Source organism: Sorex fumeus, unplaced genomic scaffold (genome assembly GCF_029834395.1).
Source record: "Sorex fumeus unplaced genomic scaffold, SorFum_2.1 ptg000002l, whole genome shotgun sequence".
In the NCBI taxonomy this organism is placed as follows: Eukaryota; Metazoa; Chordata; class Mammalia; order Eulipotyphla; family Soricidae; genus Sorex; species Sorex fumeus.
Genome location: NW_026606059.1, coordinates 57,630,203 through 57,766,936, shown reverse-complemented (window position 1 = coordinate 57,766,936; position 136,734 = coordinate 57,630,203). Strand labels below are relative to the sequence as shown.

Below are 136,734 nucleotides of genomic sequence, written 5' to 3'. Positions count from 1 at the left end.
CTAAGTTTTTTTTTTAATTTTATTGGTGAAACACCATGAGGTACAGTTGTAGATCCACAAATTTTTGTGCTTGGGTCTCGACTATACAATGATCAAACACCCATCCCTCCACCAATGCCCATTTCCACCACCATGGGTAATATCCCTCCCACCTCCATCCCCCCCATCCCACCCCGCCTCTGTGGCAGGGCATTCCCTTTTGTTCTCTCTATTCTTTTGGGTGTTGTGGTCTGCAAAAGAGGCATTGAGTGGCAAACATGTTCAGTCCATAGTCTACTTTCAACATGCCTCTCCCCTCCTGGGAGGATCCTCCAGACACCCTTTATTTGGTGTGCAGCTAAGTTTTATGGTGTCTGGGTTTTGGCCGTTGATGGGATTACACGGCGCCGCGGGTCAGTTGGTGGGTGTGACCCCTGCCTACTGGAATATGAAGGATCTGGGTGGAGGATGCTCAGCCCCGATTCGAGCAGGCTTGGAGATCTCAGCCCCGGGACCCGCATGCCTTTGTTCCTCTGCGGGTACCTTCAAGGTCTATACTAATGCCTGGTAACTCTACTGTAACCCTTGATTACCACCACCGCCACAACTTCTGGCCCCGCTCAGCATGCAGTGACACAGCTGAAGGAGTAACAATAACAGCAGAAGGGAGAAAAGGGAGAAAAACAATCCTCAGGGGCCAGTACAATAGCTCCAGCACAAGAGACAAGGAGACTGAGCCTCTTCAAGCCCCGTGATGTGCAGATGCAGCTTTATTCAGGTTTGAATGCTGGGTAGCTGGAGCCTGGGCTGTGGGCAGCACAGGCCTTTTTCATCATTTGTTGAGGAAATCTGCTCAGAAAAATGCAACTGTGAGAGAGAGGGTCCTTCTGTTTTGTTTCGTTTTGGCGGCCATACCTGGTTGTGTTCAGAACTTACTCTGAGCTCAGAACTTACCCTGGCGATGCTCAATCGACCAAATGGGGTCAGCTAAGCACAAGGCAAGAGCCTTACCTCCATACTGTCTCTTAGACCTGAGAGTATTTTGCTTCACAGCGCCAAGGATCCAATCAGGGCCTCACACATAAAAGACAAGTGCTCCACCCCTGAGCTACATACCCATTCCTATCTGGGGGTACTTTATATTTTTATTTTATTTTATTTTTTTTTTTTTATAATGTAGGAGCACTGCTATTTATTCAGCCATTGATTAAGCTGATTGAATTGGGCATGAACTCCACACTAATTTTTTAATTTTTTTTTTAATTTTATAAGTTAGTTCACAATGTTTAATTACATTCAATATTCAAACAACAATCCCACCACCATTACACCTTCCCACCACTCAATTCAGGATGTCTCCATCCCAAACTTGGGGGTAGTTTTTAAAGCTGTCCTTTTGAGTCTTGCCTTTCCCTGGATCCTTACATAACAGGTTCAACAGCCATCAAATAAGCCAATGATCTTTTTGGCAGAACAGAGGAGGCTATGCTGCTGGAGCAAACCCAAATCCCAGCTGTGCAAGAGGCAATGATGTGTTATTTATCTTGACGATAAAGGGGACTCAGAACACCCTTTCTTTGGGCTTGAGCATTTGGAAAATGTGCCCTCTTGGTGGCCAAGGCAGGAAAAAACAATGTTTCCACCAGCTCTTAAATGGCTGGGTTTAGAAATGACAACATAGCACTTCTGCTAGAGTTCTCTGATCAGCCCTGGACACAGGGAATACATGAGCACGTTTTAGTGACCAGTAAATATCTCTGCTATGGCATATTAAACAAACATCTTCAAAGAGATAAAACCCATGTTGCATCCAGAGGCCCTTCTTTTTCTCCACACAGAGGTCCCTCCTCTGCTCCTTCATTCTGCACCATGAAGGATAAAACCTAAATTCTATTTTTTTACATTTATTGTAATTTTTAAACTTTTTTGTTGAATCACTGTGATAGACCATTACAAAGCTGTTCACAGTTGGATTCAGTCATACTGTATTCCAACACCCATCCCTCCACCAGTGTACATTTCCCAGCACCAGTGTCCCCAGGTTCCCTCCCATCACTCCTCACCCCTCACCTTTCACCTTTCACCCCCCTACTCCCCTGCCTGTCTCTGTGGAAGACACTTTTCTTCTCTCTCTCTCTCTCTCTCTCTCTCTCTCTCTCTCTCTCTCTCTCTCTCTCTCTCCTTTTGGGCATTGTGGTTTACAGTATTGATACTGAAAGGTTATAAAGAATATCCCTTACCTAATTTTAACCCTCAGATCTATCCAGTGTGATCATTTCCAGCTATTATTGTCATAGCCGTCTCTTCTCTATCTTACCTACTCTCAGCCCCACACACACTTGTGGTTAGTTCCAACCATTGACCAGTCTTCCTAACCCCTGTTTCCCTGGCCATGGGTATTATTCTTCTACAATATATATTATATACGGCAAATGAATACAGTCATTCTATATCTGTCCCTTTCCTTCTCACTCATTTCACTCAGCATGATACTCTCCATGTCCATCTATTTATAGGCAAATTTCGTGACTTCATTTTTCCTGACAGCTGCATAGTATTCCATTGTGTAGACGTGCCATACTTTCTTTATCCATTCATCTGTTCTTGGGCACTCAGATTATTTCCAGATTCTGGCTATGGTGAATAGTGCTGCAATGAACATAGGAGTGCAGATGGTGTTTCTACTGTGTGTTTTTGGGTTCCCAGGATATATTCCCAGAAATGAAATTGCTGGGTCAAATTGGAGCTCAATTTTTAGTTTTTTGAGGAATGTTCCTTTTGTTTTCCAAAAGGGCTGAACCATTTGGGATTTCCACCAACAGTGAGGGAGAGTCCCCTTCTCCACACATCCATGCCAACACCGGTTGCTTTTATTCTTTTGGATGTGTGCCAGTCTCTGTGGTGTGAGGTGATATTTCATTATTGCTTTGATCTGCATTTCTCTGATGATTAGCGATGAAGAACATTTTTTCATGTGCCTTTTGGCTATTTGAATTTCTTCTTTGAGAAAGTTTCTGCTCATTTCATCGCCCCATTTAAAAAAATTTTTTTATTAGTGAGACACCATGAGGTACAGTTGTAGACTTATAAATTTTGTGCTTGGGTTTCAATTATACAATGATCAAATACCCATCCCTCCACCAGTGTCCTCTGCACTTGTTTGTTCATTGCAGCACTCTTTACAATCACCCCATTTTCTTATAGAATTGGATGTTTTTTTCTTGTAAAGTTCAACCAGTGCCTCATATATCTTTGATATTAACCCCTTATCAGGAGGGTATAAAGTGAATATCCTTTCCCATTCTACCAGTTGTTTTTGTATCCTGGTCACTGTTTCTTTTGAGGTGCAGGAGCTTCTTAGTTTAAGATAGTCCCATTTGTTTATCTTTTATTCCACTTGCTTGGTCAGTGGTGTTTCATCTTTGAAGATACCTTTAGCTTCAATATTGTGGAGGGTTTCGCTGACCTTTTCTTCAATGTACCTTGCGGATTCTGGTATGATATTGAGGTCTTTAGTCCATTTTTATCTGGAGTTTCTGCATGGTCTTAGGTAGAGGTCTGAGCCCATATTTTTGCATGTAGCTGTCCAGTTTTGCCAGTACCATTTGTTAAAGAGGCTTTCCTTGCTCCATTTATTTCTTGCTCCCTTATCAAAGATTAGATGATCATATATTTGAGGGTGTGTGTAAGGATATTCCATTGGTCTGTGGATCTGTCTTTGTTCCAATAGCATGCTGTTTTAATTACTACCATTTTGTAGTACAGTTTGAGATTGGGGAAGGTGATGCCTCCCATTCCTGCTCCCCCCCACCCCCAAGAATTGCTTTAGCTATTAGTGGCAGCTTATTGTTCTATATGAATTTCAGGAGTGTTTGATCAATTTCTTTGAAAAATGTCATGGGTATCCTTATAAGGATCACATTGAATCTGTATAATGCTTTGTAATCCCTGTTCTTAAGATTACAATTCAAGTACTCTATTGTAGTTTGTCATCTATAATGTAAATTAACTACGTTATAACAAATTCTTCACATTGAAACTATAGACCAGAGTGGGGGAGATGACTCAAAGGAGTCATCGTTGCAAGTGGGAATCCCATGTTCAAACCTAGAACTACATGGTCCTCTAAGAACCATACCAGAAGCCTCCAATAATGAAGAAACATATAAAAACTATTAGTTTTTTTTGTGTGTGTGCGTTTGTTTTGGTTTTGGGGGGTGGGGGCACACCTGGTATTGCTTAGGGAGAACTCCAGGTTCTTTGTTCTGGGGTCACTTCTGGCTTTGTGCTTTGTGGGACCGTATGTGGTGCTAGGGAGCCCATTGGGGTTGGTCACATGCAAGACAAACCACCTTAACCCCAGTACTATCTCTCCAGCCTCAAGAAACTCATGAGTTTGGGCTTTCTTTTCATTTCTCAATTTGTAATTATTTGTATAATAAACACAATTTCTCATTGTCTTAGATATTTCTTTTCCCCTGTGTCACTGCTAAATGAGAGGGAGATAGTTTCGAGCCAGAAAGGTCATATAAGGCCGTGTTTATTACACAAGACCTTCTTTATTATCCTGCAATGCATTTGGAGACTTTCAACAAAATTTTTGGGAACAATAACTGTCCAAAGACAATTAAGGATCAAAATAAAAATATATATCAATTGCTCAGTTTTCACTTTAGATACAGAAGTTTTAAAAAATATTTTTATTTATTCAAAATTAAGACTTACAGATTAATAGAAATATTTTAATTTTTATAAAATATTTTCATTACCAAAGGAATAAAAAACATTTAGAAATAAGAATTTATTCATAATTCTCCCTTCCTAAGCATAGATAAATAACATTTTAGCGTATTTCTGTTTCTCTTCTGATGCAAGTTATTTTGTGTAATAATATTAGGAAACAGACATTTTGGAGAGACATTTTCATTTAGCTAGTATTTTTGTGATTATATTTCATGCAACAGCTGTGAGGTGAAGGTTCAAAAGAAAGCAAAGAATGCATTTTAGTGACAGTGGTAATTTACATTTTCTCCCTCTCAGAGTGGGGAAGGAAACTTAAGAGAAATTCAAGGAAGAAACAGAAAAGAGACATATGCCGTAGTCCTAAATATAAAACAAGTAAACTGAATGTTGCAGAAAAAATAATTAAGAAACACACAAGATTGGAGTCACTTATTTTTCTTTCTAAATAAAGAAAAACCTGTGTCTTTTTTTAAAGACCCTGATTTTTCTAAATATTCACCACAGTAAATAGCTATAATTAGGATTCATCACACGTAATCAGTTTCCAAATTATTTCATGAATACATTAACTATTGCAAGGCTGCCCCCCCCTTCTTTCCCCCAAGTCAATCTTTATGCCAGCTCCAGACACACAATGGCGCTTGAAACCAGTTGTAGTTCACAACAATGTCTGAGGGTCTGGAGTCCCGTGTTTAGCATGCTTGGATCCAGTAAACATTTCAGTCCCATATCTTTTGGACATTTCAATCATCTTGATTTGGCGCGGGCACTGAAGGTGGTAGTATTCCAAGAGCCCTCTCGCTGCATGTTAAGTGCTGTTCTCTGAGTCCCAGCCAGAGGCCGAATACTGGCAGAGTTGATTGCCCAATGTAGCGATTTCGTTTCCAACCTCTGCATACTAAAATTTCATAGCCTACACACAAAGCTTCCAGATTTTGCCTCCTCAAAACAGAATAAAAGCAATGAAACCCTGCCACAAAATGATTAAGATCATCTTTGAAATGGGAAGAGAATAAATGTTCCAGGTTGTCAGAAAACAATCTTGAGGAATTTTTTTTTTTTTTTTGCTTTTTGGGTCACACCTGGCGATGCACAGGGGTTACTCCTGGCTCTGCACTCAGGAGTTACTCCTGGCGGTTCTCGGAGGACCATATGGGATGCTGGGAATCGAACCCGGGTCGGCCGTGTGCAAGGCAAACGCCCTACCCGCTGTGCTATCACTCCAGCCCCAACCTGGAGGAAATTAAGGCTGGTTTGTGAGGTTCACTAATAACTAAGAGGCTTTAAAAACTACACTAGTTATAGTTGGGGCACTTGACATCTTTCTACATGAACTTTATAAAGGGGGCTCTTTATAGTTTGGTTTTCCCTAAAGCAGACCCGAAAAAAAGGATGTGAAAGCGACTAGTTTTCAGGGAGTTTGGGTGTAGAAATACAGGTGGGAGAGGGGAAAAGGAAGACAGGAGGGAGAAAGAACTTAAGATAGAGTACATTTTCATGCAGATTGTTCCTCTGAGACTTAACCTCCGTGGAGAGCCAGACACAAAGACTAAAAACAGCTGACCGCTGAGCCACATCAAAGGACAAAGGAGCTGGAATATTACTCACCAACTTTCCCCTAAGGCTGCAGGTAGCTATCCCAGTGTTAAGTTCTGTCACTTGCAGCCTCTATGCAGCAAGAATACTGGGCAAACTCTCACGGGGAGTTTCACTTGCTTAGAGGAGGTTGCCACTGGCACATGGTAGATTGTTGGGTATCAAAGGGAGATGAACGAGACCTCAGCAGGGTTTGTCCTGTGCTGGTGGCGAAGAACATGGCTTTCGATCACAGGGACTCAGCGCAGTTCCGCTTCTGCTAATAATGTGTGAATAAGTGTATTTAGTTTGTCTAGGCCTCAGTTCCTTTGTTAAGTGAAAATCATCGTAGAAAATCACAGAGATTTTAACGGACTAAGATAGTGTTTGAGCGTGTGTCAGCTGTATTCTAGGCTCAACAGATAAAATAACGCTCAAATTCACCTTAGAAATGCTGTTTGGATATTTGGAAGGGGAGTTGGGATAGTTGTGGGCTGATTCCCAGGACCTGTACTCAGGGATCACTGCTGGAGTGTTTAGAGGATCGTATGTGGACCAGGGATGACTGGGGCTGACTGCATGCAAGGCAAACCTCACTCCTGTACCTCCTCTCCAGCTCAACTTTAACTTTTATGACAGCTATCTCTTAGGGTGGTTGCCAGTGTACACTTATTTATAATAGGCGCCTCCTCTAGCTCCCATGACCCTCACCTCTGAACCACCAAGAGAGGAAACATAGATCAACCCGATCCTTTATTCATAGGCGTCTGAAACCTAAGCCTGAGTTTCATTGTTGGGTCATTGAATGGGACTATTTTTAGGAACTCCTGCAAGGGACCTCCAGATACAGCTCAGTGGTTGTCATCGGGCTGGAGAGATACACAGTAAACCAGGGACTGATCCCACCAGGAGTGATCCCTGAGCATGGAGCTAGGAGTGAGCCTTGAGTACTGCTGGATGTAGTGGACCCCCGCCCCCAGGACAAAGAGACCTAAAAATGTCTGTCCTGCAAGCATGAGGCCAGGAATTCAATCCATACAGTGTGTGACCTCACACATAGCTGGATGTGCCTGAGCAGCACAAGTAAAGATAGGAGAATGCTGTGACCGGGAATGCAACCCCACAGAGAGCACTGTGAGCACCACAGCAACCCCTTAGGAGCACTACAACCAGAATGTGCACAGACATCACGAGAAGTTGATCCTTACTGAAGACGTATGCAAGCACCATAACTTATCAGTGAGACCCGCCCCCGCAAGCACCATAACCAGTCACTTGTGACCTCCAGTCATGGCAACAACAGAACAAAAAAAGGGAAAACAAAGTAAGTCTTGCAAAGCTCAGAAGAGCCCAAGTTTGCTTATTCTGACCATGTCTAAGGTAAGATCCTCCTTTTAAACCATGCTGCTTAGCTCAAGGCACAGCATAACTTAGTGAGAGAGAATTTCTGTTGCTTGCCACCAAAAGAATCCTAACCAATAAAACCCATATGTTCTTCATCTAACACTTAGCTGCGTTCTCACTGATATATATATATATATATATATATATATATATATATATATATATCCTATTTTGTGCTTGTTTCCCTTAAGATAGTGGTAAAGAAAAATAACCAAAACAAACTCCTTCACAACCTCCCAGTCTTTTCCAGTCATTTTAAGAACTGGCTGTGCAAAGCTCAAAATATACCGCCATTGGGTCTGGAGAGATGATAGTTCACAGGGTGAAAGCATGCTTTGCATGTAGGAGATCTCAATTTGATCCCCAGCACCACCTGCAGTCTCCCAAGCACTGCCAGGAACAACTTCCAAGCACTGAGCCAAGAGTATCCACCCCCTGAACACTGCCAAGTGTAGCCCCAAAACCAAAATTAAAAAAAATTATTAGATAAGCTTCAATATGCAGAACAACTAAACTATATACAAAGCAAAGTTAAAATTTCTTCCTTTAAGGCCTTGGCATTGGATATATTTAACTGAAGTAGCTTCTGAAAATATAAGGGAGATGATTTTGTATCTGTGAAAAATTAAAATGTTATCAGATCCCGCTCTCCTTTTCTGAAGCATTGGCTTCCTTTCACCATAACTCCCAGGGACTCCAATTTCTCACTTTCAATCTTCCCAGACTGATTTTTAGAGAGGAGGGGATTGCAGCCACACACAGTGAAGCTCAAGGCTAACTCCTGGCTCTGTGCTCAGGGGTCACTCCTGGTAGAGCTCAGTGGTCCACACGGGGATTAAATTTAGCTATGTGCAAGCCAGATACCTTAACCCCTAAGCTATTTTTCTGGCCTTGATACTCTGCTCTTTAATCTTTTTTTCTGTATCCATTGCCTACTCATTAATTCATCTGCTACTTATTTAGTGTCAACCATGGGCCTGCTGCAGCAAATAAATAAAATAAAGAAAGAAAGAAAGAAAGAAAGAAAGAAAGAAAGAAAGAAAGAAAGAAAGGCCCTCCCGTTGATCGTCGATTTGCTCGAGCGGGCCCAGTAACGTCTCCATTGGACTTTGTTGTTACTGTGTCTGGCATATTGAATACTCTCGGTAGCTTGCCGGGCTCTCCGAGAGGGGCGGAGGAATCGAACTTGGGTCGGCCATGTTGGCCGCTTGTAAGGCGAACGCCCTACCCGCTGTGCTATCGCTCCAGCCCTGGAGCAAATACTGGATCTATAATTCAAAATCAAAACAAACTTAGTTCTTGATCTTACAAAGTCTATGATTTCATGGTGTTGAAAACATTGAACATCACAGGACTGTGGGGGCGAGAGATGGGTACACTGGGTAGTGGGTATGGAGAGGGAATTATGTGCATAGGAGAGCATCATTAACTGTAATCTAATTCACCTGACCTCAAACACAAAAGTTTGAAATAATTCTAGGGTTGGAGAGAGAGAACAGAGGTTAGGTACTTGCCTCACATTCAGCTGACTGGGAGTGATCTCTGAGAACAAGAGCCAAGATTAGCCCCCAAATACTGTGGGTGTGACCTCCAAACACTCCCCTGCAAGAAGAAAGCAAAAATCAAACAGAACACCTTGACTCAAGAGAAAACCACAGGGGTGAAGTGTCACGACAGGCAGGAGGAAAAAATTGTTTCTAGGGATACATGGTTATTACAAGGAATGATGCTGAGTGGGAGTATGTGAGAAACCAGTTTTCACTTGCTTCCTACTTCAGCAAATGAGTCCGTAGGGGCTGGAGAGAACCCACAGCCTTGCATGTGGGCTGACCCTAGTTCGATCCCTAGCGTTACATCTGCTCTTCCAAACACCAGTAGGAGTGCTTCTGAGCAGTCAGTAGCCCCTGGTAGCTGGTTGCCAGTATTGCCTTTTTCTTAAGACTGTGTGACCAATCTGATTTGTTGGTCATACAGCATTCTGTTCAAGTATTTGATGCCCCGCTCCCCTCATAAGGATGTTTGATTGCACTTAGAACCCACACAAAGAATCCAGAATTATCTCAAGATCCTTAATTACATTTGATTTGCCATAGAAAGGAATAGTTACAGGTTTCAGAGATTAGGATAACCTTTTGTGGTCTTTGATTTGTGAAGTAAGGACTATGAAGACTGTTCTCTCTTCTAACCCCAGCCCACCGCCCTTATTCTATCCTGAAAACCAAGCTATTCCCAAGTGCTCTTAACTCATTCTCATTACTTACATCAATATCTTGAGGTTTGCTTACAACCACGGTATTTTATTTTGTATGCATTTTATTACCAGGCTAGGACCACTGAACATTTTTTTTAAAGATCTGGGAGATTTTTCTTGTTTTGTTTTTGGGCCACACCCAACGGTGCTCCGCAATCACTTCTGATGGAACTTGTGGGACTCTTAAGTGATGCCAGGCATTGAACCCAGGTAGGTTGGCCATATGCAAGGCAAGTGCCCTACCTGTTATACTATCTACATAAAACTATAAAACTTCCTTTGGATTCTCTTGCCTCAGGCTTACTTTTCTAGTCCATCCAAGGAAACTTTTAAGGTCTGTTTAATCATGTCACCTTCTTTTCTGGCCTTTACTTCCCTATAAGGAGTTTATCTAAAGAAAATCTTTCAAAACCCTAACACCAAAATTATTTTGTTCCGAATATTTATATATCCCATATACCTTTGTTGGTTAATAACTGCACTCCCAGGGCTCAATAGGATAGGCATATGCTTTGCACCGCAGGAGGCCTGGGTTCAATCCCTCAAAGCATAGTTTCCTAATTGCCACCAGCAGTGGCCCTGAGGTGTGGCCCCAAAACACAACCCTGCACTCCAGCAGCTAGGAAGATAGTGTAGATGACCATGGCTCCACGTAGCCCTAGAGGCTCCCGGGTCAGCTTCAAGGTAGCCCTGCTGGTCCTTGGCAGCATTGCCTCCTCAGGCGCTGGCAGTGAGCTGCTGTTTCCATTGGCTAAGAATTGTTGAGTGCACATGGCCCCTCCTCCCCCACACCTGGCATCATTTGGAAGTGTTCCCTCCCTCCAGAAGAACTGCCCTCTATAGGAGATCTCAGTAGGAGATTCCGGTAAGGTGAACCCTTGGTGGAAACAAAGTAGTTTATTTCTTTAAATAAGTCCAGATATAGTTAAAAGGTTTTTATCAGCAATCCCCTAAATTATCGGCAGGGCTCTTTCCTTCCCTGCTCTTATAGATATGGATTCCCTTTATGAGTGACTTCATAGTACTTGAAAACATTTGGAGACCTAGTTATTGTTTATATGCTTGTGCACATACGTGTATTATGTATACTTTTTACACACACCACCCCAGGCTGTAGTTTAAGGAAGCACTTAAGTGCTTATCCTTTCTGCCTAAATTTTCCTAGAAATGGTGCTGATTCCCTGTTAATCACTTGGCTGGAACTTGGTCATAGGGTCACATTTTGCTGGAGTGGCACAAAACAATTTTTTATAGTAGGATAGACATAGTGACCGAAGCTTTGTTACAACACATGAGAAAATGAATACTGGTAGATAAAGTGGCTGTCTTTTACCCAATATACTAATGTGTTTTTGTGCCCCCTATAAACCGTGGCAAAAAGTCTTAACGGGAGCCAGAGCATTAGTATAGCAGGCTGGGCATTTGCTTTGCATGTGGCTGACCTAGGTTCATTCCCTGACGACTTCTTGAATCGATCCCTGAGCCCCACCAGGACTGATCCCTGAGAGCAAAACTAGGAGTAAGTCCTGAGCACTGCTGGTATGACCACAAAACCAAAGTCCTAACAAAATCCTTAATATTATGGAGCAATCTCTAGGTCATATTTTGAACAACAAATGTGTATAGTGTCTTGAGTAGTGGAGAGATCTGAGTCTGAAATAACCTCAACGAATCCCATAGTACCCTTAAAAGGACTGATAGAACTTGTTAAAACTAAAATGCAGGGCTTGGGAAAGAGATAAAAGGGATAATGCATATGCTGTGCATGTTAAAGGTCTGGATTCTGTTCTGGGCCCTGCAAGAAGTGACTACCCATACTCTAGGTAAAATCCCTGAGCATTGTCAGGTGTGCTCGCTCCTCCAGGTGTGTGCCCCTAAACAAAAATGCTTTTGTCCTTTTTTTGGATTACGCCTAGCGATGCCCACGAGTTATTACTGGTGGCGCTCAGGGGCCATATAGGATATCAGGGATCAAAACTGGGTCAGCTGCATATAAAGCAAGTGCCCTACCTGCTGTACTATGGCTCCAACCCCACAAATGAATAAAAAGAGTGGGTTGTGCAAGGCATCAACTGGAGTAAATGAAGATTAATTTTACAGCAGAGAAACTTGAGAAATACTACCACTGCCAAAGCAAAAAAAGTCTATCAACAGTCATGTCACACTGTAAATCCTGTAAGCTAAATGAGCATCTTACTTCTGTGACCTTCTCCCTATAATGCATAATCAGTATGATCATGAGAACAAAGGCACAATTTTAATAGAGGGAAATGTCCCCAAAATACTGCTCAACACTACAAAGCCATCAAAAAACATCCACATCTAGTACGAGATTATCCTTTTGTTCAGTTTTACTAATCCTTTATAATGGTACCAGTGGAAGCAGCACAAAGGCTATTTTGATATATGTAATTTCCCTTTTGGTGCTGCTGGATTTGGTGCCAGCATTTAACATGCTTGTTTTAAAAATTGTATGGCTAGAGGATGGAGAGAGAGCTCAAAGAGCTGAAGCACACACATCTTATGTAGGTGGCCCACATTCAATCTTTGCATTTCATGCTCCCCCAGCTCTGAGCTGGAAATAGCCCCTGAGACCCCAACTGCAAGATAAAAACAGGCCATTCTGATTTAGTAAGCATCACACCAAGTCTGTAGATTGATAGGGGGGAATATGCTATGTTAATGTAATATTAAAAGTAATTAAGCTTTACAATACCGAGATGTCTATTTAAATAGAACTAAATCTATTATGTTCGAACACTTTACTTTCGGCAACTTTTTGTACTTATCAGTGTACAAGTCTTGCACGTTCTTTGCTAAATTTATTCCAAGTGTTTTGCTGTCTTAGACGTTATTGTAAATAAAACTTATTTTCAGAAGAAAAGACTTTAATCTGTTTATCTTCTATACTGAGACTTTGCTACATTTGTTTTTTAGTTCTAAAATATTTTGTGGACCTTTAAAGGACTTTTTAATATACAATGTCACGTCGGGGGTATGGTGCCGCACAGGTCAATCTGTGCCTGTGAGGTGAGTGCATCAGCAGCCTGATGGCGCCTTCAGACTTCCAGATACCCGAAAATTGCTGCTGTGCCTTTGGCCAGACCCCAAAAACTTGGGACAAAGTTTACCAAGAAAGTAAACGGCCAAAAGTTAGGTATGTGGGAGACACACCCACAAACCACCTCCGGCTCAGCTATGTAATTGGAGGCATGGCCTCTCTGGTTCCTGATCGAACTGCTTAATGGCCATGATCCCAGAGACTCAGAAACAAATTTCAAAACCCAACAGCTTTTGGCAGAAATGCTTCCGGTCCCTGCAGTAGGTTACCAGCACTGGGCCACCCCAGGTGGGAACAGGTTTCATGCCTTGGCCTGTTACTCCTGGCGGCCTGGTGGTCGCCATCTTCCAGAGACCAGTGGACAGTCAGGTTTGGGGCCGCAGTGACGAGACACGTGGGGCCTAACTGGGATGGGGGTGGAGCCAGCCCTTTCCTCCCCACCCCAACAAGACCCCGAGTTGCCACCCACAAACGGCCTCTCTGGCTCCTGATCAAGCCGTTTAATGTCCATGATCCCAGACTCAGAAACAAATCTCGAAACCCAGCGGATTTTGGCAGAAATGTGTCCGGTCCCTGTAGTAGGTTACCAGCGCTCGGCCACCCCAGGTGGGAATAGGTTTCGTGCCTTGGCCTGTTCCCCCTGGCAGCCCAGTGACTGCCATCCTCCAGACGCCACTGGACAGTCTGGGTCTGCAGTCACGAGACACGTGGGGCCTCACGGGATGAGGGTGGAGTGGTCCCTTCCCCCCCATCCCAACAAGACCCTGAGTTGCCGCCCACGAACAACCTCTCTGGCTCCTGATCAAGCTGCGTAAGGGCCATGATCCCAGAGACTCAGAAACAAACCGTGAAACCCAGCGGCTTTTGGCAGAAATGTGTCTGGACTCCACAGTAGGTTATTGTCGCCAGGTCACCACGGGGGGAAAGGGTGTTGTCCCTCTGCCTGCTCCCCATAGGCGGCTCGATGGCCGCCATCCTCCAGAGGCCACTGGACAGTCAGGCTTGGGCCCTCAGTGACAAGACACGAGGCCTCACAGGATGGGGGTGGAGCTGGCCCATTCCTCTCCGTCCCAATGAGACCCTGAGTCACTGCCCATGAACAGCCTTTCTGGCTCCTGATCAAGCTGCTTAAAGGCCTTGATCCCAGAGACTCAGGAACAAATCTTGACACCCAGCAGGTTTTGGCAGAAATCCCTCCAAATTTAAGTGTTAAAATTTCAGAATTTCAAAATCGCATGGCCACTACTGCAGCCACGCGACATCATGTTATTCATAACCAGCAATAGAAAACAAATTGTCTACTATTGCCTTTTCAGCAGATCTGAGTGTTGGGGTAAAATCCCAAATAATAATGGTGGGTCTGGTGTCAAAATATTGAATGTGATCAAAGTAGAGAGTGATGTGGAAATCGTCTGCCCCACAGGTAGGGGGAGGGTGTGGAATGGGGGTATACTGGGTTTTGGTGGTGGAGAATGGGCACTGGTGAAGGTGCGGGTATTTCCTTGTATGACCGAGACTTAAACCCGAAAGCTTTGTTAACTGGTCTCATGGTGATTCAATAAACAAAATTATAAAAAATGAAAAAAAAAAAAAAGTAAGGTGGAGTTTATGCCCAATTCAATCAGCTAATCAGTGGCTGAAAAAATAGCAATACTCCTACATAAAAAAAAACACAATGTCACATCATCTGCAAATAATTTTACTTCTTCCATTCCAATTTAGATGTATTTTCTTAATAAGAAGTAAAAGACTTGCTTATTTACTAGTGACTGAACTCAAACACAAAAAGTTACAAAGACACAGTACAGGGTTTGAAAGTTCATCATGGTTTTGTAAGTTTACATAGGAAAAGTGGAGATATCATTTCCCTTCTGCAGGTAAGTGTATCATGGAAAGACAAGAGCAATATTAATCTTTGTAGTTAAAGAACACATACCATTACAAGCATTGCAACATCAAAAACACTCAAAATTATGAACAAAAAAATTTCTGTACCTGTTCTGTACTTAATTATCTTTAGGACATTTAAAAATAATGAATAAAGACAACCTGAACAAGTAATTTTCACCTTTAAAATTTATTACAGAAATTATAAATACAAAATGAAACCTAGTTATACAAGAGATGCATCTGAATAAATTATATGAAGTTCAATAAAAATATGTAAACATATATTTTGTGTGTGAGACATACTTAAATGTTTTCAGTGACCAGCATTGTTTTACAGATAAGAGACAGTATTTACTAATTAATAAATTTTAAATACTGTTCCTTTTAAAAGGCTTTAAATAAAATATCCAGATAAATGAACAGCAAAAGGCAGCCCAACTCTGAAACTGTAAAAATTAAAAATCCCTTATAAGAGATTATCTTCTAGTCCTCTCAAAAGAATTTTCCAATCAAAGTCATATTTTAAATAAATTAATACAATATCTCCTAACTAAAAGCACAACAGTGAATACTTTAACAATGTATTTTTGACCAATACAAAATTTTTAGTAATTATAATTGTATATAAAATGCATTTACAAAATATACCTAAGCACAAATCTAGAGATATTCGGTTTTGAAATATGAAAGTTTTGTGCTATTAAAAAGATGTTCAACAAAGTATCTATCTGTTGTGTGTATAATGAGAAAAGTAAGCCAAAAGATTATTTCAAATTTTTATTAACACAAGTATTATAAATGTTTATAAATCATTAATTTTTGACACTCGAATACGTAATTTTGTGTGGCCTGAAGTTGTTCAAGAGCCCTTCTGCAAATTATGACTTGAACACTAGCTTTCAAGTGAGTGGTCAGGGGAGCTAAAGGCAGGTGTGAGATGAGCACTGAAGAAAACAGAGACAACAAAACAACGCCAAAGACAAAATTGTTAAGTTTGTAGTCTGCTACAATAAATCTTTAAGAATAAAATCAAGTGCTTAAAGCTAAAAAAGTCAATGTCACTTAATCTTCTTCAACTTAAATGACATAAAGCATCATCAGAAATTTTATTATGAATTGATCATACTTCAGCTACTGATAAGCATTATTCTTACTACAGCGGTTCAATCAAACTTCCAAATATTTATCCTTTTTTTTAAAACCTTACACATGTACATAAATACCAGTAAAGTATTTCAATTATCTTCCTTAAAAATGCAGGATTTTATCTTGCATCAGTTATATGGACATAACAAAGGTGAATTAAATTGTAACTGAATATAAAGAATATTGATGTCATGACATCACGATCTGGAACAACTGAAGTTTTCTACCTCTTGCTCCATTTTCTAAAGGATAGAAAGGAAAAAGCAGTAAAAGGGAAAAAATGGTAAGTTTCAATATGGAGAACAATAAAAGAACATCATCCCATTGCAATTTTTTGTTGTCCCCACTCCCTAAATTTGTTTACCCTCCCATATAGTAAAAAAATTTAGGAATGGTATCTATGTTAAACAAAGACTAATTCAGTATTAAAGCCTATGACATGAATTGTTACTATTCAGGGACTTCATTAATTGAACCTAGTTCATGTTCTTCTTAAATCATAGTATTATAATTTGCTATGGCAAAATTAAGAGTTACTAGCATTTTATATTTTGTAGTTACTAGTGTTACATGTATCCTACGCATAGTAGGTAAACTAAATACTGTATATAATATACTAGGAGATATAGATAGTAGGATCCAAAAATAAATATATTATTCTATATAGTTTCACTCAGTATCTGATTCTAAGTTAGTGTTAGAAGTAAACCGGTCCTGATGCTGTGCCAGGCTGTCTTCACCGGGGCAACTTGGAGGGGGCAGGCCGAATTTCCCTCCCCACCCCAGCAGAAACCCAGCAGCTGAAAACCTCCAGAACCCAACTGCACAGCCATGCTCACGGCCACTCTCCACAGGCTCTGATGAACCTCACTTATGGGAGAACCTGCAGAAAAAAGCCAGGTATGCGGGACCCACAACTGAGATCTCCAAGCTTGCTTGAAACGGGGCTGGGCCTTCTCTCTCCAGCTCCCAAGTTTTCTAGTAGCTTGGCAGTCACAAACACAAGCTGCCTCTGGAGCCATATAATCTCATCAATGGCCAAGATCCAGAGATGAAATAAAGCTCCCGGAAGACAGTGACACAGAATATCCTAGGCGTGTGGCCACATTTGTGGCTGCAAAACCTCTTATGCTCTAGCCCATGAAGGTACCAAAAGAAGCACACATTTGTTTGGGTTTAACATATATGTTTGTAATATCTTATACAAGAGCTTATATGGCTCCAGGATGAAATACAACAATCTTTACACACTTATGGTGGTGGGAAGGTGCACGGTGGAAGGACTGGTGTTTGAATATTATCTGTAATGAATTATTGTGAACAACTTTATAAAAATAAAACAAAATTAAAAAAAGAAAAAGAAACCAAACCATTTTAGCCAAGATTAAAATAAATATGTGTATCTTAAAAAGAGCTCTGTATCTTCATCAACACACAAAATAAAGATTTTCAGTTTGCTGAGACTATAATTTCACTCTGCATTAAAGAAAAACAGACTAGTGTAATGCTAATTTTAAAAAGCACAGAAGCTAGCTGTAGCCAGAAATACTCTAATTCTCATATTTTAAAATCATTCTCATCAACTTAATATATGTTTACCTGAATGAGTTTTGTTTTGTCATAGTCCCTGCGATGCTGATATATACATTGGCTGATTACTGCATACAAATTTTCCAACTGAAAAATATTATATCCTTGACTTTTTTTAACAACAGTCTTCAAAAGATTCTAAAAAGTAACAACAAAAGACCTGATTGTTTATGAGGTAAGTTCCTTGAGATATCACATTTTAGTTTTGAAGATTTGAATAACTTTTAAGATATAAACCAGAGAGAAATCAGATGAAACTAGTAAGACTCCTGACTAATGAATCATTCTATATCCTGGCCTTTGATCTGATTAAACTTGTCATTCTAGAAACTACAGCTTGGGAGGCTAATAACAATTTCCACTCTAGTTAAAAATACCTAAAGATTTAAAACATAATCTAAAACCAGATATTAACAGTAAAGAAAGTAGTGGAACCTATGACATTAAACTACAGTTAGTTTCATTACATGAAATTTTAAAAAGCACATAAAAATTTTTTTGAAAGTAGTGAAGTGCTTCACCATTTCTGGGTTCCATACCCTATATTCAATCCTTTCAAAAATATTATTTAAGCCCAAATTAATACAAAAAACCCCTCTTCTTGATGGGTTATGCTAGTAATATGTTTAATAAGAGCATTATAATTTCAACTTACGTACTTTTAACTGTTCGTGGTCCACAATAAGTGAGGGTGTAGGTTGAGAAAGAATTGCCAAAGCCTTTTCAACACTAATAAGTTGCTGTTGCTCTACTTGGGAACGTCTAGCTCGAGTCATTTGCAGAATACACATTTCTACAGAAAACAACAAAGAAAACCCCTCTGTTATTTGGCTTAAAGACACTGTGATGCCTAAGGGTAAATAAAAGTGTGTTTACTATATACAAAAATCAGTTATGCCTTACAGAATCTGCTGAAAGATGAAGATGCTGCCATTTATATATCAAAAATTAAGACATTTGAGAAGCACTGCTCACATTAGTTAGTATAGGGTATCTGTCTGCTACAGTAATCTAAAATAGAAGTTGCAAAAATTCCACTCATAGGCCAAACTTTGCCTACTGCTACAAATAAAGTTTGATCAGAACACAGCTAGGCTAATATGGCAGAGATTGTTGTGACAGAAACTGTAACGATTAAATATTTTCTATTTGGATTTTTTTTTTAACTTATCCTTGATCCAGATGATAAAAAAACAAGGTCAAGAAAGGTAAAATAAGTTTTCTATGGTCATCGTAGTTCTAAGAGATGGGGCAAGAACTTAAATCTAAGCTATATAATATGACTGTATATGTGTACACACACACACACACACACACACACACACACACACACACACACACACACCCCCCATCCTACTACACTCTGTTATAATGAATTTTACATACTGAAACTCATTCTTAGCCTAGAGAGATAGTACAGGAGGTAAGGCACCTTCCTTGCACATGTTTGACTCAGCTGGAACCCATGCACGCCATATGGTCCTCCCACCAGGAGTGATCCCTAAGCAGATCCCAGGTGTGGCCCAAAAACCAAAATTAAAAGAGAACATTATGAAAGATTTTGGAATGGTAAACTTGGTTTATGACAAAAATTTAAAATTTTACCCCCTTTTTTTAATCTTTTGGGGGACATCCCCAGTGAACCAAGGTTCCAGGGCCACTCCGAGTGATAACTGACCTGGTAATATAAGTCTCACAGTTTACTGCTTGGGCCTGGCAATGTAGTGCTGCTCTAGGTCCAGTATTTCTTGGAAGTCACCAGGGCCAGATCTATACCTGGAGGTTCTTAGGTGGATGGAAGAGGGAGGGAGGGAGGGGATAGGATGTAGTACTGGGGATCAAACTAGGACCTGGCGCATATGTCCTACTACTTAAACTACCTCTCTGGCTTTCTTCCCCCTTTTTTGCTTTGTAAGACTAATTGCGTGGATTTCTAAAAAGCAAACCTACCTACTACTAAATGTCTAAGAAGATCCTGATAGAAAACAATTCTAGCAACTACTGGAGTACAATTGTTAGAATAAACATGAATAATCTCAGAGCGAGGGAAATAGCCTATGCCTTGAGCATACAAATTCAATCCCCAGCACCAGATGGCCCCTTGAGCACAACTGGGTATATAGTTCTGGTCCCCAGACCACTGGGCCAATCACTGAACCATCCAAATGAGTTGCCTAAGCCCTCAGGAGTTGCCCCTGTGTCCCCAAATTATTGCTTGGAAGCAGTCCCCATTCCCAAAATACATGTATAAATCTTCAATTTAACCTATATTAAGGACAGATGAATGATAGGGGCAATACTTATTCAATACCACTCAGCAATAACAGATTATCTTGTTTAAAAATCAGAGGGTCCTCTACCATACTCTATCACCAAGCATTTTGCTACCTGCTTTAGATAATATTATTCAATCCTCCAAACAACTAATTACTTTGCAACTACCTACTTCAATTTTGTAGATGAGAAAACTGAGAACAAAAGGTCAAGCATCTTGCCCCTGGTTCAAATTCAGGTCTGTACGATGCCAAAGCATGCTTTGAACAAAGATTTACTAGCCAAATACTTAAGATGGTATTTTTTTCCTAATCAACTAAGACCTGAATTCTGAAAGACAAAGATAGAGGAATAAGTTGGGATGTAATTTGTTTTTTAAAGAACTCTGAATGAAACACCTTGCTGAATTGAAACTTACCCTTTGCTTCTTTTCCATCAGAAACGTCTATAATCTGAGAGTTAGAAGCATCTCCATTGCAAGTTATGTTGTCTTTCTTCAATTCCGGACATGATGTAGCTTTCTGAGAATCAAGCTCATTCTCAATATTATTGACACTTGAATTATTTCCCAATTCTATTTTGCTTTCAGAGGCATTTTGCTGCTTTTCATTTTCTTCCATTGAAGACTCTCCTGTGTTTCCAGTCTCATTATGATCTACACTTGTATCCTGATTTTCCTCTGTATCACTCTCAGTTTTGTCATTTGTAACATTTTGGCTATCATCTTTTGCCTGTGTGATTTTCCTTCGTTTCGTTATGGTGCCTAAGTACCACTTTGACTTCTTGCGAACTTTTCTCTTCAACTGAGCTTAAAAAAATCCAAAGAAAAAGGATAAAAGAATATTCAACAATTTTCTAAAGTCTAGTAAGTGGGTGGGTTGTATGGGAAAGGGCAACAAATATCTCCCGAGATAGAGAACAAAGTTTGAAAAACAACTGGTTTTGTATCACTGGAATAAAGGGGGAAACAGTAATAAGTCAAAGTAAAAATGGACAATAATTTGTTATTCTAAAGACTTTAGTTTTCTTAAAATTTTTTAAAAATTCTAAAATAATTTGAAGGAAATGATAGTGTGATGCTTATAAGAATATAGTACTGGGGCTGGAGCGATAGTACGGCGGGCTTGCATGTGGTCAACCCAGGTTTGATTCCCAGAATCCCATATGGTCCCCTGAGCACTGCCAGGAGTAATTCCTGAGTGCATGAGCCAGGAGTAACCGCTGTACATTACCAGGTGTGACACAAAAAGCAAAAAAAAAAAAAAAAAAAAAAAGTACTATGAAGAATGATTTATATACTTGAAACTTTTTTGACTTTTATTCTCTTTTCCCAAATGCTTCCTCCTAATTTTTTACAAAACAAACACTTTCTCTATCTCAAACCTATTGCTTGTCCCTGAATGGACAAATCTATAATACAGTAAAGAAAGGTTCCACCATCAACTAAACCCACACATAGGGTATTGGGCGGTGGCCCAGCAGAAAACATGTCTTACTACTAATATGATGGGTGTGATTCCCTGGCATGGGTGGGGGGATGGGGAAGCATAGTGTGGTGGGGATTGTAGAGAATCCACAAAAAATCCACAAATCTGGAGCAAAGAAAAAAATTTTTTTTTGCTTACAAATATTGGACGTATAACAAGGCATGAGGAATTAGGGTACCAAAATCTGAAAAATCTAAAACAGCTGAGAGGTAAAGAGGCTGTGGGAAGTTTGATGTTCACAGGGCTTAAAAAGCAAAGAGTCAAAACACTTTCAAGAAAACAGCATTGATAAAAACCACAGGCTCTGGCTTGGTATCTAATGTAGTTATTCTGAAGAATAAGGAAAAATAAAAAATAAAAATCAGTTTCAAATCAAGTCAACTGACAATGAGATAAACTGATACTATAAATATATCCTTACAAGCCTACATTTATTTAAAAAATTCAAAACCGTCTTAATTTTAACAAAACAACGAAACTCACTACATTAATATAAATAAACCAGGTCAAGGATGTGATTCAAGGTATAGAATATTTCATACACATGAGATCCTTAATTGGATCCCCAGCACTTGACATTATGGCAAGGCCCTCGACCTGCCTGGTGTTGCCCTAGGCAACACAACCACCAACAAAAGAGAATAAATGTCCCAATTTCAAATAAAAAGTACCCAAGCATAGTTACCAGGAGTGCTGCAAGCCACTGGAGTACTGGGTGCCTTTAGCTTTTCATTCTGTTCTGGATCTGATCTTTTATCACCAGTAATGGAACTTTGTTTTGGCATCACATGGTAGTAAGATGGGGCATATTTGGAGGAACTGCAACCTATTAAACAGACATGAGATGTAAAATCAACTTTGTATATCTCAGAATTAACATGAGAAAGAAGCATCTTTTCTGACGCTAAATCATTTTCCTACCTCTCTTCTTTCTAGACTCCTGAATTTCTTCACAGAGTCGCTCAAAGTCTTCATCAAGTTCTCCTTTAATGATAGCATAGGCAGTATCTCTTAAGGCACAAGCTCTATGCCTAATAAGACGATCTGACAAAGAATATAATTAAAAAATTCTTTTAATTCATTTACAAAAAAAATAAAGTTAAGATTATAGCTACTTCATCTAAATTTCTGCCATACATAGTAAAAGTACTATTGTGTACTCTTATGGTTTTAGCGTCTAAACTAAAGACAATGGAATAGTAATCCTATGCAGCTAATTTTGAAAAAGTAAGCCAAAACTCATAGGTTCAAACACTATAAATTGGAAGGAATGTGCTTTGAGACAGAAGGCAAGTAACAAGTGAATGTAAGATTGCCTGGAAGGTTGGATTAGTTTCTATTAAATAGCAACAGGGAGTAATATTCAGTTTGTAATTAATAGCAACAGTTACAATATCAGAGGGATGTTTCAGAGGGCTTCTAATTTGGCTCTGGAACTAAAGAAAGACCTAGCAGAGTCTAAGCATTGGTTCAGGAAGTGTGGAAACACTGGGATCATCTTGAAACTAACCAGAGACTAGAAAACAGGGCCCAACAATTTAAAAAAAAATTTAAAAATCTTCCTTAGTAGCAGGGACCAGAGCAATAGTACAGTGGATAGGATGAGGGCATTTGCCTTGTAATCCTGTCAGCCACACTAGGAGTAATTTCTGAGTGCAGAGCTAGGAGTGACCCCTGAGCACCACTAGGTGTGACACCAAAAAAATAAAACAAACAAAATAGCAGTAGCAACAGTGGTACTGTAGTAAAAAAAAAGTTCCATCTCAAGGATGACTCTATTTTTCTACACCTAAGGTAGTTGTTTCCCACCTCTTCGAAACACTAAGCCTAAAAGGCCCCTTGAATTCCTCAGGATATTCCAAGAGGAAACTCGTGGAAATAGTGTAAATAGGGAGATACAATGGCACTGGGGCCGAGATCTCCAAGACTACTCGGATCCGGGCCGAGCATCCTCCACCCAGATCCTCCAAATTCCAGTAGGCGGGGGTCACACCCACCAACTGGCCCCCTGGTGCCGTGTAATCCCATCAATGGCCAAGATTCAGAGAATATAAAATCCAGCTCCCGGAAGCGCGCGGCCGCATTCTTATCATCTCATTCCTACTTTGGGCAAACTGGCAGACTACCGAATGTAACCTGCCCACACGGCAGAGTCTGGCAAACTCCCCGTGGCATACCCAATATGCCAAATACCCAGTAACAATGAAGGGTCTCATTCTCCTAACTCTGAAAGAGCCTTGAATATGGCACTTTTAAAAAATCTCAGGGCTAGGATGAAAGAGACGTTACTGGGGCCTGCTCGAGGCAATCGACGAATAACAGGATGGTTGTGATTGTGATTGTGACAATGGCACCAGACTAGGGGAGTATATGGGAGGGCAGAGGGACCACAGAAAGAAAAACTGAAACACTGCACCAAACTATAGGTGGTGGGGAAACTAGAAAGGGAAGAACATAACTTTTCCAACAGTTTAAGAAACTTGATCTCACTTATAAATCCTAATACAATTTTTTAAATAATTTATTTATTTATTGAATCACTGTGGGAAAAGTTACAGAGCTTTCAGGTTTAGGTTTCAGTCATGTAAATATCAAACACATTTCCCTTTACCAATACTTATTTTTACCCGCGAACCCCAATAGAACCCCACCTCCCACCCAATCCTAATACAATTTAAAATAGAAAGTCAATACTCTAGAGACTAGAGAAATTATGTAGAAAACTATTATCTAGATATTAAATGTAATATTATATATCTAGTAATTAGCTACAATATATAAAATAATTTGTTTATGAGTGTATATTGCCCATTGAGGGTAGATAAATGCATTTATAAATATGAAGAATTATCATTAAAAAAAGCCACTAACTTTATTAAATAATATCCTGTGTGGTAAGGGTATATGCACAGAAAATATCTGGAAAGGTTATTTCCAAATGTAATTGTATTTGCCTTTAGAGAAAGGGAATGGAGATTTGGTTTTCTAAAATATTATCAAGTATTATTTTTCTTAGATTTTTGGGCCATACCAAGCTTACTCCTGGCTCAGGGGTCATTCCTGGACGGGTCAGGGTCCATATGGGGAGCAAGGGATTGAACCTGGGTTAGCCATATACAAGGCAAACACCCTACCTGCTGTATTATTGTTCTAGCACCCTTTTTTTTAAAAAAAAAATTGAATCACTGTGAGATATAGTTACAAAGCTTTCATGTTTGAGTTTCAGTCATACAATGATCAAACACCCATCCCTCCACCAGTGCACGTTCTCCACCACCAATGTCCCCGGTATAAACCCCCTTTTCCAGCCCTCCCCCTGCCTCCATGGCAGACAATTTTCCCCATATTCTCTTTCTACTTTTGGGCATTATGGTTGGCAATACAGATACTGAGAGGTTATCACGTTTGATCCCTTATCTACTTTCAGCACACATCTTTCATCCTGAATGATTCCTCCAACCATCATTGTCTTTGTGATCCCTTCTCTATTCCAGTTGCCTTCTCCCCCAGCTCATGAGAAAGGCTTCCAATTATAGGGCATTATAGGGCAATATTCCTGGCCCTTGTGTCTACTGTCCTTGTATGTCAGTTCCAGCACCCATTTTAAAAATAAAGTAGCTTAAAAGAAATTTTACTTCATTAAAAAAGTGGCCAGTAAATAGTGTAGTGGGTGGGATGTTTGCCTTGCATGTGGCTGACTTGGGTTAGATCCCTGTAACCCTCTATGGTCCTCTAAGGGACTCTGACACTAGGAGTTGGTTTGGAGTTGGACACTGAATGACTGAAACTCTGTTATCAGTAGCTTTGTAAATGGTGTTGGATGAATTAAAAAAAATCCTTTGAAAATTTTTTTCAAGGAGTGCTGGGCATCATCCCCAGCCCTCGAAAATCTTTCAAACCTCCTTTACAACATTAATTTTTATGTTTTAAGAGGATTGATATACAAAGAACGTAAGCTAAAGTTGGTATACAAATTATTTTCCATTAGCAAATACATCATGCAACTGCTAACAAACGTAAGGGTTTTGTTTTGGGATCACACCTGGTATTGTTTAGGGGCAATGTTATGGGAACTGTGGTGATGGGGATCAAGCCAGGGCTCCCACAAGCAAAGCATATGCTGCAGCCCTCAGCCACTTCCTTGGTGGTAGAAATTCTGAAGTGAAAGATAATCAAATTTAATTTCTGCCTTTGCTATATCCTGGCAGTATGACCTTGAATAATTTTCCCCCTTGTTTTTGGGGCACACCCAGCAGTGTTCGGGGCTTGCTCATGGCTCAGTGCTCAGGGGGCCATATGGAGGGACAAGCTCCTTATCTGCTGTACTATCTCTCTGCCCCCTTGAATAAGTTTCTTAATCTCTCTAAAGCTTACTTTCCTCAACTGTAAAATGTGGGTACAATTGCTGTGAGGATTAAATGGTATGGTGAATATAAAATGTAAATATACCACCAGGCATAAAATCAAAATCAAAATGTTAGCAACACCCATTGCACCCGCAGAAAACATCCATACAATGCTCACCTCCAGGATCTCGATCTGGATTGTATTCCAAAGCATTACTACAGATTAGATCAATATCACTCAAATAGTCTTTTACAGTCAGATACTTGTGGAGATCAATTTTACTGATTACAGATGAAAGGTCCATTGGTTGTTTTATTACAGTGACATAATCAGGAACCTAAAATTCAAGCAAATGACCAAGTCACTAAATTAATTCTGAGCACAAAAATACATTTGAGTAAAGTTTCTTTGCCAGGCAAGGGAAGTGACAGAAATTAAGGATGTAAGAGACAAAGATTGTAATATTTCATCTTTGGCTCTACTTGACTTTTTTACATTTGTTTCTGTTTTGAACCTAGATCCCCAGTGGTAGCCTCACCTCATTCCTCATCCAAATGACACATTTCACTCTCTAGTTCATTGTGTCACAATAGTATTAAGTGCATTAAGACATTTTAAAATTACTTCTCAAATGTTTGAGTTGGGAAAATCACCTATTTTATCCAGGAAAATAGAATTTGTTACTTAGTTTTTAGAGTCTTCATGGGCTTAACAGAATATTACTCAGTGTGCCTCCAGTCAGAGAAAATTTTAAGTTCTGAGTATAGACAAAGTACTAGATAAACTGTCCAAAATTTTCTGATTTTGAAGAACTAGAGCACTGAACGCATTCAATTCAAAGATTAAATACCTCATCTGGATCAACAGGCTTCGTAAATACTCTGAATCGCTTGTCAATAGCAAGCCGATGTGTAACATTTCTTAAGAAAATCCTCAGTTCTCTAAACGTATCTTCTTCTTGTTCCTCTAGTCGTTTCACTTCTTCTGCTGTTAATGGTCTTGGCTTAGGTGGTGGAGCCACTGGGAGAACCTCTAAGGCCTGCAATACTTCATGTGAACGTAAGATTTTAGTTACTAACTCTTCCATAACCAAGGGTGACAAATGATTCTGTACATATAAAGTGGTTAGGCTTTCAGTGGTTATCCTTACATCTGTCAGGTATCAGGATTTAGAATACTAACATGCTACCATAATAGCACAGCAGGGAGGGTGTTTGCTGACCTGGGTTCAATTCCTCCGTTCCTCTAAGAGAGCCCAGCAAGCTACCGAGAGTATCCTGCCTACACGGCAGAGCCTGGCAAGCTCCCTGTGGTGTATTCCATATGCCAAAAACAGTAACAACAAGTCTCACAATGGAGACGTCACTGGTGCCTGCTCGAGCAAATCAACGAACAACGGTAGGACAGTACAACAGTGCTACAGTTCATATAGCAGTAATTGGCAACCTGTAATTTGAAATGCTAATTCTTATGTCATCACGTCTATTCCATTTCAAGATTTTAGTTTTTTTAGGCCATAGCAAGATGCTGCAATCTCTCCTAGCAGATCCAGGTTTGGGGACTCATGTAGTGCCGGGGACTGAACGTGGGGCTGCTGCATACAAAATATGTGCTGCAGTCCTTTAAGCCATTTCCTCTGCCCTCAATTTAAGAAAAACATGAAATGGTTTCTTTCAAATATTCTAGCTATTAAAAAAAAAAAGTTTTGCACAGGGTTGTTGCAAGTGGTAGGCATCTGATTTCTGGCATCACATGGCTGGCCCGAGATCTGCAATCAATATGAAATGTGGCCCACTTCAAATAAAAACTTCTTGTCAAATATCTGATCTTATTCATCTGTAGCAGATCAAACAGAACAAAGTAACAAACAGTATTAATGAGTGACAAACTTTTGGCTAATATTCGGCTTACCAGCAATGTGAGGAGGAGTTGGGGGAAGGAAGAGGTGGACTAGAAGTAAGAAAAGGAAACTGGTGGAGGGCCATAGGCACTTTGGTGGTGATGAGGCGCTATAAACTGTATACCAGTACCATTAAGAGCCAACAGCATCATAGTTATCTAAATGATCTAAACCATGCGAGAAATTTTATAAAGTATTTTCTAGTTAGTTTTGCACTAATGAAAATTTATGGTATGTATTGTAGCACTGTCTTCCCATTGTTCATCGATTTGCTTGAGCAGGCCCAGTAATGTCTCCATTATGAGACTTGTTGTTACTATGTTTGGCATATCCAATATGTCACAGGAAGCTTGCTAGGCTTTGCCGTGGGAGCGAGATACTCTTGGTAGCTTGCCGGGCTCTATGAGAGGGAGGGAGGAATTGAACCCGCCTCGGCCAGGCCAGCCATGCAAGTCAAACGCCCTACCGTGGTGCTATCGCTCTAGCCCTATGGTATATATTAAATATAACAAATTTTGGGGGCGCCGGAGAGAGAGTACAGTGTGTCAGGTGCATGTAAGACATGTGCCCAACCTGGGTTTGATCCCCAGCACCACATTACAGTCCCCAAAGCCTTGTCTATAGTGATCCCTGAGCACAGATCCAGAAGTTTAGCCCTGACAAAGTTAGGTGTGGCCTCCAAACAAACAACAGCAAAAACCCAAGTATTTTTTGGTGCTTGTTACTGGGGGAAAATCTGAGTCTCATATATGCATGACAAGTGTTTTACTATTGAGTTACATTCTTGGCCCTAACATAACTTTAATTCTGTTAAACAGACATGCACTGAGTATTCAGGATAAAAACATAAGAAAGTGATCACCCAGTAAGTCGACAGTCTATTAAGGAAACAAAAAATAAAAAAATAAAATATAACATCATCATAAAGTCCTATTAGTAATATGAGAAAAGTGCAGTGGGTCATAAAAGGCAGAAAAGTAATACTGCCTCATTATGTTAGAGAAGAACAAGTGAGTTATATTATTGGAAGGACAATTATTAGTACCGTAGGCAGAGATGGGAGACAAGGATAAAAATCAATAGCATTAAAAAGCAGACACACAAAATTATGTAAGGGCAGGAATACATTGCATGTAGTTTAAAGAGAATTCTTTGTAAAGAAAGAGGTGAGAAAAGAGGGAGAACAAAAGTGCCAAAATATGGACTGGTTACTCTGGAGCTTTACCATGAATTCTGGCCTAAATTCCAAATAGATGGGACTATACTACAAAAAGTCTGTGTGCTCTTTTTTTTTTTTTTTTTTTGCTTTTTGGGTCACACCCAACGATGCATAGAGGTTACTCCTGGCTCTGCACTCAGGTATCACCCCTGGCGGTGCTCAGGGGACCATATAGGATGCTGGGAATTGAACCTGGGTTGGCCGCGTGCAAGGCAAACGCCCCATCCGCTATGCTATTGCTCCAGCCCCAAAGTCTGTATGCTTTAAGAACTTAATTGTAGTGGGAAGTTCAGATTTTTCTATGCAGTAGAATTATTAATTTCACAAGCAAGGAATTGAGTTGATTAAATAAAAGGTAATGTTGTTAGTTGATACTTTGTCCCCACATTCTCAGAACTGTTTTGACTTTGATATATGAACTAACCTGCTTTCTTTTTTGATACAGGAGGCTTAGCAGCTTGCTTTAGAATTAAATCTTCAAAAAATTTTGTTCTTTCTTCTTCACAAGGTAACTGGACAGTAAATATTTCTCCATAATCACGAACAAATAATTCTTGCACCTTTAGGAAAAAAAAAAATGTATCAAACATTCACAATGTGAGCATTGCCAGGAGTGATTCCTGAGTGCAGAGCCCAGAGAAACCCCTAAATATTCTCCAGTGTGGTGTCCCCTCGATAAAAACACTCCAAACATTCACAATGCATCCATTATGAATTAGTGACACTTGAGGGAGGCCCGTTGGGCCACATCTGGCTGTGCTCAGGATCACTCCTCCTGGGGCTTGGACAACCGTTTTCGGTGTCAGGTTCAAACCTGGGTCAGTCACATGCAAGCAAGCATCTGACCCAATGTACTCTCTCTTCAGCCCTCAGAGAGTTTTGTACACATATTTTAAATGACAATAACACTGCATAATGAACAATTTAAAAACCCATCTTTTATGCATATTGGATTTCTATAAAAATCATGCATGTCAAAAAAATGGGCTCAGAACTCTGCCTAACACCATGTACAAAAGTAAGATCAAAATGGATTAAAGACCTCAACATTAGACCAGAAACCATAAGGTACATTGAAGACAAAGTTGGCAAAACCCTCCATGACATTGAAGCTAATGGTATCTTCAAAGATGCCACGCCACTGGCCGAGCAAGTGAAAACAGAGATAGATAAATGGGACTATCTTAAACTAAGAAGCTTCTGCACCTCCAAAGAAACAGTGACCAAAATACAAAGACAGTCTACAGAATGGGAAAGGATATTCGCCGAATACACGTCTGACAAGGGGTTGATATCCAGGATATACAAAATACTGGTTAAACTCCACAAGAAGAAAACATCCAACCCCATCCAAAAATGGGGCAATGAAATGAACAGAAACTTTCTCAAAGAAGAAATCCGAATGGCAAAAAAGCACATGAGAAAATGCTCTACATCATTAATCATCAGGGAGATGCAGATCAAAACCACAATGAGATACCATCTCACACCTCAGAGACTGGCCCACATTCAAAAGAACAAAAGCAACCGATGCTGGCGCGGATGTGGCGAGAAAGGGACACTCCTTCACTGTTGGTGGGAATGTCGACTGGTTCAGCCCTTCTGGAAAACAGTATGGACGATTCTCAAAAAATTAGAAATTGAGCTCCCATTTGACCCAGCAATACCACTCCTGGGAATATATCCCAGAGAGGCAAAAATGTATAGTCGAAGTGACATCTGCACTTGTTTGTTCATTGCAGCACTCTTTACAATAGCCAGAAACTGGAAGAAACCTGAATGCCCAAGAACAGATGACTGGTTAAAGAAACTTTGGTACATCTACACAATGGAGTACTATGTAGCTGTTAGAAAAGATGAAGTCATGAAATTTACATACAAGTGGTACAACATGGAAAGTATCATGCTAAGCGAAATGAGTCAGAAAGAGAGGGATAGACATAGAAAGATTGCATTCATCCGGGGGATATAAAGTAACAAAATATGAGATTAATACCCAAGAATAGCTGAGATCAGCACCAGGAGGATTACTCCATAGCTTAGTGGCCAGCCGGGCATTCTAGAGGAAAGGGCAGCTCAGATAGAGAAGGGAGCACCAAATAAAGGGTGTTTGGAGGATCCTCCCAGGAGGGGAGATGCATGTCGAAAGTAGACTATGGACTGAACATGTTTGCCACTCAATGCCTCTTTTGCAGACCACAACACCCAAAAGGAGAGAGAGAACACAGGGGATTGCCCTGCCACAGAGGCGGGGGTGGGGATAGGGGGATGGGGGTGGGGGGATATTATCCATGGTGGTGGAAAATGGGCACTGGTGGAGGGATGGGTATCTGATCATTGTATAATCGAAACCCAAGCACAAAAAATAGTAAATCTACAACTGTACCTCATGGTGTTTCACTAATAAAAAAAAAATCATGCATGTATTAGATTAAGTGAAAAAAACCAAACCCAGACCTGCTCTTTCCTTAAAGAACTTAAAACATCAAGGATCTTCCACACACCGCTATCACTTATAAATCTAATTTACTAATTAATTTCCTAAATTATTTTGTATAGTCTACTATAAAGGACTACATGTCACTGACTTGTCCATTTTGGTCTTAATTATAATTTTCAATTACTAACTTTTTGTTATACTTTAGTACTTTCAAAGCCTCCACGTTGATTTTGCAAAGTTTTCTTAGAAATTCAAGCATTTTTTCCTTATACGCTGGACCTTAAGATTCAGTTATTTTGCTGTGATTTTTACTGGAAGGTGCATTTTTTCCCCAGTTTCTCATAACTTAAATATTATATTTTGCATTTATATTCTATTACTGCTTTAAATTTCTACCAGATACATGTAATCCTTTTCAATCATACTGTAAGGCTAAGCAATATAAAAACATATCAAAAATATAAGCAGGCTTTTTTATACTCTTATTTCACTATGACCTGTTCATAATTTCAAGTTTAGACCAACACAATCTTTAGATTTTATTTCACATTCAAAGACCCTTATGACAATGACAATGCTCTGGTGAACGTATGTGGTACTAGGGATCAATCCCTTAACCCCTGTATTATCTTGCCAGTCCACTAGCAAGACATTTTTACTAAGTCTCAGTTTTTCCACAAATAGAAATAGATGCTAGAAAAATCCACATAGTAATACTCATATAAACTAAATTATCAAGGATGCAGACTTTAGCAGTTTAATAGGGAGAGAAGAAAAAAAGGGAGGGAGGAAACAACTGAAATATCTATAATAAATAACTGGATGAATAAAATTATGGTACATTAAGACAATGGAGAAAAAAAGAAGACATGTTTCCCCCTCTTTTTTTTTTTTTTTTGGCCCATATCCAGTGGTTCTCAGAGCTTACTCTTGGTTCAGCTTTTAGGGACTGAACCCAGGTTGTCTGCAAGTGCTTACCTGCCATACTATATATCCGGCCATCAAGCTATTTTAAAAAGCAATGAGACTTTCTAAATGAAAAACAAGACAAAGTGAATTCTGAAAGACCATGCATTATATAATACAGTTTCTGTAGGAGAAAAATGCCTTTTAATGTTATCTTAACATAAACCATACCGCCCAATAAGTACTCATAAAGGCCCTCCCGTTGATCGTCGATTTGCTCGAGCGGGCCCAGTAACGTCTCCATTGGAGACTTTGTTGTTACTGTGTCTGGCATATCGAATACTCTCGGTAGCTTGCCGGGCTCTCCGAGAGGGGCAGAGGAATAGAACTCGGGTCGGCCATGTTGGCCGCTTGTAAGGCGAACACCCTACCCGCTGTGCTAATAAAGAGTTATCAATAGCATCTTTGATAAGAAAACTTTAATTTTTATTTATTTATTTGCTATTTGGGTCATGCCCGGCCATGCACAGGGGTTACTCCTGGCTCTGCACTCAGGAATTACCCCTGGCGGTGCTCAGGGGACCATATGGGATGCTGGGAATCGAACCCGGGTCGGCCACGTGCAAGGCAAATGCTCTACCCGCTGTGCTATTGCTCCAGCCCGATAAGAAAACTTTTAAAACTGCATTTCTGTATCTCTTGAAATTTTACTCTATCTTCGTTTCGGCGGGGGGCAGGGCCCACACCTGGCAGTACCCTGGGCTTCCTCCTGGTAGGCATGGGGGACCTTATGGGATGTTGGGGATTGAATGTGGGTTGGCCATATGCAAGGCAAACACCCTAGCCTACAGTATAGAAAGATTCTTAACACTTTAATATGAAGAACCCTTTTTTTAAAGTATATTAATTTTTTTCCCAATAAATTACCTCTTCCGGCAAAGCAGAATGGGGTTTGTCAGAGGTTGCAAGTAGTAAAACTGGAGCAAATGAAGGAATATTCTGTAACAATGTTGTAAATGTGGCTTTGAGTGTTGGTCCAACTATTTCCCACCACAAGTGGATATGAGGAACATACACTATACTTGGAGCTGTTCTCTTCGCTTCACGAATCATCTATTAGAAAAAAAAATTGTATTAAGTAACTAATAATGTTTTGTGAAACAGTTTATCTTTGAGACTTATATAAAGTCCTTTAAGATGCTTCCCACAATCTTGTTTGTATATAAGACAGGTGAGGGAACGGGGGGAGGAGGGGGGGGGGGCGCAGGAGGGGACTGGATCACAATCAGTGGAGTTCAGGGGCTACTCTTGGCTTTCTGCTCAGGGGACTCTATATGGTAACTGAGATCAAGCCAGGGTCCACACAAGGCAAGTGTCTCACCCTGTATACTCTCTCTCTCTCTGCCTCCACACCCCTCCGATCCCAATAACCCTCCAAATTTCAGATTTTAATTTTTTGGTAAAATCCTAAATATTTTTTAATTAAAAAATTAGATTTAGGTCTGGCACAATGAGTGTTGCAAAAAAAAAAAAGACAAAGGCCTAGTTTTGAGGAAAACATAATTGTTTCAAGCAATTAAATACAGCTCAAGGGCTGGAGCAATAGCACAGCGGGTAGCAAAGTGCGCATTTGCTTTGCACGCGGCTGACCTGGGTTCGAGTCCCAGCATCCCATATGGTCCCCCGAGCACCACCAGGAGAGCCAGGATTAACCCCTGAGCATCGCCAGGTGTGACCGAAAAAGCAAAAAAAAAAAAAAAATACAGCTCAAGAAATATAAAAATGATAAACATGAAACACTTTCACATTAAAATGATTTAACAAATAAATTAAAAATAGCAAAAATACAGACCTGCCTCTAAGCATAGTCAGAGGATCAAATTCCTGGTATCTAACATGCACCAAGTTAGTTTTCACCTGGTTGCTATGCTGGTACCACAATCTCTGGTACTGCAGGTGATTTGCAGCCACACTGCAGCCAGGTGTGTGTAAGCATCACAAATAGGTGGGTGAGCTCCTCCAGTGAGCACCACAACTAAAGAGATGTGTGATTGCCTCACCCAGGAAGAGTAAACTCTAGGAGGTAATAACCATTATTTATATTAGTCAACTAGAATATGACCCCTGGCAAGCTTGCTCACAAGCACAGCATTTAAAAGGAGTGAGCACCACAGCCAAATATGCAAGTATCACAGATGGTATGCAAACACTGTAGCTTTATTATTTATTTTTTTTAAAAAAGGCAAGTATCACTATCGAACATTTATGTAACCCACTGGTCACTGCAACAAAATCAAGCACTGTACCAAGCACTGTCCTCCCGTTGTTCATCGATTTGCTCGAGCGGGCCCAGTAACATCTCCATTGTGAGACTTGTTGTTACTGTGTTTGGCATATTGAATACGTCCCGGGGAGCTTGCCAGGCTTTGCCGTGCGGGCGAGATACTCTTGGTAGCTTGCCGGGCTCTCCGAGAGGGGCGGAGGAATCGAACTCGGGTCGGCCATGTTGGCTGCGTGTAAGGCAAACGCCCTACCACTGTGCTATCCCAACAAAATCATCAACCACAAAGAAGAGAAAGAAAGGGCCAGAGAGAGACTACAGGAGGTAGCACACTTGCCTTCATGTGGCTGAACCTGTGTCAACTCCTGGCATGGCATATGGTCCCCTGAGCACCACCAGGGGTCACTACTAAGCACAAAGCCAAGAACGACCCTTGAATATCATTAGAAATTTTAAAACCCCAACCCAACTGCCCCCCACCACTTCCTGAAAAGAGGGGAAAGAAGAAGGGGTAGGGAGAATAAAAAAGAAAAGCAAAAATATAGACGCTGTTCTATTGTTACTACATAGCTACATATGGCTTTGGGACTAGAACCTGACCTCTCAAACATGCAAGCAAGAACTACTGCTGAACCACTCCCAGACCCTTAGAAGTCGCTGTTTTAAGTATTTTGCTCACTTATTTCTCATGCCAGTAAGACATACCTAAGTTCTATTCTATCATCATTTTGCAAATTGGGGGGGAATTGACGTAGAGGTGTCCTTAGGTCATATAGATATTAAATAGTGAAAATGAAATTTAAAAATGATGTTTAAATTTAGTCTTTAGTGACTAAGTAGTTATGCATAGTTCTACTTAATAAATCTCTAGTTAGAAATAGCACAGCACCGATCAGATAGTACAGTGGGTAGATATTTGCCTCATATGCAGCTAACCCTGGCTTCAATACTCAGCACTGCATACTGTCTCCTGAGCCCTGCCAGGTGTGATCCCTGAGCACAGTGCCAGGAATAAGCTCTGAGCACTGCCGAGTGTGGCTCAAAACCCAATAAACAGAAGAACAGAGAGAATATGGTAATTCTAAAATTGGAAAGTGCTCTGTCTTACAGCTTATTTGTCGGAACAACAATGAATTACCTGAGCACATGTTTCTTCGGGAGACGTAGCACTAACTCCATAAAGAATAGGAATATCTAATGTATATACTGCAAATTTTTCCAAAGCATGAATGACAGCTGGTGCTAAATGAGAACCTTGTCCAAATCCTGGTTCTCCCACAATCAATATCCTTGGTCGAAAAGACATAGGTTGAAAACAAGCATTTCTGAAAGAAATATGCAACAAATTATGTAGAAAAAGCAAAAACTTTAGATTGTCACCCAAATTACCAATTATAAAACACCAAACATAGTAGCACGGTTCACACATGATTTTAGGAATATTCTGTACCATTTTTGTATCAGCCTCTGTTGATAAAAGCTTTAACAACAACAACAACAAAACTGGTATTTTAACCAGAGGGGGAAAACGACAGATTAGTTGGCATCAATCAATGTTTCAACCATATCATTTAATTTTAGGTAATTCATACAGGTAGGTAAAACTATAAGGAAACATACCTATTCAAATTAAGAAAATTAAAGTTTTCTTTTGCCTTATTAGCGGATTTCTGAGATAGTCCATTTTCATATACTGATGGAATTTCATCATCACTGTAAGCCAAGTCACTTTCTAACAAAGGACAAGAAATATCTGCAAGACAAAACAAAATGCAGCAGGTCATTTTTTGCATTACAAAGAAAATCTATGTTAATATTTCAGTTAGCAATGTACTTCAATGAAAAAAATTTAAGAATAAAAATTATTTGCACAGGTATGAACACCAAGTGAAAATATAAATGCATTCTAAACTCAGTATAGTTTAAGTGTGAAGTAAATTTCCATCAAATAACAAGGCATATATGATCAAATTTTCTCCAAGAGACTCTTTTATAAAGAAACATTTCTGAGATATGAAAAACATTTAGCTAGGGACCAGAGGGATAGTACAGTGGACAAGGCACTTGCCTTGCATGGAGCTGAGCAGGTTCAATTCCTGAAACCACATATGGTATCCAAGGCTTGCCAGGAGTACTTCTGAGCAGAATCATGAGTAAACCCTGAGCACAGCTGGGTGTGGCTCAAAAACCATAATAAATTATAAATTCAAAAAAAGAAAAAAAAGAAACTTTTAGCTTTGGGACTAGAGAGAACGAAGATTTAGGAGCTTGCCTTGTACTCAGCTTATCCTAGCATCACATATGGTTTCCTGAACACCAAGCCAGGAGTAAACTCTGTGGAGATGGGTATGGCCCAAAAAAACAAAACCAAACAATTTAACTTAACTGATACTAAAGATTACAGTCAATCAAGTCATACCTGAATCTAACACCTCCTTATTTTCGACCATGGCATGTGGAAATACTCTCTGCAGGGCTTTTAAGATCTTGTGAACAGTGCTTTGCAGGAGTGGTTTTACAATAGTGGACAGTGCCTGCCCTGGTGATGTTACAGCTCTCTGGGAGGCTGGTATCATCTTCTGCATAGCTATCACAAAGTCCTTAGCTGACACATTAATTGAAGAGAGATCCAATTGCAGTTTCTCAGTAGTGGTATAGATCTGTGGGTAGCGCCGACGCAGAGCACATAAAGCAGCCTCGGAGCATATTGACTTAATATCTGCACCACAGTATCCTATCCAAGACAAGCAAAACAATTTTCAAAGTAAAACAACATCTTATTAGAATGGTCATGTTTGAAAGAAAATTGAAAATCAACCTCCCAACTGTATCAATACACTTAGGAATTAATACTTAAAAATCTCTTATTTAACCAATAAGAACTTAAATGGCAGTGATAAATAATCGAATAAACGTTTGTGAGTGAAATATATAAGTACAAACGCAGCAAGGGGTCAAGAACAGGTTCAAATTCTAGTTTTCATGTATTAGAGGTATGTATTTTCTAAGAAATTCATGTATGCTATTTATTCTGTAAAGTGAGAACAACTTTTTCTACTTTACAGACGATATGAAAATTACAGGAACTATTCAGAAGGCATTAACAAGATGACTAGAAAGTCAGCAAATAAATGATCGATCCTATCATAAAAAAGTGGAATAAAAACATGCCATAAATAAGAGATGAGAAACATAACACATTATTTAACCCAAGGTTATTTAAACTGTTTAGTCTTTAAAATGTATGTAATATTTCTATTAACTGTTTAAGACAATGTTTACCAACACAGTTTTCTGCTAATTCTTCTAGAAATATGTCCAGAGGTTTAGGATCCCAATGTCGTGTGTGGATCTTTAGAATTTCTTTTCGAGCCTACAAACAGAAACAATTAAAAAAAAACCCCTATGAAAGAGCTATTCAAATTAGAATTTCAGTTTAAACACTTGATTAAAAGTTTAAGAAAAATAATAATCTATTCAGAAAAATGTTAGGATGAAATGTGTATATATAAGAGTTTATAGAAGATTTGCATTTATGATACTCAAGCCCTGTTAATTATAAATGGGAATAAAATTACTGTTCTAATAGTTTTTAAGAGCACTGACTGGGCTGGAGAGAGAGTATAGCAGGTAAGGTAAGCTTACCTTGCACACACTAGATTCCCAGACCTACCAAGAGTGATTGTTGGGTGTGGCCAAAGAAAAAGAAAGAAAGAAAAGAAGAAAAAAAGTACTGACAGGGTAGGGAAGATAGCTTTAGTAGCTGGAACACATGCTTTGCATGTGGGAAATCTGCATTAGATTCCTGGCACTAAATGTCTCCCAGCACTACCAGGTATGGCCTAAAACTAGAGTACGCACAGCTTTATATGTAATTCCTCACTCAATAAGAGGTTTTGGGTACAGAAGAACAAAACAGCAGCTTAAGAGTGCCTACCTTGCAAGCATAACACTTAAATTCAAATCCCTGGTGTCCTTTATGTGCTGAGCACATTCTGGCAGCCCTGCTGACTGTCATCCCTGACGGCAGGTAATTTCCAGTAAGAACACAACTAAAAATATGTGTGCACACTGTGTCTAGGAACTGGGACCCCTGATGAGCATATGTATTTGCATCACAAGCACAACTTGCATGCCTCAACTAAGACTGTCAGTAAAGAATATCTGGAAGCATCAAAATTAAAGAGTGCAAATTTTAGTGAGTGCATGGATGAGTGCAAGCACTGCAAGCTGGTATGTAAACCCCAGTGAACACCACAGCTAAAAACGTACAAGTTTGGGTCTGGAGCAATAGCACAGCGGATAGGGCATTTGCCTTGCACGCAGCTAACCTGGGTTCGATTCCCAGCATCCCATATGGGGCCCCAAGCACCACCAGGAGTAATTCCTGAGTGCAGAGCCAGGAGTAACCCCTGTGAATTACCGGGTGTTACCAAGAAAGAAAAAACAAAAAAAACTCGAGGGTACAAGTTAGGTGTGCGTGCAACAACATCAACAATAATAGAGGGACAAGGAAGAGAGCAGGAAATACATTTTAAAAATAGAGTGAAAGGTCTTAAAATAACTGGGCATGTTTTTTATCATGCTACTTGCAAAAAGGCTAACAATTCATGTCTGGGGAGGTGATTAAAAGGACTGAAATGCACACTTTCCATTCAGGTACCTAAGGTTTGAGCACCAACACTGCCTGGTCCCTCCCAAACACCATCAGACGTGACCCCAACCAACAAGTCAGGAGTGAACTCTGAACATCATTTGGCATAGTCCAAGCACTGAAAAGGAAGCCAAGTAGATGGCTCAAAAAGCTGGGGTACAGGCAAAGCACAAAGGAGTTCTGATTTTGGTCACAGTACCTAATGGTCCCCACCAAGAACTGCTAAGGACTGACCCCTCGAGCAATGCTCCAAGAGTAGCCTTCTTCTGGGCCAGAGCAATAGTATAACCAGTAAGGCGTTTGCCTTGCATGCAGCCAACCTGGGTTGCGTCCCCAGTATCCCATATGGCCCCCTGAATACCAACAGGAGTGATTCCTGAATGCAGAGCCAGGAGAAACCCATGAGCATCACCAGGTGGGACCCTCCCCCCCCAAAGAAAAAAACCCAACAAACCAAGAGTAGCTCCCTTCAACCATCACTGGCTGTGGTATTAAAAAAAAAAAAATCAAACAAAAACCCCAAACAAGGCCAAAACTGCTCATTAGGCCATGTGTTCCAAAGCAAAATATATTCCTAATGTTAACATCAGAGTATATACTTCACTGAAATAATTTTTAAAGTTTGTATATGGAGACATTTTAAAAATAAAATTAAAAAAAAAACTCTTTCCTTAATCCATCTCTAAAACACAGATTGGGGCTGGAGCAATAGCACAGCGGGTAGGGCATTTGCCTTGCACGTGGCTGACCCAGGTTCAAGTCCCAGCATCCCATATGGTCCCGCGAGCACTGCTAGGAGTGATTCCTGAGTACAAAGCCAGGAGTAACCCCTGAGCATCGCAGGGTGTGACCCAAAAAGCAAAAAAAAAAAAAAACAAACCCCACACAGATTACATGTTTGCACATAAATCACATGGCCTAGCTTCAATACATATAAAATTCAAAGCTTCCAACTTTTACTTTACCAAGACTTGTTAATGATAAGTGTATTTTGTTGAAATTTTGATGACAGGCTGGAACACAACTCTTGCATGTGCAAGGCCCTGAGTTCAATCTCTTGCAACCATCAGGCCCTATAAGCACTATCAGGTATAGTCCTCCTGGGCCCTTGCACCATTTAGCTTGAATAACACCAAATCACTGGGCCCAAGGACTAACATCCAGGTCCATACCGTGGGCTGAGTATCTCTGTGAGTGGTCTTTAGGGTCTCAAGCACTGTTGGTAAAGACCCCACTGGGGAGAAAAAAATCAGTGACATTAAATTCTTACATCTTTATCAGGTAGGCTGAAAAGGAATTCTCTGTCAAACCGGCCAGGTCTTCGTAAAGCAGGATCAATAGAATCCAGTCTGTTTGTAGCACCAATGACAACAATTTCTCCTCTGCTGTCCAATCCATCCATAAGTGCCAGCAGAGTGGAAACTATGGAACTAAATTTTAAAAAGAGGGAAAAAAATCATGGATATGAAGTATTTCTTCTTTTGGTAATATTTCATGTTAAGTATGATGGACGAATTTTCTGAGCATTCTACTAACTCCAATATACTTATAGAGGGCTGGAAAGACAGAACAGGGGGTTAAGGCACATGCCTGCCATGTGCCCTCTCCAGTGTGATATCTGGCATACCACGGTCCTCCAAGCATCACTGGATGCAGCCTTGGAGGCTCCAAGTCATGGAGGTGCGGGTAATCCTTGGCACTGCAAAGTTCATACAGTACATCTTCGGGCCCCAGCATTGAACTCCTGTCCCAATTTGCTGAAAATCATCAGGAGGGGTCCTTGAAACCCCATTCAAAGGCTCCACCACTAACAAAAAACTCATAGGGACAGGGGAATAGCTCAGTTGGCTGGAGCACATGCTTTCCATGAAAGAGGCTTGGCTTTGATCTCTAACACTGCAGTTCCAAGAGCAACCTCTGAACCAAAGGGTCAGGACTATCCCATAACCACATCTAAGCATGGGACAGAATCAGACCAATATGGAAAACAGAGATATGTCTAGAAAAGATTGCAGAGGGCTAAGGGGAGGGATGGTAGTGGCTCAAGTGGAAGGGCACATGCCTTGTATATGCAAGGCCTGAGTTTAATTCCCAGCACTAGCACATACACCCCCAAGCACTGCTGGATGTGGCTCTAATAGCCCCCAAAAGCACCACTTAGGACAAGGAATCATCAAGCGGAGCCCTAAATTCCATCTTCGCACCTCCTAAATGGAAAATGAAACCTGCTTCACAAAGCACAATTTCACGAAGTAACTTGAGTTCCTCAACAATACTAAAGAATACTAGCTAAGGTGGCTTCCCAGGAGGCGCAGTGTGAGGCAACAGAGAACGGAGAGGCCTATCTGCAGCTGCAGGTGCCCAGATAGGCACCTAGGTGAGAGGGGACATCTCCTGTATTTTTAGAAGCATGAAAACTGGAAATGGGACTAGAACTATGACTTCAAGATCTGTACCAATGGTGTGGCCCCCTTCCCCCAGGTAGACCATAAGCGGGGGGCAGCGCAGCTCCCCGTTCCATATCTCCCCTTCCAAATTGCATCAGACCCATATCTTGGCCTCTTACATGGAACTTTCACAAGAGGAGCCTGGCTACCCCAACCACATTAGGTCAAGAGTCTATTAACCCCTACTCCAATCAACATATGCCCAAAACTGACAAAAATAACAGTGAACATAAGAAACAATACAACCCCAATCTAAAAGTAACAAGTTCAGGCCAAAGAACATGTCCACTGCACCAGTGCTAGAGACCCCACACAAATCACACTGGAGCACTAAAGAGGAAGATAGTATCCTTGAAGGAAAGAGGAGAACACCATTCACCGAGCTCCCCTAGAGTCCTCCAGGCAGTAAGTGGGGAACACTGATAGTATACTGGAAGGATCTACCTCCAGACTACCACGGGCTTCATGGGGAAACAACAAAGATCCCCACCACGAGGAGTGGATTAAGAAAAGAGCCTTGAAGTCTCAACAAGGAATACCCACATGTGTAACCTCTCTGATAAAGAATTCAGAGCTGAAAAGGTGAGGAGGTTCAATGAGCTCAAAGAAGCAGTGGAATGAAAAATATATATAAAATATTAGGCTGCTAATTTAATTTATATTTAGGCTACAAATCTTATTTCTCAGTGTTCACATAAATACTGTATTTCACATTATCCTACAAATCAATACTAACAATAGTTATCTCTCCAGCCCCCTATATTGTAGTACTATAGTACTGTCCTCACTGTCCTTCTGGGACTCTGATAATTCTTATTTTTCATATTTCATTAATCCCACAGTTCTCTTGTCCACCCTTGAGCTATTTTGAGGTCTTTTTTTCATCTTCTGTTGTTTGGATGCTTTCTGCAGCTCATCTTCAAGATCACAGATTCTGTCTTCAACTATAGTCACTCTAGTGTTGAAGTCACCCGTTGAATTTTTCATTTTGTCTGTTTTTTTTTATTAATGACATTTATGTTTGTAGTTTGCTTATTTCTGCTCTTATTTCCTCCTGTATATTATTGACTGTGTCACTGCTTCTTTCATAACCTCCTATATTTTATTGGATTTTCGTTCTACTGCTTCTTTGAGCTTATTGAACCTCCTCACCATTTCAGCTCTGAATTCTTTATCACTTTATCCTGAGTGCAAAGCCAGGAGTAACCCCTGAGCATTGCTGGGTGTGACCCAAAAAGAGGGAAAAAAAAGTCAAATAAATTTTATCTTGCTCCAAGACACAGTAGAATCTCTGAACTGAGCAGCTTGCTGCGGAGATGCCTCCAGACTTTAAGCCAGGCCAATTTCACAGGGATGCCTCAGACAGAAGCAGGCATCATCCCTCCACCTGCCCCTAAAAACCTTGGTGGGTGCCAACTTCCAGAACCCAATGAGAAGTGCCGCACATAAGTTCAATGATGGCAAACTTGGGCCTCAAGGGATAGAGTCCTTCTCATCTCCTTGTCCCTATGCAACCAGAGTTCACACTCACAAACTGCCTCTGGCTGCTATTTAAACTCCTTAACGGCCATCAGAGACACACACAAAAAAACCTCAGAACTGAGCAACTCTCTGCAGATTTCTCCAGATATTAATTATCTAAAATTTCAGAATTCCAGGAGTGTGCGGCTGCTCTTGTGGCTGTGCAACATCTTATGCTATTCATAACAAGCAATACAAAATAAATTATCTTGCATCTGTCTTTTTAGCAGGTTTGAGTGGTGGCGGGAAAATTCAAAATAATGGTGTAAAGGTGTAGAAATATTGAATGTAATCCATTATTGTGAACAACTTTATGAAAATTAATTTTAAAAAATTTTTAAATTCTATCTTGCTTTTATATTTTGTACCAAAAAAAAAAAAACACAGCACTGGTTTATACACACACACACACACACACACGTGTATATAAATATGTACATATAGGCATCTAAATATCGGGTCTAGGGTATCCCAAATTAATTAATTAGAGGTAAATTCATAAGACAATTTAAAAAGAATTTCTGGGAACACAATAGTAAAGGGAAGGTAAAGCTCTTGCCTTGCACAGTGCTGACCTGAGTTCAATCCCAATCACCACGGACGGCTCTCTGAGCCCAGCCAGTTGCAATCCCAAAGTGCAGAGTCAGGAATAAGTCCTGGAAACTGCCAGGTATGGCCCCCAAACCAAGAGTTAAAAAACACAAAAACACTCCTCACAATATGAATCTGCAGAACAAGGGAATAAGTAAGCTCTGAAAAACTGAAAATAAAATGGGAATAAAAACAGACTCAATAGACAATGGCACTAAGTAAAGTGCTCCCTTCAGTACTGTATTATTATAGGAAAGATGTCATTTCCTCAACATAAAAATGAAGAAGCTGGGCAAGTATGAGTACCTTAAAATGTGTCCAAAGACAAAATTTTGTTTGGCTTAGGGCATGGATCAATAATAAAAACTTCCAAATAAATTGGCTATAATTAAAGATTATTTTACAAAAAAAATCTGAAACTAAAACAAGAAATCGAAAAATCTACTTTAAGACTGGTTCAATTTCTATACTTCAGTAATAGGCTATCAGAGATAAAACATCTCAAGATTGAACACTCAGTCGCACTCTACTTCAAAATGAAAAAAAACCAAACTACAGGACTATAGAATCTGTTCACTATTTAACACTGTCACTGTCTGTCACTGTCCTCCCGTTGTTCATCGATTTGCTTGAGTGGGCCCAGAAACGTCTCCATTGGAGACTTTGTTGTTACTGTGTTTGGCATATCGAATACATCACGGGTAGCTTGCCAGGCTCTCTGAGAGGGGCGGAGGAATCGAACTCGGGTTGGCCATGTTGGCTGCGTGCAAGGCAAATGCCCTACTGCTGTGCTATCGCTCCAGCCCACTATTTAACACACTATCTTTTATACAACACCAATGTAACTTAAAGTAAAGTGCCATGAAGCAAGTCTTACCTGTGAATCTGATCTTGTCTGCTTGATCGTACTGGTGCCAGACCATCGATTTCATCAAAGAAAATAATTGATGGACGCATCTGATACGCCTAGAAAGGAAATTCAGTGGTATAATTAACATCTGTCATGAAAATCTTCAAGCATGCATACTTAACATAAACAATTTTAGTCCATTTTCATTCCTATTTGCTCTTGAGTTTATGATTTAGAAACAAATGAAAACTCAAGAATATTTATTGGGAGAGGGCTTTACCTGGTGGGGCTCAAGGGACCCATATGTGGTGCCAGGGACTGAACCTGTATCAGCTGCATGCAAGGCAAGTGCCCTCCCCCACTGTATCATCTCTCTGGCTCTAAAAAGTGTATTCTGGGTCAGAGGTGTGACTCAGTAGGAGAGCATTTGCCTTCAAATGTGAGGCTCTGGGTTCCATTCCAAGAAACACCCTCCCAAAATCAAACCATCCAGTTTAATATTATTGGCATTTTCATCTGGAAACAAACATACTCCACTGGGTTACATGCATTAAATTTCAGGTAGTTACTGATACATAAAATATAACTACTTAAAGATAAACTGTGGATAAATAAATCTTGAAAGAGATCAATAAGCTGCAGAGATGCTTCTATAAACCATGCCAGTCTAAGTCTCATCCAGGGCAAACCAGGAGGGTGGGGGACAGTGGGTGAGCCCACCACCGCCCAACAGAGCCCCAGCAGCTGAAAACCTCTACACTTCATAATCACCAACATACTCAAGGCCGAACTCCACCATTCCGGACAAGCCTCATTCAGAAACTGATCTGCTGAAAAACTCAGGTATGCAGGTTTTGACTGAAATCTCCAGGCTCTCAAGGAGTTAGGGATGGGCTACCTCCACCTATCTCCTGTTCTTCTGGGAGCCTGGCAGTCACACCCATAAACTGCCTCTGTCACCAAATGAGCTCATTAGCTGGCCATGATCCAGAGAAATTAATCCTGAAAGAGATCAAGCTGCAGAGATGCTCCCAGATCCCAAAGTCACCATCCAGTTAAAAATTTAACCCCATTCAAAATTTTAGAATTCCTAGAGTATGCAGCAGCATTTGTGGCCTTGCAACATCTCAAACTCTACACCAATGATATACCTGGAGTAGCACACCACAGTAGATGGGATATAAAGTAGAAGGCAACCAACCTCAATTAAGAAAATATTAACACATAAGTCTTAACCTGTAACAACATGTTAGTACTCTCTTATACAAGGGCATAATGGTTTCCTATTGAGATACAACAATCTTCATACACTTTCTTCTAAGGAAACATTTTCTAATCATTTTTAGCAAATTATTCATAACAAGCAATACAAAATAAATTATTTGGGGCCTGCTATTGGGGCAGGTGTGAGTGGTAAGGTAAAGGTAAAGGTAAAGGCCCTCCCGTTGATCGTCGATTTGCTCGAGCGGGCCCAGTAACGTCTCCATTGGAGACTTTGTTGTTACTGTGTCTGGCATATCGATATGTGATATGTGAGTGGTAAGAAAAATTGGAAATAATAGTGGTAGGAAGATGCAATGGTAGTGGGACTGGTGTTGGAATATTGAATGTAACAAATCATATAAGCAACTTTATAAAAACAAATAATATTTTTAAAAAGAAGATCAATTGTGAAAACTAGAAGACAGTACAAAGCTTTCCTCCATATCAGGATAGGAAAACAATTAACAGTCTGTCATCGTTAATAAAACAATTATTTCGGCAAAGTTAAAATACAGAAGAAACTCAAAGAGAATACACCAGACAAGGTGCTTGCTTTGAATGCAGCCAACCTGGTTTGATACCCAAACTGCAACTGATCCCCCAAGCACTGCAAGGAGAGATTCCCTAAGTGTAGAGCTAGGAGTAAGCCCTGAGTACACAGCTGGTCACAGTACCCAAAACCTAACACAAACAAGAAGCCACTCTAAGGCAGAACTAATCTTATTTGGTGGGAAAGGGAATGATGAGGAATCAAAAGGCCTCATATATCTAAGGCAAGCAAGCGTTCTATTACTGATCTATTAGCCCTGGCGGAACTAATCTTTAACTTGTTTCAATAAGATATAGCTTACTACTATTGTTTCAGATGTGATGATAATACTCTCCTGAGGCAGGAAACTTACTAAAAACTTTTCATTTGTAAGCCTGAGATTTCTTGACATACTACTGAAGAAAATTTGATTTTATTTAAATTTTTTAATGAAAAGTGAAAGCAAGATTTAGTTAATTCTTACATATTTAAATCCACAACGACTAATAAATATATATGAGCAGAATTTAACAACATACCTGATCAAATAGCAGTCGTAGCTGTCTTTCAGATTCGCCTACCCATTTACTGAGACAATCAGCACCTTTCCTCATGAAAAATGCTACTCTCTTATCTCCTTGACTGCACTCATTAGCAAGAGCTCTAGCAACCAGAGTTTTTCCTGTTCCAGGTGGCCCATAAAATAAACAACCTCTGTAAAAGAAAAAGTATTAATTTAGAGTATATTCAAAAGTAAACTGAAAACAAAATTAGAAACCAGTTTTAATAACACTTAATGAACATACAAGAACAAAACTGAAATACTGTTGAATCCACAAAGCACTGCTCAGAATATTACTACAAAATATAGAAACTAACTGAAAAACCGTATTCAAAAACTATTTCCTTGGTGTGCAGGAAATATGATTCAGTGATAGAGACCACAGTTTGATTGCTGGAATGGTCCCATATTGCTGAATGCAATCCTGGTGGCACTGCGGTCTGGGATCCACTGACACCACAATAAAATATACAATCTCTGGCACACCATAATCAAGTGTGTGTAAACCTCACTCACCATAGCAACAAAAATAATTAAAGGGGAAAATATTTTTCTATACCCCACTTGTTCATTCATCATACTCACCATTATCACCTGGCATTGCAGAGACGCATCCTTGAAAAGATTATACCTGACAGTTTATGTTTGTAATATACGTGTGAAAAATAGCAGATTTCACGTAAAATTCATGGATTCTTGATGTTTGTCAGTAACGTAACAGCAGAAAGTTGGCAAGGAAGTATGATGAAAATATGAAAGAGGTGCAAGACAAAACTTAAAAATGGTTGAATGGCAGGGATTAAGAGTGTAAATAAAACAGTATTTTGTGGGGCCAAAAAGAGTACATGGTTTAACACACCTTGCATGCAGCTGATGCCGATTCAAATCCCTAGCACCACATATGGTCACCATGAGCACCGACAGAGGTCACTCCTGAGCATCACTGGGTGTGGCCATCCCCCCAAACCAAAACAACATTTGCTGTCATCACTGCTGTGAAGTTTCTGCTTTTTCACGTTTCCAAAGTTACTCATTGCTTTTGAAAGAATTCAAAAAAATAATAAAGGGCCAGAGAGAAGGCTCAATGAACTGGAGCACATGCCTTGCATGCAGGCAGCCTTGGTTCAATCTCCAGCACCACACATGGTCCCCCAAGCATTGCCAGCATAACCCCTTATCACCAAGCTCGGAGTAGTGCTTAGGTACTGGTGGGTATAACTCAAAAACCCAAAGAAAAGAAAATGAGCTATGCCCTAATTTTTAATGGAAATATCAAGAGTATAGAAATAGTTTCAAGGATTAAGTTCTAATAATTTAAGGAAGATTCCTTGTTTTCATTTCTGTAAAACCAAGTATGATAAATTAAGAATGGTGAAGAAGGAGACTGGAGAGATAATAAATATAGTAGGTAGGGCACTTGCCTTGCATGCAGCAGACCAGTTCAAGCTGCAACATGGTATGGTTTCCTGGCCCCCACCTAGAGTGATTTCTGAGCACAAAGCCAGGAGTAAGCCCAGAGCATTGCCCATGGTGGCCTCCAAAAAAAAAAAAAAAAAATGAGAGAGAAAAAATATCCTGCATGATGGATGAAGTACACTAAACATTAAGACTAGGGGTATAGGGGATGGAGCATACAGTACATAATACATAGGTATATATGTATATAGTACAGAGAGGAGGGCATTTGCCTTGCACGCGGCCAACCTTGTTTGCTTCCTGCCACCCCATAAGGTCTCCTGAGCACTACTTGAAGTGAGCCATGAGTACAGAGCCAGGACAACCCATAAGCACTGCCAAGTGTGACTCCCAAACAGAAATAAATAAAAAGTATAATTATCTTTCTTATTTAAACTTTAAGTGTTTAACTGAAATTTATATATAATGCATGACTTAAATAGAAAAAAATCCCTTACTAAGAAATGTATTTAAATCAATGTTTCCGTTTAAGATAATTCATAGAGAAAAGCTTTGTAGAGAATTAGGAACTAATCCCTCAAAATAGGTTAATAAAATGTAATAACTAGAAGAAAAGGACAAAAAAATGACAATAATAAGTTCAAAACTGTCTTTCAGTGAGACATGGCAGATAAAAAAAAATTGTTTTAGGATCAGGAAGAAGGCTCAAAGGGTTAAACTGCATTGAGAGCAAGAACCCTGGGTTTAATCCTTCACACTGAATGGCCCCAAGAACTGAAGGGAACCACCCTAGAACTCAAGCACCACTGAGTACGGCCCAACATTTTTCAAAAACACAACTTTCCCAGACACATTTTAGATGACAAAGGTAAAGCACAATGAAGGGGTAGAGGAAAATAAGACAAACAGAATGTGTGTCAACAAAACTACACATAGAATGTGGGGCTCAAAATGAAAACTAAAAAAGAGGAGTTATGGGAATGTGGCTCAGTGGTAGAGCACTTGCCTTGCATGTGTGGGGCCCTAGGTTCAATCCCTGGCACTGCAAAAAAAGAAAAGGAAAACAGAACATATACATACATAGACAGATAGATTAGAAAAATGTAGAAGCAACAAATCTCCCAAACACTTTTTCTCAGGATACTCCTAAAATACTGTAACAAAGCTATACAACAAGGAGGTTTCAGCAGAACCCAGAACTGAAAGAGGAAATCCCATGAAGATAGTGATGGAATTTAGTCCCCAAACTAAGTCACACTACAAAACTATGAGCAATCAGTCCAGAGAAATGTAACTAAACAAAGGTCCCAGGAAGATGTGTCTAGAAAAATACAGTGTCAAAATATTATTATTTAACTACTTGCTGGAGAGTTTTTATCATGCTGGTGAAAACTTTTATGTGACACTAGTACATATAAAACTAAGTACCAAAACAAACAACCACAATAAGAGAGAAAAAGTTATAAGCTAAAATGGTTAAGCTATAAGAAATGTTTATAGATTGATACGGCAAATGCTAAAAATTGATTCAACTTTGCATGTACACATAAACATGACTATTTAGAGCAAATGAACAAAAAATATGCATGTACTGGGCAGGAAAAGCAAAAGAGTCAAACTGTCATTGTTAGAAATCTGTGGACTGCAAAAAAAAAAAAAAAAGAAAGAAAGAAAAAAAAATCTATGGACTGCATTTAAAATTTTACTTTTTTTGTTTTAGAGCCATTTTATTTAGGTAAATAAAAACAATTAGATGTTCAGAAGCAGTGTACAATGAAAGAGAAATCAAACCAATTATCATATTGCATTTGAAATTAAAAAATACTGTATAAGTATTTATACAGTAGGCTGGAGAAATAGTACAGAAGGTAAGGCATTTATTTGCCTTGCACACAGCCAACCCAGGTTTGATTCCTGGCATCCCATATGGTCCCAAACCCTTCTCGGAGTAATTTCTGAGTGCAGAGACAGTAGTAATCCCTGAGCATTGCCAGGTGTGGCATCAAAACCTACAAACAAATATACTGTATAATCATATTATTTATATATGTGCAGGTAATTGCTAAAGCTATTAAAAGTAGTTGGTTCTAGAATCAGAAAAATGACTTTACAGCAAAGTGCATGCTCTGAGACCTACGTTTGATCCCTGGCACATTAAGACATGCAGTTGAAAGTGGAAACTAAAAAAAGGACTGTTATAATTTTCTCTGTCAAATCTATTATATGCATTTAACTATAAAAAATTCGTTAAAAATATTCTTAAGAGGCCTGAGAAATAGTGCAGTGGGTAATAGTACATGCTTTGCATGTATATGGCTGATCCACGTTAGAACCCACATATGGTTCCACAAGCATTTCTAGAAATGATCCCTGTGTATTGCAGGGTAATTTTATTTTTTATTTTTTTAAAATTTATTTTTTTTTTCATTAGTCAAACACCTTGAGGTACAGTTGTAGACTTACAAATTTTTGTGCTTGGGTTTCAATTATACAATGATCGAGTACCCAACCCTCCACCAGTGCCCATTTTCCACCACCACTGATCCCCAGTACCCCTCCGACTCCCTATCTCCCCCATCCCACCCTGCCTTTGTGGCAGGGCATTCCCCTTTGTTTTCTCTCTCCTTTTGGGTGCTGTGGTTTGCAAAAGAGGCACTGAGAGGCGATCATGTTCGGTCTAGTCTACTTTCAGGATGCATTTCCCATCCTGGGAGGATCCTCCCAACATGCAGGGTAATTTTAAAACAAAGTACATAAAGCCTCTGAAAATTATACTTTCATGGGAAAACAATTTTAAAACCATATTTCATATTAAACATTAAAAAGGAAAAATTATTCCCATCTCTCAGGCATTTCAAGGAAAAGTGTAATAAATTTCTGTAAACATAAGTAATTCTCAGGCAAAGAATCATTTTTTCTGAACAGCAGCAGCATAGCACAAATAGCAGTGTAGCACAAGTGAAATGTATAATTAGGTTACCTTGGAGGCTGAATTTTGAATTTTTCAAAGACTTCTGGATAAAGTAATGGAAACACCACCATCTCTTTTAGAGCTGCAATATGATGAGCGAGACCACCAACACTATCAAATCGCACCTGGCAACAGAAGGAAATATTGACATTATTTGGTTTTCAAGTCAATAATAAAATGATTCTCAATGATTCCCAAAGTTTACCCAATTCACACAAAGACAACTGAATATTTTAAGTAAAGTCTCAGTACTTTTTAAAAAACGAACAACAACTAAAGGTCTAAGATGAAAGTTTCTGATTTAAAAACTGGTTTCCTTTTTATCTTCCAAACTAAACTAAAACAAGAGAAGAGAGGTAGTAAAGGGGTTAAGGACCTTGTCCTACATCATGCTAATACCAGTTTCAATCTCTGGCACTACATATGGTCCCCTCAGGATGGCTTGGGGTTATTCCTCAGCATAGAGCCAGGAGCAGCCCTTGAGCACCACCAGATGAGGCCTCAAATGTCTTCCCCAAAAAAACCTAAATCCTAAGACAGTACTCACTGAAGAATCCAGCTGCATTGGATCAACATCAGCAAGGCTTGCTCCAATTTTTATTCGATCTTTATAAATTCCTCTTAATTCATCTCTTCGAAAATTGAGTGGGAGGCACCTATTATAAAATAAAATTTAAACTTATTTTTTCAACTTAACCTTCCTCTGCGAATTCCATGTTACAATACATTTTTGATTAAGAGTTTTAAAATGAATTCTGGAAAAATCGTATAGTGGGTAGTGTGTTTGCCTTGTATGTGGTCAATCTGGGTTTAATCCCCAACACCACATATGGTTCCCCAAGTTCACCAGTAGTGATTCCCTAAGTGCAGAGCCAGGAGTGACCCCCAAGCATTGTTAGCTGTGGCCCCAAAGCCAAAATAAATGAATACATTGGGCCAAACAAGTATAGTAGGTAATGAATACTGAAGGAGTAATCCCTGAACATTGCTGGGCATGGCCCCCAAACAAAACAAATTGCAAAATATAAATGGACAAATTATATTGGCTTTTTAAACAGTATTTCTTTTCTTCTGTTTTTTTTTTCTGGGTAGCCACCACAATGGGAGGACAGATTTAATGTGATCAGACAATTCACTGAGGCAAAAAAAGGATAACTGATTTGCATGTCCTTTCAATTATCTTCCACCTGCTTTTTCGTGTGTGTGTGTGTGTGTGTGTGTGTGTGTGTGTGTGTGTGTTTGGTCTTTTTGGGTCACACCCGGCAGTGCTCAAGAGTTACTCCTGGCTCTGAAATCAGGAATTATTCCTGGTAGTACGGGATGCCAGGGATTGAACCTGGGTCGGCTGCATGGAAGGCAAACGTCTTACCTGTGTACTGTCTCTCCAATTGCCCCTACTGCCTTTTCAATCATTAAAAGAAAAATCTCAAACATCCTACTCTAAGAATATTACTAAAATCTTGGACTTTTCATTTACCAACCAACATGTGTAAAATGGGAATCCTTGTCTTTCCTTTGTCCTATTTTACAGTTATTTTGAAAATTAAATTAATATAGACATTCTATAAAATTAAGTTCTTCTATTTTAAGTGTACTACAATAAAAATGTGTTATTACAACTAGGGAGATGGCTCAAAGGTGGCTCAAATCTAAAGTGTAGGTTTTGCATGCAGGAGGCCAGGTTTTGCTCTCTAGCACAAAGTCCGACAAGTACTGCTTGATATGGCCTACCCATGAATACCACTTTACAACCCATAAATTAGGGGTGGGGAGGTGTGTTACGATTAACAGAAAAAATATGAAATAAAAATAGCTATTTTCCTAAGTTTTGGGTATTCCAAGCACCAGACTATATAATAGTTACCCAAGAATATGTTAGTAGTTCCAAATGTAGATATTTTAAAGAAGACAGCATTTTGGCTTATATGTTAACCTGCTGTGTACTTTTTTTCCTTTTTTTTTGCTGTGTACTTTTTAATGTTAATTTGTACCTACTCCCCAGTTATTCAGTTTCTCACAACTTGAAAATAAAAGAGCTGAAGGCTTAAAACGGCTTTAATAGGGCACATACCTGTTAATAGCCCTATTACGGCTTCTTTTTCTTTGCCTCTCAAAATGCTCATCTTCTGAAGAGGATGATGAAGTAGAGTCACTACTGTGGATTGCATGTCTTCGCCTAAAGAGGAAAATCAAAATTATGAAGGGCAGGAAAAAGCCTAGGATACAAACATCAGAAATACCAAAAAGCATTGGGGAATGTACCTGAGTAGTAAGGTTCATGCCCTGCATGCATGAAGGACTGGGTTTGGTCCATAGTACCACAAGAAATAAACACCAAGTATTCCAACAAGGTTTATGAAATTTATTCCATTTGCTGAGTCACTGAAGTAAGCTTTACTGGTTAGATCTTTTGAAAGAAATAAAACACTTGGATAACGAAGAGAAAAAGAGGCTCTAGTGTAGGTGACCATTAAAGGTTCATTAAGATAGTTCAAGTAGACATTTTAATCTTGTTATAAATTAGTCAACCTCAGAGGGAGAAATGGTACAAAGAGGGTATCAGAATCTTTGGGACAACAAGTTATAAAAGTTTCATATTTCTATCTGGAAGGTAGACAGAAATTTCTACTTTGAAATGTCATATACCCTTAGAAAGGAGACTATAAAAAATTCTGGTCAAGCAAAGTTAAAAAAAAATAAAACTAGAAAACAGCAAAACACAAAATGGCTTTTTTGTATTAATTTAGTATAATCAACTGCAAATTCACATGTGATACCAACAGCTGTGTATATGCAGATGAGTTATTCATACATGAACACCAACTCTCTCATAAACTAAGATGATAAAATACCAAATTCTGGGCATGAGAGATTGGACAGAAGGTAAGGTGCTTGTCTTTCATGTGGCCAACCTTGTTTGATGCTAAGCACTGCACATGGTTCCCAAGGCATTGTAGGAGTTATCCTTGAGCACAAGCCAGGAGTAAGCCCTAAGCAATGTGAGGCATGCCGCCCCCCCCCCAATTTTTTTCTGGTATAATTTAATATTTAATAAGGATGGGCTGGAGTAATAGCACAGCGGGTAGGGCGTTTGCCTTGCATGCAGCCAACCCAGCCGACCAGAGTTCGATTCCTCCGCCCCTCTCAGAGAGCCCAGCATGCAACCAAGAGTATCTCGCCCGTGCAAGATCATATGTTATTCATAACCAGCAATAGAAAACAAATTGTCTACTGTTGCCTTTTCGGCAGATCTGAGTGTTGGGGTAAAATCCCAAATAATAATGGTGGGTCTGGTGTCAAAATATTGAATGTAATCCAAGTAGAGAGAGAGTAATTTGGAAATCATCTGCCCCACAGGTAGGGGGAGGGTGTGAAATGGGGGCATACTGGGGTTTTTGGTGGTGGAGAATGGGCACTGGTGAAGGTATGGGTGTTTCACTGTATGACCGAGACTTACACCTGAAAGCTTTGTAACTGCTCTCATGGTGATTCAGTAAATATAATTATAAAAAATGGAAAAAAAAAGTAAGGTGGAGTTCATGCACAATTCAATCAGTCTAGTCAGCGGCTGAATAAAAAGCAGTACTCCCACATAAAAAAATTACATAAAAAATTATATATATTTATATATATGCATATATGTTTATATATGCATATATATATATAGTGAGAAACAATGGGAAACAATACTTATAAACAATTCCCATTTGTGAAAACAAAGTAAATACTAGTCAGTAAAACAGCTGCAACATATCCTTTCCATTCTGGAGGGCTAGGTTTGGTTCCCTGAGCACAGAGCTAGGAGGTCGCCCCTTGAACAGCACCAGGTATAATACCAAAACAACTCACAACAAGAAAACAAAAAGAAACCAAAAGCAAACACTAGAGTTTAGAGCAAGGATTTTTAATTGTCAGCTCACAGACCAATGGCTATCTGTGAGAAAAGTCATTGCTATTTAACACATCGTTTTAACACACTGTCAGTCATTGCCTGAAAATATTTAAACTGTTTAACATTAGAGTAAATATTTAGTTAGATAAAATATTATTACGATGTTTTATTCACTGTCTGTAGGGGTCCATGAAATCTATTTTCAACAAACCTTGGGAATGAAAAAGCTCTAAAAACATTTACAACCTTTTAGTTTTAGGGCCTACCTTCTTAAAACTTAGAGCTGGAATGATAGTACAGCAGGTAGGGTGCTTGCCTTGCATTATAATCCCTGGCACCCCATTCGGTCCCCCAAAATCGCACCAGGAGTGATTCTTGAGTGAAGAGGCAGGAGTAACCCCTAAGCATTATCAAGTATGCTCCCCCTGCCACCCCCCAAAAAATCCTTCTGACTTTCAACCCTAGTTAGGGCCATGTAACTTTTTAATAAATGTGTTTTTAAATAAATTTATGATTATCAGTAAATGCTTGATTTTACCTAAGTGCTTTGAGTTGTGTGAGAATTTCTTAGGTAGAAAAGGTTACAAGTGGAAAAAGTTTAAGCAGTACAGCTTAAAGCAATAAAGACATAGAGCTAAATTTTCCAAATGTACAGAACTGTATCCAATATAGAATTCTAAACTAATAGACCTAAGACTAGGATCCTAACTAACGGTCACAATTATCATACATAAACCACTATTTAAAGAACCAAACCTGTTCATTCGTTTACAATAGGGACTTCTGGGTCCAGCAGAAGACAGTCGATATCGTGGTCTTGCAGGAGAAGCAGGGCCTCTATAAAATATGTTTGTCTTTCTTTGGTGTCGAGGTTCTTAAAAAAAAAAAAAGAAACCATATCTTTATGACATGTATATATAGGGTTTTGCTCTCCATCCAAACACTCCTAAAGTGAGACCTTGCATAAAAATATTAGTGTTTTTTTTTATTTTTTAGTGAGAGCCAGAGACAGCGCAATGGGTTGGAATATACACTTTCCATTCTGGAGGCCCAGGTCTGATCACCCATGCCATGCTAGGAGTGATCCCTGGGTGTGAGCCAAGAGTAAGTCCTAAGCACTGCTGAGTATCACCTAAAAAACCACACACACAAGCACAGGCGTGTGTGCGTGCGTGCACACACACACACACACACACACACACGTACGTGCACACCAGAGAATACTGCTCTCATTTTAAAATCAGTGTCTACAGGGTACATAAGTACATACACACACACACACACACACACACACACACACACCCTACTATAGAATACTGCTCTCATTTAAAAGTATATAAAGTACAAACATCAGAACAGACTCTAATCATAAACAATGATCAAAATTTTGTTTGCTGACAGCATACAGCCGAAGAGAAGGGCCACATGGAGGGTGGGATCCACAGCTCCCGGAGGGAAAAAAAAAAAAAACAGGTTCCAAAAAGAGCCGAGATCATCAGGAAGTCCCAGATGGGGTAGGTACTGCATCCCGCCTCCCCCAGATGGAACCCCGGTGACCAGAAGCCTCTACAAGCACAGCTCGAGTATGCGGGAACTAGGACTTTTCCTCAAAACCGCATGGCCATCTCTCTATATACAAAGTGATCAATGGGAAGTAAACTACCCAACGTTTCTCCCTGAAAATCAGAGTTAAGTTTGGAGCATGGCCACAGCCCCAGAAACACAAGGACTTAATGCAGAACCCAGCAGCTTGGAGCAGAAAAGTGAATGGACTATGTGTTAATCCAGGCCATCATGTCTGCCCGGAGGGAAAAGGGTGTTGCCCCATTCGCCCTCTCTTCTCTGGAAAGAAGGATGGCAGCCGCATGGGAGCCTTGTGGACAGCAGGTATAAGCCGGGGGTGTGGGGGTGACTAAAACCTCATGGGAAGGGGGGCGTTCCGGTCCATTCTTCACGCCCTACCGAGGTCACCAGTTGCCCCCCACGAGCGGCTCTCCAGCACGGCCACGGCCCCAGAAGCACAAGGACTTAATGCAGAACCCAGGAGCTTGGAGCAGAAAAGTGAACGAACGGACTATGCGTTAATCCAGGCCATCAAGTCTGCCGGAGGGGAAAGGGTGTTGCCCCATTCGCCCTCTCTTCTCTGGAAAGAAGGATGGCGGCCGCATGGGAGCCTTGTGGACAGCAGGTATGAGCCGGGGGTGTGGGGGCGACTAAAACCTCATGGGAAGGGGGGCGTTCCGGTCCATCCTTCACATCCTACCGAGGTCACCAGTTGCCCCCCCACGAGCGGCTCTCCAGCACGGCCACGACTCCAGAGCACAGAAACCAATTTCTTAACTATCTGACTTTCAGTAGAAATACTTCCAGGGTCAATAAGTAAAATAGCAGAAATCCAAAACCAACATTTAATTCTTGAACCCAGCTGTAGAAAGCAAATCACTTCACAATGCTTTTTCAGCATGTCTGATTTGGGGGGGTAAACTCTAAATAATAGTGGTAAATCTTTTATTGAAACAATGAATCTAATCAAAGCAGACAGAGTGTTAACTAGAATTCATCTGCCTCACAGGGACTGGGAGGGGTGGGGGGTGGGGTTTTATTGGGGTTCTTCATGGTAAAAAATAAGTATTGGTAAAGGGAAATGTGTTTGATATTTGCATGACTGAGACCTAAACCTGAAAGCTTTGTAACCTTTCCCAGTGATTCAATAAATAAATAAATAAAAAATTTTGTTTGCTGATTATCATTCATCCACAATTTTGACAACGTCAAAAGAAGCCCTATTTACACAAAGCAGCTAAAAATTTTATCTTTTATTTATGGCGTGTGAGCCACACAAACTGGAACTCAGGGCTTACTCTTGGCTCTGTGCTCAGAAATCACTCCTGATGAGGACTATATGGGGTGCTGGAGATCAAACCTGGGTCAGCCACATACAAGGCAAGTGCCTTATCTGTTGTACAACGTTCCAGCCCAAAAACAGTAAAATTAATGTAAAAGCTATGAAATAAAAGAATTACAAACATGAAATTTCAGGGTTAGAGAGAACAGTGAGTAATGAACTCACTGAAACATACCCAGATTTAATCCCCAAAGCCCTGCCAGGAGCAATCCCTGGCACAATAGTGGGGTGGGGAGGCTGGGGATGGGGGAGGCAGGGAACATGAAATTTCCAAATAATCTATTTTCTCTGATAAAGACTAACACAACATTTTTTTTTGAAAATCTGTTTTCTTGCCTATTTAGGATAGACAGAATTATATGTTTCCTCCATCCCTATGGACTATTGGGCCACACCCGCCTGTGCTCAGAACCTACTCCTGGTTCTGCATTCAGGAAGACTCCTGGCAGGCTTAGGGAACCTTCAGATAGGGTGTTGAGGATCAAATATAGGTCAGTAGAGCATGCAAGGCTAGTGCTCTATTCATAGTACTACAGCCCTGGCCCCAAGAGTTGTACATATTTTATAAAATAAACATGAAAATTATTTGAAAGAGATGGCTTAAAGCCCCTGTCTTATAGGCATAAGGATGCAAGTTCAATTCCCAGCATCATATGTGCTAACCAATAATCTCAGGGCTCTGCTCCTTTTGACTGGGAGCAATGCCGTTTGTGAACCTTGGTACCATAAGCAATTTCTGGCCAGACACTGCAAGTTGTGTGCAAACACATTAAATAAAAGGGGTGCATTCTCCCTGAAAAGCAACAGAACTTATAGAGATACACTAGTACCACAACAGGTCTCTTCAAGTACATGTGCAAGCACCACAACTAGAGAAGTAGAATTCCCCAGTAAGTATCATAGTCAAATGTCTCAGTACTGTAGCTATCTATGTGTGACCACTAGTCATTGACAAATGACAACAAAGTGAAAAAAAGGAAGGAAGGGGGGAAGGAGGAAGGGAGTAAAGGAAAAATATAGTTTCCTATGAGGAGAAATATAAACAGAGGAAAGACAACAAAAATAAACTTACTATAATCAGGCTTTCATGGGAATAAAACTTACTTTCCAATGGAGCTTGGTAGTAAACTGTGGCTTTTCTTTGTCTAAGATAGTATCGCTTCTGATTATCTTCTCCATCTTCTTCATCTTCATCGTCTTCATCTTCGCCATCATTTTCATCTTCTTGGTCTTCTCCCTCTTCAGATGATTCTATAATTAAGATCATTAAGAAACTTTCAGAATGATACTCAGAAAATTGTTAACAATCTTTAACACAGAATGAGGAAAGAATATGTTTTTTAAAAAATGTATCCGGTAGCTGAATAAATAGCAGTACTCCTATATAAAAAAAAAAAAAAAAAATGTGTCCGGGATGGAGAGACAGTACAATTGGTAAAGCATCTGCCTTGCATGCAGCAGACCTGGGTTTGATCCCAGGCATCCCATATGCTGCACCACCAGAACTGATTCTGGAGGTAGGAGTAAGCCCTGAGCACTGCTGGGTGTGACTCCAAAACAAACAGAAAAACAACAACAAAAGTTTATCTACTTCTAGGCATCTATTTTTCAGACATGTAGCAGTTGTTAATCTACTGTCAAAGTTTCCACTACAGATGTGAGAAACAAGCGTCCTAGCTCTTTCTGCCTACCCAAGATGAGTGAATACAGGAGAAAAACAGAAAGGTATGCAATTCAAAGTCTTTACTAAGAAGTAAGCCTATTATGCTCCTGAAAAGAATCTAAAATAGAGTGTAAGTGTGCTGAAGTAATTTCCCTAACTGTTCATAACAAAAGCTAGAATTAAGGTTAATTGAAAGAAGCAAAAAGGCGGGCTGGAGAGATAGTACAATGGATAATAGGGTGCTTGCCTTGTACGTGGACAAGTCTACCTGGGTTTGGCCACTGGCACACCATATGGTCCCCAGAGCATGTCAGCATGATCTCTGAGCAGTCAGGAATTAGTCCTGAGCCTACTGGTTGTGTGTGGCTCCAAAACCAAAAAAGCAAAGGATTGGGTTCCTTTTTGTTTTTGGCCACACCCAGTGGCACTCAGGGCTTACTCCTGGATCTGTGCTCAGAGATCACACTCCTGGTGAGGTTTCGGGGATTATATGGGATGCTGGGGATTGAACCCACCTAGGCCATGTGCAAAGCAAACATCCTACCTGCTATATTTCACTCAGCCCTCCAGGAGTGAATTTCTTTAAAAGAAAAAAAAGTACTTCTAGATTTCTATATTGTTCATAAAAAGAATCTAATTCTTTTTAATATTAAATTAGGATCTTTATTTTAAAGAAAGCAAAAAAAATTACAGAATTAAAAACAACACTTGGAAGGGGAAAGTGAAACAGAAAAAGATTAAAAGCCTAATGTTGGCATGTACTAAAAGTTTTCAATACAGCTAATTTCATTAATATAGTTGACAATACTTGCAAATTAATGAAACATGATACATTTTGTAGTGCCTCATTTACTTTAGTTTTACCAACTTTTGAGTTTGACATTCCATCCAATCTCTCTGGCTACTGTTGAGGTGGTACATGCAGCAGTCAACTCTTTTTTGTTTTGGGGGTCATACTTGGCAAAGCTCAGGGCTTACAATATTGGCTCTCCACTCAGGGATCACTCTCAGCAGGGTGTGGAGGACCGTATATGTGGGTTGCCAGGGACAGAACCTGGGCTGGCAGCATGCAAGACAATCACCCTACACACTCTACTATTTTTTTAGCCCCCATGGAGCATAACTTAATCTACTATGATAATGAGGAACATCGTCATCAAAACTTTAAAATGCATTCCAGAACCAGGGAGATTATTCAAAGAGCTAGAGTTGGGATTGGAAAGGCAATACAAGGGTTAAATGAACCTGCCTTTCATGTAGTGGACCTAAATTTGATCCTTCTATTACATTATGGTCCCGGAGCAAAGCCTGAGGAATAAGCCCTGCACAGTAAGTATAGCCACAAAACAAATTTAAAAGGTGGGCAGTAGGGGGGCTGGAAAAAACATATGCCTGAGTTTCAGTTTGGATTCCTGGTACTACATGGTCCACTGAGGACTACCAAGAGTAGCCCCAGATCCACCAGGGGGAAGGTGGGAGGAAGTATTAATTTCAGAAAACTCTTTGTTCAAGGGCAGTAATTTTTTTTAACCCGTTGAAATATTTTTTTTGGGGGGTCCCAGGTAATATTCAGGGGAGAGGGCTTGGGGAGACTCCTGGTGATACTCAGTGAAACAGGGCAAAACATTCAATGCTAGGGCACAGCAATGAAATACTGGTTGGGCTCTCCCTGGAGGGCTCCATCTGGCAATGCTGGGGGAATGGTTGGAGGGAAGCAGAGAGGGATGGCCAGAAATAAGAACTCCGGAGTCCTGTGCTCTCTCCCTGACCCCTCCATTACGCGGCCGTCCTGGCTGACACGAGTTCAATTCCCCCGCCCCTCTTGGAGAGCCCGGCAAGCTACGGAGAGTATCTTGCCCGCAAGGCAAAGCTAGGCAAGCTACCCGTGCCATATTCGATGTGCCAAACACAGTAACAATAAGTCTCACAATGGAGACATTACTGGGCACGCTCGAGCAAATCGATGAACAATGGGAGGACAGTGCTACAGTGCAGTGCAGTATACAGATCCTCTAATTTCTCACAAAGTATTATGTCACAGTTTTTGAATTAAAAAGCTATTCACACATGATCATATACTAGATGCAGAGAAAGCATTTAACAAGATCCAGCAACCGTCTATGATGAAAACCCTCGCTAAAATGGGTATAGAGGGGACTTCCCTCAATATAGTTAAAGCCACAAGCCTACAGCAAGCATCGTCCTCAATGGGGAAAAACTGAGAGCCTTCCCTCATAGATCAGGGATGAGACATGGATACCCAATCTCTCCACTAATGTTCAATATAGTACTGAAAGTACTTGCAATAATGGTTAGGCAAGAAAAAGATATTAAGGGCATTCAGGTGGGAAAGGAAAAAATCAAGCTCTCGCTATTTACAGATGATATGATACTATACTTAGAGAACCCTAAAACCTCTACCAAGAAACTCCTAGAAATAATAGACTTATATAGTAAAGTAGCAGGCAATAAAATCAATACCCAAAAGTCCATGGCTTTCCTATACACAAATAGTGAGAGAGAAGAAAGTGGCCTGAAAAAAACCAATCCCGTTCACAATTGTGCTCCAGAAAATCAGGTACCTAGGAATCAGCTTAACTAAGGACATAAAAGACCTGTACAAAGAAAACTACAAAATGCTACTTCAGGAAATAAAGTAGGACACGAGAAAATGGAAAGATATCCCCCGCTCATGGATCAGAAGAATTAACATTGTCAAAATAGCAATACTTCCCAAAGCATTGTACAAATTCAATGCGATCCCTATAACGATACCCATGACATTCTTCAAAGAAATGGAGCAAACGCTCCTGAAATTCATATGGAACAATAAGCCCCCACGAATAGCTAAAGCAATTCCTGGGAAAAAGAAAATGGGAGAAATCAACCTCCCTAACTTCAAACTCTACTACAAAACAGTAATAATTAAAACAGCATGGTACAAGAACAAAGGAAGAGCTGCAGACCAATGGAATAGGGTGGAATATACTGACATCTCCCCTCAAACATATGATCATCCAATCTTTGAAAAGAGCAAGAAATGTGGAGAGGGAAAAGCCTCTTTAACAAATTGTGCTGGCAAAACTGGACAGCTACATGCAAAAAAATGGGCTCAGATCTCTGCCTAACACCATGTACAAAAGTAAGATCAAAATGGATCAAAGACCTCAACATTAGACCAGAATCCATAAGGTACATTGAAGACAAGGTTGGCAAAACCCTCCATGACATTGAAGCGAATGGTATCTTCAAAGATGTCATGCCACTGGACAAGCAAGTGAAAACAGAGATAGACAAATGGGACTATCTTAAACTAAGAAGCTTCTGCACCTCAAAAGAAACAATGACCAAAATACAAAGACAGTCTACAGAATGAGAAAGGATATTCACCCAATACCCATCCGACAAGGGGTTGATATCAAGGATATACAAAGCACCAGTTGAACTCCACAAGAAGAAAACATCCAACCCCATCAAAAAAATGGGGTGATGAAATGAACAGAAACTTTCTCAAAGAAGAGATCCGAATGACAAAAAGGCACATGAGAAAATGCTCTACATCACTAATCATCAGGGGGATGCAGATCAAAACAACAATGAGATATATTCTCATAACACAGAGACTGGCCCACATCCAAAAGAACAAAAGCAACCAGTGTTGGCGGAGATGTGGCGACGAAGGGACCCTCCTTCACTGCTGGTGGGAATGCCGACTGGTTCAGCCCTTTTGGAAAACAGTATGGATGATTCTCAAAAAATTAGAAATTAAGCTCCCTCAGATAGAGAAGGGAGCACCAAAAAAAGGATGTTGGGAGAATCCTCCCAGGATGGGAGATGCATGCTGAAAGTAGATTATAGACCAAACAGAATTGCCACTCAAGGCTTCTTTTGCAAACCACAACACCCAAACGGAAAGAGAGAACAAAAGGAAATGCCCTGCTACAGAGGCAGGGTGGGAAGGGGGTTGGGGGGTGGAAGGGATACTGGGATCATTGATGGTGGAGAATGAACACTGGTGGAAGGATGGGTATTTGATCACTGTATAACTGAAATCCAAGCACAAAAATTTGTAAGTCTACAACTGTACCTCATGGTGTTTCACTAATAAAAATTAAAAAAAAAAAAAAGAAAGAAATTGAGCTCCCATTTGACCCAGTTATACCACTCCTGGAAATCTATCCCAGAGAGGCAAAAAAGTATAGTCGAAGTGACATCTGCACTTGTTTGTTCATTGCAGCACTGTTCACAATAGCCAAAATCTGGAAAAAACCTGAGTGCCGGAAAACAGATGACTGGTTAAAGAAACTTTGATACATCTACACAATGGAGTACTACGTAGCTGTTAGAAAGGATGAAGTCATGAAATTTACATACAAGTGGTACTACATGGAAAGTATCATGCTAAGCGAAATGGGTCAGAGCGGGACAGACATAGAAAGATTGCATTCATCTGGGAAACATAAAGTAACAAAATAGGAGACTAACACCCAAGAATAGCCGATAAGTACCAGGAGGTTTACTCCATGGCTTGGAGGCCAGACGCATATGCTAGGGGAAAAGGCAGCTCAGATAGAGAATAGAGCACCAAATAAAGGGTGTTGGGAGGATCCTCCCAGGATGGGAGATATATAGACCAAACGTGATTACCACTCAATGCCTCTTTTGCAAGCCACAGCACCCAAAAGGAGAGAGAGAACAAAAGGAAATGTGGGGGTTGGGGGTGGGTGGGAGGGATACTGGGATCATTCATGGTGGAGAATGGGCACTGGTGGAGGGATGGGCACTCAATCATTGTATAACTGAAACCCAAGCACAAAAATCTGTAAGTATACAACTGTATCTCATGGTGTTTCACTAATAAAAATTTTTAAAAAGAGAAGGCTATTTACTAGCACTGTCCTCCCGTTGTTCATCGATTTGCTCGAGTGGGCACCAGTAACATTTCACAACAAATTGTGAGACTTCCTGTTACTGTTTTTGGCATACTGAATATGTCACGGGTAGCTTGCCAGGCTTTGCCATGTGGGCAAGATACTCTTGGTAGCTTGCCGGGCTCTCTGAGAGGGGCAGAGGAATCAAACTCGTGTCGGCCATGTTGGCTGCGTTCAAGGCAAACACCCTACCCGCTGTGCTATCATTCCAGCATTCACTACTAAATAAAAATTATTGAAATTCAAACCCATGAGACTAACCTGCGCTGCCTTCCTGATTGTCAGTTGTTTCTTCATCAGTTCTTTGAATACTTTTTCGTTTTCCTCTAGTATACATAGTAAGATTCCCCTAAAGACATTTAATAAAAAAACATTTAGTGCATTTATAAAACAATTTTAGCACCTCAATCTATAAAGCCTTAGATTTCAGAATAACCAGTGACTGGTAACAAGAATAGGTACTACAGAAGAATGGCTAAATGAGAGATTATTAATAAAATAATCTATTTACTTCTTCTGTTTCATTAAATACTCCCAAGTCTTCAAGCTCTCTCATCCGCTTTCTTCGCAACTTCTTCATGTCATCCATCTTCTGGAGAACAGCTTCAGCAGTGCTTCAAAAAAAAAAAATTAAGAATATGAACTAAGGGGGGCTGGAGTGATAGCACAGCAGGTAGGACGTTTGCCTTGCATGTGGCCAACCCAGGTTCGATTCCCAGCACCCCATATCTCTGAGCACCGCCAGGAGTAATTCCTGAGTGCAGAGCCAGGAGTAACCCCTGTGCATCACCAGGTGTGAACAAATAAATAAATAAATAAATAAGAACATGAACTAAAAGTGGTAAATTTTTTATTTTTTTAAACTTAATTTTTCTGCCATTCTATTAAGTGCTGGAATTTTAAATTGCTGTGTTGATTTGAGTAAAAATACTGGAATGTTTCTAAAAATTTAGATACCCATGCAATATAAAATACTCTAATATCACTTCTCACATGCTAAACACAACCTTAAAAAATTATTCAAGCTAATCAAAATTTATAATTCTTCCCCAACAAAATTTTTTTGCTAACTACAATCATCTTATTACTTACTTTGTTATAAGTTTATCAAATAGCACAGACTGGTTGACAGTACTGTAACGACTTCTAATCCTACAACTGCGGCGAACTTCAACATCACCATTTTCTTCATGCACATGTTTCGTAGTCTGAACAATGTTTCTAGTTCTCAATGACCGAGTAACTGATATCACTTAAAAACAAATGAAAGGATGTTAAGTAACAGCAATACAAAATAATCCTAAAATATATGACTTAACAAAACTTTCATGCAAGATAATCACAACATATTGAACTTAGCTTTCTTCAAAATCGTTTTTTTGTTTGGTTTTTGGGTCACACCCGGCAACGCACAGGGGTTGCTCCTAGCTTTGCACTCAGGAATAACACCTGGCGGTGCTCGGGGGACCATATGGGATGCTGGGAATTGAACCCGGGTCAGTTGCATGCAAGGCAAATGCCCCACCCACTGTACTATCACTCCAGCTCCTCTTCAAAATATTAGAGGGGCAAAAGCACTCAATGCACAGAGTACATACTTTGCATGAAGGAGGTCCACGTTTAATCCCCAACATAGCATGGCCTCCCAAGTAAAAGGCCAGAAAGAGCCCCTGATTATCCCTGAGTATGGCCCCCAAAAATAAAAATTTCTAAGATAAAATACTACATAATAAAAATAAGGCTATAACAAAGTTATGGCTACCATTCTACTTTCAAAAGAAAAGATATATAATGCTAAGACTAGTATACAAATGTTCAAAGGGGTTTTGTAATAACTCCAAACTGGAAGTAGTTCAAATATCCATTAAAGTTAAACAAAGGGTAGAAACAAAGAGTTCATTGATGAATGAATGGATAAAGATATGAAGGACTATTTTCAGCAATGACAAACGAGAACATTCTATATGACATCAGCTGTATGTGGAACGTAAAAAACCAAAATCATATTAGGGTCCGAACAATAGTATTATGAGCAGGGTGCCTTCCTTGTATGCAGCTGTACAGGTTTGTTCCCTGGCACCTAAGTCTCACCAAGAGTGATCCCTGAATGCAAAGCCAGGAGTAAGCCCTGAGTACGGCTGGCTGTGACCCAAAATATCCATCCATACACACACATCCAAAAAATTCATAGAGGGGGCTGGAGCGATAGCACAGCGGGTAGTACATTTGCCTGGCACGCAGCCGACCCGGGTTCGATTCCCAGAATCCCATGTGGTCCCCTGAGCACTGCCAGGAGTAACCCCTGTACATCGCCGGGTGTGACCCAAAAAGAAAAAAAATTCATAGAAAAGATTAAAACGGTGGTTATCAAGTATGATCAGTTAAAGATGGAAGTTTTTAGAGTAGAAACATCTCATCAAATAGTGAGTAAGTTTGGAGATCTAATGTATAGACCTCATACAAACAGTATTAGGTAACAAAGCTAGGAAACAAAAATCCATGTATTGGAATAGTCAACAACAGAAATGAACAAATTATGGTTTCTATGATTGATATACAAGGTAATTAGCTGACTAAAAGAGAAGCCAGACATTTATAGAGTAAGTAGAGGAGTTAGGAAGGAATATAAAAGTACCTGGTGAAGCTTGCAGGTGGAGTGAAAACATAGTCTCAGTACTGGAAGTAATGGTTTTGTTATATACCAATTTGTTATAGTCGTTATACTAAAGTTATTTGTTATAATCTACTATAATTTTAAATAGTTTAAGAAAACATCATCCAGATACTGTTGGACTAAGTAAAGGTTAAAAGTTTGCAAGCATCAGACTGTGAAATTTAAGGGGCGCCATCTGTGCCAACTATGTAACTCCCTTACAGACCCTAGGATTTACGGCAACCATCTGTGCTCAAAAGGGTTGAGAAAAAGTGTGCCCCTGACCCTCAACTATGTAAAATTAAAAATTTGCTCTGTGTGACGTATGGCTGGATCTCTATCTTATCTCTCTTTTTTGATATATCGCTATAAACCATTATCTTGTTTTAAACGTAAGTAAAAATTATAGTTAATCTTGCAAGATTTTAACTGATGCTCTGGAATGTAGCTTTAGATTATAAATGCAACCTTTTAAAAAATTATTTGTCAAACGGGTTGGAGTCCCATGACCCATTGCGACCCAGGGACTATCCGAAAAAAAAAAAAAAAAGCCCTATTTACAATAAAATAAACTTATGTCCTACTCCCCCTTCTTGATTTTAGCTAGTTTAACATCTTACTCCCCACTTTTTGATTTTTTAGCTATCTCACTGAGTTATGAAGAAATTGGGCATTAACAGTCCATAATGTTGAAACCAAACAAATTTTAAAACTTAAAATACAGGCAATTTATTGTATGTACTGTATCATAAATATGGATATTATCATTAACATTTCTTACCTTCTTTGCTTTCTTCTTTTTTTTTATCAGCCTGCTGTCTGGCCAACTGCCTATATGGAAAAACATAATAATTCAAAGAAACTGACAACTTTAAATCCTTTATTTTATCACACTACAATATAAGATAAAAAGCTAAATCAGTGTGGAAAGTTAATACTCAAACTAAAAACATGAAAATACAGCTGAATATCTTGTTACTGTTAATTATGACTAAGAATTGTATAATGTAGAAAATCTTGATGTGCAATTCAGTAATATATGCACCAACACTTTGCTAAACAAGTAATCAAACAATTAAAATCAGAAATGAAACTGCTAGCCAAGTACTTTGTTAAAACTGTACTGTGCAGTGAGCAAAAAGTAAGATTGTGCTTTACACCACCAAGGATATAGTGATCCCACATCTCTGAGGAATTTATACTATAAACAAACACTGTCCCTTAGTGACAAGTTCATTACCTTCTAAGAATACGTAATAGCTTTAATCTTTATACATCACACATTATCATTTACATACAAAAACAGTTTCATTTGTGAATCAGATATTCCCCTATTTGGCAGACAAAAATCTATTAAGCATTTCCAAGGCTTTACAAAACAGTATTCTCCCCTCATCTCTCCCAGTATTCATTAAACAAAATAAGTTTCATTAATCTGTTTTTAGGGGCTCAATGTGTCTCATTAATTTGCTTTTAGGGGTTCAGTTCTCCTTACTATTTGGATAGGGTGTATCTGATAAGCACAGTTTTTTTTAATCAAGTTATTTACAAGAAGTCTGATTATAAAACTGGCCCAAAGAAATTAAGAGCTAAAATCAAAACTTTTTAAAAGTCTGCAAGTTCTCAGGGCCAGAGCAATGATAATGGGTAGGGTGCTTGCCTTGCACCCAGCAAACAGCAGTCCTACAAGGGACCCAAGCCCTGCCAGGGAATGCCAGGAGTGCAGAGCCAGGAATAACATCTGAGTACCACGGGTCCCCAAACCCAGAAATTCTGCAAGTTCTTCTGGCCTAGGACAGTTTTTCTTTTCTTCTCTCCCTCCTCCCACCAAAAGCCAGGGTGGGTTGAATCCTTACTCAGAAATCTAAGGATCAATTTGCAGATACAATTATGCCTCAAGGGACCAGGAAATGAGCCTTCGGAAAAAAGAGTCAAAGAAGGGAATTTATGAGGCTGGAGCGATTGGACAGCGGGTAGGGCATTTGCCTTGTATGCTGCCAACCTGGGTTTAATTCCCAGTATCCCATATGGTCCTCTGAGCACAGCCAGGAGTAATTCCTGAGTGCATGAGCCAGGAGTAACCCCTGTGCACTGCCGGGCGTGACCCAAAAAGAAAAAAATAAAATAAAAAAGGAAGGGCACTGTAGCACTGTTCTCCCACTGTTCATCGATTTGCTCGAGCGGGCCCAGTAACATCACCATTGAGAGACTTGTTACTGTGTTTAGCATATTGAATACGGCATGGGTAGCTTGCCAGGCTTTGCTGTGTGGGCGAGATACTCTGGGTAGCTTGCCAGGCTCTCTGAGAGGGGCAGGGAATCGAACCTGAGTCAGCCGCATACAAGGCAAATGCCCTACCGCTGTGCTATCGCTCCAGCTTTTCTATGCAAACTATTTCTTACTGATACAGGAGGAGCTGAGGTGTAGAGAGCCAGGTCACTCTAAATCATGCATGGAACAGGTAGTGAATCAGGATGTAGAATGGGACAGCTGAGGGTGGGATTTTGGATAAAAGGAAGTCCCAGCCCCATTTCTCCCACTCTGAGCATATGCACCCTGGATTTTCTTCTCTTCCTGATCAGGTAGGGCAGTGCACCCAGACACAAGACCCAGGACAGGTAGGCCAGACAGGGGCAGTTTCAGGCAGGGCTTAGATACCCAGGTAGTGCCAAGGTACTTAGCACAGGACTCTCACTCATATGCACATGGCTGTGGCAGGCAAGTAGGAAAACCAGAACTATATGACGCAACCTGCTGAGGTACAGCTGGGAGGCCCAGTGAAGATACAGAACAAAGGGGTCTTGCCCATGCATCTTTGGCTGTGGCTGGAGATTGGGAAAACTCACACGGGAGAGAGCAGCACAGCGACAGGACCCGACCATCGTTCACAGGAGGCAAGTAGACAGCGTGGGACAGGAGAGGGAAGTCATTCACGGGTCAGGGCAGTGTGGTACAGGAATGGGAGGCAAGTACACTGCATGGGACAGGAACAGTGACATTGTTCACAGGAGGCGAGTAGACAGCAAGGAATAGGACAGAGAAATCATTCACAGGACCAGGCAGAGTCAAGGACAGGATGTAGTCATCGTTCATGGGTAAAGGAGAGGTCTTGGATGTCTGGGGAGGGACTGGAACCATCTACCATTTCTGTACAATAAACTTTCAATCTTCTGAGTTTTGTATGCAAATCTTTCCTACAATTCTAAAGAACCCACCAGCACAGAAAAATCCACTTTCATGCTAACATTATGAGTATGCAAACAAGTCCTTTCTTGGGTTAAGAATCTGTAATCTTCTCAGGTTGCTAGCACCTGAATAAACCTGTTTTTCTCAAATCAACTCTGTCTACTGAATATTGGTTTTTAAGCAGACATACCAAGAATTTGGGCTGTGTAAAGAATTTCAAATGTGATACTTTAAAAATAGAGAAAAAAACCCATTTTATCTACAAGAGTTAAGGAATTTTTAATTTTTCCAGCTATTATTTGGGGGAATCTCAGGAAACCAATACCTTTCGAGGAATTGCCTACCTTACATCACCTATATCTTCCAGCAAGACAGCCAGGAGTCAGCTGACCTGTATTAATAACCTTTCTCTTAAAGGTTTATAGAGCACAAATTTTCAGCTTATAAGATATCAGAGAGCCCGGCAAGCTACCAAGAGTATTCGATATGCCAGACACAGCAACAACAAAGTCTCCAATGGAGACGTTACTGGGCCCGCCGAGTGTATGTATATATATATATATATATATATATATATATATATATATATATATTCTATCATAGTTGCTCACACTAAGACCAAAGCAGTATAGAAGTCAGATAGATTAGGCATAGCCATGTTATAATAAAAATAACAGTGTGATGACCTTTTGTCAACCTCTGGAAATCTGGGGGTAGAGCAGTAGTATAGCAGATAGGGCTTGCACGAGGCTGACCTGGGTTGGATCCTCAGCATCCCATATGGTCCCCCGAGCACCACCAGGAGTAATTCCTGAGTGTAGATCTAGGAGTAACTCCTGAGCATGACTGGGTATTACCCCAAAAGCCAAATACAAACAATTCCCCTGCCCCCCAAAAAAAACTGGATATCTGTAGGAAGCTATAGGTCTTTTCTCTCTAGAAAAGAGAATGTACACAAGAGTTGTAAATATATATCAGCAGTAGTGTTTGCCTTGCATGTATGAGGCCTATCTGGGTTTGAACACAAGAAGGGAAGGAAGCCAGAATATATAGGTACTATATTCTAAATCTTTCTACATTAATCTAACAAGCTTGATCACAGTTTCTGAGCTATAAATAAAAAACAAGGAGGAAAAATAATCAGAAAGTAGATTATAGTGAAAAGAGAAAAGGCAAAGGCAATCTAGACATTTTCTAAGCCTTTATAAATTCTCCTATTACTACCGCTTAGTCTGTAATTATAATCTCTTTTAATTTTTGCATTGTTTGTAGCAGTGCAGGTGGACTATGCCTTTTGAGTCATCGCCCACCACCCTTTAAAAATAACTGGATAGGCTTTCCTTTTAGTTCTAAATTAAAAAACTCAGTTTATTTATCATTTTTAATTGTTGATGTAGTTAAGGTAACATTTTTACAATAGTTTTAATGTTTACAGTTTGTTGGATAACATCGGGTTGGCCTTGCTCCTCCAGCAGGGAGCTTAGGCTTATTGAACCACTCCTACAACGGTGCCACTGAGGTACACCCAATTCTATGAAGCACTAATAATCCTATATTGCTTTTATCTTTCCTTTAGGTCACTTGCACGGTTTAGCAATGTCCTTTTTGTATAGACACAGGAAGAGAGTTGATGTTATGCCTTTGTAACATGGGAGTTAATTGACTCCAAATAATATTTACTCCTGGGCATCCATCATATTTACTTAAGCCTCAATTGCCTTTACTTCCTAACACCCCCAAAGGAGGGTCCTGATGAAGGAACTGGATGGACCCAGAGCAAGCTGTAAGCTAGCCTGGCATTGGAAAGGGACAAGCTAAGTGCCATAAGAAGTATAGTAAGTTAAAAGCATGGTCACGGAACATACCCTGTCATGACTCAAAAAAAAGTAACTAAATAACGACCCTGCTGTGTTAGGAAAGACTGTCCTGAGGACTGTAGTCTGGGATACATTGAGAGATGTCCCCAGGAAGAGCCAACTTTAAGCTTAATATATCTCTTATTGTGTTCATACAAAATGACTAGAAATATTAGTAAGAAGTAAATTTAATATGATTGCTTAAATGACTCGCTAGCTGAGGGAAGGAGAAAGCAACATCTTACCCTTGAGTAGATCTCCTAGTAATCAAGAGTGCTGAACCCCCAGATGAGATTTTGTCCTTGAATTAATCTCCTAGAACTTCCCCAGAAGGAGTGGTTTTACATCTGTTTGTTATGACAATGTTCAACCCTACCTATGTGACCCCCACCCTTCATGATTTCTATATTACTATGCTGTAATGGCTAAGAGGGGACAAGGACTATGATGACTATGAACTAGGCTGGGGGGAAAGGAGAAATTACTATGCTGTAAAGGGGAGATATTGAGCTACATTGGGGAAAGAGAAACAAACTGACTACCAACCAGCCTGGGGCCCAGTTCCTATTTCTCCATTCCCCTGATCCTTTATCCGTCCATCACTATGGGCCACCAAATGCTTGAGTCCAGCGTGCTGACACTTTTCTTTGAAACTCACAATAGTTTTGATGTATAGTACTTCCCCACCACCAAAGTTCCCAAGACTCTTCTCCTCCACCACTATCCTTATGCTACTTCTAAACTACCTTCCAATCTATTCCCCACCACCCTGGTAATCTCATTTTGTAATTTAAAATTAAGAGGCTTGAATACAATTATTTTCATTAAATACCAATAAGCTCATGAAAAGATATACAATATTAACCACAAGGGAATGCAAATCAGAACCACAAAGAGATTTTGTGCCAAAAAAGGCACAAAATGCAGTCAATGACAATTCCTGTGGAAGAGGTTAAGCAATGAAACCCTCATTTATTGCTGGTAGGGATGTAATAGAGTACAGCTGTGCTTTGGACAATTTTGGCAGTTGTTAAAATTCCACTGAATTGAAAATTCTACACCTAGGTCCCCCTAGCAATGCCAGGAGTGATCCCTGAGCACAGAGTCAGGAGTAAACCCTATGCACTGCTAGGTATAGCCCAAAAACCCAACTGTCACTGTCCTCCCATGTTTCATCGATTTGCTCGAGCGGGCCCAGTAACGTCTCCATTGGAGACTTTGTTGTTACTGTGTTTGGCATATCGAATACATCACGGGTAGCTTGTCAAAAACCCAAATAAATAAAACAGAATTCAAACAACCTAGCTCAGGGTTCTTGATAACAAAATTTAAATATGTATAAAACATCTAGTCCCATTAGATAAGTCAAAAGACAAAAATCTTTCTGACTCCTTTGTGAGAACTGCTTTAGAGGGAGGCACACCAACACACAGAAATTTGCAAATGACTACACAGATTAAAATCTTGATGAAGAGGGTATGGTGCCGACAGCAGGTCAATCTGTACCTGTGAGGCGAGTGCATCAGCAGCCTGATGGCACCGTCAGGCTTTCAGATACCCCAAAATTGCTGCTGTGCCTTTGGCCAGACCCCAAAAACTTGGGGCAAAGTTTACCAAGAAAGTAAATGGCCAAAAGTTAGGTATGTGGGAGACACACCCACAAACCACCTCCGGCTCAGCTATATAATTAGAGACATGGCCTCTCTGGTTCCTGATTGAACTGCTTAACAGCCATGATCCCAGAGGCTCAGAAACTAATCTCGGAACCCAAAAGCTTTTGGCAGAAATGCATCCTGTTCCTGCAGTAGGTTACTGGGGCTGGGCCACTCCAGGTGGGAATAGGTTTCGTGCCTTGGCCTGTTCCTCTTGGCGGTCAGGTGACCATCATCCTCCAGAGGCCACTGGTCAGTCAGGTTTGGGCCTGCAGTGACGAGACACATGGGGCCTCACCAGATGGGGGTAAAACTGGCCCTTTCCTCCCCATCCCAGCGAGACCTCGAGTCGCTGCCTAAAAACGACCGCTCTGGCTCCTGATCAAGCTGATTAATGGCCATGATCCCATAGACTCAGAAACAAATCTCGAAACCCAGTGGCTTTTGGCAGAAATGCATCTGGACCGCATACACGGCCATGGCTCCAGAGGCAAAAGGACTTAATCCAGAGCCGGGCAGCTTGCGGCAGAAAAGTGAATGGACCACGCGTTAAACTATGGCGCCATGCCTCCCCAGGAGGGAAAGGGTGTTGTTCCCTTCCGCCTTTTCTCCCCCGCAGCAGCAAGGTGGCCGCTGCCCCAGAGCTTATAGGAAAGCCAGGTATGAGCCGGCAGTGATGGGGCAACTGCAGTCTCATGGGAAGGGGGGCAGTACCGGATCGTCCTTCACGCCCTACCGAGATCCTGAGTTACCCCCCACGAGCGGCTCTTTGGCACAGCCATAACACCAGACACACAGAAACCAATCTTATAATGATCTGGCTCTTTGCAGAAATCCAAAATTGCGTGGCGGCAATAGCGACCACGCAACATTAAGTGATTCTCATAACCAGCTATAGAAAACAAACTATTTCACAATGCCTTTTCAGCAATTCTGATTGTTGGGGGGGAAATTCTAAACAATAATGGTGCATATTTTGTCGAAATGATGAATGTAATCAGTGTAGTTAAGTAGAAATCATCTGCCTCACAGGCATTTGGTGGGGTAGGAGGGGGGTATATTGGGGTTCTTGGTGGTGAAAAGTGAGTACTGGTGAAGGAAAAGGTGTTTGATCATTGTATGACTGAGACTTAAACCTGAAAGCTTTGTAACTTTTCCCACAGTGATTCAATAAATAAATATAAGATGAAAAAAATGAAAAAAGAAAAGCAAGGTGGAGTTCATGCACAATTCAATCAGCTAATCAGTGGCTGAATAAATAGTAGTACTCCTACATAAATAAATAAATAAAATCTTGATGAAAAATATAAAAGCAATTAAAATACATTAACAATTAATCAGCGATTAAATTAACAACAATTAACAATTAAAAATAAATCAAAGATTTGTATTAACTGTGAAGCAATATCACACAGCTTCATTATTTCACAAATACCATTATTGAACAAATAAAAGCAAATCTCATTGTACACATGTTAAATTGTTAATGTAATACTTGTGATAAGTTAACTTAAAAGAAATTACATTTCATTAATTACCAATAATATGCTAAAGATTAAAAGAAAATTCTAAATTCTGAGTTGAGACAACTTTTAATTACCTTGTAAAATGCCTGCCATTAATATGATTCTTCGTCAGTTTCTTATTCATATTCTTATTCTTATCAAAACTAGAATCTGAAGAATTCTGTGCATTTTTTCTCAAAGACCTTAAATCATGTGTCCGGTGGTAGGTTTCAATTTCCTTAACTGAAGATCCATCCTTTAAGAAAAATTAAGAAAATCATCTAAGTTGTCCTGTAGTAAGAATTCCAAAGTTAAACTAAAATTTTTATCTGACAAGTTTGCAACAACTGGTTTTTTTTTTGTTTTTTGTTTTTTTTGCTTTTTGGGTCACACCCACAATGCACAGGGTTTACTCCTGGCTCTGCACTCAGCCCCAACAACTGTTTTTTGTGCAAATTCTCTGCTATCTGCCCCAGGAACCAAATAATCTAGAAAAATCAGCAGTGTCTATGAAATGGCTAACATAACATTTATAATTTATAATTATATTTAATTACTCTAGACAATTAAAGTTTCCAACCCTAATTAAAAAAAAAGATTGAAAGTCATAAAAGAGCTATTATTGGAAACAAAGAGTAGAGCAGGTAGGGTGCTTGCCCTGCAGGAAGCTGACCCAAGTTTGAGCAAAGCTAAGAATGATCTGAGTGCAGAGTGAGGAGTAATACATAAACACTGCTGGGTATGGTCCCCAAACAAACAATACAAAAACACCAGTTTGATCCTCAGCAGTGAACATTATCCCCAATGACTCAAAGACAATAATAGTCCCTAAACACCATTTGATGTGGCACAAGAAAAAACAATTTCTCAAGGAAAATTTAAAATTGGCATTTATACGAACCGAAGCATATTAAGTGATGTGCTTGACACAGACACCACCTTAATCAGAGTGTGTGTGTATGTGTGTGTGTGTGTGTGTGCGCGCGCGCGTGCACGTGCATGCGCACAGATATAAGGATGTTTTGAAAAAGAATACAATTTCAGGTAGGTGTTCTTTATGTTTACTTATGTTGGTTTTGGGGCCACACCAGACAATTTTCACAGCTTATTCCTAGTTCAGTGCTCAGGTATCACAAACCTGGCAGTGCTAAGAGGACCATATTCAGTTGCTGGGCATCAAACTGGGGTCAGGAATGTGCAAGGTAAGTCTTAACCCGTGTACTGCTCTCCAGCCAAGTGGTGGGTTTTTGTTTGTTTGGGGGCCACACCCAGAAATACTCGGCTTACTCCTGGCTCTGCACAGAGGAATTACTATTGGTGGTTCTTGAGGGATCATATAGATGCTGGGGATTGAACCTGGATCTGCTGCTGTGTGTAAGGCAATCACCCTACCCATTGTACTACCTCTTCAGCCCTGCGGTGTTATATTTAAAATGAACATCTAGAGTGCCCAGGTGGCAAAGCATACACCTTGAAAAGTGTGAGGCCTGTGAGTTTGATCCCCTCTACCATCCTGGTGCCACAACAACCTGGTGCACCACAATGAAGTTCCAAGTCATTGTAACAACACAAAGGGAATGAAGGGGAATAAGAAAGTAAAATTAGCACTAACATCTTAGATTGATGTAGTACAGGAAAATTCAAAGGGAATCTATTCGCAGAGTTTCATCTTCCACATGTGAATGTTCTTAAAACTAATCTGCTATGCATTAGGGATACATCTCAGTGGTAGAGCACATGGTTCACATGTGCATGACTGTGTGTCAATCTTTGGGACCCCACTTACCCCTTAAAAATCCTGAACTGCCTTGAAATGGCAAGATTTTATTTACTTTTCTTCCATTTTACAAAATTTCTATTTCTCTCATCTTAAGATTGAGACTTTCTCCAGCCATTAAAAACTTTCAGAGAAAATCCCTGGGGTAGAAGAACTGAATGACTAAGCCAGGCAATACATATTTTCCTTTATTAGGTGGTTTCCAAATCGTTGCTTTCAACAAATCTAAAGGACACCTAATAATCAAGCTAAGAGACCATTAAAAATAATTCACAGCAAGAGATCAGCAGTCATAAAAACCAGAGAAATGGGCGAGAGAAGACAGTATAGCAGGTAGGACATTTACGAGCAACCCAGGTTTGATCCCAGAATCCCATATGGTCCCCCGTGCACCAACAGGAGTGATTACCGAGTGCAGAGCCAGGAGTAACTTAGCCCTGAGCACAGGTGTGGCCCCCACCCCCACCAAAAGGATATGAACAGTGAAATCACAAACGTACAAATGTGTATATCCTTTTAATGAAGTTCCTATATTGGTCAAATTCAAAGAAAACATATCATGGTTGCCAGACAGGGAGGAGCTTAGAATGGGGAATTACTTTAATGGGAAGAGGAGTTCAGTTGTGGAAGATAAATACTGTGGACAGAGTTGCAGAAAAAAGTACCAAGTACCACAGAACTGTACAGTTAAAAATAATTAAACTGATAAGTTTCATCATAATCCTAGAGATAACTCAGACTTCATAGGAAAAAGGAAATTAAGTCAGAGATAGCATGGACCCCTCCAAAATCAACATTCAAATGTTTCTTACATATATATATATAAAAAAAAGCAAGCTAAACATAAAAAGAGAGGCAGCAAAAAGTAGAATGTTCATTACTAACTGGAAAATAAAGAAATGTGATGTTGGTGCTAAGCCAGGACATTAGGACGAGCCTCTAGGTGCTGCCCTGCAACCAGGAAGCAGAACCGAGGCCCCACTTCTCACTAAGCGAGCAAGCCAAAAACTTGAGTCTGATGACCTGGAGAAGTACAGCATGCTCTCATGGTCATACTTAGCAGTACAAGGCAGCAGTTTACCCTTCTCTTACACATCCTTAATCTGGATTGAGCTTCAAGTTCCATATCTTCCTCTTTTTTTTTTTAATTTTTACTAGTGAGACACCATGAGGTACAGTTGTAGACTTACAAATTTTGTGCTTGGGTTTCGATTATACAACGATCAAATACCCATCCCTCCACCAGTGCCCATTTCCCACCACCACGGATCCCAGTATCCCTCCCACCCCCCATCCCACCCTGCCTCTGTGGCAGGGAATTCCCCTTTGTTCTCTCTCTTCTTTTGGGTGTTGTGGTTTGCAAAAGAGGCATTGAGTGGCAATCACATTTGGTCTATAGTCTACTTTGAAAAAATGAAATTTTACCCTTGTAATTTTCCACAAATAGTCACTACTGTCTGGCACATGAAGCATTCTTTCCCTATGCAAACAATTAATTGAAAAAATGAGAATACTTTTATAGCACTGTCCTCCCACTGTTCTTCTACTTGCTCAAGCAGGCACCAGTAACGTCTCCATTGTGAGACTTGCTACTGTTTTTCGCATATCGAATATGTCATGGGTAGCTTGCCATGCTTTGCATACTCTCAGTAGCTTGCTGGGCTCTCCGAGAGGGGTGCAGGAACCGAACCTGGGTCAGCCAAGTGCAAGGCAAACACCCTACCTGCTATGCTATCGCTTGTAATTTTTTCCTAAGAACAAACTTTTTTGTCACAAAACATTATCCTATTTTTCTATTTTAAGTCATTGTCACTGTCCTCTCCTTCATCGATTTGCTTGAGCATGTCCAGTAACATCTCCATTGTGATACTTGTTACTGTGTTTGGCATATCCAATACATCACAGGTATCTTGCCAGGTACAAAATACTAATTATTCCAAACATTACAATCAAACTAAAAAATGGCTTAATGAGGTATTACATTTAAGTTATCTGCAATATCTTTTTGGTTTGCTTTTTTGTTTTGGGGCCACAGCTGGCTGTTATCAGGGCTTACTCCTGGCAGTGCTTGGAGGACGATATGTGGTTCATACAAGGCAAACACATTTACCTCTGTACCATCTCTCCAGCCCCTGCAAACTTTTGATTTGTGATCCCAGTGATGCTGGGAATAGTCACCAACACTATACCCAGTAATGTGAGGGAGGTCACACTGCGTTGGAAGATTGAACTCTGAGCCAAGCTTGAGTGAACCAAGGATGTACTCCTTGAATTTCCCAGTCCCCACAATTTTGTTACATATATCTCTTGATAAACTATCTTGTGTATACACACCTAAGGAAACTAGAACCCAAGTCATTTTATTTTCTTAAAAAAAAAAAAAACTGGGGCCAAGTAGTACTCATAAGATCAAGACTGTAGCTCCCACATGCAAAGCATGCACTTCATGCACTTCAGCCCTTAAAATCCTCTCCCCTGTCCCAAAGTCACTTTTTAATTAAAAATTATATTTAATTAAGATAATTCTCAAGAAGCTAAACTCCAGTGGTTTAACAGTAATACTGGATAAAAACGAAGGTTTGCTCTTTAAGAGGTGAAAAAATGTGGAAAAAAACAAAACACCCCAAACTGGAGATGTATAGCTCCATAGTTTAACAATATTTAACTGGTGTTCCAAATGTCAGATCTATTGAGTATCATTCATCCCAAACACTACCTCATTAGTTCTGAAATCTGCACCCGAAGGAGAGGAAACTGCAACTTCCAGAACTGATAATAGCAGAGCTCATGCCTTGCTTTACATGGTCCTCTGAGCATTTCAAAGAGTGGCCCTGCTGGCTCTCAAGCACAACCAGGAATTAGTTCACAACAAAAAAAAAGTTCCAACTTTTGAGGCCTAAAATCAAGGGCTGGTCTATATTAGTATAAGATGACAAAAATGGACTGTTATTCTCAAAACAAGTAGATGAGAATGCAAATCAGTCATGTCACTTATTTCCATGGGCAAATTCATTGTTATATATCAAAATCTCCCTAGTTGTTGCTTGATTGAGCAGTACATGGTTCATTTTTTCCTACATTAAGATATAATTCAAGCTTTAAAAAAATACCCCATATGTTGTACACATCAGTGCTGAGCTTGGAATATCTTCCCAGACTTTAAATACAATTTTTAAAAACATTTCCTTCTTAAACTATATAACATGTTTTATTTTTACCTAACAACATAAGGACAATTTAAATGTAGGTAAACACAACCCAAAAGTAATTTGGAATCCCTGCTTAAAGAAACATTATCTACTATCCATCTTTAAGTGATAGTAGATCAGCATAAAGCACTAGATTTAAGTGAATCAAGAACTTCAGACCTGTAAAAGCTGGGCATAATACAATAGCATGTCTGACTGGAGAAAAAAGAAACAACTGAAAAGGCATCCAAAATTACAAGGATGATAGGATGAAAATAAGAAAAAATTAATTCAAACAAGAAAATTTAGGGAAACCAGACAAGTCAAAGGGAAAAAAAAAACAAAAAAAATACAAATAGATCCAGCTGAAAGATGACATGTAAAAGTAAAACCTGGTTCATATAATGAATATAGCCATCTGAAGCACTAGATGACAGGGTTATGTCATTAGAATAAGGAAAAACCCAAGTCAACAATATGAATTTTATTTTATTTTTATTAGTGAAACACCATGAGGTAGTTGTCACAAATCATCCTGTTAATCGTCGATTGCCTCGAGCAAGCCCCAGTAACGTCTCCTTCATCCTATCCCTGAGATTATATTCAAGGCTCTTTAGGTGAATGAGACCCATCATTGTTACTGGTGTTTGGCATATTGGGTACGCCATGGGCAGTTTGCCAGACTCTGCCGTGTGGGCAGGCTACATTTGGTAGCCTGCCAGTTTGTCCAAAGTAGGAATGAGATAATAAGATGTTATAATAGGATGTTGTGCGGCCGCAAATGCGGCCGCGCGGTTCCAGGAGCTGGTTTTTATAGTCTCTGAGTCTTGGCCGTTGATGGGATTACACGGCACCAGGGGGTCAGTTGGTGGGTGTGACCCCCACCTACTGGAATTCGGAGGATCTGGGTGGAGGATGCTCGGCCCAAATCCGAGTAGGCTTGGAGATCTCGGCTCTGGGACCCGTGTGACTTTGTCCCTCTGCCAGTACCTTCATGCTACCAGTACCTTCACACATGAACATGAGGTAGTTGTAGACTTAAAAATTTTTGTGTTTGGGTTTCAGTTATACATTGATCTAGTACCCATCCCCCCACCAGTGCCTATTCTCCACCACCAATGATCCTAGTATCCCTCCCACCCCCCTACCCATTCCCCCAGCCTCTGTGGCAGGGAATTCCCTTTTGTTCTCTTTTTGGGTGCTGTGGTTTGCAAAAGAGGCACTGAGTGGCAATCATGTTTGGTCTGTAGTCTACTTTCAGCATGCTTCTCCCATCCTGGGAGGATCCTTCCAACAACCTTTATTTGGTGCTCCCTTCTCTGTCTGAGCTGCCTTTTCCCCTAGCATGTGTGGCTGGCCTCCAAGCCATGGAGCAAAATTCCTGGTACTAATCTCGGCCATTCTTAGGTGTTAGTCTACTATTTTGTTACTTTATGTTTCCCAGATGAATGCAATCTTTCTATATCTATCCCTCTCTTTCTGACTCATTTCGCTTAATATGATACTTTCCCTTCTCTTTCTGAGCTGCCTTTCCCCCTAGCATGTGCGGCTGGTCTCCAAGCCATGGAGTGAACCTCCTAGTACTTATCTCGGCTGTTCTTGGGTGTCAGTCTCCTATTTTGTTACTTTATATTCCCCAGATAAATGCAATCTTTCTGTCTGTCCTTCTCTTTGACTCATTTCACTTAATATGGGCTGGAGTGATAGCAGAGTGGTAGGGCATTTGCCTTGCACACAGTCAGCCCGGTCAAGCCGGGTTCGATTCCTCCACCCCTTTCGGAGAGCCCGGCAAGCTACCGAGAGTATCTCGCCCACATCGCAAGGCCTGGCAAGCTCCCCGTGACATATTCAATATGCCAAACACAGAACAAGTCTCAAAATGGAGACGTTACTGGGCCCACTCAAGCAAAATCGATGAACAACGGGAGGACAGTGTTTGTTTTGATACTTTCCATGTAGTAAGTACCACTTGTATGTAAAGTTCATGACTTGATCTTTTCTAACAGCTACACCGTACTCCATTGCGCAGATGTACCAAAGTTTCTTTAACCAGTCATCTGTTCTCGGGCACTCGGATTTTTTCCAGATTTTGGCTATTGTATCAGTGCAGCAATGAACACAGAAGTGCAGATGTCATCTCAACTGTTCTTTTTTGCCTCTCCGGGATATATTCCCAGGAGTGGTATTGCTGGGTCAAATGGGAGCTCAGTTTCTAATTTTTTGAGAATTGTCCATACTGTTTTCCAAAAGGGCTGAACCAGTCGGCATTCCTGCCAGCAGTGGAGGAGAGTCCCTTTCTACCCACATCTGCGCCAACACCGGTTGCTTTTGTTCTTTTGGATGTAGGCCAATCTCTGTGGTATGAGATATCTCATTGTTGTTTTGATCTGCATCTCCCTGATGATTAATGTTGTAGAGCATTTTCTCATATGCCTTTCTGCCATTTGGATTTCTTCTTTGAGAAAGTTTCTGTTCATAATATGAATATATTTTAAAAAGAAACTCCAGGGGGTATGGTGCTACCAGCAGGTCAACCTGTACCTGTAAGGCGAGTGCATCAGCAGCCTGATGGCGCCTTCAGACTTACAGATACCCCAAAATTGCTGCTGTGCCTTTGGCCAGACCCCAAAAACTTGGGGCAAAGTTCACCAAGAAAGTAAATGGCCAAAAGTTAGGAAACACACCCACAAAACACCTCCGGCTCAGCTATATAATTGGAAGCAAGGCCTCTCTGGTTCCTGACTGAACTGCTTAATGGCCATGATCCCAGAGACTCAGAAACAAATCTCAAAACCCAGTGGCTTTAGGCAGAAATGCGTCCGGTCCCTGCAGTAGGTTACCGGTGTTGGGCCAACCCAGGTGGGAAGAGGTTTCGTGCCTTGGCCTGTTACTCCCAGTGGCCACCATCCTCCAGAGGCCACTGGACAGTCAGGTTTGGGCCCCCAGTGACGAGACTCACAGGGTCTCATGGGATGGGGGTGGAGCCAGTTTTGTCCTCCCCACCTCAACGAGACCCCTAGTTATCTCTCACGAATGGCCTCTCTGGCTCCTGATCAAGCTGCTTAATGGCCATGATCCCCGAGACTCAGAAACAAATCTTGAAACCCAGTGGCTTTTGGAAGAAATGCATCCGAACCCCACAGTACGTTACTGTCGCCGGGCCACCCCAGGGAGGTGTTGTCACTCCGCCTGCTCCCTCTTGGCAGCTCGGTGGCCATCATTCTCCAGAGGCCAATAGACAGTCAGGTCTGGGCCCACAGTGACTAAACTTGTTGGGCCTCACAGGATGGAGGTGGAGCCAGTCCTGGTCTCCCAACGAGACCCCAAGTCATCGCCCACGAACGGCCTCTCTAGCTCCTGATCAAGCTGCTCAACGGTCATGATCCCAGAGACTCAGGAACAAATCTCGAAACCCAGTGGCTTTTGGCAGAAATCCCTCCAGATTTAAGTGTTAAAATTTCGGAATTTCAAAATCACGTGGCCCTACTGCAGCCATGCAACATCATATGTTATTCATAACCAGCAATAGAACAAATTGTCTACTGTTGTCTTTTTAGCAGATCTGAGTGTTGGGGTAAAATCTCAAATAATAATGGTGGGTCTGGTGTCGAAATATTGAATGTTATCAAAGTAGAGAGAGAGTAATGTGGAAATCATCTGCCCCACAGGTAGGCGGAGGATATGGGATGGGGGTATACTGGGGTTTTTGGTGGTGGAGAATGGGTACTGCTGAAGGTATGGGTGTTTCATTGTATGACCGAGACTTAGACCTGAAAGCTTTGTAACTGCTCTCATGGTGATTCAATAAATAAAATTATAAAAAATATTTTAAAAAAGTAAGGTGGAGTTCATGCACAATTCAATCAGCTAATCAGTGGCTGCATAAATAGCAGTACTCCTACATAAAAAAATAAAATAAAATAAAAAGAAATAAATAAAAAGAAACTCCCGTGGAGCTGTAGTGATAGTACAGCAGGTATAGTGCTTACCTTGCATGTGGTCTATCTGAGTTGGATCTCTGGCTTCCCATAGGGTTCTTCAGCCCCGCCAAGTGTGGCCGAAACTACTACTTCTTTCCCCCAAAAAAGAACTCTCCCAAAAGATAGTAGGAAATCCCCAACACATAAGGTGCCCAGAACCAGTGCACCACCAGGAGTGATCTCTGGGCATTGGCAGAGTGTGACCCAAACCCAAAACACAAAGTTCTGATCCCTCCTGGAAAGGCTGGTATGGAAAAAAATCCTCTCCACCTACAATATCTACCTAAGTGCCAACTGTTCAACATTCAAACCATCAGCAATATGGCATTTATGGTAAAATCTTTGTATCACTGTTTTATTCTGAAAGACTTAAGTTTCTTTATATTTTGCAATCTGGAGATTCAAAACACAGAGCCCCAAAAGTCTCAGATATACATCCACTTCCCCAACCCTAAACTAATTTTTTTTAGAATAGGACAATCAACAAACATTTATTGTGTCCCTGCCACATTATGGGTTGTTCTAGATTCTGAGAATACACTGCTGAAAAAGATCAAACTTAAATGCCTATGGAGTTACATTCTAACTTGGGAGAAAGAAAAACAATTAAGGGGTAGAGAACTAGTGCAGGGGTTAAGGTGCTTGTCTTGTGAACAACCAGACCGATGGTCTACTGAGCACTGCTGAGGATGATCCAAAAAAAAAAAAGAAATAAAATTTTAAGAAATTATAGATTGTTAGAGGGTGATAAGTGCTAGAAGAATATAAGAATAAAAGGGGCATCATTTTATTTATTATATATATATTTTTTATTAGTGAAACACCATGAGGTACAGTTGTAGACTTACAACTTTTGTGCCTGGGAATTTCAGTTATACTATGATCAAGTACCCATCCCTCCACCTGTGCCCATTCTCCACCACCAATGATGCTAGTAGCCATCCCACCTCCATTTCCTCGTGTCCTCTTTTATTTCCTAAAGTAGTGTTTTGTAGTTTTCTTTGTTCAGGTCTTTTACGTCCTTAGTTAAGCTGATTATTCCTAGATACTTGATTTTCTGAGGCACGATTGTGAACAGGATTGTTTTTTTCATGTCACTTTCTTCTCTCTCATTATTTGCATATAGAAAAGCCATGGACTTTTGGGTACTGATTTTATAGCCTGCAACTTTACTATACAAGTCTATTGTTTCTAGGAGTTTCTCAGTAGAGGTTTCAGGGGTCTCTAAGTATAGTATCATATCATCTGCGAATAGTAAGAGCTTGATTTTCTCCTTTCCTATCTGAAATGTCCTGCTAGGGATAGGAAAGACTATCTGGTCTAAGCACTGTAATCTGAGATCGAGATAGCCCTAGGAGAGCAATTCTATAAGCTTAATGTATTTCTTACTGTGTTCATACAAAATAATTAATATTATGAATGCTTATATGTTTGTTGGCCAAGGAGAGGAGAAACACTTCCATGGGATTCTGCTCTAGGGTGGGCTGACCTGCTAAATGAAAATCTGTCCTCGAAGTGGCTTTCCCTGAGGGTAAGAACTTTTACCGTATTGATTGTAACCACACCTATGTGTAAGTCCCAACCCCTCATGAAGGGAGGGTGGGGATTTAACTGGACTGTAAGTGTGGGCTGGGGTAGAAGCAGATGGAGATACATGAGTGAATGGAGATGAGATTGGAATAAACTGCAACTAAGACCAACCAGCTAGGCCCTCGTTTCCTTCCTTCTCTTGCCCATTGCCATTGAGCTCCCCTGGGTGGGGGAGAAGCGGCCAGAGACTACCAAACGTGGGTGGTGGGAGAAATAGAGCGCTGTTGTTGCTGTCTTTTTTGTGTTTACACACTGCAGAGCAGTTCAGGACTGATAATCAGGACTGATAAAAATGCCAATGGAAAGGTCTGCTTCACTAACAGAAATTATTCCTTCCTTCTAGGTTGGTTATAATGATTATACCCAGACATACAATGGTTCCTTCTACTTCTGTGGCACCTGCTATGTCCTTTTTTCAGTTTCCTTTTTCTTTGTACCATTGGCTGAGAGATGGAAAAACAGAGCCTGATCAGAAAGAAAGAAGACTGTAACCAAATGAGCTTTAAAAATGGAAATTCAAGTCACTAGAAGCAAAAGCTTAAAAGAAAATGTCCTCAGTTGCAAGGTAGCAATGTGAACTGATGGATGGCTTTTTAGGTTCATTTTTTTTTTTTTTGCTTCAGCATTCTGAGGAAAGTTTACATTACAGTAAGAAAAAAAGTAACAGCAATTAAGCTAGTTTTTAGTATTTAATCAACTAGGATTAAAATTTTATATTTATAAATCAGTTGAAACAGCTACTTACGTATTAAACGAAAATTAATGTAGTTAATAAATTAAGGTCAGGGAGATAGCTCAAAGGGCTCAAGCACATACTTTGCAAGAACTCCTGGGTTTGATCCCCGGCACCACATGGCCCCCTGAACACAGGAGTGACTCCTGATGTAGCCCCCAGAGCATCAGCAAGCATGCTCCCCAAACCAAAATAAATGAGTAACAAAATCAAACTTGCAACTGTGTCATGGTTATTCAGAAACTAAAACATCTGATGGAAAACTTTTTCTTAAAAAAAAAAGTATTAAATATAGCATGTGGATAACTAGAACTTTGGGATGTGAATGACCATTAAAACTTTAATAATTATTGATATGGTAAATATATGCCTCTCCAAAACTTATCTTTGCTTACTGTTTCGGGGTAATCCTTAGTATCATTATTTTATTAAAAATTCTATCAAATCTGCCATTTGACCCAGCTATAGCACTCCTGGGAATATATTCCAGAGAGGCAAAAAGGTATAGTCGAAGTGACATCTGCAATTGTTTGTTCATTGCAGCACTCTTTACAATAGCCAGAATCTGGAAAAAACCTGAGTGCCCAAGAGCAGATGACTGGTTAAAGAAACTTTGGTACATCTACAAAATGGAGTACTATGTAGCTGTTAGAAAAGATGAAGTTATGAAATTTACATACAAGTGGTACTACATGGAAAGTATCATGTTAAGCGAAATGAGTCAGAAAGAGCGGGATAGACACAGAAAGATTGCATTCATCTGGGAAACATAAAGCAACAAAAAGGGAGACTAACACCCAGGAATAGCTGAGATTAGTACCAGGAATTTTGCTCCATGACTTGAAGGCCAGCCACACGTGCTAGGTGAAAAGGAAGCTCAGATAGAGAAGAGAGCACCAAATGAAGGGTGTTGTGAGGACCCTCCCAGGGTGGGAGAAGCATGCTAAAAGTAGTCTATAGACCAAACATGATTGCCACTCAATGCCTCTCTTGCAAAACACAGTACCCAAAAGAAGAGAGAGAGAACAAGGGGGAATACCCTGCCACAGAGGCAGGATGGGGGGGGATGGGGGGGGATGCTGGGACCCGTGGTGATGGATGACGGGCACTGGTGGAGGGATGGGCACTTGATCATTGTACAACTGAAACCCAAGCACAAAATTTGTAAGCCTATAACTGTACCTCATGGTGTTTCACTAATAAAAAAAGAAAAAATAATTCTATCAATATAAAACTTCAATGACTTAAATGGTAATTATAGTCCTCTCCAAAGTTGATCTCTGCTTATTAAACAGAGGTAATCTTTATTTCCTTTTTAGTATTTTGTTTCTTAAAAATGGGAGCATTTACCTTTTGTGCACAATGTCCACTCTGATTTCTACACTGTTATCACATGGTGGTCCAGAGCTTCAACAAACACCAACAATATACCATCAGGCACACAAGGCCTGAGGGCCAAGTTAATGAACCCCAAACCTCATGCTGGGGAAGCTCCAGCCAGAGACCTGATTATTGTAAAATGAGCCTCAAACATCACAGCTGTCTTAAGTTACTACATTACTCATATTCAATACATCACTACAATCACAGGATCTGGTATTGTCTTGAACAAATAAGCTTTCAATAAATTTTACATTAAAAAATTAGCTTTTCTGGGGCCAGAGCGATAACACAGTAGAGAGGGCATTTGCCTTGCATGCAGTCAACCTGGGTTTGATCCCCTGAGCACAGCCTGGAGTGATTCCTGAGTGCAGAGCCAGGAGTAACCCCTTACCATAGCCGGTGTGACCCAAAAAGCTAAAAAAAAAAAAAAATCATAAAAAAGTTAGCTTTTCTAAACACTTGTCACTAAGTGATCAGAAATCAGTGCAAAAGTCTCTGGCCTCCGCTCCCCAAAACTTTTGCACGGGACCGAGAAACAAGATTCTGAAAGTCAAGACAGGGTCTTTTCATTCCGAGTCACAATCTTAGGGATTTGATGGCGTTTTAAACTCTCTGCCTTTGTGAAGTCAGCCAGGTAATGGGGGCATCTACAAAAGGTGGCTTCCTCTTCCCACACCACCTCCGGCTGCGAGAGGAATGCTGCTGCTTCAGCCCTCCAGTCCCTAACCGGGTGGCCTCCCTACCCACCATGACCCCTGCCACCCCAGGCTGTGTGAACCAGCCCGCTTCCTGAAGCCGTCACGGCTTCCTCTGTTCCTCCAACTTTCTGCCTGCGCACTCGCCGGCTCGACCCGGCGCCCCGTCCGCAGCTGGAGTGGAGAGAGCCTCGCAGTCGGCCTAACACTGAAAGAGAACGGCCTTAAGTTTCCCCTTGCCAGCTGCCTGGAAGGTCTTCATTCGAGGCGTCCTCAGGCTAGACTCTACACTGTCCGTCAAGTTCGTGGGTAATCTTATTAGAGAGAGGGAGCCCCAAGGCCGCCCCTTTACAAAAAAAAAAAAAACACAAAACGGGGCAAGTTCGCCCCAGGGCCTTGGGCTGGGCCTTGGGCTGCAAGATAACAGAAAGCAGCAGGGCAAAAGGGTCCACTCGTATATAACGATCTCCAGCAAGCCAAAGCTTCTTTAAAAGCCTGCCGTGCTGCACAGCCGGATGCGCAGAGGATGTCAGCGTCTCGATCCCCCGCACTCCTCAGACGCCCGCCAACCGCCGACCGCCGACGCCGGCCCTCGGGGCAAGAGGAGCCGCCACGCCGCGGGTTTTCCCGCTACTTGAGAGCCCCGCCCGCGGGGGGTACCGGTATCCTAACTCCGGCCGTTAGGTCCCTTCCCAGCTGGAGCCACTTTCTCAAGGGTCCGCCTCTCCAGTCGGGGGCGAGCGCTCTCCCGGGAGGCGACCCCCAGCACCCCCCGAATATCTCCTCAGGGTGCCCGCGGGACCGTCCCCCAGCCTCAATCCTGTTTCCTGGCGGTTCCGGGGCGCCGCCGGGGACACGGATCCCGACGACTCCTGCCATTTCCCGGGAGACTCGAGGCCGGGCCGGCTTCAGAGTGGGGGGGGGGGGGACTTGTTGGGGGGGATGCCCGGCACTGCGGTCGCGGCTGGACCCCCCCATCCTTCCCCCCCACACACACACGTCCACCCCCCCCCCCACCCCCCGACCTCAAGAGGTCCCGGGCCCTCCACCTTCCGCAAGCCGCGCAGCCTCGACTCCCCGGGGCCGCAGGAGGAGGGAGGTCCGAGAATCACCGTCCGCACCCCCGGGACCCCCCCCCCCAAAAAAACCATTCATTCTGCAGCTCCGAAGTCGCCGGGAAACGGGGGGGGGCTGCCGTCGACGGGCACCGACCCGGGCGTGAGGGAGGGAGCGGGCGTCCGCGGCGTCCGAGGCCTGAACCGCCCTCGGGGGCTCTGGCCCCCAACACGTCTTCCGTTTCCTCGCGTCCCTCCCCACCCCACCCCCCTCGCCCGCCCGCCCGCCCGCCCGCCGCCAACTGTCACTCCGACCACCTCCCCCTCGCTCCCGGCCTCCCCGGGACCTCCCAGGCCCAGTGCGCCGGCCCGGCCCGAGGCCGCTAACTCACGTCGGCGCTGGCCGCGGTGGCGGCCGCGGGTTGCGAGTAGCCGGCCGAGCGCAGCCGCCTCCGGCCCATCTGCTCCAGGCTGAGGAACTCGCTGGACAGGTCCAAGGAGTCTGTGGTGCTGGCGGCGGAGCGGCTGTGCAGCTCCAGGCTGCTGCGCAGCACCACCATCTTCACGCCTTCACGGCCCAGGCCGTGCGCGGCGGCGGCGGCAGCACACGGCGCTGAGGGGCGGACGGTAGCGGCCGCGCTCTGGAGCTTCGCGCTCCGAATTCTGGCGCCACTAGCTCGGCTCCCGCGCGCGCGCCCGGAATCCCTCCGCCGCCGGCCCCGCCCCCCCGCGCCGCCGCCGCCACGCAGCACGGCGCGGGGCCCTGGAACTTTTCCTCTCGCGTGTCGAGAAGAAATCCGGGCCCAAGCGGAGGGGTAGCCGGACCCGGAACGCTCGGAAACTTGAGCTAGCACTCGCTGGGAGCTGAGGAGCAGGCTGCGGGATGCTGACTTCTTTTCCTTAGTTAGTTCCGGCTCGCGCGACTCGGCGGAGGAAGACGGCAACCGCGAACCGAGTTCCTGTTTGGAATTTTGGCGCGTGAACGACCGCGGGGGAAGGGAGGCTCCTGCGCGCTCTGATTGGCTGCTGGAGACTGGAGCTCCGCCCAGCCACTCCCGTCACCTGCTGGGGCTTCCCGCCGGGAGGCATTCAAAAACAAAATGCAATGATAAGCCTAAAAGTCAACGAACTTTGTTAATCGCGGTTCTTTAATAAAAATTATTTTTAAAAATTCAGCCCTTGACCCGAATTCAGTCTTTTACAGATTTTGACTTTGCTCTTTATACTGGATTTTTTTTTAAGAATTTAGGATACGAGAGATAGTATAGGGGTTTAAAAGCTAAGGACACAGGTTTGGTACCCCCAAATTCCCTCATTTATAAGTTAACCACAATATCCCGCAAGTTTTAACACATTACCCCCTGTGGTTGTGCTAGTAAGTGCTCCGTGTTTGTTAGTCTTGCAGAATTACAGAAAATGCCTTTGTAAGATTACAGCAGTTGACTGAAATAGATAACAAACTGAATGGTCATAACGTGAGAGGCGTCCTAGTGAAGAAGCATAAATAAAAGGTACTTATTGATTTGGATAACTGCATTTCCTTAATTCAAATTAATTAAATATTTATTGAGTATTGCATATGTGCTGAGCATTATTCTAAACGCTGGGGATGCAGCAGAGATCAAAAAGCAAAAGCACCCTCATAGAACTTAATTTATAATGCAAGAAGAGAAAAGCTACACCATAATAAGAGGTATGGTAAAAGATGGTACAAAGAAATATAAAGTGGGAAGGAAAAGTTGCACAAGGCAAGTACTAAAGCTCTGGCTCCATTTATTCTTTTGGTTTTTTTTTTTTTTTTGGAGGGAGGCCACACACCCCCTGAGTGATGATCATTCAGGCCACACCCTGAGTGATGCTCAGGGCTTACTCCTGGTCCTGTGCTCAGAGATCACTCCTGGTGGGACTCATTGTGGTGCTGGGGATATAAACTACATGCAAAGCAAGTGTCCTACCCACTGTACTCTCTCCAGCTCAATAATAATACTAAATGTTGTATTGTAATACACATCTGTTTCTTGAAAGTAACATACCGATGTATATTGAGACCTAGCTAATATTAAACACCTTGGGTCCATGATTTCTACTTCAAGGACTCATTAAAGGCACAGACCAAGATTTATAGACAAAAGTGTTGACTCTACCTTATTTTTAGTCATAAGCTCAGGAAACAAACTAAATGTACTATCCTAGTGGGAAAGTCAAGTGAGCAACAGTTATTTTGTGTAAGTTTTATACTGTTGATAAACCTGATTCCCTTAGTTTCATGTTATTTAATTTGTGTGTACCCCTTCTCCCCCAACCCAGGTCCTCCACACACATGCCGTGCACTCTACCACTGAGTAGCAGCTCTGGATCCTAGCTGTGTTTATTTCACACTTGTAACAAAGCAATCAAAAACTGTTCAGCAGACCAGAAAATATAACAAATAAAGTGATAGATCTGGGAACCCTGTCTGGTGTAGGGGACAGAGACAGATAGAGACGAATAAAGTGAAGGAAGTAGAATTTTATTGGGGTACATTCCCAGCAGTACTCTACGAACCTCCAATGAGACTGGAACAGAGTTACACCCTGGGAGAAATTAAGGGGACTTTTAAGTTGTCTTTGGTGAGAAAGGAGGAGAAGGGAACAAAGACCATTGGAACCATTGTGTGCCTTCTGGCCTGTTATCTGCAGGGGATGGATGTGAGGAAGCATGGAATGCAGCCTAGTGGTTTCCTGTTGCCAGGTGGGCCTTAAGTCCTGTCTTTCACACTGGGGAGAGGGTGATCCCTAATTCTGGGAATGTTGCTGTCTCATCGGCTGGTTGCTATTTGGTCCTGGTCGTCTTTTTTTCCTGAGCAAACCTCACATACCTCAGTGGTTTTGGTTATATAAATGAGGGCTACAAGAAATCTAACTTCAGGCAGGAACAGATCTGAAGCTTTAAGGGGAATGGTTTGCTCGGGGGTCAGTTGACAACAGGGTGTACAGGTAAAGGAACAATTGATTGAAAGTGTTTTGGGAGATTTCCCATGCCTGTGCCTTGATGAATTTCAGATGGCAAGGTGCTGTCACTGTAGCACTGTCCTCCCGTTGTTCATCGATTTGCTGGAGCGGGCACCAGTCACATCTCACAACAAATTGCAAGATTTGTTGTTACTGCTTTTGGCATATCGAATATGACAAGGGTAGCTTGCCAGGCTTTGACCTCTCAGTAGCTTGCTGGGCTCTTCGAGAGGGGCAGAGGAATCGAACCCGGGTCGGCTGCATGCAAGGCAAACGCCCTACCCACTGTGCTATCCCTCCAGCCCCTGTAAATAGTACTAATTATTTTTGTTTTGTTTTGAGACACACCCTGCCTGCTGGATCTGGGCCTAGGGGCCTCTCCTGGCAGAGCTGGGACCTAATCGGGATCTGTATGCAAGACAAGCGCTTTAACATCTGTGCCATCTCTTCCACTGCTTAAAAAAAAAAAATTGCTATGGTGCTAATGTTTCTGCTCTGGAAAAACAAAGTTACACACTTTCACCACCAACAACTGCTGGTTCAGATTTGACACAAACCGGATATAGGTGTGAGCTTCTGACCCCAGAGCACAGCAGGCTCCGTGGACCTGCACTTAAGCTGCTGCGGCGCTCGGGTGGGTGTCTTGGGGCCAGCTTTGGAGGTACCTGCATTTGGTGCAGGACTTATAGACCTTTTGTCCCCCACTTAGCTCAGGACCATCATGACTGGACCAAAGTAGATGATTCATCACTCGTGGTTACTTTGTTGGGGTTGCATTTCACATTCCCTCAATCCAGCCAAACTCCCTGGCCCCTCAAGGAATCCCTCCAGCCTGGTTGCTGGCAGGCAAAGGCGGGCAAAGTCCCCACCTAGCATCTAAGCGATGGGGTGACAACCCGGCTAGAGCAGATGCTGGGGGAGTTCGAGGGGCTCAGGATTCCTTAGCAGCAAATGAAAGAGCAGTCACTCAAAGTTCTGCTACCTGACAATCCGTCCTGACAGGATGAGAACAGAGTCAGTCCTGGAGCGCCCTGCGGGGGAGGGGCAAGGTGCTAAGATATATTAAAAAAAAAAAACAGACAGATATGAAGTGAAAAGATACCCTTATTAAAATTAACAGCCCTAGCAATTGGGGGCATATACCTGTTAGGGTTATTAAATCCTATTTTAATCAAGCCCATTAGAATACATTTGTTCAATCACTCTGGAGGACTAAAATCTGATTTCTATAGAGGACAAGTTACCAAAACATAGTTTTCTTTCCACCTTCACTTTAAGTTTGCCAGATAGCTTAACAAACCTGGCTTGTTCTTTTGCATAAACACAGCAAGACTGGAGAATTCTTCATTTGGGATACTCTTATTTACTGAGACTTCCTGGGGGTTGGCTAAAGACAGGAGATACACCAATAATGGCATTAATATTTACCTGTCACCTCAGGGTTACCGAGGCCTAGCCATTGTGAAGATGTGAAGATCAGGTCCCACTATGAGCTGGAGGTGGCCTTAGGACTCTCACTTTCGGTACAAGTTTCCACCCAAAAAGGAGTTTATTCCATCCCTTCCCTTCTTTAGGGCTGGGAGAGATCCTGGTTTCCAGATTTTTTTTCTTTTCACGTTGAGAGCAGGGCCCACCAGGCTGTGGTCAGTTGTTGCAAATCTGCAAGATTCCTATCAGAAACAATTTCTATTCCTTCCTTGAGCTGGCCTGCCTTGAGGGTGCCCCTGAAGTTTGTTAGATACTACTAACAACACCTGTCATTTAAACCAATCCTTTTGACTGTTTCCCTGGAAGAGGGCTTTGGGGTTTCATAACTGGTTTTCCTGTCTGCATTAGGGGTAGACCCTATTACAGAGAATAAAGACTTTTATCTGGATTTGTGAAAACCAACATAGTGCCATAAAGTATCAAAAACACACTGAAGGTGCAAAGACAGAAAAGCAAATATTTTCCTTTTACTCACAATGAGATGTAATATACCTGTTTGCTGTGGTTCCTGGTTAAAAAAAAATAAGATCTATAGTGATAGAGGATAGTTTAACATCATGTTTATTCTCATGTTGAAAACCTCGATTTCCAATTATCTAAGAGCGCTGTAATAGAAGTTTTGATCATCTAAAATCTTTTATATAGATTTTACCAAAAAGATACCAGAACAATTCTGCAGATATAATTTATTTTTATTTATTTATTTACTTATTTATTTTGCTTTTTGGGTCACACCCAGCGATGCTCAGGGGTTATTCCTGGCTCTGCACTCAGGAATTACTCCTGGCGGTGCTTGGGGGACCATATGGGATGCCGGGGATTGAACCCAGGTCGGCCGCATGCAAGGCAAACGCCCTACCCACTGTGCTATCACTCCGGCCCCTGCAGATATAATTTAAAGAGTTTCTTTTAACAATATCATTTGATCATGGTTTCTTTTCCTTAAAACACAACCTTAAACCCACATATTTCTTGTACCTTAATTATTTGTAAAAGAGACTAATTTTTCATTTAAAATTGGCTGAGGCTTGTAAGATAAAGCCTTGCATTCTCTGAGCTTTCGTGTCAGTTTAGCTTCAGGCTCTAGTTCTGCGGCTTTTTCTAGATAGTACAGATTCTGAAGCTCAAAAGTATTTCAAGTATTAATAGCCATTTAACATTTTTCCAATAAGAAATTTGAAGATGGAGAATTTCAATTTCTTTGCAGGCTCACTATTCTGATGGGAGACCTTTGTTTAACCTTGATCAAACAAGGTCCAAAAATACCTAAACTTTTTAAATTTTGGGGTTGCATATCATTCTGACCTCTCAGGATGATGCTGTTTGCTCAGGTGTAAGGATTTCTACTTCTGATTTCAACCTAGCTCTAACATTTCAAGTGTTCCACACAGAGAAAAACAACAAATTGACTTTAGACAGAGAGGTGGCAGACAAACATACACAGATGCACATACATACACAGTTGATCGATTGATATGTGAAAAATGGGTCAAGAAAGCACTTTTGTTTGTATAAAAGCCGGCAAACAAAATTATGACCAAGTTATTGTCTTTGGGATTCCAATTTCTAGGAAAACACCAATTTTAGTGGGTTTAAAATCCTCACAAAGGTTATAGTTTTCAGCTTTCTAGCACGTGGCTGGCAAGCATTTCAATAAACCTACGAGAGAGAAGGGGTTCCAGGTAGCAGCGAGGGGGTCAGGTCTGAAATCTGGAATCAGTGGCAGAGACAGTGATAAGGTACTGGGGGTTAACAACCAACATGGGGATGTTAGGAGAGGAGCACAGGGCAAGAGTGGGTGTGGGCCCCAAGAAGCTGAGGCTGAATGAAAACTCGGTGGAGCTGACTGGCAGGGGGCTCACAGGGACTCCACGGAGTGGACAGAGTGCAGGAATGGACAGGGCCCTGTGGGGGTGGACAGAGGCACTGGAGCAGGCGGGGACTAAGGCAGGGCGGAGGACGGAGACAGAGCAAGGGTCGGAGGTGCGGAGGGCATGGACCAAGGCAAGGCAGGGGAAGGAGGTGAGGAGGGCGTGGTCGGAGGTGTGAGCTGGTCTGCTGTCCTGTGAGCTGGCTGGCACGGTGGTGTTGGAGACAGGACATTTAAGAAAGGATCCTCCCCTTGGTCAGGAGGTGAGGGTAGCCGGGAGGGAGAGCTCTGGTGGGTCTTAGGTGGCTGCTTATGGGAGGAGGGACCCTCTTGGGCCAAAAGGACTCGGAATGTGTGGCAGGTTCTTCAGAAGAGAAGGGCAGAAGGGCAAGAGAAGAAAGAGATCTGAATATAAGGTATTTCTCCCCACCATAACTGGCAGTGACTTCAGAGGGGCAAAGGTCAAACAGTCAAACAGTCAAGAGTAGTTAGTATTTTCTTATCAGACACAGGGAGGCTGCCTTATTGCTGTCTGTCTGTTGTCCCATTGTTCAATGATTTGCTCAAGCGGACACCAGTAAAGCCTCCGTTGTGAGACTTGTTGTTACTGTTTTTGGCATATCAAATACGACACGGGGAGCTTGCCAGGCTCTGCTGTGCAGGCAGGATACTCTTGGTAGCAGGGTCCGAATAGGACACAAGGCCGGGATTTAGAGTTCAGAGCAGCTGAGTGAATTGGTCAGGAGACAAAATAGACTAAGGGGCTGTATTTAGATTTATCAAGACCAGTCCAGAGTCTAGGTGATGATAATCCTGCGTGGACCAGGGTGAGAAAACAAAAGAATGTCTGCAACTGGAGGAAGGGCTGGGTTTCAGGCACCATCATGATAGATTTGGGAACCCTGTCCAGTACAGACAGAAAAGCAGAGATGAGTAAAGTGAAGGATATAGGAAATGTTTATTGTGGTGCACTTCCTATGAACCTCCGGTGAGGCTGGGGTAGAGCCACATACTGGGAGAGACCAAGGGGGCTTTTAAGTTGGCTTGGATGGAAAAAGGGGAGAAGGGAACAAAGACCAGTGGAACTTCTGTGCTTGGTCTGGCCCATAACCTGTAGGGGATGGATGTGAGGAAGCACAGAATATAACCTGGTGGCTTCCTGCTGCCATATAGGCCATCCATACTAGGGACAGGATGATCCCTAGTTCCAGGAATGTTGCTGTTTCATCAGCTGGTCGCTATTTGGTCCCAGTTGCCATTTTTTTTTCAAGTAAACCTCACATAAAGGTACAACTGTTCTAGATGAATAAGATGATGACCAAAGCAGCTTTCTCTTTCCACTGTGGTTGTGAAGTATGGACTATGAGAATGTAGGACTGTTGGTGGTCAGTGGCATCAGTAAGAAGTGAAGTCATCTCAGAAGGAAGCAGAGCACTGGGCAGTACTTAGGGAGGGGAGGACTAGGGAAGACTTGATCAAGTGAGTTCAGCTTCTGCTCCCCGGAGACTCTGGAGTCTGCAGCTCTGCTTTTGACGCTGACAGCTACTGCTGTGTCTTTCATTAAGGAAGCCAATAACCAGCCTTCTTGCCTGACTTTGAGCCCAACAGTGGTGACTAATACGATGACAGGGCCAGCTGCTTGGTTGGAATTACATTATATTCTGTTTGTGCTAGAATCCTATTCTAACGAGCAATTTGTTCTTCCAGCAACATGAAATTAAATCTGTTTGGCATGAAGCGGACTTGGGAAGCCCCTAAAGAATTACTTTTTTTTTTTAATGGTCACAAATCATCCTGAGACTAGGCATTGAATTCACTAGTACTTGGACCATATATATATATATATATATATATGTATATATATGTTTGTGTGAGTATTTCATATATAATATATGCAAGATATAATATATAATACATATGGTCCCTGCAGTTGGCCTTGGTTCAGTTGATCTCTGGCACTGCATATGTTCAGAGAGTAATCCCTGAGCTCAGAGCCAGGAATAGCTCCTGAACACTGCTGGGTATGTCCCCAAGCCCCTACCAAAAATAAAAAAGAAACCATTTAAGGTCATAATTTAAAGGTCCTTTCATAAACTAGAATCAAAGATTTTAAACTTTATTTTAGACATATTTTTATACTATCACATCAACCTTGGTTTCAGTTTCCTTATACCTTTATTTTTTCAGAGCTTGACAATCATTTTCTTTGACAGAGAAAATACAAGTAAAATCAGCATTAGATGTGTATTCTGTAGTTGTCTCATCACACTATACGATATGCAAGATCTTCATCTCTCTTATAGCTCTTAATATTTAGAATCAAAGCCTCCCAATAAAAATAAAAATAAAACTTCTTTTGTTATGAAACTTCAGTGTATTATGAGCTGTAGATTTCCTGAATCTCCCCTATCGAATCTATGCAGCATTTTTTAAAATACTTTCCTTTGTTGCACGTTCCCTTTGTTGCCTCCAACCTCCTTGTCCTCTCGCATCTGAATTTCATTGGGTATTGATGTCTTTGAGTCCATCTCTAACTTCTTCTTTCAGATGACTAGGTTTTAGGTTGCAGTCTGATTATGAGCATCTCTTACTCCTTTGAAACAAAATCCCACTTTATGCTCCTAACTGTGAAAATCACAAGTATGTATGTTAATTATTTTGTTTTGGGGCTATACTTAGCTTTGTTCAGGGATTACTTCTGGCTCTGTGCTCAGAGATAACTCCTGGAGGAGTTTGGGGAATCGTATGGGGTGCTTGAAATCTAATCCAGCTTAGTTTCATGTAAAGCAAGTGCCCTACCCAGTGTACTAACTCTGTCCCAAGAATGTTTTTCATATGACCTATTTATTGTTTTTGTTTCTGGGGGATCACATCCAGAAATTATCTGGGTTTACTCCTGGCTCTGAACTCAGGGATCACTCCTGGGTGAAGCTGGGGACCATATGTGATGCTGGGGTTCGAACTCTGGCCGGCTGCATGGAAGGCAAGCACTCTACTTAAGCTCTGTCTATGACTTATTTATTTTCAACATTAACAAATGGAATCCCTACTTAAAAGTTTACAAGCATAAGGAAAGTACATTATGGCAGAGACTGCTGACTCTCTCAGTTTTTCTTCTCTCTTACTTGAGACACTTAAATGTTGGCTGGGCTGCTCAGAATAAACACTACATTTCCTCATGACCCTGACACATGGGTGTGGCTGAGTGCCTGACTTTCAGTCAGTGGAATGTGAGTAGAATGTATGCATTTCACTAGGGTATTTTGATGGCCTTAAAGCAATCACTTGACATTCTTTTTATTTTATTTTTTTAACCACACGTGGTGGTGCTCAGGGCTTAATTCTGGCTCTGTGTTCAGGGATTGCTCCTGGCTAGCTTGGGGTACCATAGGAGATACTGGAGATTGAACCCACATCAGCCGCATGCAAGGCAAGTACCCTACCATCTATACTATTGTTCTGGCCCCTCACTTGGCATTTTTATATCAGCAAAGAACAGGCTGTCATTAAGGAAGCAGACCAGACAGGGCCAACACTCCATATCACACTCTTCACCAAAGCATCAAGAGCCCAGGTTAGAGGCACTTTCAGCTTTGGACTGTATCTCAAAGATAATGTGAGAATGTGTTTTTAGATTAATATAAGACACTGCCATTTTGAGTTTCTTTGTTACAGAAACTTCACCTGTTCTCTAAGTAAAAATATTAGTAGGGCCAGAGAAATAGTACAGGGGGTACATGTGCAACGGGCTGACCCCAGTTCTGTTCTCAGAACCTTATATGTTTCCCGTTCCCCAGCACCAATAGAAGTGATTCTTGAGCATTGTGGGTATGGCATAAAAGCCAAAAAATAAAATAAGATGAAAATAATACCAAGTGATTTCGAGTCAGCAAAAGTCAGAAAAAGAGAGGGTGAAAATCCCCCAGTGAAGTGCATTCATTTTACTCACAAAAAGTTAGGTACTCTTTCCCCAATTAAAATAAAAACGGTAAGATGCTTATCTTTCATGCAACTGGCCAAGGTTCGATCCCTGGCACTATATATGGTCCCCTGAACATTTCCAGGAGTGATCTAGAAGTCAGTCCGGGGCAGAGCTGAGTGTTACACAGATCCCTCTCTCCTCAAAACACCCCCCCAACCCCCATAAATAATTGCTTACTCTATAGGATAGATAAGTTGTGCTAAGCAAGATGTATATGTTTTGTGCATGTTCATTTATTTAATCTTCACAACTGCACCTATTAGGTAGATAGACACTCTATACAACTATTACCCTCATTTTTTTTTTGTTTTGGGGCTATATCTAGTGATCTTCAGGGTTTACTCCTGGCACTGGACTCAGTAATCACTTCTGGATGCTCTCAGTGGGCCATAGGGGAATGCCAGGAATGAACCTGGGTCAGCTGTGTGCAAGACAAGAGCCCAACCTGCTGTACTATCTCTCCAGCCCCTATTATCCTCATTTTGAAAGAAAGATATATGCCAAAAGGTTGGTGAGTTGCCCAAGATTATACAGGATCATGAGTAGCTGAGATAGGATATGATACAGTATGTCTGACTCTGGAGAATTTACCTCTCAAAGTCAGACTCATGGCTATAGAGATGCCTGAGGCAGAGGTAGGGACTGACAGATTGATTTATCAAGACAGTATATTAGAGTTCTATGACTAAAAGTTATGATAAAAGAGGAAAACAAATTGCAAAAGATGGAAAATAGCTGTATAGTCTTACTGGGAAAAGCTGCAAATAATAAAGGTGGGGAAAATCCTATTAGAAAGAAAGTATACTGCGTTGGAGAGATAGTACGTGTTAAGGTATTTACTAATCTTACATGTGAACCCATGCCTGCTTGATTCCTACCACTGCATATGATTCCCTGAGTACTACCATGGGTCACTCCTGATCACAGAACCAGGAATAGCTTCTGAGTATTTGAGTGTGGCCCAACCTATCCCATTTCCAAAATTTCCAAAAAATATATTTATCTTGCAAAAAAGAGGTGGAATAGATTAGAGATAATGTACTGGGATTATTTCACAATCATGGTTGCCATGGTTGCTGTCAGTTATTTTGTGGAGGGCTTGCTGAAGGAAGGGTGGATGACTGCCAGCAGGCTTCCCAGGGCTCCAGCCTCTGTGTTAGAGGAGTTGTTGCCAGGCTAAAGGTACAATGTGGCAGAAGGTCTATGATTCTTACAATGGTACAGAAACTGTACAAGACAGATAACAATACAGGACTTAACATATTAAAGTCTGAGTTTTTTAACAGGAAATTTGGAGAATCTGCTATAGATAAAGATTCAGTTTTTATAATAACCAGTTCTGTATGTCCATTAAAAATAGAGAAAATGCACAAGTATAAAGTAAAAGCCCTCTGTACCATTCATTCCACAGATATTGTTTCAACAATTTGTCATCTTTCTTGCCAGATTGTTAACAAAAAAAGGATCCCAAGTGGACCCTAAGCTTTTTCCCATTTCAAGGAGTCAATAAATCTTTGCAAGCCAATAGAAAAAGCTCTAATTTGGGAGTGGGGTGGTGGTTTGGGACACAAGCGGAGGTATTTAGGGTTCTTCCAGGCTTTACTCTGAGCTCAGTGATTATTTATGGCCATGCTGTGGGGACCCAACTAAGGTAATGAGCATAAAAGGGGGGTGCTTTAAACCCTATGCTGTCCTGATCCATAATTTTAAAGTTGTAAAGTGTGGGGATTTGGGGTTGTTAGACTGTCGCTTCACACAGACACTCCAGACCCAGAAAGACAGGGATAGATGGTTTATTAAAGCTCAGCGCTGAGTAGCCCCGAGTCTTAACTCACCATTCATTATACACCGTACAAGCTCACATTCTTACATTTTAAACCTTTATCTTACTCAAAGCCAATGTACAGAAGCAGAGGTGGCAGTTAGGAACAATGTTATGCTTGGGTTCATCATCAACTCATCAATTCATCTTGCCCGCTATGCGATGGGTGGATAGGGTTGATTCATGGAAAACTCCAACACACTAAAGGCTAAATAGGAGATTGAACAATGTAAAATATAGTTAAAAGTAAAAACAAAGCAAAACAAAACAAAACATGGCTCCTTTCATTTTCAGGTTGATTCTCTAAGAATGTCTTAGATGGCATTGTATTTGGAATTAAGCTCTCTCCTAGCTCATCTTCTAGAACTCCGATGTTTTTATCGAGGTTGTTCTCCAGATTGTCTTTGTTCGCGGACTTCAAGGCCATTTTAAATGTGGTATTAACCATTTCCGATGGTACTCTGACCAACAAAACCGAGAAAAAGGGAACAGCGGAAGAGTTGAGTGCAAAAACCACACGTTTGGCATCACCCCTGGCCCCTCCCACCTAGCCGGCCCGCACGGGCCGCGTCCCGCGCTCTGGGAAACGTGCACCATTCGACGTTCCCAGACCCCGCCCACCGGAACTTGCGTATTTGCCTCTCCCTGCCGGGTTCCGAGCCGCCCACCCCCCTAAGCCCGCCCCGGGTACCGCCTCTAGCCCCGCCCCCTACGTTCTAACTCCGCCTCCCGTCTCAAGGTGCACCACTAGGGAGCGGCGCCTGCGCCCCGTGGCTCCGCCCACTCCGCCCTGGACGCCAACGCCATTCGTCGTCGTGCGCTGGCTCCTCCCCCTCTGGCTGGGCGGGTCCCGAGCGTCCGCGGTAGGCGGGGCCCGAGCGTCCGCGTTCCTTGGCCCGCGCCCAGCCGTCATGGAAGGGGATGCCCCGGCCGCCCCTGCTGTCCGCTACCAGCCGGCCAGCCCCCCGCGGGACGCCTGCGTCTACAACAGCTGTTACTGGTGAGCGCACGCGGGCGCCCCGCAGGCGTCTCCCGCCGCGCGGAGCTGCTGCGCGCGAGCAGGGCCCCGCCTCTCGCCGGCCCCTCCCCGGGGGGCGTCTGGGCCCTGAGTGGCGGGTTTTGCGGTTTGCCGGGGCGCGGGGATTGGGGTTCGAGGGTGGGTGGTGGATGGGCGTTGCAACGGTCTTCTGGGCACTCGAGCTGCGCCGTTGGCAGGGGCCAGATGCGTCGGTCCTGCTGGCCTCGTCGGTGGTGCTCCATCGTGAGCTCCTCCAGCCTGGACCTTTTTCCTCGGACCGTGGTGTTGGAGAAGGCAGGTGTGGAGCCCAGAGAGCCTTTGGGAATGACTCAGCCAAGAAGCTTACTCGGGTTCGCGTGGATGTGAAAGGCAGTTTTTTTTTTTTTAAGTTTGGAAGAGAATTGAGGCTTAGAGATTTCACAGTTATTTCCCCAAGATCACCCAGCTAGTAGTGATCCAGAAATCCCCACCGAAGGAACTCTTATTCCTTGAAAATGGTTCCATCTAATTTTCTTTTGTTTTTAATTTATTCCTAATTTTCTTTTGTTTCTTTTGCACTGGGCCAAGTGATTTGAGTGGTTGGTTCATGGAAACGAATGCATTCGAGACCCACGGGGACCCTCGAGCTTGTTTATTGTCCGCATTTCATTTTATTTTCATTTTAAAAGAAGAGGATACAGAAGTATGGGACGGTGGGAGGCAGCAAACAGGTGTAAAATGGTTGGCATTCTTCTGACATTTATTCCCACTTCTCGGTAGTCAGACCATGGTTCTTACCTTGGTTCTCATTCCCGCATCTGCCCTTCCCCTGCCCCCTTCTCAGGGGAAATGGTGTGTCTTCCCCGTTACTGCCAAACCCTGGCACCACCAGCCTTAGGGCCATCAAAAACTCCCTTTCCCTTTTTAGCTGATCACCATACTCAGGCTGATGGGAATTTAATGTTGACTGCAGGTCAACAGGTCATGACTGGTAAGGTCAGGCCCCTACTCCTCAGAGCTGCTATACCTTGCCAAATGGGGCCCTGTTATTCACATTATTCCCGATGAGAGGACAGCTTGCTCCGTTATTCCCATTGTCTTCATTTCATGATGAAAGGACAGCTCCTGTGCTGAGCTCACACCTTTAGAAAGTTGGGGCTCCGACCTGGGGCCTTCCGCCTAAGGGGGCTCTCAGCTGCTAAATAGTGCTCATCACTGTAACTTTGCCCTGTTTCTCAGTTGAGTTCTGTTCTCTTACAGTGCACTCCTGGTGTAATTGACTCACTACTGTGTGTTTGGCACTTGGTGTGCGAGATGCATAGTTCTAGGCACTAGGGATAGAGCAGTGAATCAAGGTAGCACAGATTCCTTGGTTAAACACCTGTGGTCTTAGGCTTTGCTGGCAGAAATAAAGGCAGGGGAGTGGCTCAAGAGGTAGACCATATGTCTGGTCTGTGTGAGGTCAGGAGTTTCGGCCCAGAACCCTACTAGGTAAGGCTGGTGGCCTCAGGGCACTACGATTAAAAATAAAAACAAAACCCACCAAAAGACTGGGGCCAGTGAGAAGACTGATGTGTGTGCCTCGAGTGTGTGCTTTTGCATGTGGGAAGCTTGGTGTTAGACCCCAGGACTGCTGATTGTGACCCCTGAGCACATGGTGCTCACCGATCTCGCAAAAAAAGAAAAAAAAAAGCAAACCATGGATGAGCAGTTTTATATGCTGTGGGAAAAAAGCAAGGTAAGAGATGGTGATGTATATTGGTTTATTTAATAAAACTGCTCATCTGACCATACTTTGTCTTAGGATATTTAAGGAACATGGCAAGGTGGTACTTGAAGAGAGATGTGAACGAAAGCGGGTAGGGACTTGGTAGATACTTGAGGAGCATCACTGCTGGCAGGAGGAACAAGAGCAGAGACCCTGAGAAGGGAACGCCATATCCTCACGGGCTGGCAGGATGCTGGGTGCATTCGGAATGGAGCAGTGCAGTGGGCAGATGGTGGGACATCTCTTGCATTACTGTGTGTCATGGCACTTCAGCCCAAGACCAGCCTCCCCTTTGCTTTCTCAGTCCTGGGACTCAGCCCAGCTCTTGCTACACCAGCAGGTCTGCAGCCTTTCTGCCTTCACACTGTCCAGAGCTGTTGTAAATGTGTATGTGCTAGAGTGTCACCTGGGAGCTTGTAAAAGGAGCTAATCTGGGTTGGAGTGGCAGAGTCTGAGGATAGTTTGCTGACCACATTTCAAAGGATAGGGTCATGGAGAGGCGGGGGGCAGGGGGCAGAGATTGTACAGCAGGTAGGGCGCTCACCCTGTACACAGCTGACCTGGGTTCAGTCCCTGGCATCCCACATTGTCCCCTGAACCCCACTAGGACTAATCGCTGAGCATAGAGCCAGGAGAGAACCCTGAGCGCAGAAAAATAAAGCAAATCACAAAAAAGCTGGGGCTAGAGCAATAGTGCCTTGCACATGGCTCACACCGGTTCGATCCTTGGCATCCCATGTGGTCCCTGGAGCACCTCCAGGAGTAATTCTTGAGTGCAGAGCCAGGAGTAACCCTGAGCTTGCTGGGGTGTGACCCAAAGACCAAAAAAAAAAAAAAAAGAAGAAGAAAACACCAACCCCTGGCCTCAGTAACTCCCAAACAAAGAATATGTTCATAGACAGTAAAGTGAATAACTTAAGTATGTCAAGGCTTCCAGGATTTGGTAACTATATTTCACATTATTTAAAAAATTTTTGAGATTGGGGGTGGGGGGGATGGGGGTGGGGTGGGCACCTTGTCCTTTCTGCCTTCCTGCTTTTGTCCCTGCAGGGTCTCTGAACCAGAAATGCATGCCGCCTCTCCGCTTCTCTTAGCTTCTAGCAGACAGTTTTGGCCTTTTGGGACCCAGAGTCACGCAAGCACTGGCAGCCTCTGTCTGTGCCGCATGGTGTATGCAGAACATTGCTGATCCCATTGCAGTGTCTTGTATTTTTCAGGCTTTTGTTGTGCTCCTGCTGTGTGCCTGGGGTCCTCTCCTCTGTTTTTCTCTGGCTTCAGCCCTGTTATCTGTAGGCTTTGCCCCCTCCCAGCTGTCAGGCTGCTTTGTTAACTTTTCTGCTACTGAAACCATCACCTGATGTATTGGGATTCCCCCCCCCCCCCCGCCCCCACATCAGTTGGAACTTTTTTTTTCCCCCATTCGTCCCTGCCTCCCCACCCCAAACACCTTTTGGTTAAATTTTATTTTAAAATGGGTGCCAGGATCTACCAAATTCATGGCTCTTCTTTCCTCTCAGTGAGTCCCTGCATTTCTGAAGTATGAAACCTTCATTTTTTTTTTTTTATTCAAGTTTCTTGAGACTTCCTCCAGAGTGTTTATAAAACTTCTGAGGGGCTGGAGTGATAGCACAGCAGGTAGGGCATTTGCTTTGCACGTGGCCGACCTGGGTTTGATTCCCAGTATCCCATGTGGTCCCCTGAGCACCACCAGGAGTAATTCCTGAGTGCCTGAGTGCAGAGCCAGGAGTTAACCCCATGTGCATTGCCGGGTGTGACCCAAAAAGTAAAAAAAAAAAAAACAACAAAAAACCTCCTGGAAAATACTGTTTGGAAGACACAGCCATATTAATAACTTGTGCTTCAGTTGGTCTTATCTCAGTAACATTCACATATTTTTAAAAATTGGTTCAGACTGGACAGGGAGGAAGGGCTTAAGACACTTGCCTTGCTGGTGGCTGACTCTGGTTCAATAGCATCACTGATACAGTTCCCTGAGCATCACCAGGAGTGATTCCAGAACACAGAACTATGTATGAGTAGAACCCTGAGCACCACAGACTGTGTCCCAACCCCCATGCACAATAAAAATTAGGTTCTGGGAAACTATGACATTGAGAACTGAATCCTTGAATAACATTGTTTCAAAGACAGTCAGCACTTTTTTTCTTTTTTTAAAATTTAGTTCCTTCTCTGGGCTGGAGCGATAGCACAGCGATAGGGCGTTTGCCTTGCATGCAGCCAACATGGCCGACCCGAGTTCGATTCCTCTGCCCCTCTTGGAGAGCCTGGCAAGCTACCGAGACTATCTCGCCCGTGATATATTGGATATGCCAAACACAGTAACAACAACGTCTCCAATGGAGACGTTACTGGGCCCGCTCGAGCAAATCGATGAACAACTGGAGGACAGTGACAGTGACAGTTCCTTCTCTATTTTGTGTGTGTGTGTGTGTGTGTGTGTGTGTGTGTAGTGCTTAGGGGCTACCTCAGCTTTTCACTTGGGATTCCCTCCCTGCAGTGCTGGGTGTGGGGGAGGTTGGGAGGTAGTGCTGAGGATTGAACCTGCATTTGAAGCAAAATCACATCCCATTGAACGAACTCTCTAGCTCTGGATTTTTCCCTCTGTCCCTGAACCAATGTTTATCGTGAAACTGTTAAAGTTGTTACTCAAGAACATTCTGTATACTTGAGCCACATTTGTATTGAGTCTACCAGCAGTATATGTGGTTGGCAAGGATTCCCCACTGCTTTCTAGAACACTCTGCCCTTCCCTGGGATGGAGGGAGAGGGAGACAGACTAGGAGAAACTCTGACTTGTACCTCCTCCCGTAACCGGCAGAGTGGACAGCTCTTCTCTCCATGCTTTCTCTCGGCATCTTTTATGGCTTCTGTGATGCTGCCTTATGGTTCTGCTTGTCTCTCCTCATCATCTGCGCACTCCAATTTATCATTGCATTCTTGGAGCACTTAGCACAATGCAAGTGTAAGCTCGAAAATGATGATGGTAAACTTCCCAGAGCTTCTAATGAGACATACGTCCACTTGACAAATATGGTAAACTTTTCAGAGGTCCTAATGAGATATTTGTTACACAAATGTCTTAGAACTCGGTCTCAGACACCGAGATAAGCAAAAAAAAATTCACCAAAAAACTGTATTTTACTGAAGAAATGAACTTGTTACTATATAATACCTAGCACTGAAGCAGTAAGTACCTAACTTCTGTTGTAATCTCTTAAGACCACTTTTTTTTTTTCCCTTGTAGGATTTCTTAAGCATTTTAGAGGAAAGTACAATTCTCGGGAAAAGCTACTCCCTCCAGCGTAGTTAAGCATTGAGACCAGATAGAGGCTAGCAGGACTGTTTCATAGAGTATGTGTTTCTGTGTTAGTTCAAGACAGGCCTTGAAGCTGTGGAGCCTTCATTTTCATGTAGCATGGACAATAGATGGTTGAGAATTAGGTTTCAGTAGAGTGAGTCATTTGCGTATGAGGGAGGGAGGGAAAGAGAGGGGGAAGAGGTAGGTAAACAGAGTATGGATGTAGCTTCTTTTGAGCAAAGGTGTAATTAGCTTATTAGACAATGACAAAAAAGATGGGGAGATAGTATAGGGGCTAGGCCATAGGCCTGCATACTTAGTCTTCAGCATGACAGGTCCCACTGACCCCAACATTTCCTGGTGTGACAGCCCAGGACCAGGAGGCCCTAGAGTACCACTCGATGTGACCTCGGAGGCCCCCAGAACTACTGAGGTAGTCCCTGGAGTCGTGTCTGCATCTCCCCTCCCCTCAACCACTGTCTGGGAGCTCCTCAACCCCCAAAATGAAAGGCAGGTGCCCAAAGGTTGAGCTGTGAGTCCTGCCAGCAGTGATGAGAGGTAAGGGGAGCACGCCTGTATCCCAGCAGTTTGGTTCTTCGCTGTGGACATGATTTTACTTAGGCAGTTCTGACTTCAGCTTCATGTTGCAAAGATCAGTTCATATAGAAAAGTTGAAGTAGAGAAAGATGGGTTTTAGTTCAGGATGAGAAAATCTTTCTCCATACCGGAGGAGCTTGGGAAAATTCTATTTGCATGGTGGTTCCATTCATAATTCCAACAAGACTTGCTGGACCTGTCATGTAAATACCCTGGTCCTTTATAGCCAGGAGTAGTAGTTCTCCCAAACTCTCTCTACTCCATTTGTAAGGGGAGCTGGAAACCAGTGTTAAGATCTGTGCATTGTTTATGTCCTTTTTACATGTGAGGTAAGAAAAAACAGACATTCAGGGAGGTCAGCATGTTCCAAGCTGTTTACCTTGTTAGTGGCTGAGTTAGAAATCCTGTGGCATCTTAGGACTCGGGGCCCCGAGCTTGTAGAGTATTGATGTATTGATGAGGCAGTTTTCTGATTACAAAACATCCCTATAGGTAAGCTTTGGGTGAGGTAAAAAGCTCTTCGTCTGGAGAGGGGCCTCAGGCATTATAGGTAGGTCAGCAGCCTGCTGGCATGTTTCTCAGGAAGGTCAGACGCTGGCTAATTGTTGGGTCAGATAGTACTTGGCGTCTTTTAGTATTGCCATCATTTTGTTGCAGTTGGAAAATCCCAGGGTGTTCTTACTTACCTGCGTTGATCAAACAATTATCTTGTTTCAGTGAGGAGAATATCTGGAAGCTCTGTGAATACATCAAAAACCATGACCAGTATCCTTTAGAAGAGTGTTATGCTGTCTTCATATCGAATGACAGGAAGATGGTAAGTTGGTGAGTGATTAGCAGAAAGGAAACGAGAAAGTTAGACATTCGGGCAGAGTCTGGCCTGGGATAGGACAGTTCTATCTAGTATGTGCTTTGGGGTCCAGGAAGTAGCCAAGAGGAAGACCACATGCCTTGTCTGTGTGCGGCCCTGGGGTTGATCCCTGGAAGCACGTGCACCCTCCTGCCTTGCACAGCCTGGCTGCCTACTCCTCTGCACACACCTCCCAACACCCACAACAACAGAAAGGAAGAAACTTTATAAAAATACAACAGAGTTTTGAAAGTCTGGAACTTGAAAGTTTTATTTTTGTTTGTTTTTTCTTTTTTTGGGTCATACCCAGCAATGCTCAGGGGCTACTCCTGGCTCTGCACTCAGGAATTACTCCTGGCCATGCTTGGGGGACCATATGGGATGCTGGGAATCGAACCCGGGTTGGCGGCATGCAAAGCAAATACCCTCCCCACTGTACTATCACTCCGGCCCCTGGAACTTGAAAGTTCTGAATGAGACTGTTTTCATTATTTGAAGAGTGTTTTCTTGGGCCTGGGAGATAGCCTAGTGGGTGAGGCACTTGCTTAGCATGTGGTTCGATTCCTGGCACTACTTATGACCCTCTATGCTGCCAGGAATGATTCCGGAGCCTCTCTGGAGTGCAATGCTGAGTACTGCTGCATATTGTCCCAAAAAAAAGCAAAATGAAACAAAAAAAGAGTCCCTTTTTTAGGTAAGGAAATACTTGATGATGTGTTTATGCAGATTAAGATCCTTTTGAGATATAAAGTTAGAGCTTTCAAAATTAGATTGGACTAAAATTTCATAAAATTGCTTAGAGCCAAGTGAGCTCATTTTGCTTTGAAGTCAAGATTGCTTTGTCTTGCATCTTGAAGTAGACTACTGTAAATTTATGTCAAGTATTAGAGAAAGTAAGCCCTTCCTATTTTGCAACACTCTTTTGCAAGCCATCATCTCATTTGATCCTAATGGAAATCCTGTAAAGTAGACAAGGTGCAGACAACTGTCTCTGTTTTATAGACAAGGAAAGAGAGGCTCAGGGGAATCCCATGAATAATTAAGTGGGAAAGCCAGACGTGAATCTGCCAGGCCTTCTGACTTCTAGTTTAGGTCTATTTCTGCTCTCAGAAGAGAATCACATAATTAATTCTGTTCTTTGATTGCGAAGGGTACTTGGATGGATTTCAGTTCTTTGTTATTTGCTCTTTTGACTTAGTTTGTTGCTTGCTTAGGAAAAGAAAGAAAAATATCTATATATTATGGGGGTCACAACTAGTGGTGCTCAGGCTTGGCAGTGCTGGGGCCCCCTGTAGTGTCAGGAGCCTTTGAGTGCTTGGAGGGCCTCAAACCCAGGACTCCACATGTGCAAGGCATGCTCTGTCTTTAAAAACACATTTCCGAGACCAGAAATGTTACTATTTTTTTTTTAAACGTGCATGGTTCTTTAAGGAGTTTCACAGTGGCTTATGAACTCTCTTGTATTTTGTAGATACCGATCTGGAAACAGCAGGCAAGACCCGGAGACGGTCCTGTGATCTGGGTGAGATGGTCAATTGGAGAGCTTCCTATATGGGGCGACTAGTCACCACTGAGTGGCCTTTATGTTTTGGTAAAGTAGAAATGATAGACAGTAGAGGAAGGTCCTGATCCTTAAGAAGTTGACTTTGCGGCCAGAGTGAAGGTACAGTGGGTAGGGTACTTGTCTTACATGTGTTCCCCCCAGGTTGGATTCTCGGCATCTTATATTGTTCTCTACGCCTGCCAGGAGTAAGCCCTGAGCACCCCTGGATGTGCTCCTGCTTGTTTCCTCCCCACCCCCCCCCAAAAAAAATGTTGGTCTTTTGAAGATACCTCTTCTTTGGTTTAAGGTAGTGGTGCGTGTCAGACATATTTTCTTTGGAAATTAGTATAGAGATGACCCATGTAGCAGATTCTTTTTTTTTGGTGGCTGGCAGATATACTTTGATTTCCTAGACTTTTATCCATTTAACAGCAGAAGGAAATTTTCCAAAGCTACACATTACTATTACCTGAGTGGGAATGGCCGAAGAGATTGTCCAGGGGTTAAGGTGCCTTCCATGCAGGCAGCCAACCTTGGTTCAATCCCTGGTACTCTACTTCATTGGATAGTCCCCCGAGTATTACTGGGTATGGCCTGAAACATTTCCCCTTAGTCACCCCTGCCGCCATCTCCTCCCCCCCACCAAAAAAAAAAAAAAATATATATATATATATATATATATATATATATATATAACTAGGAATATGTAGGTGGGAATGTTGCTCAGTGGTATAACATATGATATGCATGTATAAGGTCCTTGGTTTAATTCCGGTATGAAACAAAGGCAGTGACCTGAAGTAAAATAACAGTTTCTGGGTTGGAGAGATAGTACAGGGGTTATAATTGCTTACACATGGCTGATCTGGTCTGATCCCTGGCATCACATTTGAGTCTCCTGAGCATCAACAGGAGGGTGACCCAAAAGGCAAAATAAAACAAAAAAGCCCTGAAAACATACCATTTGAATTTGCTTATTTGTTTTAGTATGTAGTTTTGGTGGCCAGGCAGAAAAGAGACGGAAGCTCCTGGGCTTCCCTGAGCTCACATCCTTCTTCCTCTACAGGAATTGGCCTGCTGCTTTTAGATAAACCCAGCTGTTTGGGTTTTCCTCTTATTTTTTTATTTGTGGGCCAGACCCAGCAGTGCTTAGTGACTCGATGCTCAGGGGTCACAGCCTGGCAGCACTCTGGGAACCAACCAAGTGGTGCTTGGGACCGTACCCAGGGCTACATCTCCCTAGCCCCAAATCCTGCAGTGTTGGGGGTGGGGTGCAGGCTCTGTGTCAGACAGAGTGGGCTTCCATCTCGGGCCTCCTGCTGGTGAGCCATGCCACATCCATGTTCTGCATTGTCCGCCTCTTGTCAGTGGCTGCCATGTCTGTCAGATAAAGCACTGGAAGAATTTTCTGAGCATCTGGCTTAGCATCCACTACCAGTGTTCAAGAAGTGTTAGCTGTCACTGTTAGGTGCCCGCTGTCCTTCTGCCTGAGAAGTTCGCCCCAGCGCTGCACTGCTTGCCCAATTTCAAGTTCATGATTCAGCTTTCTGTCTTGGGGAAACTTGCAGGGAAAGGACACGGGGCCACGTCCCTGTTAAACAGTGTCTCCTGGCAGCTCCGGTTGGGGAATCCTGTTGGAAGAAGTCTTCATGCCCTCTGTCACAGTGTCCTTGTCCACTATTGAAGGACAACAAACACGGTGGGCCTTGCAGAGTCGGGGACACACCATGCCCCATGGCATAGTTGGCTTTCTTGGTGGGCGTACCTCCTAGCCTCAGCAGGGTCTCCTGACATTTGGGCGGGCGCTGGCCCTGGCTCAGAGCAAAGGTGCTGCTGAGATCTGTTTTCCTTGACAACCCCCATGTCTGGGGTCAGCAGGTGGTTCTGTGTTGGGGCCTGCTCCTGTTCATCCGCCCTCTGGTGGGGAAGGGTAGGAACGGAACAAATAGAAAGTTGTGCTGTTCCTGCTTCTGTCCTTTGATGATCCACTTTCTTTCTGCACGGCTCCGGCTCAGGCAGGATTCGGCCCTGGCCTCCCTCCTGGGGTGCAGCTTGCCCTGTTGCTGTCTCCGAGCGCTCTGACTTTAGAGACTTGGCTTTCGAACAGGCCAAGCACTTCCATAGCAAGTCTCATTCATTCTCCCAGTAACACGAGGCGGTAGGTACTAGCGCTCACTCCATTTTGGTGCAGAGGAAACTGAGGCTGGGAAGTGAAGAGGCTAAGGTTTGAATCCGGTGACCCTCCTGCACAGTGCTCCCACTGCCCTCCCAATTCTCCTCTCCCAGCTGCAAGGGATTCTGCAGAAGTGAGGCCCCTCCCTTCCCTTCCTGGGGAAGACCCTGAGGGTGAGAACTTGGCTTTGTCTTCTCTGTATATCTCAGCAGTGTACTTTCCCACAACTAATAGCATAGACACTTTAAAAAAAACTGGACTGTTTGCAGTAGATGTCAAGAGGGAAATTGCTTTTGGACAAGGTCAGAGATAGCTTCTGGCAGAAGATCAAAAAAAGGGCTGGACTGGGGCTGGGGAGGAAGAAAGCATTTCAGCGGGAGTTTGGATGGTGGAGGAGGGGGCCCGTGGGTGGAGAAGGTGGCTGAGGAGAAGTGGAGCCGAATGAAGCCAAACAGGGGAAGGAAATTGTGGGCCCATAGGAGACGCGCAGCTCTTAGTTTATCTGAAGGGGAGGATGCATTAAGGAGAGGACAGGGAATTGGCATCCATTTCGGATGCTCCTTCGGCATCCCTTAGAAGGAGCCGGAGTTGGAGGAAGCATGTGAGGCTCTGTTGGTATATCATGGCTAGGCTCGGCTCTCCTGCCTTGCCAGGTAAAACGTTGCTGGAGAAAGTGCCCTGTAAGCTCTCGGGCCTAGGCACGGAAGCAGAGGGGATTGCTGAGGTTGTTAGAAACTCATCTCCAAATGCTGTTCTCTGCCACAAGAAGGTTGTTCTGAGGAACTCAAAGGAACTTGGAGCTTCCTGACGTCCTTTCCCGGCTGCAGCTGCTGTTGGCCAGTGTCCCAGGACTGCGAGGGTGTGACTGTCCACGTGGCGCTGTGACTGCCCACGTGGCGCTGTGACTGCCCAGCGAGTCTTTCAGTCTCCCCTCGAATGCCGCAGGCTAGATCTTGCTTGATTGATTCTGGTTTCTGAGCCTCCCTGCAAGTGCTGGGGATCTGTTGTCCAGGCAAGGTGTTGGGGGCTAATATCGCTCCCCAGAAGTGCTAAGGGGACCATTTGGTGCCTGGGATGGAACCTGGGCCTCCTGTATGCCAAAGCATGTGCTCCAGCTCTCTGAACCCTGGGTTGATTGTTTCTGAAATACATTTTACTTTTTGAAATTCCAAGCGGTATAAAATAGAGGCCAGAGGGATAGTCCAGTGGGCAGGGCACCTGTCTGGCATGCCACCGACCTGGGTTGGTCCCTGGCATCCTGTTTGGACTCCGTGCATCTCCAGGAATGAACCCTGAGCATAAAGCCAGGAGTAACCCCTGAGTGTTGCCAGTTGTGACCCCAAAACAAAAAGGAGTAAAGAAATTAATGTTCTTCTCTTCAAGCAGTCCCCTTTGTTCATAGTTTAGATATTAGCCTTGTAGGTATTTTTTCTCTGCCTTCATCTGAATATATAGGTACTTTTAATTGCATGCGTATATATGAACGCTTTGTTTTTATTTTTTGGTTGTTGTGCCACGTCAGGCTATGCTCAGGGCTTTACTCCTGACTCTTCGTCCGGGGATCACTTCAGGGGGCTGTATGTGAGATCAAACCCAGGTTGACTGCAACAAGGCAAACTTCTGACCTGCTGTACTATTTCTCTGGCCCCTATATTAAATAACTGTAATTAAATAAAAAATAAATTGTGTTTGGGGGCTTCTAGGCCACACCCAGCAGTGCTTGGGCTATTTCCAGCTCTTCCCAAGAGATGACTTGGGACAGTACCACGTGGTATTAGGGGTCAAACCCTTTTGGCTGAATGCAAGACAAGTGCCTTACCTTCTGTACTATTTTTCCATACCCATATATGATAGCTTTTAACATACTTTATCAGTTTTAGGTCACACCTAGAGGTGTCATGGTCTACTCTTGGCTTGATGCTAGGTGGTCAGGCTTGGTCGTGCTTGGTATCTGTGGGGCTGAAGTTGGAACTCGGGCCTCCTGCATGGAAAGCACTTGTGCAAGCCCTTGAGTTCTCTCTCCTGCCCACACTTTGCTTTGTATTATTTATTTAACCTGGGGGCCACACTGGTGGTGCTCAGGGATCACTCCTGGCAAGCCCAGTGACCATATATGGTGCCACTGAGATTGGACCTGGGTCAGCTGTGTGCAAGACAAGCATCCCACCTGCTATGCTATTTCTCTGTCCCCTCAGATAGCTTTTTAAAAATAATACATCCTTGGCTTCCTACTGCTTACCATAGACTCTGGTCTGTTCTTTATACTGGCTCTGAGAGCGGAACCACCGTAAACCCATCCATATACACCTTGGCCCAGAGTCAGAGTCAATATGGATAACAGGGGGACATGGAAAAATAATATATACATATATATACATACTCTGAAATTTGGGTTTTTGTACAACCATATTTCCTCATTTTCCACATAATTTACCTAATTATATTAGCAGTAGCATACTAATTTTTTTGCAATTTTTATATATTTTATTTTCATAAAAGTAGTTCACAGTAATTCATTACAGATAATATTCAAACACCAATCCCACCACTGAGCACCTTCCCACCATAATAAGAGAGAAGTGTGTGAAGGTTGTTGTATTTCATTCTGGAGCCATTTAAGCCCATATGTAAGAGAACAAGCAAGTATGTTAAAACCAAACAGATGTGTGAGTAGCATACTAGTCTCTTGCAGTGGTTTTCTATCCTTGGTTTGCAGGTCTAAGTAAGTAGATTGAAAACCGCTATTCATCATATGCCTGCATTGGGGTTTAGTAGCAGTCCTTGATGTGAATCTTGGGTTTGGTTCTGATTTTTTTACTATTATAAAAGTACATTACAGAAATTGTTATCTTTGTAAAAATGTATTTATCTGCATATGGCCATTTTCCCTCTAGACTCAGAAGAAAACTTTCTGAATCAAGGATATAAGTGTAGTGTTTACAAACATTTCTGTTTAACCATTTCCTGTTCCTAGACTCTAGACTGCTTTCAGGGGTTTATGTTTATTTACTGTAAACGTCAAATTTACTGTTTAATACAGTAAGGTTGTCTGATGTGTGTTTTTCTTTTAATGTTTTTAAACTGGGCTGTGGGGTGGTATGGGGAGAAGGTGGGATAGAGTTGTGCCTTTGGGATTTTGTTTCAGTTTCATGGTGCCAGGGATGGAGCCCAGGCCTCTTATGTGTCCTTGCTCCCTGTGCTCCATCCTGGCCTTGAGTCTCTGTGCTGGTGCTAGGGTTGCTTATTACTGGACCCTCGGAATTGCTGTTGTAAAGGAAGTGGGCTCACACACATGTCTTCTGCCCTAGGATTACCATGTTGTCTTGCTTCATGTCTCGAGTGGAGGACAGAGCTTCATCTATGATCTTGACACGGTCCTGCCTTTTCCCTGCCCCTTTGACATGTACGTGGAAGATGCCTTTAAATCTGACGAGGACATCCATCCACAGTTTAGAAGGTGAGGAAGCTCAGGGTGGATGTTCCTTTCTGAAGTTAGACCTTGATAGATCTACAGAGGTTTTGTTTTTTGTGTGTATTTTTTTTGGTGGGGGGAGTACCAAACGCAACAGTCTTTAGTGACTGCTCAAGCTCTGTGCTCTGGGATTGTTCTTGCTTTGTCTCTGTGCTTTTTATTCCTATTCTGTACACTCTTGTTTTGTGGTGCAGGGGACCATGTTGTGCTGGGGGTTATATAACCAGGTGCCCGACATGCCAAGACTGCACTAGACCTGTGAACCATCTCCCAGCTCATGAACAGATTGTAACTTTATCTTACAGTGATTCAGTAAAAAAAAAAAAAAAGTAATAAAGGCTAGAGAGGTAGTTTGCTTTGCACATGTCGACCGGGGTTTATTCTCCAGCATCCCACATGGTTCCCTGAGTCCTGCCAGGCATATAATTCCTTAGTGCAGAGCCAGGAATTACCCTGAGTACTGCTGTGTGGGTGGGCCCCTGACCAAACAAACAAAAAAATGAAAAAGGAATAAAGGGGTTAAAGTAATACAGGGACTAAAGTGCTTGCCTTGAACATGATTGATCCCCAATTGATCTCCAAGTGATCCTTGAGTACAGAACCAGGAGTAGGCTCTGAGCACTGTTGACCCAAAAGCACACGTGTGTGTGTGTGTGTATGCACGTACATGCACCAATGCTCAGTAGCCTTTTATAAAATTTGTGTGATAAGCTTTGAGGCATGCTGGGGATTTTTCTTATTCTCTTGCTTCTATGTAAGTGGTGTGGGAGTGGCCTTGTGCTGCTTAAGTCGAGAGAATAGTGATGGCAGCTGTTGAAAACAACACTGGTGTGGTGTGTGTGTGTGTAATTAAGCCCAGGACTCCTTACATGCAAGGTGGTTCTCTGCCCAGCCAGCCTGCTGTGCAATTGAGGAACTAAAGGTCACTGGATAGATAGATTTCTATGATTTTGTGGTTTGAAATTTCAGCTCCTTTTTTCTCATGACATGTTTAACCAGGCAATAAAGCTGTATCTGCAGGGTCTGTAGCAATAGAACTTTGCACGTGGTGCACCTGGGTTCAATCTTTGGCATCCCATATGGTTCCCAAGGATTGCTAGGAGTAATTCCTGAATGCAGAGCCAGGTGTAACCCCTGAGCATCACTGGATGTCGGCCCCAAAACAAAAAAACTGCACTTGCATTTATGCATACCCATGATACACAAATGCCCGAGTAGTTTTGTGTATAATATAGAAAATGTGTTTATATAAAAGTTGAATTGATGGTCCCAGAGAGATAGTACAGTGTGAAGGCACTTGCCTTGCATGTGACTAGTCCGTTCAATCCCTGGCACCGAATATGGTTCCCCAAGCATGGTCGAGGGTTACTCCCTGAGCACAACGGCAGGAGTGTCCAACCACTTCTCACTCCCCAATCTCCCTCCTCCTCCTCCCCAAATTGAGTTGTGAATTAAGTTGACTCTGTGATCTCTAATGTCAGTGGATGTTGATTGATCTGCAGGAAATTTCGAGTGATCCGAGCAGATTTGTATTTGAAGAATTTTGCTTCTGACCGCTCTCACATGATCGATGCCAGCGGGAACTGGAGAGAACCTCCTCCGTCTTATCCATGCATCGAAACCGGAGGTGAACGGAAGCTGCCCTCTCCCAGGGATTTCTGACCACTGGGCCATCTGCACTTTGCCACATCCGAGGACAATACTTGAGTGTAATATTTGTGTAAGCCTCCCTGAGCAGCAAGGACATGGGAGAGGATAGCCGGAGAAGAGTTCTTTATATTTGTTAGATATTTGTTAGATTAGGAATTGAGATACGGAGACCAGGATTGGAGGACGTAAGAACCACGGGACAGGAAAGGTACTGGCTGCAGAACCACGTTATTACAAACTGCTCTTGTGGCGTGTGGTGATAGCCATTCTTAGGTCCATGGAGGCCCTGTTCTCTATGTTCATGTAACAGTGAGATCAGTTGCAACCCCATCCTTGTGGCCTTACACATTCTGGTATCCAGAATCCCCTGTGCATTCTCAAGAGTCTACAGAATGTTACTCCTCTGGCTCTGTGGTGAAATCTCATTGGCAGGAGCCTGAGCTCTAGCAGGTTTTATTGCATCGCATGGTTGTCACTTTTGGGGACTCTTACGTATCAGTCCAATTTATAATTTCCTGGGCCGTCAGTCAATAAAGGCCTCCACACCCTCCTCCCCTTGTTTGGCACTCAGGCCAGTCAGACACCTATTTAAGACTCTGACTAGTACCAACACTGGCATGGAATGGTGAGCTCATCCAGTTCTCACATGGGAAACGTGCTCTTTTCGCTATGTGACCTGCCAGCAGCATCCAGAGTTCAGCCAGGAAGAAAGGGAGAAAACATTCTGGGCATGTTTCTTTTTGTTGTTGTTTTGTTTTTGGACTATACTTGGTGGTGCTGGGGGGCTGACTCCTGGCTCTGCACTCAGGCATCACTTCTGGTCATGCCCTGGGATCAAACCTGGGTTGGGCATGTGCAGAGCAAGAGCCGTAGCCTCTATACCGTCTCTCCAGCTCAATTCTGGGCATGTTTGAAGGAAGTGAATATGGCAGAGGATGCAGACTCTGATTTTGTCACAAACTCATTTGTTATTATTACTGGGAATCAAACCCAGGACCTCACACATGCAAGGCTGGTGAAACTCATAATTTAATTTTATTATTTTATTTCTTCTTTTTGGGTTTTAGTTTTTGTGGGGTGGGGGATGTGGTCCATAACTAACAGTGCTCAGGGGCAATTCCTGGCTCTGTGCCTATTCCTGGCAGTACCTGGGGGACCATATGTGATGCTGGGGATGGAATTGAATTGGCTGCAGGCAGGACAAATGCCTTTACTTCCATACTCTATCTCCTGTCCCAGACTTTGTGAATTTTATATCATTAGTTGCTAGGTCTCAAACATACTTTGAGAAGTTGATGTTGCTTTTTTCCCCCAGCATGCAATTAAGTTACTTGGAGTCAGTTTGATCCTTTGAAGATTTTGAGGCTGCTTCAGAGCTGACTTGCATCTCTGGCTTACTTAGCTCCACTACTCTGCAGTCGGGCTGGAGTGATAGCACCGCGGTAGGGCGTTTGCCTTGCACGCAGCCAACATGGCTGACCCAAGTTCGATTCCTCTGCCCCACTCGGAAAGCCCGGCAAGCTACCGAGAGTATCTCGCCCGCACGGCAGAGCCTGGCAAGCTACCCGTGATGTATTTGATATGCCAAACACAGTAACAAGAAAGTCTCATGATGGAGACGTTACTGGGCCTGCTCGAGCAAATCGATGAACAACGGGAGGACAGTGACAGTGACAGGACAGTGACTCTGCAGTCAGCCCATTCTGAGGAGTCTGCCTATTGCTCTCCTTCAACAAGTTCTCTGGCTGTGGAAATTCTGGGAATTAATGGACCAGCCGCCTCTACTGTGTTTTCCCTTCAGCCTCAGGAGATAAAGTGTCTGGCCATCTATGTCCATCCTCCCTCCATTTGGGGGTTGGTCCCTTCCACAGATTACTGTTTCTCTGTGACTGTCACCTCTGTCCTCTATCCCCAGATCCAACTGCCTGGGACTCCTCAGCTAGATCTCTGCCTTCCCATGTCTGGGAACTGCCCTACTGTCCTGTGGAAGCTGCAGTTAACCCAGCTCATTTCTACAGTTCTCAGGAACCTGTCATGTGTCTGGGAATAGTCACTTCATCTATTTTGAAGTCAAAGATCAGTTCCCATAACAGTTCTTTGATGGGGAGAAGTAGAAATCTGAACACAATTTAAACTATTGTTTTCTTATAGTCAAGTCATGTTTACGGAGGTGTCATGCTTTGCGGTAGCAATGATGTTTCTGTTTTATAATTGCAGTATTAACTACACGCCTCCAGCATCAGTGTGGCATTATCCCTCCACCATTAGTTTAAGATCCCTCCTTCCTGCCCCTTTACACCCCTAGTTTTGAGTTCTGTTGACAGTGATTCAGGGCTTGTTTACTTTTCTGGGTGTGCTATACCTTGCATGCTCAGGAATTGCTTCTGGCAGTACTCCGGGGACCATGAAGTGCAAGGTTTCAAACCCAAGCTTCCTGCATGCAAAACATGTGCTCAGCATAGGGAGTTGTTTCTCCAGCAATAAACATTTTTTAAATGGTACATTTAAGTCTTACACAAAACTAGACAAAACTTAATTTATATCCACTTTTACCCTGCTTGCATTACTTTGAAGTAAATCCCAGATACTTTGTATACTTTCAATTCTAAGATTTTGTTTTAGGGTTCCCCCTACCCCCATACTCAAGAGCTACTCCTGGCTTTGGGCAACCACATGGGGTGCTGCAGGGGATTGAACTAGAGTCAGCCTCCAGCAGAACAAGACTTGTAACCCCTGGTTCCACCTATGTACTCTTTACTCAGAGGCCTTTAAGTGAATACTGATGACTTGTGGACCTTATTTCAGTTTTGTACTTTTTCACATTATCTACTTCCTGCCTGGAATCGAACCTGGATATTACCTTTGGGTTTTGGTCTCCAGGTTCTCCTCCCATGTGTGATGGTGATTCCTTTTCGTTTCCTTTTCTAAATTTTACACTATTTTGTTTGTTTTGGTTTTGGGGCCACACCTGGCAGTGCTCAGGACCTTGCTCTGAGCAGTCCTGGCTCTGAGCTCAGGAATCACTCCTGGCAGTCTTGGGGGACCATACGGGGTGCCAGGGATGGAATCAAGGTTGGCGGCATGCAAAGCAAGCACCCTGCTTGCTGTGCTTACCCTCTGGCCCTACTTAATTTACACTACTGAAGAGTATTAGGTTTAAAAGTGTTTATAAAATTACAATTTCAGTAATACAGCTTATTATTATTTGGATGATATGGCTGCCCGAGTGTTAAGGTTTTGACGTACCAAGTTACTGCACCATGTCACCACAAGAGTGCCTGTTGACCCTCCGTCATTGTCCCTAGCTCCCCTTTGTTCTGATCTTCATTCTTCTCCATCTGTAAGTCAAAACTATTTCAATTCCCTTGTCTCTGTACTCCACAGATGAGTGGGAACATCTGGTATTTGTTCTCCACCCCCCCCCCCCCCCCACCAGTCCAGTATTCTGTGGTGCATCTCTAATTTTGGGTTTGTGTGTTCAGTTTTGATTACATTGAGGTGTCATGTGCATTTGAGACAAGAATACCACAGAAGTGATCTATTAAACTCTGATCCATGATGGCGCCTTCAGACTTCCAGATACCCCAAGATTGCTGCTGTGCCTTTGGCCAGACCCCAAAAACTTGGGGCAAAGTTTACAAGAAAGTAAACGGCCAAAAGTTAGGTATGTGGGAGACACACCCACAGACCACCTCTGGCTCAGCTATATAATTGGAGACATGGCCTCTCTGGTTCCTGATTGAATTGCTTAACGACCATGATCCCAGAGACTCAGAAATGAATCTCGGAACCCAAAGGCTTTTGGCAGAAATGCGTCCTGTTCCTGCAGTAGGTTACTGGTGCTGGGCCGCTCCAGGTGGGAACAGGTTTCATGCCTTGGCCTGTTCCTCCACGCGGCCTGGTGACTGCCATCCTCCAGAGGCTTATAGGAAAGCCAGGTATGAGCCGGTGGTGACAGGGCAACTGCAGTCTTATGGGAAGGGGGACGGTACCAGCTCGTCTTTCATGCCGTACTGAGGTCATGAGTTGCCCCCCATGAGTGGCTCTCCGCCATGGCCATGGCTCCAGAGGCAAAAGGACTTAATCCAGAGCCTGGCAGCTTGCGGCAGAAAAGTGAATGGACCATGCATTAAACTAGGGTGCCATACCTCCCCGGGAGGGAAATGGTGTTTCTCCCTTCCACCCCCCCCCCCTTCCCCGGCAGCAAGATGGCCTCCGCCTCAGAGCTTATAGGAAAGCCAGATAAGAGCTGGCAATGACGGGGCAACTGCAGTCTCATGGGAAGGGGGGTGGTACCGGCTTGTCCTTCATGCCCTACCAAGGTCACGAGTTGCTCCCCATGAGCGGCTGTCTGGCACAGCCATAACACTAGATGCACAGAAACCAATCTCTTAATTATCTGGCTCTTTGCAGAAATCCAAAATCGTGGCTGCGTGACTTTATATGATTCTCATAACAAGCTATAGAAAACAAGTATTTCACAATGCCTTTTCAGCAATTCTGACTGTTGTGGGGGAAAGTCTAAACAATAACGGTGCATCTTTTGTCGAAATAATGAATGTCATCAATATAGAGAAGAGTTAAGTAGAAATATCTGCCTCACAGGCATTGGGAGGGGTGGGAGGGGGGTATATTGGGGTTCTTGGTGGTGAAAAATGAGTGCTGGTGAAGGGAAAGGTGTTTGATCATTGTATGACCGAGGCAAATCTGAAAGCTTAGTAACTTTTCCCACAGTGATTTAATAAATAAAAGAAGAAAAAAAAACTGATCCATTCAAATAATTTCCCCTAATGGAAGTCGCCTCCTTTGTTTTATTGCTGTATTATCAAAATTCTTGTTTTTTTTTTCCCATTTCAAAACAGCGTTTCATTGGCCATTTCTTTCTTGTATTTTTCTAGATTCCAAAATGAACCTGAATGATTTTATCAGCATGGATCCGGAGGTCGGATGGGGCGTTGTCTATTCGCTCTCTGAGTTTGTCCATCGCTTTGGCAGTCTCAACTACTGAACTGGACAGGTGGAGGCGAAGTACAAGAGAAAATCTAGCTGTGAACAACAGATGCCTTTGTTTGGGATAGCAAATGGTAATGGTGCATTTGACCTGGAATTATGTTTCCCTCTTTAAATTCAATTAAGTTGAAACACAAGTGAACACAAATACAGTTGTCTAAATATTTGGGGGTGTGTCCAGTTGAAACTTGATGTAGTGTGTATTTGTCCTGATACTCCTGTGTCTTATTTGTTAAAACATGGCGACATGCCAGGACCTGCCCTTGGTCTGACAGGGTTGTGGATTTTGTGCCAGTTTGATCAGTTGGGTTCTCCCCCAGCGATATTATAAGCTCTTTGAGGCCAGACACATCGCTTGGTGCTCCGTGAATCATGGATGTTTATGGAAAAGCCCAGGAAGTGTTTGCTAGTGATTGTTCTGTTGCTGGAGGAGGGCTAATATTGTGAGCTGAATCAGCAGTAAGTCTTAGTCTTTTTTGACTATATAATAGTTTCTTATAAAAGAATGCAGCCCTCTCAGGCTTGAGTGATATCTGGCTTATTTATGTATGTTTCTAAATAAAAATAATTTTGTTTGGAAGAATCTGTATCTTCTTTGTTTGTTTTTATTTTGAGGGGCCATTCCTGGCAGTGCTCAGGGGTTGTTCCTGGCTCTATGTTCAGGAGTGACCTGATCCTATAGACTTTAGATTTTTTTTCTCTTTCTTTTTTTTTTTTTTTTATTAGTGAAACACCATGAGGTACAGTTGTAGACTTACAAGTTGTTGTGCTTGGGTTTCAGTTATACAATGATCCAGTACCCATCCCACCACCAGTACCCATTCTCCACCCCCACCAATCCCAGTATCCCTCCCATGCCCCCATCCCCCATCCCACCCTGCCTCTGTGGCAGGGCACTCCCTTTTGTTCTCTCTCTCCTTTTGGGTGCTGTGGTTTGCAAAAGAGGCATTGGGTGGCAATCATGTTCGGTCTATAGTCTACTTTCAGCATGCATCTCCCATCCTGGGCGGGTCTTCCCAGAACCCTTTATTTGGTGCTCCCTTCTCTGTCTGAGCTGCCTTTACCCCTAGACTGTGCGGCTGGCCTCGAAGCCATGGAGTGAACCTTCTGGTATTTATCACAGCTGTTCTTGGGTGTTAGACTCTTATTTTGTTTCTTTATGTTACCCAGATGAATGCATTCTTTCTATGTAGACTTCAAATTTTTTAAAAAATTGAATCACCATGAGATACACAGTTACAAAATTGTTCAGTCATACAAGGTTCCAACATCCATCCCTTCACCAGTGTACCTTTGGAGTCACCAATGTTTCCCTCCCACCCACACTCCCCAGCCTGCCTCTGTGGCAGATACTTTAACTCTCTGTCTCTCTTTCTCTCCCTACCCCTCTCTTTCCTTTTAGGTACTGTGGCCTGTAATACTATTAGTGAATGGTATTAGCATGAATACTAATAGTATTACTGAAAAGTACTAGTGATACTAGTACTATTACTGAATACTGTTGTCATGTATATCACTTTACCTCTTTTCAACACTGAGTTTTTGTCCAGAGGGATTAATACTATCATTGTCATAGTGTTCTCCCCTTCTCTGTCCTAACTGCACTCCCCAGCAACTTGTGGCAAGCTTCCAACCATGAACTGGTCCTCCTGGCCCTCATTTCTACCATCTTTGGTTATTATTCTCATATTACGGGCTCTTCCCCCCCCCCCCCCCCCCCACATATCCCGCATCCCCTCTCAGAGAGCCCGGCAAGCTACCGAGAGTATCTCGCTCGCACGGCAAAGCCTGGCAAGCTCCCTGTGACGTATTCGATATGCCAAACACAGTAACAAGTGTCACAGTGGAGACGTTACTGGGCCCACTCGAGCAAATCGATGAACAACGGGAGGACTGTGACTGTGATATCCTGCAAGTGAGTGCAATCATTTGACTCCTTTTTTCAGTTTTTTTTTTTTTGGTCACACCCGGTGATGTACACGGGTTACTCCTGGCTCATGTACTCAGGAATTAAATTTTTTCTGGTGGTGCTCGGGGGGCCATATGGGATTCTGGGAATCGAACCCGGGTTGGCCGCGTGCAAGGCAAATGTCCTACCTGTTGTGCTATCACTCCAGCCCCTCCCCAGACTCCATTTACTCAGCATGATGCTTTCCATGTCCATCCGTGTATAAGCAAATTTCATGACTTCATTTTTCCTGGTGGCTGATAGCTGGATTTTTAATATTAATGTTCAGAGCGAAATTCTCAAGCATTGCTAAGCCAGGGAACAGGAACTGAGAATTTGGACCTGCTAGGGAAGGATCCAACTGCAGAATGTATCCCTGCTGAGCCAAGTGCTGGAGGACATTTCTTTTAAATTTGTTTTCTGATCTAGGGAGTCTGTCACAAGATAGTTTTTTTCAGGCAGACAATGTTCCAGCACCAATCCTATCACTAGTGTGACTGTCCCTTTACCAATCTCCCCAGTTTCCCTCCTCCCCCGCACACTCTCTCACATTCTACCAGCCTGCTCCCTTATCAGGCACAAAGCAAATTTACTTCATATTTTCTGAACTCCTAGGTATTTGTCCAAGTCAAGTCAGCCTCAGCTTTTGAACTCCCTAGTCATATTTATGTGTATAATTTTTTTCTCTTGTGAGACTTCTGTCAGGTCTTTTTGGAGAGGTGTTGGGGGTCTGGTGGTGGTTAGGCTACACAGCGCAGGGTTTATGGTTTGCTTCTGGTTCTGGGCTCAGGGACCCTCCTGGTGGTGCTCAAGGGTCTGACAGCACAGTGCCAGGGATTGGATGTTTGTTTGGCTGCATGCAAGGCAAGTGCCTTAAGCCCTGTTCTATCTCTGGGCTCCAGTCTCTCTCAATTTTAACTGAAAAGTGTGGGTCCCTGTGCATGATTTTTTAAAAAGTCACTGATCAGCCTTTGGAACTGTTACTTTTACTATTCTGTGCTTGGGTTTTCTCTGAGCTCAGATTTTCTTCTCAATATGTTCAGTATGTGAGAACTAACTTTACTGAAAAGCACAGCATGGAAAGAGGAACTGTGAGAAAAATCAAGGGACTGAAACAATTTGCAAATAAGCTATGAAAATAAGGAAGAAGGTATCTTTGAGAATCTCATATTATGGAACAGGAAGGCAAGTACAATGGAAAATGGTTCTCAGGTCAGTGGAACTGACCACGTGGCTGAAAGTAATACCAGGCTTTTAAGAAAAATCATGTGTTTCGAAAGAGGGCTGAAAGAGGGGTAATAAAGACAAAGCCTTGTGGTTTGGATTTTTCTCTATTTACATTTTTGTCTTAGGGCCACACCCCAGAGTGCTCAGGGTTTACTCCTAGTATACTTGGGAGTTCTGTTATGGGTCCCAGGGTTTGAAGCCGGGCTGGGTGTAAGGCAAGTGCCTTACCCCGTCTTGTCTCTCTGGCCCTCAGTTTTTTTTTTCTTTTTGGTCACACCCAGCGATGCACAGGAATTACTCCTGGCGATGCTTGGGGGACCGTATGGGATGCTGGGAATTGAACCCGGGCCAGCCACATGCCAGGCAAACACCCTACCCGCTGTGCTATCGCTCCAGCCCCGGCTCTGTTTTAATGAAAAAGGTGGCACATGTTTATGAGGCAGGTAGGGAACTTGCCTTGCACACATCTTACCCAGGCTCCGTCCCCAGAACATAATGGGGTTCCCCGAGTCTGCCAGAAGTGATCCCTCAGGAGTAAACCATAAGAATCACCAGGTGTGTTCCCATTCAAAATAACAACCAAAAAAGCCGAACCTCCACTTCCAAAAAAAGATGGTAGAGTTCAGATTCAAGATGCACAAAAATACCTGAGGAGACGCACCATTCCCTCCTGCTTTGTTCTTCAATTTTCTGATTTCTCAACCCAGAAACATCTGTTTTCAATTTTTTTTTATGTCCTTATAGGTTTCTTTTTCTTTTGTTTTTGGGTTACACCCAGCAGTGATCAGGGCTTACTCCATCTTCCAGTAGCTAGGCGTTACTAGATCAGCCAAGATCCAGGGACTGTAAAACCCAGCCCCTGGAAGAGAACAACGCAGTTTCATGCCCTCGCACCTGACTGTCCTCACCGGGGCCCCTTGGAGGGGAGTGGGTTGAGTTTCCTTCCCTGCCCCGAGAAGAGCACTGGCAGCTGAAGACTTCCGGAACCAGCCACAGCCATGCTTAAGACCATTCTCCACATGCTCGGACGAGCCTCACCCATGAAGGAACTAGCAGAGGAACCCAGGTGTGCAGGACCTGGGGCTGAGATCTCCAAGCCTGCTCAGATTGGGACTGGGACTCCTCCACCCAGATCCCCCATCTTCCAATAGGTAGGCATTACACCCACTGACTGCCCCCGGTATCGTGTAATCCCATCAACGGTCAAGATCCGGAGACTATAAAACCAAGCATTCGCAGTCACGTGACCTCTTATTGTCTAGTTCTCGCTCTTGGAGAACCCAGCAGGCTACCGAGAGTATCCTGCCCACACAGCAGAGTCTGACAAGCTCCCTGTGGCATATTAGATATGCCATAATCCAGTAACAATGATTCCCCTGACCCTGAAAGAACCTCCAATGTGGCACTTGCTAAAATCTCAGGGTTAGCACGAATGAAGACGTTACTGGTGCCTGCTCGAGGAAATCGATGAACAATGGGATGACTGTGATACAGTGATTTGTGTTTGGGTTACACCCAGCAGTGCTCAGGGCTTACTCCTGAGTACACTCAGTACATTCCAGGCAGCACTTTGGAGACCATATGCAATATGTTTCATGCCTGACCTGAGAGACCTTCTTGTCTGAGCCTTTTTTGGTGGGGTGTGGGGGGGGGGGGGGCGGGGGCGGGGTGCACCTGGCTGTGCTCAAGGTTTCTCTTGGCTCTGAGCTTAGGAGTCACTCCAGGTGGGGATGGGATTCATATGGGATGCTGGGGATTGAAGCTGGGTCAGACATGTACGAGGCAAGTGCTCTACCCACTGTGCTATCTCTCTAGTCCTGAGCTATCTTCCGGGCCCATTGAGTATTTCGGGGAGGTGGCTCCCAAAGTAGGGCCCAGGGTGCCTGGGGTTTTACCAGTCGTTCTCGGCTAACTGGGCTGGTATGAAGGGCTTGAGGCAGCCTGGTCTGTGGGGTTTTCTGGCTTGCCCTGGCAATGCTTGTTGGGGGTCTCAAGTTCTGCACTTGGCAATGTGCTGGGGTGCCTGAAATAGAAGCAAGGTAGGTGTATACTAGGCATGCACAGTAACTGCTTTGCTACCTCTCAGTCTCTTTTAATATTGTTCTGGGGCCAGTGGTGCTCACAGGCCACCTCCTGCTTGCTGCATGGTGTGTGTGTGTGTGTGTGTGTGTGTGTGTGTGTGTGTGTGTGTGTGTGTGTGTTGGAGGGGGAGGAGTCCTGTTGCCCCAGGAAAGAGGTGTTAACTCACTGTGTCTTGGTTGGCATTTTCTGGATGAGGAGGTCTGTCTCTTGGCTGCCTCTCTGTAGTCCTAGATATCAGCTCCAAGTCTGCTGGGCCATCTCTGGTGCCTAGGAAGGCTGCTGGTCCCAGGCCACCATGTGCCACCTCATCACCCTCTCCCAGTGGTTGTCCCTGAGATGATTTTGTGTATTTGCTTGTTTAATGGTCTGTTTCCAAGCAGTGGAGGGAGGCTGACACTCTGGTGGTGGGTGGGATGGTAACATCATATTCCTGAAATAGTGCTATTAACAGCAATGTAAATCATAGCACCTAAATACAAAAAGACTTTTTTTTTTGGGGGGGGGGTTGTTGTTGTTATTGTGCTATATCTCGTAGTGCTCAGGTCTTATTCCTGGCTCTGTGCTCAGGGGATCACTCCTGATGGGGCTTGGTGGTCCTATAAAACAGGCACCCTACTCTATTATCTCTTGACCCTTTGTGTTTGATCTCCCAGAGCGGCCAGGAAAGGGTCCACCCGTGCCATGGGGCACATGGAGGAGGAAATGAGGGCCAAGCCGGTTGATTGATCAGTTGCCGTTTTTTCCATTCTCTCTACATCATCCCCATGCTCCTGTTCCAGTCTCTCTGAGCCCCCATTCTAGTCTCACACTGCCCCTCATTCCCGTCTCCTGTCTCTCCCGCTCATCTTTCCGCACTCTGTCTTGCTGCCCTGCTCTCTCTCTCATCTCTCCAACTCCCTCGTCTCTCTCCCACTCCCCAGCCCTCGGGGCAGACACTACACCCAGTCAGGTAGCAAAATCAACATGAGAGCCCTTCCTGACTGCCCATCAGGCTCAAGGGCGGAAACACCACCTAGGGGTGTTCCTCTTCTCTTAGTCCAATAACTTAATTAACATCTTAATTAACATCTTAATATTAGTTATTTTTGTATGGACACAGTAAGAAATACATTGAGGCTTGTAGGGCAGCTCTTCTGGGAACATCTTGCCAAGACTCAGACTACAGTGCTCAGATGAGATTAATCTTTCCTAACCCTAGCAGGGTCTGATTCTAGTTATTACTTTTTGAATCATGACAGCATTTGTCCGTGACTATGCTCTTAACTTAGAGTTAAGCATTATGGCGCTTTGGCCGGGCCCCTTTCGATGCCAGGGTAGCACAGAGCTCACGCTTTCCCTGGGTCCATCCAGTCCCTTGTCGGGACCCTGCTTTTGGGGTGCTAGAACGTAAAGGCAACTGAGGCTTAGTTTGAGAGACCAGATGTCCAGGAGGTAAATATCATTCAGAGTCAATTAACTCCCACGTTACAAAAGCATAGTATTAATTGTCCTCTTGTGTCCATACACAAAGGACATTGCTCTGACTTAACTATGCAAAGAACTTAAGGAGAAGAGAAAAACAATATTTACAAGTTAACAGAGCAGAGCACAAGGAAAGAAGTTACAAATAAACACAGGAATGGGAGCACTGTGATGGGAGTAACCCAATAAACCTGAGCTCCCTGTGGCAAGGCAGAAAGGACAAACCAATGTTATCCTACACCTTTGGTCTTTTTCTTTTTTCTTTTTTTCCCTTAAACTTTATGCTCTCCTTGACAGGAAGGTGGCTTTTGCAAGCCTCTCCAAGTTCAACTCCAAGCTCTGCTCTCTGTGGTCTGGAAAGCATGTGGTAAATAAATGCCTTCTGCGGAGGGACAAGTTGGCATTGTCTTCCCTTTCACCCAATGGCCCCTGTCTCTGTCTCCTGCTGCGGCTGCCTATGGAAGGTCCCTTGGTCTATGCTATACCAGCTGGTGGCCACCAGTGCTCTGTTGGCACCCAGCCTACCCAGGAGGAAACTCTTGCTTGCTCTCCTGCCTGAGTGGAGGTGCCTGGGGCCATGAGTCCCCACAGGCCTGTGTGTGGCTCAGACTTTCAACAGTTTGCATCTGGTACGGAGGGAGCCTTGAGAGCAGGTTCGCTTGAGAGACAAACCTTTCCTGCGGTTTCCTTGGGGACCAGGAGCGGGATTTCATAGAACACAGGAAAGAAATCAAGGGGGCAGAAGGTCACTGCTGTGGGCCTGCTCTAGCACACACTGTTTCCGGAAATCTGAGCCAAAATGAGTCATTGCCTGCCTCACAAGGCCCAGGGCTGCAGCTGTGAGTGAGGAGTGTGACTACATCCGAGTGGCCTGGCGCGGAGGCAGTTGGTTCCCCTGCTCAGTCCTTGGAGCCCATCCCAGCTCTGGCCCCCACTTGCTCTGTGACCCTGGGAAAGTCGCAGCAGTTCTCTGTGCCTTTGGCTGCTGCTCTTAGGAGTCATTTTCCCGGGGACAGTGGCAGGGAGTCCTGGGCAGGTTTGTTGGTGGTGGCATGAGGTGCTTTGTACATCCTGACCTTTATGTAAATGAAAGCCCTATTGTTACATGCCATCTGAACCATAATAAATGAGAAAGACTCGAATGAGATTTTATGCATGTGTGTGTATATGAGAGAAAATGTTTCATAAGGAGATAAAATGTTTTCAAGAGCTATAGTTACTGCTGTGTGACTGATAGCCCTTCTAAGCCCTTTAGGTGGGGTTGGAGAGATAGTATTGGGGGTAAGGCACTTAATTTGCCTTGCACATGATTGACCCGGTTCAAATCTTGGCAGCATCTATGAGCCCTCGAGTGCCACCAGAAGTGATTAAGCCTGGAGCTAGGAGTAATTCCTAAGGAGCCCAGTCCTTCCACCCCCAGAGTTAAGCCCTTTCTATATGAATACTAAACCAGGGATCCTCAAGACAAAATATAAGGTAAATCCATTTCTTCTCCCCATATTATAGATGGGGAATCATAGTCTACTTTCAACACGCATCTCCCCTCCTGGGAGGATCCTCCAAACACCCTTTATTTGGTGCTCCCTTCTCTATCTGAGCTGCCCTTTCCCCTTTCCCCTAGAATGCCTGGCTGGCCTCTGAGCTATGGAGTAATCCTCCTGGTGTTGATCTCAGCTATTCTTGGGTATTAATCTCATATTTTGTTTCTTTATATTCCCCAGATGAATGCAATCTTTCTATGTCTATCCCTCTCTTTCTGACTCATTTCGCTTAGCATGATACTTTCCATGTTGTACCACTTGTATATAAATTTCATGACTTCATCTTTTCTAACAGCTACATAGTACTCCATTGTGTAGATGTACCAAAGTTTCTTTAACCAGTTATCTGTTCTTGGGCATTCGGGTTTCTTCCAGGTTCTGGCTATTGTAAAGAGTGCTGCAATGAACAAACAAGTGCAGATATCACTTTGACTATACATTTTTGCCTCTCTGGGATATATTCCCAGGAGTGGTATTGCTGGGTCAAATGGGAGCTCAATTTCTAATTTTTTGAGAATCGTCCATACTGTTTTCCAGAAAGGCTGAACCAGTCGACATTCCCACCAACAGTGAAACAGTGTCCCTTTCTCAACACATCCGCGCCAGCATAGGTTGCTTTTGTTCTTTTGGATGTGGGCCAGTCTCTGAGGTGTGAGATGGTATCTCATTGTGGTTTTGATCTGCATCTCCCTGATAATTAATTATGTAGAACATTTTCTCATGTGCTTTTTTGCCATTAGGATTTCTTCTTTGAGAAAGTTTCTGTTCATTTTATTGCCCCATTTTTTGATGGGGTTGGATGTTTTCTTCTTGTGGAGTTCAACCAGTATTTTGTATATCCTTGATATCAACCCCTTGTTAGATGTGTGTTCGGCGAATATCCTTTCCCATTCTGTAGACTGTCTTTGTATTTTGGTCACTGTTTCTTTGGAGGTGCAGAAGCTTTGTAGTTTAAGATAGTCCCATTTATCTATCTCTGTTTTCACTTGCTCAGCCAGTGGCGTGGCATCTTTGAAGATACCATTAGCTTCAATGTCATGGAGGGTTTTGCCAACTTTGTCTTCAATGTACCTTATGGTTTCTGGTCTGATGTTGAGGTCTTTAATCCATTTTGATCTTACTTTTGTACATGGTGTTAGGCAGAGTTCTGAGCCCACTTTTTTGCATGTAGCCGTCCAGTAAGCCATCTACCACAAGCCTACAGCAAGCATCATCCTCAATGGGGAAATACTGAGAGCCTTCCCTCTAAGATCAGGAATGAGACAAGGATGCCCACTATCTCCACTGCTGTTCAATATAGTACTGGAAGTACTTGTAATAGCGATTAGGCAAGAAAACGATATTAAGGGCATTCAGGTAGGAAAGGAAGAAATCAAGCTCTCACTATTTGCAGATGATATGGTACTATACTTAGAAACCCAATAACCTCCACCAAAAAACTCCTAGAAACAATAGACTTGTATAGTAAAGTTGCAGGCTATAAAATCAATACCCAAAAGTCCATGGCTTTCCTATACGCAAACAGTGAGAGAGAAGAAAGATACATGAAAAAAATGATCCCGTTCACAATTGTTCCCCAGAAAATCAAGTACCTAGGAATAAGCTTAACTAAGGAAGTAAAGGACCTGTACAAAGAAAACTACAAAACCCTACTTCAGGAAATAAAAGAGGACATGAGGAAATGGAAAGATATCCCCTGCTCATGGGTCGGGAGACTTAACATTGTCAAAATGGCAACACTACCGAAAGCATTGTATAAATTCAATGCAATCCCTATAAGGATACCCATGACATTCTTCAAAGAAATGGAGCAAACACTCCTGAAATTTATATGGAACAATAAGCCCCCACGAATAACTAAAGCAATTCTTGGGAAAAAGAAAATGGGAGGAATCAACCTCCCTAACTTCAAACTGTACTACAAAGCAGTAATAATTAAAACAGCATGGTACTGGAACAAAGGCAGAACTGCAGACCAATGGAACAGGGTTGAATACACTGACATCTCCCCTCAATCATATGATCATCTAATCTTTGATAAAGGTGCAAGTAATGTGAAGTGGAGTAAGGAAAGTCTCTATATTTGTGTATATTAAGGGAGAAAAGTATGTATTTACTTGTTTTTGTACAGTATACATAAAGGGATCTTGGGCATCTAACTTCTTTTGGAGCAAGGGAGAAAGCTCAAAGGGCTGGAGCACATGCTTGGTATGCACAAGGGCCCAAGTTTGATCCCCGGTATTGGTCCCCAAAACCATCACGTATATTCTTGGTGGCCTCTGGCACTGCTCTGGAGGTCCCCAAACCAGAACTAAAAGAAACTGATAATATTGGTTGCCCCTGGAGAAGAGTACTGGGTGTCTGGGTCAGAGGAGAGAGAGAGGGAGAGTTCTTTGGAAATATACCCTTTGTATTTTATATTTTGGGCTTCCTGAGAGGCTCAGGGAGTCCTGGTGAGCAGGGTGGTGGTTCAGTGCAGGAACTGAGGATGTGGTGCTGCTTGGGCCCTCTGGCACAGGAGATGCCCAGGTTCACTCCTGTTAGTGCTGGGGAGGGGTTCTGGGGCTATACTCAGATGCCACCATGAGGTAGCAGAAATCGGAAGCAGGTCTGGTACTGTCTAGCATGCTCACTGTTGAACTGTCTCCTGGCCCGGTTTGCTTTTGGGCTACACCCAGCAATGCTCAGGGGTCCCTCGTGGCTCTACACTCAGGAATCACTCCTGGTGGTGTCGGGGGACCATATGGGACTCCGAGAATCAACCTTGGTTGGCTGCGTGTAAGACAAGCACCCTACCCACTATAGCATCTCTCCCGCCCCTACCCTTTGCATTTTTAAGAACTCCGAGCCATATTAATATATGGCTGATGAAGAACAGAGTAAAAATTTAAATTCAGGAAGTGGCACTCTTACTGCACTCTTAGTCTGTCCCCACTGTCACACAATTTCCTCTGAGCTGAGCATAGTGTTGCATACCGCTGCTGCGCTGAGCAGTTAACCTTGTGCTGGCCAGCAGCAGAAGCTTCGCATGAGAGCATGCTCAGAAATACAGAGCAGGCTCCCCAGTGGGACAAGAGGAAGGGAGGAGGGAAAGGCCCATGGCCCAGTTCACTCTGCCTTTGCCCAACAACTCCAGCTTTGGGTTCCCTGCTGTAAGCAAGCAACCTTTCTTTTTTACTTATTTGCTTTGTGTGTGTGTGTGTGTGTGTGTGTGTGTGTGTGTGTGTGTGTGTTGTGGGGTGGGGTTGGGGGGCCATGCTTGATGATGCTCAGGGCTTCTTCCTGGCTCTGTGTACATTCCTGGTGAGATTCTGGGAATCATATATGGTGACAGAAGTCAAACCCAGATCAGCTGTATGCAAGGCAAGTGTTCTCTGTACTATTGCTCTGCTGACATTTCTTTAAATATTTTTTAAAAATTATATCACTTGTTCCATGGCTCCAGAGGCAAAAGGACTTAGTCCAGAGCCTGACAGCTTGCGGCAGAAAAGTGAATGGACCATGTGTTCAACTAAGGCGCTATGCCTCCCTAGGAGGGAAAGAGTGTTGCTCCCTTCTGCCTCCCTCCCCCCTCCCCCCTCCCCCCCCCCCCCCCCCCCCCCGCCCGGCAGCAAGGCAGCAGCCACCTCAGAGCTTATAGGAAAGCCAGGTATGAGCTGGCTGGCGGTGACAGGGCAACTGCAGTCTCATGGGAAGGGGGGCAGTACCGGCTCGTCCTTCATGCCCTACTGAGGTCACAAGTTGCCCCCCATGAGTGATTCTCCGGCACAGCCATAACACCAGACGCACAGAAACCAATCTCGTAATGATCTGGCTCTTTTCAGAAATCCAAAATCATTATATGACATTATATGATTATCATACCAGCTATAGGCCCTCCCGTTGATCGTCGATTTGCTCGAGCGGGCCCAGTAACGTCTCCATTGGAGACTTTGTTGTTACTGTGTCTGGCATATCAAATACTCTCGGTAGCTTGCCGGGCAAAGTATTTCACAATGCCTTTTCAGCAATTCTGATTGTTGGGGGGGGGAATTATAAACAATAATGGTTCATCTTTTGTCAAAATAATGAATGTAATCAATGTGGCGAAGCAGTTAAGTAGAAATGATCTGCCTCACAGGCATTGGGAAGGGTGGGGGGGTATATTGGTGTTCTTGGTGGTGAAAGATGAGTACTGGTGAAGGGAAAGGTGTTTGATCATTGTATGACCGAGACTTAAACCTGAAAGCTTAGTAACTTTTCCCACAGTGATCCAATAAATAAATATAAGAAGAAAAATAAATAAAATTATATATAAAGAAAAGTAAAAAAAAAAGTTGTTCCTAATTGGGTTTCAGTCAAGGTGGAGTTCATGCCCAATTCAATCAGCTAATCAGTGACTGAATAAATAGCAGTACTACTACATAAAACAAAAAAAAAATTATATCACTTGTGATTTACCAACTTGTTCGTAATAGTTGTTTCAGGTATTCAAGGTTCCACACCAATCCCACCACCAATATGGACTTCCCTGTACCAATGTCCCCTGTTTCTCACCCACCACCCCAGCCTGCCCCCTTGCAGGCACAAGCAAATTTACTTCATATCATTTGTTACAACACAAAGGCAAATAGAATTATCAAAAATTATAGCCATTAGAGCCAATTTGTGATCATTGTTATGGCTCAACCCAGAGTCATTGGGTTGGTTGGTGCTAGTTGAGCCTTCTATGTTAGGGTCATTGATCTTGGTGGCTTCTATGCAACTTTTCCATCATATTTGCTGCAGTCCTACTGGGCTGACAGTACTATGAAATTAGGAGATGTCACACAGCTGCTTATGTGGTAACACAGTCCTGGAGCTATAGAACTGGAACAATTCAGTGACCTGACAGTTTGATGCGATTCAGTTGTGAAGCAGGGATGTTTCTCTAGTGGAGGGTGTCCAGTGTGTCTGTGGACTGCTGGGCTTTCAAGCAGAGAGGGGATCTCGGCCCACCCTCATTCTGAGGAGGCCCCAGAGTT

General features: G+C 42.5%; 2 protein-coding genes across 2 annotated transcripts; one reads left to right on the top strand and one right to left on the bottom strand.

Moving 5' to 3' along the window:
* Positions 1–15,758: 15,758 nt before the first annotated feature.
* On the bottom strand, positions 15,759–90,501 carry ATAD2 (ATPase family AAA domain containing 2). The gene is made up of 28 exons (XM_056110295.1): positions 90,334–90,501; positions 75,636–75,796; positions 68,123–68,172; positions 65,781–65,940; positions 65,200–65,302; positions 64,950–65,037; positions 59,199–59,345; positions 55,946–56,063; positions 53,369–53,473; positions 51,845–51,953; positions 51,307–51,422; positions 46,888–47,062; positions 44,584–44,672; positions 40,418–40,577; positions 37,776–37,866; positions 36,913–37,227; positions 36,114–36,246; positions 35,632–35,818; positions 33,140–33,325; positions 29,291–29,426; positions 26,598–26,794; positions 25,925–26,084; positions 22,322–22,444; positions 22,086–22,226; positions 20,332–20,721; positions 18,299–18,432; positions 17,649–17,777; positions 15,759–16,291 (listed from the first exon to the last, which is right to left on the bottom strand). Exons 1-28 carry the CDS (start codon positions 90,499–90,501, stop codon positions 16,247–16,249), a joined length of 4,116 nt encoding a protein of 1,371 aa, XP_055966270.1. The 3' UTR covers positions 15,759–16,246.
* Positions 90,502–102,982: 12,481 nt separating this feature from the next.
* NTAQ1 (N-terminal glutamine amidase 1) lies at positions 102,983–124,046 on the top strand. Its single transcript, XM_056110114.1, has 6 exons — positions 102,983–103,093; positions 109,492–109,591; positions 111,096–111,146; positions 116,649–116,797; positions 118,315–118,439; positions 123,361–124,046. The coding sequence occupies exons 1-6, from the start codon at positions 103,005–103,007 to the stop codon at positions 123,468–123,470; spliced, it is 624 nt and encodes a 207-aa protein (XP_055966089.1). The 5' UTR covers positions 102,983–103,004; the 3' UTR covers positions 123,471–124,046.
* The last annotated feature ends 12,688 nt before the right edge of the window (positions 124,047–136,734 follow it).

Coding starts and splice junctions, on each gene's coding strand:
- NTAQ1 (XM_056110114.1), top strand. CDS start 103,005: ATGGAAGGGGATGCCCCGGCCGCCCCTGCTGTCCGCTACCAGCCGGCC. Junction 116,798..118,314: donor ATCCATCCACAGTTTAGAAG/GTGAGGAAGCTC, acceptor ATTGATCTGCAG/GAAATTTCGAGTGATCCGAG. Junction 118,440..123,360: donor TCCATGCATCGAAACCGGAG/GTGAACGGAAGC, acceptor GTATTTTTCTAG/ATTCCAAAATGAACCTGAAT.
- ATAD2 (XM_056110295.1), bottom strand. CDS start 90,501: ATGGTGGTGCTGCGCAGCAGCCTGGAGCTGCACAGCCGCTCCGCCGCC. Junction 65,941..68,122: donor AAAAGAAGAAAGCAAAGAAG/GTAAGAAATGTT, acceptor TTTGTTTTTAAG/TGATATCAGTTACTCGGTCA. Junction 16,292..17,648: donor ACAAAACAAAACTCATTCAG/GTAAACATATAT, acceptor TCTATCCTTTAG/AAAATGGAGCAAGAGGTAGA.